The 129,982-nt window shown below is 47.3% G+C and overlaps 4 protein-coding genes and 1 non-coding gene across 6 annotated transcripts; 3 read left to right on the top strand and 2 right to left on the bottom strand.

Moving 5' to 3' along the window:
* Window positions 1-2,373: 2,373 nt before the first annotated feature.
* Window positions 2,374-55,511, top strand: B4GALNT2 (beta-1,4-N-acetyl-galactosaminyltransferase 2 (SID blood group)). The gene is given in 14 exon segments (XM_065897987.1): window positions 2,374-2,522; window positions 2,654-2,688; window positions 3,230-3,386; window positions 29,883-30,083; window positions 31,015-31,152; window positions 35,021-35,127; window positions 36,307-36,344; window positions 38,949-39,129; window positions 40,164-40,250; window positions 51,533-51,586; window positions 51,589-51,719; window positions 52,455-52,595; window positions 54,252-54,471; window positions 55,306-55,511. Coding segments are annotated over 14 exon segments (1,845 nt in total).
* Window positions 55,512-67,898: 12,387 nt separating this feature from the next.
* TRNAQ-UUG (transfer RNA glutamine (anticodon UUG)) lies at window positions 67,899-67,970 on the top strand. Its single transcript has one exon. It is a non-coding gene; the product is annotated as a tRNA-Gln (tRNA).
* Window positions 67,971-78,841: 10,871 nt separating this feature from the next.
* GNGT2 (G protein subunit gamma transducin 2) lies at window positions 78,842-79,734 on the bottom strand. The gene is made up of 2 exons (XM_065897692.1): window positions 79,637-79,734; window positions 78,842-79,187 (listed from the first exon to the last, which is right to left on the bottom strand). Exons 1-2 carry the CDS (start codon window positions 79,718-79,720, stop codon window positions 79,062-79,064), a joined length of 210 nt encoding a protein of 69 aa, XP_065753764.1. The 5' UTR covers window positions 79,721-79,734; the 3' UTR covers window positions 78,842-79,061.
* A 2,586-nt stretch (window positions 79,735-82,320) lies between these two features.
* On the top strand, window positions 82,321-91,966 carry ABI3 (ABI family member 3). 2 transcript variants are annotated; one of them, XM_065897720.1, is made up of 8 exons: window positions 82,321-82,437; window positions 87,310-87,477; window positions 88,502-88,678; window positions 90,142-90,227; window positions 90,410-90,505; window positions 90,681-90,814; window positions 91,356-91,493; window positions 91,803-91,966. In XM_065897720.1, the coding sequence occupies exons 1-8, from the start codon at window positions 82,321-82,323 to the stop codon at window positions 91,964-91,966; spliced, it is 1,080 nt and encodes a 359-aa protein (XP_065753792.1). The 2 variants fall into 2 exon arrangements, with proteins under 2 accessions (XP_065753792.1, XP_065753794.1); XM_065897722.1 differs by having other exon boundaries at window positions 87,310-87,459.
* A 1,679-nt stretch (window positions 91,967-93,645) lies between these two features.
* PHOSPHO1 (phosphoethanolamine/phosphocholine phosphatase 1) lies at window positions 93,646-96,296 on the bottom strand. Its single transcript, XM_065897752.1, has 2 exons — window positions 96,252-96,296; window positions 93,646-94,483 (listed from the first exon to the last, which is right to left on the bottom strand). The coding sequence occupies exons 1-2, from the start codon at window positions 96,294-96,296 to the stop codon at window positions 93,725-93,727; spliced, it is 804 nt and encodes a 267-aa protein (XP_065753824.1). The 3' UTR covers window positions 93,646-93,724.
* Window positions 96,297-129,982: the final 33,686 nt, after the last annotated feature.

Raw genomic sequence — 129,982 nt, forward strand, 5'->3', positions numbered from 1 at the left:
GTAATGGTTGGTGTTCCAGGAATTGAGACAGGCTGGGATTTGGGACCTGGGACACTTTGCTGCAGTGCTTGCACCTGGACAAAAGTCTCCTCAAGCAACAAAATACAAACTATAAGAGACTAAAAACAACTGCGTCCGTGTGCAGTTGGGGCAAATTATGGACAAGATACAAAAAGATGAAAAAAAAACCCCAGCTGCCATCTCTGAAGAGTGGGAGCAAATACCAGGATGTTGGGAGCAAAAGCAGGGTACTGCGCATGCCCCCTGCACTCAACACAGCCAAAAGGGTGGGTAAACCTCCTAAGCCACCCCTTTGGCTAGACCCCTGGACACACCCCCTACCCTCACCCCCTGTAAGGGACCAGGTCATCCCGCCTCGTCTCTCCTCTGGAGCCGGAAAGGGAACCTGTTATTTGTTTTCGCTCCCCCTCCCTGCTGCAGCAGGGGCCCCAATAAAGCCTTGCCTGAATTTCCTGTTTGGCCTCTTAATCAATTTCTATTGATGGGGGAAGACCAAGAACCCTGGTTGGCAACAGAATCTTGTGTTCAGCCTGAAGTTACCACCTCCGCTTGGGTGGGGGCCTTACTTCCTGTAGAAGAACTCAAAGGTATTGTTATGTATATTCCCTGAGGGGGAACCAGGATCTTGCCCCATCGCTGCACTATAGTTTCTTGAGAGTTCCTCCTTTGTTTCTGCATTCCCTATCTCCTTATTTGAATCTGCTCTTTGGTACTCAGGGAAGGTCTAGAAGGCTGAAGCCTTTATCCTGCAAATATGAAATGGGGGACCTGATCAACTATACTTCAATAAAATTAAAAAAAAATAAAAAATTTCAAAAAAAGAAAAGAAATAGGGGACACCCAAAAGGCTTTTGTGCCCAGGAGGACCCCACAGGGTCCTTCTCGGTTCAACAATACTTCTGTGAGGCAAGAGTTAATCTGGCTGAATTAATCCAGTCCCACTTCCAAGTCACAAGAAGAGCTCCCCATTTAGATAGAGCTGGGGGTGTGGCGGTAGAGTGGAGTCAGCACTGGCCTTAGAGACACAACTCCTGGGTGCAAGTCCTAGCTCGAGGCTGGCCACAAAAGTTTGAACAAGTCATGAAATCTCTCACAGGCTGGGTGTTCACATCTGCGAAGCGGTTCACAGCTTTATTATCCGTTGAATTAAGAAGGACAATGCATGTGAAAGCCCTTGGTAAACGGTGAGGTGTTTTTATTACATGTACGTGGCAAATAGTAAAACGTACAACGCTTTGCTGTTTAGTCTTGCCCGGGGAAGCATAGTATCCCTTTCACAGCTATTCCTAGAAAATAGTTACCTATAATAGCTTCAGAACTCTCTCCAGCAGGGTTTCTCTTTTCTGCTGGCTGCTGAGAAGCTCTGAGCCGAATTTGGGACTCACCTGCAGCAAGGTCGTAGATCCCTCTGGTAGCAGATCTCTTTCCAGACTTATTTTGTTTGATTGATTGACTGTCATTTTTCTCTTTTATTTGCACGACATTCTATTTTATGTCTCTGTCTTAAATTCCTTTTTGGGACACGGCAGGGTATAAGTAAGGACGTACTATATACACATAGAAACACCGGTCATTTTGCAAGCATTTTAAATGCCTTTGTTTTATTTGTAAAAAATAAATTTATTTATTTTATTTATGTAGTTTTGTCTGTGTTGGGTCTTTGTTGCTGCGCTGGGGCTTTCTCTAGTTGTGGCGATCTGGGGCTACTCTTCGTTGGGGTACTCGGGCTTTTTACGGTGGTGGCTTCTCTTGTTGCGGAAAATGGGCTCTAGGCGTGTGGGCTTCAGTAGTTGTGGCGCATGAGCTCAGTAGTTGTGGCTCGCAGACTCTAGAGCGCAGGCTCAGTAGCGTGGTGCAGGGGCTCAGTTGCTCCGTGGCATGTGAGATCTTCTCGGACAAGGGCTCGAACCCGTGTCCCCTGCATTGCAGGTAGATTCTTAACCACGGTGCCACCTGGGAAGCCCAGTGCCATTGTTTTGTCTAGTTTAAAGCAAGGTTATGTTTGTGACTTAAGCTGGGTCATAGTAAAATACAGTACAATCTTACTTGAGATGAAGCACAGGGAGCCGCCCAGCACCGCACCTGGCTTATGAAAAGGTTCCGGCAAATGCTAATTCCATGTGAAATTCCCCTGACTCGTCCAGACACAGAGGCATTAAGTGGCTGTTAGAGGGTTTCAACCCACTCCAGTCCTCCCCGCGTCTTTTGCCGGAACTGTTCCGGTGGGGTGTGGAGTGCGGAGCGAGGTGGAGGCGGGGCAAAGACGGAACTCTAGCTTGAGCTGCGCGGGAGGCAGTGAGGCTCGCGGACAGGTGGATACGGTTTCAATGGGAAGGAAAGCGAGAGGCCGCGATGGTAGGGAGGCTAGAGGTGGGCGCAGGGATTTTGTTGCTCCTTAAGGTGGAGCGGGAACTCCGTTTACCCACCGAGCGGGAGAAGTGGTCCCAGACCGAGTCTGGGAAGTTGGGAGAGAAGCGCGGGAGCGGGACTGCAGCCCTTGGGTAGGGTGCGCTACGCGTTCGAAGAGCGCTGCGAGGACGGGCTCCGACAGCCCAGGGCTGGTGACCCGCCCGGGAGAAGGGAAGCGCGGGTGCCTCGGGGTAAAACGCCGGGTCCACGCGGTTCTCCGCAGAAAGGCCCCTTCTTTCACCTCGGACCACCAACAAGGTGGCGTCTGGCCGGTGTGGGGGTTCCGCGTACAAGGGACAGAAACTGCTCCACTCGCCCGGTGCTTCCGAGTCACCCAGAACTCACTTCGAATTCCAGCTCTTCCACCTACTAGCTGATCACCCCACTTCTCCTCAGCTTCCCCATCCTAAAAGTGGGGCTAATAACAGCACTCGTCTCTTGGGGCTGTTGCGACGAATAAATGGTACAACGTAAATAAAGCGTTTAGCCCCCAAGCCCTTGCCTAGTATCTATCACAAGCAGGGGCTGTGGTCATTACTGTCACCTTTTCGGCAATTCCCTGGCGGTCCAGTGGTTAGGACTCGGGGCTTCCACTGCAGGGGGCACTGGGTTCGATCTCTGGTCCGGGAACTAAGATCCTGCAAGGTGCGGTCGTCCCCAAAAGACCACAAAGATGCTGGGACGGACTGGCGCCAAGCTGGGCGGAAGGCAAGACCCAGGAGGTGGGCGGGGGTTGGTGGTGACGTGACAGGTCCGACCCAAGCTCTCGCGGCTTCCTCTACCCCGGGTCCGTGCCAAGGGCTGGACAATCGGCGGGGTGGCTGCCCGGCTCCACCACCTCGGAACGTGCGAGGCGGCGGGTTTCGGGATGACTTCGTGCGGGTGAGTGTCCCCGAAGCAGAGAAAAGTGGGAGGTCAGACTTGGCCAGCCGGACGCGCCGTCGGGAAGCGGCCAGGTGCGGGGGCCGCGGAAGCCAGGGCCGAGGGAGGGGGCAGCCGGTCTCTAAATTAAGTCCAACCGGTCCCCTGCGTAGGTGGGGCAGCGAGGAGACAGTACCTGGGGACGGTATTGAGAGCCCCTGCTCGTTTTCCAGCGCGGCGCTCCAGGGAGCACTGGTTTTCGAGGTGGAAAATTCGACGTGGAGGCTGCCTCTCGTGCTTGGAGTGCGTAGCGCTGTGGTGCCGAGCGTGGGGGGGAGGCCTGGAACCCGGACGGTCTGACCAGGGCTGGTCATATGGGTCCCTGGTGATGTGGGTCCCCGGCGAGAGGACCGCGGGCTCCGGGCAGTCGGGAAACGTAGGCTGCTCCGTCTTACGCAGCTTCAGAAAACAGCCCTGGGTTTTGGAGTCAGGGGTTTCGAAAAGTAGGTTTTCAGGTTCAGGCGACAGCCTCGAGGCAGAGTGAGCGTCTGTTTTGGGGCTCCGGGCGCTAAAGCCTCTAAGGAATAGCATGTTAATTAACGGGGGAAAAGTAGACTTGGAGGGCTCATTTAGTTTTTATAAACCAGGAAGAAGGATCAGAAATACATTTTGTGCCTTTTATCCCCAAAGTTTACTTTTTCTTTTTCAAAACTAGAACGATCATTTAACGCTAACAAGGAAGGTGTCTCCCGACAATGCAAAAACGTGCTGGTCAGATGATGTTTTATGAGCACTAAAATGAAGCACACGTTGTACAGAGGCTGTGGCGGAGCGAGGGGAAGGAGGCAGCCCTCGTGTCGCCGAAAGTCCCTGGCTAAGGCTTTCATTCCAGCACCTTCCTCATTGCCTCACCCCACATTCCTGGTGCCAACGAATTTAACGCTGGCAAGTCCTCGGCAAACTTGACTTTCCTTTCACATATGGGCAGCTGGAACCGTGAACCAAAGGTCTGGGTTTTAAATGATGTTGTTGCTGTTTAATTTACATCTCTATGCTCTTAAGGCGGCTGGCCTTTGTGGCCGTGGGGAAGTAACGTTTCTTCCTCCGAAGAAACTATTTATTTTCTTTGCCTTTTTAGTTTTCTTTTTTATTAAAAAGTATCTGGCTTTGGGGCTTCCCTGGCGGCGCAGTGGTTGGGAGTCTGCCTGCCGATGCAGGGGACACGGGTTCGTGCCCCGGTCCGGGAAGATCCCACATGCCGCGGAGCGGCTGGGCCCGTGAGCAATGGCCGCTGAGCCTGCGCTTCCGGAGCCGGTGCTCCGCAACGGGAGCGGCCACAGCAGTGAGAGGCCCGCGTACCGCAAAAAAAAAAAAAAAAGTATCTGGCTTTGAAGTAGGTATTTCTGATTTTTGTCCGAGATAGGCTAGTTGACTCCAACACACCCTACCAACCCAGGAAATGATCACTACAGTAGCACGCAGTAAACTCAGTAAATGTTAGGGTTTTTTTGCATGTTAGTAAGTTTTATTTAAAACTAAAATGCCAGTGACTTAGACTAGCTGGCAGGAATAATCTAGATTTTCATATTTTTTATTCTTCGGTAATAGCGCAGGACCTTCATCGGCAAATGCAGCACGTGGCATATGAGTCAGGGGAAATGAAGCAGCGTTTTGTTGAGCAGGGTGTCTCCAAAAACAGTTTTCAGACTGATGGGAAATACAGACAAGAGTGCTGTTAGTTGGTAAATTCATTTCATTTCATTCAGTGTGGTGCACTGATTTGTTACGTATAGGCCCTGTTCTAGACTGTGCCACTAGTGTTCACCGAAGCACTCTTTGAAGAATTATGTCCATGCCATGGTTGTGGAAATGGAGAATGAAATGAAGTTTGCCCAAGGACTACAATGGAAGGAGCAGGTTGGAATCCAACTCCATTTGGGGATAAAGCCAATATGTTTTTGATTGTGTGGGACATTTTATTCATAATATCTCATTCCACAAAAGTTTGATAACCCTACCACGTGCGAGGCATCATACTAGGTACTGGGAATACAACTGACACGACCTCTTGGAGAAGTTATGACTCTAGCGTATTTGACATCATCAGCTGATCATTTTTTAATACTCCCCTTCTCTATAGGACAGAATTATTTTCAGTAATAATATGTAATACCAATGATAATTAGCGTTGTCTTGCTTTCTTTTCATTTGAAGACGATTTTAAAAAACTACAATTTTTAAAGATATGCAAACTGGGTAAAATATTTTATGTATGAATTAATCCATACGTGGTAAATTCACACTTACCAGACAAAATATACTTGGCAGTCTGCACTGTTTCAAATTTTAAACACTAGTGAAAAACTCAAAGTGGTCACACGAATGGCCGAATTGCAGTAACTGATGCTTGGTTTCATCTTTAAAATCGCTGTGCTATTAGTGTTTATTTCACAACTATTGCATAGATGGAGGAATGAGTAGCACCCACTAGGTTAGGGGCACAAACTTCTCCCTAAGCCAGCTTGAACAATTCTGAATGTTATATATTTACTCTGATTGCAAGTTTACTCTTGAAAGGAGCCTATGTCGCTGAGCCAGGTAGTATGTTAAAATCTCACACCATGATTGTGGATATGTCTATTTCTCCTTTGAATTCTTTCAGGATTTTGCTTTATGTATTTTGAGGCTATGTTATTAGAATAAAGAATTGTTATCTCTTCCTGTGAACTGAATATGTTATAACTTGAGGTATTTGTGGTTTTGGCTTTTTGTCTCAAAAGTCTACTTCATTTGATATTAATATAAAGATATCAACTTTATCTTCGTTACACTCGGTATATTTATCTTTCTTTTTACTCTCAGTGTTTCTATATCACTGTTTTAGTTGTGTCTGCTGCAAACTGTGTATAATTGGGCTTCTTTTTTCCATCCGGTCTGATTACCTTATGTTTTAATTGGAGCATTTAACTCAATGAGCGCTTTCTATTTGTTCTACCTGGTCTATGTTCTTCTCTTTTTCTGTGCTATTGTGTATTATTTTTTTATTATCCCATTTTCCTATTGAATATTATTTCTTATTTGTACTACTTCTATAGTAGTTACTCTATAGATTATAGCATATTCTTGACCTATCATAGTCTAAAATTACTTGGTATTTTTAATCTTCTTCCTAGACAATGCGAAGACCTTGGAACGATTTTAATCTGTTTGCTGCCTTTCCTGATTTACATGTCATTACTTTACCCTTTTTCGGTTGTAGTGTGCTTTATGATTTTTTTTACTGTTTTGTTTAGGAACAAAACAATTTACACAGTCAGTAGTCATCTAGACGTACCCACTTATTTGTCATTTTTATTTCTCTTCCTTCTTTCCTTATGATCTTCCTTCTGGAGTAATTTGCCTTTAGTAGTTACTTTAGTGCAAGTATACTGGTGACAGATTCCCTCAAATGTTGCTTGTCTGAAAATGCCTTTATGGGCACCTTCGTTTTTGAATAGTTCTGATGGTATAGAAGATATTTCAGTGTCTCTGGCTTCCCGTATAATCTGCTGGAAAGTTAACTAACAATCTCTTATATTTTATTTATTTATTATTATTACTTTTTGCGGTATGCGGGCCTCTCACTGTTGTGGCCTCTCCCGTTGCAGAGCACAGGCTCCGGACGCGCAGGCTCAGCGGCCATGGCTCACGGGCCCAGCCGCTCCGCGGCATGTGGATTCTTCCCGGACCGGGGCACGAACCCGTGTCCCCTGCATCGGCAGGCGGACTCTCAACCACTGCGCCACCAGGGAAGCCCTCCCTTAATATTTATTAGCTCCTTCTTTGGTGCATAGGCAACAGCCTCCACAGTATGGAATCCAGCTTCTTCCAATTTCTTCACATCATTGGCATGTATGCCACATTGCTCTAATCGAGAAATAGGTTGTGGGTCAAAGCTCTCTCCTTCCACTGAAGTATCTGCATTTGCTTCAAGCTGTATCTGCATAGCCACTACTTAGTGTTCAGTACTCCGCCTGCAGCGTAACTCGCCCGGGCGGGCTGCGGGCTCTGACTACAGTCCGCCGGACCCGCGCGCGCCCGACCCCGGACGGACTGCAGACCCGCTCGCCTGTGCGCCACTTCTCTACACCCTTGCTCCGGCCTTCTGCATGAAACCCAGGCGAGTTTCAGCTCCTAACTGCGCTCCTGGGGCGCGTCTCAGATCTCTTCAGGCCTCGGTCTCAGGCGGCAGCTCCCACTCCGTCTGCCGCTCTTATTTTATTTTTTTATTGAAGTAGAGTTGATTTACAATGCTGTGTTAGTTTCAGGTGTACAGCAAAGCGATTCAGTTATACATATACATATATATATATATTCTTTTTCAGTTTCTTTTCCATTATAGGTTATTACAAGACACTGAATATAGTTCCTTGTGCTATACAGTAGGTCCTTGTTGTTTATCTTCTTTATATATATCAGCGTATATCTGTTAATCTCAAATTCCTAATTTATTCCTCCCGCCCCTCCGCCTGCCTTGGCAGTTAATAGTCTGACTTATCTTCCAGTCTTGTCTAATTGTCTGTTAAATTCATCCACTTAACTTTTCAATAGTGTTATTTTATTTTGTATTTCTAAAATTTCTGTCTGTTTCCTTTTGTATTCTCCAATTTTGTGTTAAAATTCTCAATAGTTAATTTACAGTTCTTTAATACTAAGTCTATTTACTTTACAATATATGTCTGATAACTCCAGTATCTGAAGCCCTGTGTTTTTATTGCCTTATTTTCCTCTTTTTAAAAATGCTATCTCCACATGTGCCAAACAACGTCTTTACAAAATAGTTCGTGAAAATAATCTGAGACCTAGGATAACTTCTGCCAGAGATGATTTATGTTTTGTTCTGCTAGGCACTGGGTTCACTAGCAATGTGGGATTGCCTCAATCCAACTTCAAGAGATGATGGGAAGCCTTATGGCCATGCCTGGGAATTCCTATCTGATTCTGGTTCACTCCTCCGAGGTGTAAGCCATTGGAGTTCCAATGCAAAGCAAAGGGGATTCACCAGGAACTGCCCCGCCCCCCCGCCCATCTCCACTCACGGTGGATCTTAGACTCTAACGTTTATTCCCTTAACCCCAAGGGGCTGAGATAAACATGCTCAGCCTGTGAGCCGCCCACTTAGGAATCAGCAAACACATGCAGAGGAAAAAGTAGCCTCCATTCTTAGCCTCCGTTATCTCTTGAATGCAGTTCCAGTAATTCTTTACTGTCTTGGTAGCCATCTGATCCTTTCAGGCAGATTTGTTGCTGTACTTGTTCAGCTTTTCTAGTTGTCATCAGTGAGAAGGTTGGTCTGAATTGCCCACCAATTGTTATTGGAGGCAGAAGTCTCTTTTGCCTCTAAGGCTCTTAGACTAGCCAGTAGAGGAGGCAGGAGCTCCATCAGAATGTTTTTCTGACTTTCTACCAATCACAGTAGAGGATGGGGTATAGCCAATTCTAATTTAGTTCAAGGAAAAAAGGATAATGTTATCTGTGTTCTTAATATAGTGAAGCGATTCATAGGTATTATATAATTACATAATAACTCATAGTTGTTATGTAAATAATTTGACTAAGTTTCTATTACTTGCAACCAAAAATTCCTGACTAAAATATTTAAAAGTAGTGTGTATATATCACCTTTGCCCACAATTTCACCAAACCTTTTTGGTTATTTATTTATAATTAATTAATTAATTAACATATTTATTTTATTTATTTGGCTTTGTTGGGTCTTCGTTGCTGCGCGTGGGCTTTCTCTAGTTGCAGCGAGCGGGGGCTACTTTTCGTTGTGGTGTGCGGGCTTCTCATTGCGGTGGCTTCTCTTGCTGCGGAGCACGGGCTCTAGGCGCACAGGCTTCTTAGTCGTGGCACGTGGGCTCAGTAGTTGTGGCTCACGGGCTATAGAGTGCAGGCTCAATAGTTGTGGCGCTAGGGCTTAGTTGCTCTGCGGCATGTGGGATCTTCCCTGACCAGGGCACGAACCAGTGTCCCTTGCATTGGCAGGCGGATTCTTAACCACTGTGCCACCAGGGAAGTCCCACCCTTTTTGGTTATTAACTTAATAGGCATAAAATGCTACTTCAGGGCTTCCCTGGTGGTGCAGTGGTTGAGAGTCCGCCTGCCGATGCAGGGGACACGGGTTCGTGCCCGAGTCCGGGAAGATCCCACATGCCGCGGAGCGGCTGGGCCCGTGAGCCGTGGCCACTGAGCCTGCGCGTCCGGAGCCTGTGCTCCGCAACGGGAGAGGCCACAACAGTGAGAGGCCCGCGTACCGCAAAAAAAAAAAAAAAAAAAGCTACTTCAGTGTTATTTTCAATATCAATCTTTTTAACTTATAGGTGAGAACAAATATTTTCCTGTGTGTCCACCTGCTAAATGTACTTATTCTTTGGTCAGTCATTTCTTCATATTCTGTGCCCATTTATTACTTGGTGTCTTGGTGCTTTTCTCATAGGTAAATTAAGATTAAATCTTTGCTCTCATATTTGTTAGGAACCATTTCAGTAGTCTAATACTACCCTTTTGATTTCAGTTTTTTTTTTCACTGTGCAGACATTTTAAAAAGTTCTGATGCATCTTTAAATATTTAAATCTTTCTCTTTGTAGATGTTTCTATGCTGTCAAAGTGTCATGGTTCACAAAGGGATTATTGTAATAAAGCACGCAGACTCATGAGACTACTTTTTTAGACAGAAGGAAAATCTTGACTAATTGGTTTCCACTGTCTCCAGAGACAGCTTAACATCAGACCCTACTTGCTCGGGTACAAGAGTGCTTTGGGGCAATGAGAATCACCACCTTTGACTGAGGACTCAGGCTGCCTCTCTAGTTTCTGCCTGGTCCCAAAGCTCTCTGTACTTGGACTAGGAGAACCACTTGGCAGGGTTAACAGCTTCACCTGGCTTGAAGGGACAAGTTGCCATCAGCTGATACACATGACAAGCTCATTTCCTTATTTCTCACTGACTTTATAAATTGGATTTTGGCCCTTTTTCGAATGTTTCTCAGATATGGTCCAACCAGCATAGCAGACCCATACAATTATAATTTTAATATCCCCACATAAGCAGTGTGATTTTAACAGTGTAGAACATTTGTAGTCGTCTGTTAAAAATTCGGCTGTTGAACATTTTTTTTTTTTTTTTTTTTTTTTTGTTGAACATTTTATTAGGAATCTCCTACCGAACAATTCCTATTAATGACTGCATCACAAAATGCTGTCCCTAGCTGGAACCAGCTTTGATAAATCAAAACTCCAAGCTGAAAGGACGATCAGATGGTTGAAACTTGACTAAGAGGAAGTAAAGGCCTTTTTTCTGCGGGCATGTCTGTAACTTGAATAGTTTAAATATATCTATCTTATTCTGAATGCCATTTTAGAAAATTCAGATGTTACAGAAATATATAACAAAATAGTGAAAATTCCACATAAAATTACACTCAAGTATTTCTGGACTTTGTTTGTTTTTAATATTTATTTGGCTGCATCAGGTCTTAGCCACGGCACACGATATCTTTTGTTGCGGCACGTGGGCTTCTCTCTAGTTGTGGTGCTTGGGCTCTAGAGTGCTCGGGCTCAGTAGATGTGGCGCGGCGAGCTCTCTAGTTGCTGCGCAGAGGCTTAGTTGCGGTGTGTGGGCTTAGTTGCCCCTTGGCATGTGAGATCTTAGTTCCCCAACCAGGGATCAAACCTGCGTCCCCTGCATTGGAAAGCGGATTCTTAACCACTGGACCACCAGGGAAGTTCCAAGTATTTCTGGACTTTGGTTTATTCCATTTACCTATATGCTTATTCTTGAATCAGTAACATGCTTTTAGTTAACTCTAGCTTTACAATAATTTTATTCTCTAGTAGTATGGCTCTCCTTATGTATAATATTTTCCTTGCTATTCTCATGTGTTACTTCATTTTGAGTCATTTTGACAAATGAAAAAAAAATTTTGTTGTGGGTTCATTTATGTAGTTATTGTATTGAATTTATACATTAATATAGGGTGAAGTTCCATTTTCACAGTGTGGAATTATTCTAGTCAAGAATAAGAAATTTATCTCCATTTATTTGTACTTCCCGAATATACTGGTTTTTCTTAATTCTTTTATTTATCTATCTATCTATTTATTTATTTATTAATGGCTGCATTGGGTCTTCGTTGCTGCGCGTGGGCTTTCTCTAGTTGCACAGAGCGGGGGCTACTCTTCATTGTGGTGTGTGGGCTTGTCACTGTGGTGGCTTCTGTTGTTGCGGAGCATGGGCTCTAGGCGTGGGCTTCAGTAGTGCAGCACACAGGCTCGGTAGTTGCAACGTGTGGGCTCAGTAGTTGTGGCTTGCGGGCTTAGTTGCTCCCTGGCGTGTGGGATCTTCCTGGACCAGGGATAGAACCCGTGTCCCCTGCATTGGCAGGCGTATTCTTAACCACTGCGCCACCAGGGAAATCCCTTTCATTACGTTTTGACTCATGGTTGTTGGCTTATAGAAAACTGGGTAATGTAGTGTTTAAAAGTGTGGTCTGAAAAAAAAAAAAAGTGTGGTCTGGTTTTGAATCCTGCATCTAACACCAACCAACTGTGCAAGCTGCTTTCGCCCTCAGCTAATTCATCTGTTAATTGGGTGCAGTAATGGAACGTCTTTATTATGTTGTGAGAATTAAATACACACAAAGCTCTTGGCAGAGGGGTAAAACATAGTAGGTGGTCACTAGATTATAACTATAATTATTATTATTTTTAAAATATTTATTTTGTAACTAGCTACCTTACTAAAATCTCAGTTTCTAATAGTTTCCCATTTAAAACATTTTAGTTGTTCCAAATATGCAATTACTATGTATTGTAAATAATTATATTTTTAATTACCCTTTTAGTTATATATCTTTTTTAGTCCATAAGCTAATTTTATTGCATTTATTAATACTTTCATGATAATATTAAAAAATAGCAGTGGGCATTCTTATCTTGTCCCTGGATATAATGGAGTTTTGCATAATGCTGGCTTTGGCTTGAAAGGTAAATCTTTTGCCATGTTAAGAAAGCATCCACCTATGCATATTTTACCTGAGGAATTTTTACTTAATTGTTTATAAATCCCAAAGTTTTATTTTTAAAATCGTCAAACTAAAGAAAGCTTGAGACAATGTTGCTGAATACTCATACACCCTGCACCTAGATCCACCTAGAGGAATATTTTACCACATTTGCTTTCTCTCTCACCCCTACTTTCAAATGGCTGAACCATTGAAAAGAATTTTCAGACATCTTAACACTTCACCCGTAAATACTTGAGCAGACTTCTAAGAATAACAGCATTCTCCTATATAATCATAATATAATGATCTCACCTAAAACAAATGAACAATTCCCTAACATGATCTAATATTCAGCCCATGCTCAAATGTTCACAATTGTCCCCTAAATGGCTTTTTAAATTTATTTTATTGAAGTATAGTTGATTTACAATGATGTGTTAATTTCTATTGTATAGCAAAATGATTTAGTTATGCACATGTGTACGTCCTTTTTCATATTCTTTCCCATTATGGTTTATCACAGGATATTGAATATAGTTCCCTGTGCTATACAGTAGGACCTCGTTGCTTATCCATTCTATATATAATAGTTTGCACCTTCTAATCGTAAACTCCCAATCCTTCCCTCCTCCACCCCCCTCCCCCTTGGCAACCACAAGTCTGTTCTCTATGTCTGTGAGTGTTTTTTTCTTTTGGTTGCTCTGTGCGGCCTTGTGGGATCTCAGTTCCATGACTAGGGATTGAACTGAGGCCATGGCATTGAAAGCACAGAATCCTAACCACTAGGCCACCAGGGAACTCCCCTGTGAGTCTGTTTCTGTTTTGTAGATAAGTTCATTTGTGTCATATTTTAGATTCTACATATGATTATCATATGATATTTTTCTTTGTCTGACTTACTTCACTTAGTGTGATAATCTCTAGGTCCAATCAACATGCTGCGAATGGCATTATTTCATTCTTTTTTATGGCCAAGTAGTATTCCATTGTGTGTGTGTGTGTGTGTGTGTGTGTGTGTGTGTGTGTGTGTGTGTTATATACATATATACCACATCTTCTTTTATCCATTTATCTATCAATAGACATTTAGATTGCATCCATGTCTTGGCTATTGTAAATAGCACTATTGTAAATAGTGCTGCAGTGAACATTGTGGTGCACGTGTCTTCTCGAATTATAGCTTTCTCCGAATATTTGCCCAGGAGTGGGATTGCAGGATCATATGGCAACTCTATTTTTAGTTTGAGGAACCTCCATACTGTTTTCCGTAGTGGCTGCACCAATTTACATCTCAACCAACAGTGTAGGAGGGTTCTGTTTTCTTCACATCCTCTGCAGCATTTGTTATTTGTAGATTTTTAAGTTGTGGCCATTCTGACTGCTGTGAGATGGTACCTCACTGTAGTTTTGATTTGCATTTCTCTAATAATTAGTGCTAAATGTCTTTCAAAACTTTTTTGAAACAATGATCCAGTCAAAGTTCACACATTGCATTTTGTTGTTTGATCTTTTTAGTCTCCTTAAACTATCAAAAGCTATCCCATCCCTCCACTTTTTTCTTTTTTCTCTTTTCATAGCATTGTCTTTTTGAAGAGTCCAGGCCAGTTGTCTTACAGAACGTTCCACGTCCTGATGTGTCTGATAGTTGTTGATGGTGTTATTCAGTTTGCTTTTTTATCTGCTGTTATTTCCTATAAACTGGTAGTGAGGTCTCTGAGTCTTGATTACATTTTGATTGAACAGTTTTGGCATTAATACTCCATAAGTGATTTGTGTGCTTCATATCACGTCATATCAGGGGGACATTTTGTTAGGCTGTCTCACTATTAGTGATGTTCATTTGGATCACATGGTTAAGGTAGTGACTACCTGATCATTCCATTGTAAAGGTGAGTTTTTTTCTCTTTGTAAATAGTAAGCAATCTGGACGTTGGCACCATTCAATATCCTGCTCCCCAACAGCCTTCCACCCGCTGGTTTTAACATGCATTGATGGTCCTGGCCAGAATCATTTATTACATTGGCGGTAGCAAAGTGGTGATTTATTTCTCTAATTCTATCATTTCTCCTACATACATTAATTTTCATTTTTTTTATAAAGAGGAGCTTTTTTCCTTCAATGGAAGATGAAGATTTCAATTACAGAAAAATTGATAAAATATATTTGCATGCAAAAATATAAGCAAAGAAAAAAGGGAAAAGTTCTGGAGGTCCATTGTACAACAATGTGAACAATATACTTAACGTTACTGAGCTGTACACTTAGAAATGGTTAAGGTGGTAAACTTTATGTTTATTCCCACAATTAAACATTTTTTTTAAAGAAAAAAGACAAGTGACAAATTGGGAAAGACAACCTTAGCTATTTACACCACAGACAAAAGGTGAATATCTCTATACATCAAGAGCTTCTAAAATTAGGGAAGGAAAAGCCTGTAGAAGAATGCGCTAGAGCAGGGCTTCTCCAATTGTGGGCCGTAGAATCCCGAAGGTCCCAGTGACCCTCAGGGAGTCTGCAAGGTGACAACTATTTCATGATAATAGTAAGATGCTACTTGCTTTTTTCACTGTGCTGACATTTGCACTGATGATGCAAAGGCAATGATGGGCAAAACTGCTGCTGGTACCTTAGCTTGAACTGGTGGGAGTTGTACTTTCCCACCACACTCAGGGAAAAAAACCAGTTTACTTCAGAATATCCTTGATGAAACAGTAAAATCGATTGATTTTTTTTTTTTTAAGTGTCACTTTTAAGTAGATTTTTTGATGATAGGTACACGTAAAACATTCCTGACAGAGACTGAAGTGCAGTGATTGTTGTCTCAAGAAAAAGTGCTTGTGCAATTTGAGTAGCGAGCTGAAGTAGCTGCTTTTCTTTTTTTTTAAAACTTATTTATTTTTGGCTGTGTTGGGTCTTCATTGCTGCAGGAGGGCTTTCTTTAGTTGTGGCGAGCAGGGGGCTACTCTTCATAGTGGTGTGTGAGCTTCTCATTGTGGTGGCTTCTCTTGTTACGGAGCACAGGCTCTAGGCGCGTAGGCTTCAGTAGTTGTGGCACGTGAGCTCAGTAGTTGTGGCTCGCGGGCTCTAGAGCACAGTCTCAGTAGTTGTGACACACAGGCTTGGCTGCTCCGTGGCATGTGGGATCTTCCTGGATCAGGGCTCTAACCCGTGTCCCACGCACTGGCAGGTGCATCCTTAACCACTGCCCATCAGGGAAGACCCTGAAGTAGCTGCTTTTTAATGGAAATCTTTTTTTTCTTTTTCTGTTTTTGGCTGCGTTGGGTCTTTGTTGCTGCGCCCAGTCCTTCTCTAGTTGTAGTGAGCGGGGACTACTCTTTGTTGCAGTAAATGGGCTTCTTATTGCCGTGGCTTCTCTTGTTGCCGAGCACTGGCTGTAGAGCGCGGGCTTCAGTAGTTGTGGCTCGCGGGCTCTAGAGCACAGGCTCAGTAGATGTGGTGCACGGGCTTAGCTGCTCCGTGACATGTGGGATCTTCCCGGACCAGGGCTCGAACCCATGTGCCCCGCACTGGCAGGCGGATTCCTAACCACTGCGCAACCAGGGCAGCCCCTGAAGTAGATGCTTTTTAAAGGAAATGTTTTTTGCTTGAAAGAATAAGAATGAATAAGAATAAGCTGGTTGTTCAGACTTCTGTACTGGGTAGATGTCTTCTCAAAAAAATGGACCATTTGATGCACCAGTTGCCAGTATTAGTTGCCAATCATAAAGTTCAAGCTTTCCAAAAAATTAGAACTTTGTAAAACTTATTTCCACCGCAATGAGCTTGACAGTCTTAATATTTAGAGACTTTTCTGATGAGATTGGTGTTGATATTAATGAATGTGAATTCTCGATATTGCATTAAAAATACATCAGCAGGGCTTCCCTGGTGGCGCAGTGGTTAAGAATCCGCCTGCCAATATAGGGGACACGGGTTCGAGCCCTGGTCCAGGAAGATCCCACATGCCGCAGAGCAACTAAGCCCATGCGCCACAACTACTGAGCTCACGTGCTGCAACTACTGAAGCCCTCACGCCTAGAGCCTGTGCTCCGCAACAAGAGAAGCTGCGACAATGAGAAGCCCGAGCACCACAAGGAAAAGTAGCCCCTGCTCGTCGCAACTAGAGAAAGCCAGTGTGCAGCAACAAAGACCCAACACAGCTAATAAATAAATAAATGCATAAGCATTTGGGGGATCAGCATAACTCAGTTAACCAATATTTTCCATATGACTAATGTATAATGTAATAAAATCATGAGTAGGTAAAAGATGCATTCAAAGTCCAAGTCATACCAGTGGATTTTAATGTAACAGTGTACAAAAAATTCATTGACTTAGGGCTGGAAAACGAGAGTCACACGCACACACACACCAAAATTTCCATTACTAAGAGTCAGATTTTGGCTTCAAAACCAGCCCCCAAGAAACCTACCCAAAGCCCCCGAGAAATTACAGGAATTCTAATTTTCTTCTTCTGGGCAACCTTCTCTGGGTCAACCCTCTAAACACCCCTCTCCCAGCATCTTCCATTACTCACCACCCCTCCTCCACCCTCAGCATCACCCCAGACCCTGATTTTCTGATGATGCCCATTCTAACTGGTGTGAGGTGATACCTCATTGTAGTTTTTTTGTGTGTGTGTGTGTGTGTGTGTGTGTGTGTGTGTGTGGTACGCGGGCCTCTCACTGCCGTGGCCTCTCCCGTTACGGAGCACAGGCTCTGGACGTGCAGGCTCAGCGGCCATGGCTCACGGGCCAAGCCGCTCCGCAGCACGTGGGATCCCCCCGGACCGGGGCACGAACCCGTGTCCCCAGCATCGGCAGGCGGACTCTCAACCACTGCGCCACCAGGGAAGCCCTCATTGTAGTTTTGATTTGCATTTCTCTAATGATTAATGATGTTGAGCATTCTTTCATGTGTTTGTTGGCAGTCTGTATATCTTCTTTGGAGAAATGTCTATTTAGGTCTTCTGCCCATTTTTGGATTGGGTTGTTTGCTTTTTTGATATTGAGCTGCATGAGCTGCTTGTATTTTATGGAGATTAATCCTTTGTCAGTTGCTTCATTTGCAAATATTTTCTCCCATTCTGAAGGTTGTCTTTTGGTCTTGTTTATGGTTTCCTTTGCTGTGCAAAAGTTTTAAGTTTCATTAGGTCCCATTTGTTTATTTTTGTTTTTATTTCCATTTCTCTAGGAGGTGGGTCAAAAAGGATCTTGCTGTGATTTATGTCATAGAGTGTTCTGCCTATGTTTTCCTCTAAGAGTTTGATAGTTTCTGGCCTTACATTTAGGTCTTTAATCCATTTTGAGCTTATTTTTGTGTATGGTGTTAGGGAGTGTTCTAATTTCATACTTTTACATGTACCTGTCCAGTTTTCCCAGCGCCACTTATTGAAGAGGCTGTCCTTTCTCCACTGTACATTCCTGCCTCCTTTATCAAAGATAAGGTGACCATATGTGCCTGGGTTTATCTTTGGGCTTTCTATCCTGTTCCATTGATCTATGTTTCTGTTTTTGTGCCAGTACCATACTGTCTTGTTTACTGTAGCGTTGTAGTATAGTTTGAAGTCAGGGAGCTTGATTCCTCCAGCTCCATTTTTCGTTCTCAAGATTGTTTTGGCTATTCGGGGTCTTTTGTGTTTCCATACAAATTGTGAAATATTTGTTCTAGCTCTGTGAAAAATGCCAGTGGTAGTTTGATAGGGATTGCACGGAATCTGTAGATTGCTTTGGGTAGTAGAGTCATTTTCACAATGTTGATTCATCCAATCCAAGAAAATGGTATACTCTCCATCTATTTGTATCATCTTTAATTTCTTTCATCAGTGTCTTATAATTTTCTGCATACAGGTCTTTTGTCTCCTTAGGTAGGTTTATTCCTAGATATTTTATTCTTTTTGTTGCAATGGTAAAGGGGAGTGTTTTCTTAATTTCACTTTCAGATTTTTCATCATTAGTGTATAGGAATGCCAGAGATTACTGTGCATTAATTTTGTATCCTGCTACTTTACCAAAATCATTGATTAGCTCTAGTAGTTTTCTGGTAGCATCTTTAGGATTCTCTATGTATAATATCATGTCATCTGCAAACAGTGACAGCTTTATTTCTTCTTTTCCGATTTGGATTCCTTTTATTTCTTTTCCTTCTCTGATTGCTGTGGCTAGAACTTCCAAAACTCTGTTGAATAATAGTGGTGAGAGTGGGCAACTTGTCTTGTTCCTGATCGTAGTGGAAATGGTTTCAGTTTTTCACCATTGAGGATGATGTTGGCTGTGGGTTTGTCATATATGGCCTTTATTATGTTGAGGAAAGTTCCTTCTATGCCTACTTTCTGCAGGGTTTTTAATCATAAATGGGTGTTGAATTTTGTCAAAAGCTTTCTCTGCATCTATTGAGATGATCATATGGTTTTTCTCCTTCAATTTGTTAATATGGTGTAACACGTTGATTGATTTGCATATATTGAAGAATCCTTGCATTCCTGGAATAAACCCCGCTTGATCATGGTGTATGGTCCTTTTTTTTTTTTTTTTTTTTTTGCGGTACACAGCCCTCTCACTGTTGTGGCTGTCCCGTTGCGGAGCACAGACTCCGGACGCGCAGGCTCAGTGGCAATAGCGCACGGGCCCAGCTGCTCCACGGCATGTGGGATCTTCCTGGACCGGGGCACGAACCTGTGTCCCCTGCATTGGCAGGTAGACTCTCAACCACTGCGCCACCAGGGAAGCCCATGTATGATCCTTTTAATGTGCTGTTGGATTCTGTTTACTAGTATTTTGTTGAGGATTTTTGCATCTGTGTTCATCAGTGATATTGGCCTGTAGTTTTCTTTCTTTGTGACATCTTTGTCTGGTTTTGGTATCAGGGTGATGGTGGCCTCACAGAATGAGTTTGGGAATGTTCCTCCCTCTGCTATATTTTGGAAGAGTTTGAGAAGGATAGGTGTTAGCTCTTCTCTAAATGTTTGATAGAATTCACCTGTGAAGCCATCTGGTCCTGGGTTTTTGTTTGTTGGAAGTTTTAAAATCACAGTTCCAATTTCAGTGCTTGTGATTGGTCTGTTCATATTTTCTATTTCTTCCTGGTTCAGTCTCGGCAGGTTTTGCATTTCTAAGAATTTGTCCATTTCTTCCAGTTTGTCCATTTTATTGGCATAGAGTTGCTTGTAGTAATCTCTCATGAGTCTTTGTATTTCTGCAGTGTCAGCTGTTACTTTTCCTTTTTCATTTCTAATTCTGTTGATTTGAGTCCTCTCCCTTTTTTTCTTGATGAGTCTGGCTAATGGTTTATCAATTTTGTTTATCTTCTCAAAGAACCAGCTTTTAGTTTTATTGATCTTTGCTATCGTTTCCTTCATTTCTTTTTCATTTATTTCTGATCTGATCTTTATGATTTCTTTCCTTCTGCTAAATTTGGGGGTTTTTTTGTTCTTCTTTCTCTAATTGCTTTAGGTGCAAGGTTAAGTTGTTTATTTGAGATGTTTCCTGTTTCTTAAGGTAGGATTGTATTCCTATAAACTTCCCTCTTAGAACTGCTTTTGCTGCATCCCATAGGTTTTGTGTCATCGTGTCTCCATTGTCATTTGTTTCTAAGTATTTTTTTTTTTTTATCATTCTTTTTATTTATTTATTTTTGGCCGCACTGGGTCTTCTATGCTGCGCCCGGGCTTTCTCTAGTTGCAGTGAGCGGGGGGGGGGGGGGGGGGGGGGGGCTACTCTTCGTTGAGGTGCGCGGGCTTCTCATTGCTGTGGCTTCTCTCGTTCCCGAGCACAGGCTCTAGGCGCATGGGCTTCAGTAATTGTGGCACGCGGGCTCTAGGCGCGCAGGCTCAGTAGTCGTGGCACACGGGCTTAGTTGCTCCGCGGCATGTGGGATCTTCCCGGACCGGGGCACGAACCTGTGTCCCCTGCATCGGCAGGCGGACTCTCAACCACTGCGCCACCAGGGAAGCCCTCTAAGTATTTTTTGATTTCCTCTTTGATTTTTTCAGTGATCACTTGGTTATTAAGTAGTGTATTGTTTAGCCTCCATGTGTTTGTATTTTTTACAGATCTTTTCCTGTAATTGATATCTAGTCTCATAGTGTTGTGGTTGAAAAGATACTCGATACGATGGCAATTTTCTTAAATTTACCAAGGCTAGACTGTGACCCAAGATATGATCTATCCTGGAGAATGTTCCATGAACACTTTAGAAAAATGTGTATTCTGCTGTTTTTGGATGGAATGTCCTATAAATATCAATTAAGTCCATCTTGTTTAATGTATCATTTAAAGCTTGTGTTTCCTTATTTATTTTCATTTTGGATGATCTGTCCATTGGTGAAAATGGGGTGTTAACGTCCCCTACTATGATTGTGTTACTGTCGATTTCCCCTTTTATGGCTGTTAGTATTTGCCTTATGTATTGAGGTGCTCCTATGTTGGGTGCATAAATATTTACAATTATTATATCTTCTTCTTGGATCAATCCCTTGATAATTATGTAATGTCCTTCTTTGTCTCTTGTAATAGTCTTTATTTTAAAGTCTACTTTGTCTGATATGAGAATTGCTACTGCAGCTTTCTTCTGATATCCATATGCATGGCATATCTTTTTCCATCCCCTCACTTTCAGTCTGAATGTGTCCCTACGTCTGAAGTGGGTCTCTTGTAGACAGCATATATATGGGTCTTGTTTTTGTATACATTCAGCCAGTCTGTGTCCTTTGGTGGGAGCATTTAATCCATTTACATTTAAGGTAATTATCGATATGTATGTTCCTATTACCATTTACTTAATTGTTTTGGGTTTGTTATTGTAGGTCTTTTCCTTCTCTTGTGTTTCTTGCCTAGAGAAGTTCCTTTAGCATTTGTTGTAAAGCTGGTTTGGTGGTGCTGAACTCTCTCAGCTTTTGCTTGTCTGTAAAGGTCTTAATTTCTCCATCAAATCTGAATGAGATCCTTGCTGGGTAGAGTAATCTTGGTTGTAGGTTTTTCTCCTTCATCACTTTAAATATGTCCTGCCACTCCCTACTGGCTTGCAGAGTTTCTGCTGCAAGATCAGCTGTTAACCTTATGGGGATTCCCTTGTCTGTTATTTGTTGTTTTTCCCTTGCTGCTTTTAATATGTTTTCTTTGTATTTAATTTTTGATAGTTTGATTAATATGTGTCTTTGCATGTTTCTCCTTGGATTTATCCTGTATGGGACTCTCTGTGCTTCCTGGACTTGATTAACTATTTCCTTTCCCATATTAGGGAAGTTTTCAACTATAATCTCTTCAAATATTTTCTCAGTCCCTTTCTTTTTCTCTTCTTCTTCTGGGACCCCTATAATTCGAATGTTGCTGCGTTTAATATTGTCCCAGAGGTCTCTGAGACTGTCCACAGTTCTTTTCATTCGTTTTTCTTTTCTTTTTTTTTTTTTTTTGCGGTATGCGGGCCTCTCACTGCCGTGGCCTCTCCCGTTGAGGAGCACAGGCTCCGGATGCGCAGGCTCATTGGCCGTGGCTCACGGGAGCAGCCGCTCCGCGGCATGTGGGATCTTCCCGGACCAGGGCATGAACCCGTGTCCCCTGCATCGGCAGGCGGACTCTCAATCACTGCGCCACCAAGGAAACCCCATTCTTTTTTCTTTATTCTGCTCTGCAGTAGTTATTTCCACTATTTTATCTTCCAGGTCACTTATCCATTCTTCTGCCTCAGTTATTCTGCTATTGATCCCTTCTAGAGCATTTTTAATTTCACTTATTGTGTTGTTCATCATTGCTTGTTTCCTCTTTAGTTTTTCTAGGTTCTTGTTAAATGTTTCTTGCATTTTCTCTATTCTATTTCCAAGATTTTGGATCATCTTTACTATCATTATTCTGAATTCTTTTTCAGGTAGACTGCCTATTTCCTATTCATTTGTTAGGTCTGGTGGGTTTTTACCTTGCTCCTTCATCTGCTGTGTGTTTTTCGGTCTTTTCATTTTGCTTATCTTACTGTGTTTGGGGTCTCCTTTTCACAGGCTGCAGGTTCGTAGTTCCTGTTGTTTTTGGTGTCTGTCCCCAGTGGCTAAGGTTGGTTCAGTGGGTTGTGTAGGTTTCCTGGTGGAGGGGACTAGTCTAGTGCCTGTGTTCTGGTGGATGAGGCTGGATCTTGTCTTTCTGGTGGGCAGGTCCACGTCTGGTGGTGTGTTTTGGGGTGTCTGTAGCCTTATTATGATTTTAGGCAGCCTCTCTGCTAATGGATGGGGCTGTGTTCCTGTCTTGCTAGTTGTTTGGCATAGGGTGTCTAGCACTGTAGCTTGCTGCTCGTTGAATGAAGCTGGGTCTTGGCGTTGACATGGAGATCTCTGGGAGATTTTCGCCGTTTCATATTACGTGGAGCTGGGAGGTCTCTTGTGGACCAGTATCCTGAACCTGGCTCTCCCACCTCAGTGGCACAGTCCTGACGCCTGGCTGGCGCACCAAGAGCCTGTCCTCCACACGGCTCAGAATAAAAGGGAGAAAAAATAGAAAGAAAGAAAGAGGATAAAATAAGTAAGATAAAATAAAGTTATTAAAATAAAAAATAATTATTAAGAAAAAAGTTTTAAAAAGTAAAAAAAAAAAAAAGATAAAAAACTGGATGGTCAGAACCCTAGGACAAATGGTGAAAGCAAAGCTATACAGACAAAATCTCACACAGAAGCATATACATACACACTCACAAATAGGGGAAAAGGGGAAAAAAATAATATATCTTGCTCCCAAAGTCCACCTCCTCAATTTGGGAAGATTCGTTGTCTATTCATGTATTCCACAGGTGCAGGTACATCAAGTTGATTGTGGAGCTTTAATCCGCTGCTTCTGAGGCTGCTGGGAGAGATTTCCCTTTCTCTTTGCTCGCACAGCTCCTGGGGCTCAGCTTTGGATTTGGCCCCGCCTGTGCGTGTAGGTCGCCTGAGGGCAACTGTTCTTCTCTGAGACAGGACGGGGTTAAAGGAGCAGCTAATCCGGGGGCTCTGGCTCACTCAGGCCGGGGGGGAGGGAGGGGCACGGAGTGCGGGGCGGGCCTGCGGCGGCAGAGGCCGGCGTGACGTTGCAGCAGCCTGAGGCGCCGGCCAGCGTGACATTGCACCAGCCTGAGGCGCGCCGTGCGTTCTCCCGGGGAAGTCGTCCCTGGATCCCGGGACCCTGGCGGTGGCGGGCTGCACAGGCTCCCTGGAAGGGGGGTGTGGAGAGTGACCTGTGCTCGCACACAGGCTTCTTGGTGGCGGCAGCAGCAGCCTTAGCGTCTCATGTCTGTCTCTGGGGTCCGCGCTTTTAGCCGCGACTCGCGCCCGTCTCTGGAGCTCCTTTAAGCAGCGCTCTCAATACCCTCTCCTTGCGCACCAGGAAACAAAGAGGTAAGAAAAAGTCTCTTGCCTCTTCGGCAGGTCCAGACTTTTTCCCGGACTCCCTCCGGGCTAGCCGTGGTGCACTAACTCCTTCAGGCTATGTTCAAGTCGCCAACCCCAGTCCTCTCCCTGTGCTCCAATCGAAGCCCGAGCCTCAGCTCCCAGCCCCGCCCGCCCCGGCGGGTGAGCAGACAAGCCTGGGCTTGAGCCCTGGTCTGGGAAGATCCCACATGCCGCGGAGAAACTAAACCCGTGTGCCACAACTACTGAGCCCACACACCTAGAGCCCACGCTCTGCAACAAGAGAAGCCACCGCAATGAGAAGCCTGCGCACCACAACGAAGAGTAGACCCCGTTCGCCGCAACTAGAGAAAGTTATTTTTGTGCGCAGCCACAAAGGCCCAATGCAGCCAAAATTTTAAGAAATAAATAAATTTTAAAAAAGAAAAAAAGAAAGAATTCAGAAGCATCTGGAGTACAGCCACAAACAGAGTTGCTGGAGTAGTATATGAAAGCTTGTCCCTCACGGTTACCACTACTGTGAATTCTCAGAGGAAGTTCTGATAGTGAACCTGGGGTAGCTGGTCAGCAGGACCAGTAGTTGGGAAGGAGTGCTGGACCCAGAGTCGAGGGAAAGAGGATCAAGTGGATGGAACTTGCCAGTACCTGCAGTGCCTCTAAATTTCATGCAAATTTCTCTTGTGGCCATCACTAACCTGGCGTTACACAGGGAAGGGAATTCAAGGAAACATGGTTCCAGCTCGGTTCATTTGAGTACAAAACTACCACATTACCCTTCAGAGATAGAATATTTGCTGATGAAATGATATGATGTCAAGATTTTCTTCAAAATGATTTGAGAAGTGAGGAAAATAGGTAAAGAAATAGATAAATCCATTTTGTACAGGAGTAGAAGGTGGGTAATGGGTACAGTAAAATTTATTTTATTTTTCTCTTTATTTTTTGTATTTACTTGGATTTTTTTCTATAATTAAAAAAATTTTTTTTTTAAGTACCCCACTCACCCCTTGCATTTTTTCCCCTTGGGTATCATTAGCTTCATGGGTTTTATTTATTTATTTATTTATTTACGGTACGCGGGCCTCTCACTGCTGCGGCCTCTCCCGTTGCGGAGCACAGGCTCTGGACGCGCAGGCTCAGCGGCCATGGCTCATGGGCCCAGCCGCTCCGCGGCATGTGGGATCCTCCCGGCCCGGGGCACGAACCCGTGTCCCCCTACATCGGCAGGCGGACTCTCAACCACTGTGCCACCAGGGAAGCCTCATGGGTTTTATTTAATTTTATTCAATGTGTTATAGTTAATTATAGCCATTGTTCTTGTTGATGTATCAATTGTCCCAAAATATGGCTGGTAGAAGACCCTAAACTGGCTTCTTTTTCTTTGGACATAACTGTGGTCTTCTTAGATAGCTTCCTTCCTTTCTGACACCACAGGATATTCCAGACTTGCTTTGAGTTTTCCTTGCCCCAAAGCCAGAATCAACCATTTCTCCAGGGGGCTCTGATTTCCTTTAGAAGGGAACATACTGCATGGGAACCAAGATCCAGATGTTAGGTGTGCCCATGTTACTAGTGTGGCGTCATTTCTTTTTAAAAATTTTTTATTATAGTTGATGTACAATGTGTGAATTTCTGCTGTACAGCAAAGTGACTCAGTTGTACATATATATTCTTTTTCATATCTTTTCATTATGGTTTATCGCAGGATATTGAATATAGTTCCCTGTGCTATGCAGTAGGACCGTGTTGTTTACCCATTCTCTATATAACAGTTTGCATCTGCTAATCCCAAACTCCCAGTCCTTCACTCCCCCACTCCCACTTCTCCCTTGGCAACCACAAGTCTGTTCTCTATGTCTGTGAGTCTGTTTCAATTTTATAGATATGTTCATTTGTGTCATATTTTAGATTTCACATATAAGTGATATCATATGGTATTCGTCTTTCTCTTTCTGACTTACTTTGCTCAGTAATCTCCAGGTCCACCCATGTTGCTGCAAATGATATTATTATTTTATTTTTTATGGCTGAGTAATATTCCATTTTGTGTGTGTGTGTGTGTGTGTGTGTGTGTGTGTGTATATTTTATATATATATATATATATAATATATATATACACACACACCACATCTTCTTTATCCATTCATCTGACAACGGACATTTAGGCTGTTTCCAGGGGGTCTGGCTATTGTAAATAGTACTGCTATGGACATAGGGGTGCATGTATCTTTTCGAATTATAGTTTTGTCTGGGTATATGCCCAGGAGTGGGATTGCTGGATCATATGGTAGCTCTGATTTAGTTTCTCCATAGTGGCTGCACCAATTTACATTCCTAGCAGCAGTGTAGGAGAGTTCCCTTTCTCCACACCCTCTCCAACATTTATTATTCGTAGACTTTTTAGTGATGGCCATTCTGACTGGTGTGACGTGGTACCTCGTTGTAGTTTTGATTTGCATTTCTCTAATAATTAGCGATGATGAGCATCTTTTCATATGCCTCTTGGCCATCTGTATGTCTTCTCTGGAGAAATGTCTATTTAGGTCTTCTCTCATTTTTGATTGAGTTGTTTGTTTTTTTGTTATTGAATTGTATGTTTGTATGTTTTGGAAATTAAGCCCTTGTCAGTCACATTATTTGCAAATATTTTCTCCCAGTCCATAGGTTGTCTTTTTGTTTTGTTTATGGTTTCCTTTGTTGTGCAAAAGCTTGTAAGTTTGATTAGATTCCATTTGTTTATTTTTGCTTTTCTATTGCCTTGGGAGACTGTTTTTGGTCCTTTCTTAAATGAGGGATGTCTAACAAATTAAGAATGGATGTTGGATTTTATTAAATACTTTTAAAATCATCTGTCAAGGGCTTCCCTTGTGGCGCAGTGGTTAAGAATCTGCCTGCTAGTGCAAGGGACACGGGTTCTATCCCTGGTCAGGGAAGATTCCACATGCCACGGAGCAACTAAGTCTGTGCGCCACAACTACTAAGCCTGCGCTCTAAAGACCGCGAGCCACAACTACTGAAGCCTGCGTGCCTAGAGCCTGTGCTCTGCAACAAGAGAAGCCACTGCAATGAGAAGCCTGTGTGCAGCAACGAAGACCCAACGCAGCCAAAAATAAATACATTTATTAAAAAAAAATCATCTGTCAAAATAATCATATTGGGTTTTCTCCTGACCTGAATTTTCTCTTGGTGAAATTTATTAATAAATTATGTGATTGTTGGGAGGCAGAGACATCGAATAATATCCTTCTAACTGAGAATGAACTTTGATACCGGAAAACGAAGCAGGCAACTCCATGAGGTGCAGTTATAAAGTTTATTGTGGGTAACTTACTTATGGGCTGGATCTGGCAGAGGACCCAGAGGCATTTGATCCATAGACATTCAAAGCTGCACTGTGCTTCAGAAAAGGGTACAGGGGGATTTAAAGGGCCAAAGCTAAAAATAGAATCTGACTACTAGGGAGAATCATGTCCATATTGATGGGAACCGGGTTATTTTCCCCTCCCCTTGGGAGTCTCATGACCATTAACCATCTGCGTCAACAAAAGGCGTCCTTCCAGGGCTGAAAAGGCCAGGGGAAAAGTTGATAGGAAACTTACCTTTCTTGGGCACATTCCTTGTGAGTAGGCTCAATGACATGGAAAAGGGAGCAGGTAACAGTTTAAGGAGAAAAAAACTATAGAATACCAGAAAAGCCATTTACCTGGAGAATTTTTTTCTCCCCACTTTCGTTTGTACTCAGTGACATAATTCTTAGTTTTATTTCCTGACGGCAAAAGGAAAAAAACCCAACCCTCAAAAAGGTCAAGACCACGTTCCTCTGTTGTCGGTGATTTGTTTCTTTTTGTTAGGTTGAAAATTGTGTAATGAATTTGATGACGCTGTCATTCTTTAAAAAAAGAAAAGAAAAGAAAGGGGAGCGAGTAGGACTGTGGGCCTAAGATAAGCTGACAAAATGGAGTCAGAGTGGTTCAGCCACACTATAGCACTGAGACATCCTTGCTCTCCTAGAGAAAACTCCATTTGTTAATGGTGAATCTTTCATTTAGGATACCACTGTACTGTATTTGCTAATATTTGTTTAGCATATTTACATCATTATTCATCTACACCTACATTTGCATCGTTGTAAAACTTTTAATATTTATTTAATTAATTTATTTATTTTATTTATTTTATTAATTATTATTTAATTTATTTATTTGGTTGTGCTGGGTCTTAGTTGTGGCTCGCTGGCTCCTTAGTTGTGGCACGTGTGCTCCTTAGTTGCGGCTTGCTGGCTCCTTAGTTGTGGCATGCGAACTCTTGGTTGCGGCATGCACGTGGGATCTAGTTCTCTGACCAGGGATTGAACCCGGGCCCCCTGCATTGGGAGCATGAGTCCTAACCACTGCACCAACAGGGAAGTCCCTAAAACTGGTTTTTATAAATCGGCATTGAGTTGTTTACTTATGAAACATGGATTTGGGACTTTATTGAGTACATAGGCCTTTGACAACTTCCTCAATTTTTTTTCACTTTTACAGATCTGTTTAGGTTATTTGTGGTTTTCTGGAAAGTCATCTCTTTCATCTAGCTATTCAAGATCTAGGCTTCTTGTGTCGCTCATCTTCTATCTTCTCTCCCTTCTCTCCTCCCCTCTATTCTCAGTTCAGGGGACCAGGTTTAACTGATCAATATCTCTGCTTCCCGATTCCTGGGAAGAAGTTCTGGCTGATCAGCCCAGCTCAGAGGTGTCCACCCTTGGTCCAATCAGCCATGGCCAGGGGAGCATCGTGTGGTACAACTAGACTCATAGGTGTCACCTCTGTGGGTCAGGAGAAGAGTCTTAGAGCAGGGAGGTTATAAAGTAGGCAGATATCTCAAAATTTTTCTCCTCAGTGCTTAGATTTAGCAATTATTTCATTTCAGGATTTTTTCTAACTTGCCACTTTCCATTTGCATTGTTATTGAGTTCTTGTTTCTGCTTTTCTTAGATTCATTTTGTTATCTATTTTCAAACTTCCTATTTGATTGTTTAATTTATTTTATGTCTTGTGATCAGAAATTTGTATTTAAAGCTTCAAATTTTCCACTCAGTATAGTTTTAGTGTGTTCCACAGTTTTGTATGTAGTATAGTACCTCCATTAGTTTTATATTTTTGTTCTAATGTTGTCCTTGATTCAAACACTTGCTTTGGAAAGCTTTAAAAATTTTTTTCCACATTGTTGGGAGAGGGGGCTTATTATTATAGGTTTCATTTTGATTGTACTTGTCAGAGTGTGGAGTGTATAATCTGAACGATTTCTACTTTATTATGGTTTTCTTTTTTTTTTTTTATTATGGTTTTCTTTGTGTTCAAATAAGTGGCCCATTTTTGTAAATGTTCTAAAAGCTTTTTAACAGAATATGAGCTCTATAATTTAGTTGCTCTATTGCTTTATATATTTTTGAGACTTGATCCGTTAAGGACTGAGATTTTAGAGTGTTAGATGTGAGAATGTTAGAATCTATGACTATCTTCATATTTGTAATCCTTCTCCTTCCATATCCTGCCATTCTTTGCTCTGTGTGCTTTAATGCTATTATTTAATGGATAAAGTTCATGACCTCTACATCTGTTTTGTGGATCATTCATGTGATCATGATAAGTGATCCTTTTGGTCCCACTTAATTTTTTTGCCTCGAATTCAACTGTGTTGACATTAATATTGCAAACCTTACTCTTTATTTCCCCTTGGGCTCTTTTTGCCTATTCTTTTTTTTTTTTTTTTTTTTTGCGGTACACGGGCCTCTCACTGCTGTGGCCTCTCCCGTTGCGGAGCACAGGTTCCGGACACGCAGGCTCAGCGGCCATGGCTCACGGACCCAGCCGCTCTGCGGCACGTGGGATCTTCCCGGACCGGGGCACGAACCCATGTCCCCTGCATCGGCAGGCGGACTCTCAACCACTGCGCCACCAGGGAAGCCCCCGCCTATTCTTTTATTTCTGATTTTTTATTGAGTCTCTCTGTTGCAAATTGATTCTTTACTCTTCTATTTAACAGAAATCAATCTTGCTAAGTAGTGTAAGATACAGGTTTAACTGACGTTTTTCCTCCAGTTACTGTTCCCGTCTATATTACACAATCAAGTCTTTTTTGTTTACATAATCAAGAAAAATAACTTTAACAGCCTTTGCTCTTTTGTGTCGCAACAGCTCTAGATGTCTGTGGATGCTCAAGATGTCGGTCTCACTCTTGACCCTGGGCACTGTGTTATTTATGTTCAGAAGTGTATACCTTTATACACAGTCCAGTGACCACAAACCACGGCTCTCTCACCCTGCTCCGGCTGCCGGGATGCTGAAGCTTCTACCTGAGGAACATGTCAGGAGCCTCTTTGCCTATGATGGAATCTGGTGAGATAACAAGTTATTCCACCTTGGTCTGACCTTTCCTTCCTGTGGCTCACAGTGTCCTGTTGTGCCCACTTTACAGCCAGTTCCCTACCTTCCTGCACCTGTGTTGATTGCGAACGTGATTCCAAACCACGGAACCAGGAAAAGGCTTGGTCTGCAGGGCACGGACTCTGTTCCCAGCGAAGTCCCTTACGATTTTGGAGGGCCTGTTTAACCCAAACCACAGGAAAGATGCTGCCTTTCTTTCCCTCTGGCTTCCTCTTCTGGTCGGGGTTGCTGAGATGCCACTGACATTCCTACGACTCTCAAATTTAAAGAAGCTTGGGGAATTCCCTGGCTGTCCAGTGGTTAGGACTCTGAGCTTTCACTGCCGGGCCTGGGCTCGATCCCTGGTCGGGGAACTAAGATCTCACAAGCCGCGCAGTGTGGCAGAAGTTTGGTGCAGGAGATGACTCGAGAGGGGGCCTTTTTTTGGATTATAAAATTTATTTTTTATTATTTTATTGGAGTCTAGTTGATTTACAATGTTGTGTTAGTTTCAGGTGTACAGCAAAGTGATTCCGTTATATACAGAATATTGTGTAGAGTTCCCTGTGCTATGCAGTAGGTCCTTGTTGGTTATCTATTTTATCTATAGTAGGGTGTCTATGTTAATCCCAAGCTCCTAATTTATCCCTTTCCCCCACGTTTCCCCTTTGGTAGCCATACGTTGGTTTTGAGAGAAGGGCCTTCTTGCCCTTTCCCCTTCCTTCCCCTCCCTGTGTCTTTGGGAACAGCCACTGCTGACATTCTAGAGTCTCAACCCAACCCGGACGGTGGCTATGGGAAAGGAGAGTCTGAGGGGAACAACACACTGGGTTAGGCTTCAGGCCCCGCCTTACCCACCAGCCCACCCACCCAATCCGTGACCTTAGTCCTCATCTTGTTCTAGGCTCTTCCCGAAAAACCAGTGCAAATGTGAAGCCTCGGGACATCAGGGAAGCTATAACTTTGAGGACGCCTATGGCCAGAGTGACCTCCCGGCGGTGAAAGTGAGGAGACAGGCTGAATTTGAACACTTTCAGAGGAGGTAATGCAGACTATAAGGGCTCTTGGGCCCTGAGGTGGAACAGAAGCTCTCCCTACTGTCTCCTGAGGGTGTGGGTCCAGGGAGAGAAGGAAGGCACTCCTGCTCTTGCAGGGTCCCTGGAAGGAACTATTAGGAATAAACCAAGTAAAGAGAATTGAGGAAATAGTCCTTCAATAAAGATTTATAAAACTTGGGAATGAGGGCTCCCCTGGTGGCGCAGTGGTTGAGAGTCCGCCTGCCGATTCAGGGGACACGGGTTCGTGCCCCGGTCCGGGAAGATCCCACATGCCGTGGAGCGGCTGGGCCCGTGAGCCATGGCCTCTGAGCCTGCGCATCTAGAGCCTGTGCTCCGCAACGGGAGAGGCCACAACGGTGAGAGGCCCGCGTACCGAAAAAAAAAAAAAAAAGATCAATCTGATCTAGACAACATCTCTCAATGAGGGTACAGTATAACAGAGGGATACAGACTGTGCCCTCCCCCCGGGGTCAAGTGGCCACTCTCCCCACCACATCCTCCCTGCGCCACCATCATCACAGAGCACACGAGCAGTCTGTGGCCCAGGGAGTGTTTTCAGCAAATTGCATGGAACTCAAGAGTTCAATCCCAAGCTCAATGTTGTAATAGCAGTCAGAGGGAGGGATGTGGTAGGTTTTCAGAGGGAGAACAGCACCTAGCTCTGAGAATTGAAAAAGGAACTTCAAGAAAAAGGTGACATTCAGAGCTGGCCTGACCTCTGTAACTGAACAGATGACTTTGTATTCTAGCTTTTGGAGTCTGGCTCTGGGTTCTCACCCTTCCAGGAAAGGGACTTGATTGATCTCTTTGTCCTCAGTTTAGCACTGTGCCGGGCAAGTCAAGAAATGAATGAATAAGAGGCATAGGGTGATGTGTGACTCTGGACAGAGCTCTGGGTGTGATTCACTTCCTAAGGGAAGAGAAGCAGTTTGGAGGATGAAGCTTCAGGCATTAAAAAGGAATGAAGGGCTTCCCTGGTGGCGCAGTGGTTGAGAGTCCGCCTGCCGATGCAGGGGACACGGGTTCGTGCCCCGGTCTGGGAGGATCCCACATGCCGCGGAGCGGCTGGGCCCGTGAGCCATGGCCGCTGAGCCTGCGCGTCCGGAGCCTGTCCTCCGCAACGGGAGAGGCCACAACAGTGAGAGGCCCGCGTAACGCATAAAAAAAAAAAAAAAAAAAAAAAAAAAAAAGGAATGAAGTAGATCCCGCTGTACCTTTAGAAGGTGAAGTAGATCTGCACCTTTCCGCATCAAGGTGCAGAAAGTTTGTACAGTGTATTAGTTTGTGTTTTTAGAAGAGGGGTGGACGTTTGTGTGTTGCGTGCGTGTGTGGAGGTGTGTTTATGTATGTTGGGGGTGGGGAGTATGAACAGTGGTGTAAATGTTTAACAATGGGCTTTTGATAGTGGCTTGTAGTGTCTGCCAACTTCTGTGGTTTAAATCACACTGTGGCTGATTTCAAGCTACAGACAAGACATCACTGAATCCCAGTTATAAAACATCTCCACCATACAGATACAATAGACAAAAATAACCTCAAGAGCAGAATAATAGGAAAATGTAGTAAAATAATTTGGAAGTGGAGAGTTTTGAGTATTTATTACCTGTGTTCCCATTGTATTTAATTTTAATTGTATATAATTTAATTTTTATTACTGGCTGTGTTTAAAAGCTGGCTTTCAAAGCTCCTGAAAATTCAACAATTGACTCTCCTGCGTCAGTACAACCAGATCTCACGCGCCACTATTATACATGAATATCAATGGCTGTGTGTCCCTTGGCGGCAGGCAAGCGAGTAAGCAAGATTTTGCCTTACAAGCCCCTTTCACACAAAGTGTCCAAGCTTTCCAGGGGACAGCGGGCTGGGCCAAGTCATTGAGGCACCTGCTTTCAATGGCTGATACGCTGTCTACTAATTTAGGGGTATCCAAGAGGCCCGGCTCTGGGAAATTTTTCTGCTAGTCAGTCCCCCATGCTCAGGAAAGAAGATCCTGCTTGGGGCTTTCTCCTCACCTCAACCCTTCAAGGGCTCAAGATCCTCACATTTTCCCCTGCGGTCTGAGGGACGCCCCCCACCCCCAGTTGTAATTACACTCTGGATAAACTATACTCAGATGCACAAACTCTTGGGCTTTCTGTCCGTCATCCGAGCGCCGGGAGTCTCCTCAGCTGCCGTTTCACAAAAGAGGTACCAGGTGTGCACCAAATGAGCACTCAAGCAACACCAGGAGCCTCAATGATACATTTTTAAGAGCGTTCGATACATCCAGCTCATTCCTTTTAATTGCTATACAACTATGAATATGAATGCAATGAATTTTATTAAGCCATTCCCCTATTGAAAGATATTCAGATTTTTGCAAAATTTTCATTATTGCATTTACATAATTTGTAATAATATTACATTATACTTACATTCTTTCATTCATTTATTAAGATGTGTATAAGGATGTTCACTTCAGGCAATGTTGAAACAAACCTCCTTATGCATGTGCTACTGTTGACAACCACAAGTTTCTCCCCTTACCTAGCATCTGAATTACTGAGTCGTAGGATATGCTTATTTCTGCTTTTAATAAATGTGGCCAGATTGCCTTCAAGAGGACCAATATTAATTCACACTTTCATGAAGAGTCGGTACGTGTAGTACCTTATTTACATACTCTCTACCTGATCAACACTGGCTATCATAAAATTTTAAAGCTTCAAGGAAAAGGTATCATTGTTTTTTGCATTGTTTTTAAAGTTGCATTTCCCTGATTAATATTGCAGCTGAGCGTGTTCCATATATTTATTAGCCATTTGTATTTCCTCTTCTGTTAATTGCCTATTTCTGTACCTTTCCATTTAAAAATTTTGTCCTTTTCATGTTCCTGTGAATACTTCAGGAGTCTAATCTTTCTTCCAGGTAATCTAAATGATTTCCATGGTTAAGCGGATCCCTGAAGCCTACCTAACAACCGTATTACCTTTAGTCCCTCAAACAGTCAAAATATCACTGGATTGTGTTATGCGTTTGACTGAAGGTTGTTACAACAACAAAGCCACCTGGAAATGGTCACTGTGGTTGCTCTAAAAATATTGAGACAACATCCACTCCTAGATAAAGTTTTATATATTTGTTCAGTGACAAGAAAAGTTTTACCACCGTTCAGGAGTTGGTCTGCTTTGCCCTTTGTCCAGCGTATTGGTTGTCAATTACTTTGTACCTTGCCTACCAGGAAGTTCAGATGTGTCTTTGGTGTTTAGCAACTGCTGCTGGGTTGGCCGGCCGATATGGTCTGATTATTTTGTTTCTTCTGTTTTGCTGGTTGTGATTTTGATTTTTTTGTTTTTATTTATTCATTTATTTATTTTTGGCTGTGTTGGGTCTTCGTTTCTGTGCGAGGGCTTTCTCTAGTTGTGGCAAGCAGGGGCCACTCTTCATCGTGGTGCGCGGGCCTCTCACTGTCACGGCCTCTCTTGCTGCGGAGCACAGGCTCCAGACGCGCAGAGCTCAGTATTTGTAGCTCACGGGCCCAGCTGCTCCGTGGCACGTGGGATCTTCACAGACCAGGGCTTGAACCCGTGTCCCCTGCCTTGGCAGGCAGACTCTCAACCACTGCGCCACCAGGGAAGCCCGTGATTTTGATTTTGAATGTGCTTTGTTGTAATCTGCTTCAATTCCTTTGCGGAATTAGAGGCTGGACGGAGGGGCAGGAATAAAGGAGGAGAGAAAATGGAGGGCAGATCCGGCCAGTCTACTTTCAATTTCTCACCATTGGCAGCACAAAGCTCTGGGTACAAACATCACTTTAAGAACTAACTAGGGACAGGCGTCAAAGCAGCTGCCAATGGTTTTGTTTCTCTGCAGAGAAGGGCTGCCTCGCCCACCGCCCCTGCTGGCTCAGCCCAACCTGCCCTTTGGGTACCCTGTCCACGGGGTGGAAGTGATGCCCCTGCACACAGTTCCCATCCCAGGTAGGTACATCTCCGTTCAGAAAAGACCCGAGCAACTTTCTTATTCCTTCTTAAGCAAAAGGAGGAAGCAGAAGGGGACAGTCATTCATAGGGTACCTGCTGTGTACCCAGCACAATGAAGCTTGACATGGTTTCATTTAATGAAATGAAACCATTTCATTAGCCTCACTCTTTCCACCACTGGGAACCGCCCTTAGTAGCTGTGACCTCCCTGGGTATCCGAGATAACATAGAAGAGGACAGAAATCTATGTGCATCGAGGAATCTTGGGACATAATTGGCTTTTTGGTGGCCTCCAGCATCACGGGAGCAGGCAAAGCATGAGCCCATCTCCAGGGAGCGCATATGGCAAAGAATATTTATGCCAGTTAAAACTCCCCTCTACGAGGGAATTTTACTCCAGCATCACATCCCTGTGAGGTAAATATTATTTTGCCAACTTCACAGAGTTACCTAAGGCAACATAAGAAGAATCTGTCTGAATTAGAGCTTGAATTGATCATATTATAAGAACAGAGATAGATTCTAAAATAAAATCATTTGGGATGAATTGCTAGTGTTTTTGAAAAGTCATTTAAAAAATGATTTGCCACTTTGGATAGTTCTTTTTTTATTGTGGTAAAACATACATAACATAAAATTTACCATTTTAACCATTTTTAAGTGTCTAATTCTGTGGCATTAAGTACATTCACATTGTTTTGCAACCATCACCAGCAACCACCTCTAGAACTTTTTCATCTTTCCAACTGAAACTCTGCACCCATTTAACAGTAACTTCCTCTTCCCCCCAGTCCCTGGCAACCACCATTCTATTTTCTGTCTCTATGAATTTGACCATTCCAGGAAACTCATATAAGGATGATTCATTATTTATCTATTGCTTCCTTCCCTTCAGTAACAGAGATACCTGGAAGGGACTGGATTAATTCACAGCGCCCATCCAAAACTGAGGGTGGGCATTGGAGGCTTTAGAACTGCTGGAATTTGAGAAGGACCATGGGACACCATCTAATAAAGCCCTGGGGAGAGGGGAGTGGTCAGCAAGCTCCCTGGATAGGTGACACTTAAAGGGACTCTGGAGGGATGTGTAGGAGTGGACCGGGAAGGTGAGAGCATCAGGGAGTCCTTGGCATCCTCTCAAATGTTGTTTTTTGTCCTTTTTCCTGTGTTCTCCAGGTCTCCAGTTTGAAGGACCAGATGCTCCCATCTATGAGGCAAGGGTCGCCTTCCCAGCTCCCTTTTGCACTTGGCATCCTGTCCTTTGCTCACTGCCTGTGCCCTCTTCCCCCCATGGTAGCCGGTTTCAGATTTTGACAGAGTCTCTATCCTGATTAAATATTAGACGTGAGTCCATGGTGGGGAGAGGGGGAAGGGTGCCTATAGAAGTCATGAATTTTCCAGCCGTGGGGTAGCTGGAGTTCCAGGGAGGACTTCCAGAGGACTGGGCCACCAAGGGTCCTGCTGCCTTCAGCTACAAAGGAAGCTGCCGCCACAGCCGGGCTGTGTTGCCCCTGTTCGGGTCAGCGCCAGCAAGGTGGATGCTCTGTGGCCTGCCCTTCTTTCCCATTTAAGATAGCTCCAAATCAAGGTCTATGCAAGTATGTCTAAGGGGTGGGATGTAAATCACATCCAGACCCTAACTGAAAAGGAGTCTGGGAAATATAGTTTTAGTTTTCCTCCTTCTGCATGCCACACGAGGCTGTAATAGGTGGTGATTGAGCAAAGCTGCTCTGTCCTCCAGAGGGCGCCTCTGGACACCTTCCCTGCAACTCCCCTCACCGCTGCTGCCCCCTACACCTTTGTCGCTTTGTCTCTACTCTGTGTTACCTTCTTCATGGCACTTATCATACCTGAATTACTTTATATGTGTCATGATATGCTTATTGCCACTCTTCCTCACTAGACTATAAGCTTCTTGAAGGCAGGGAGTCTGTCTTATTCACTGCTCTTTTCCCAGTGCCTGTAGTTTGGATCTCAGAAAGTATCTCTCGAATGACTAAAGTGTTTTCAGCAGGAATGACATAATCTAGGTTACTTTTCCTAAAGATAACTGGCTGTCGCAAAAGACAAGAAGGCAAGGGAAAGAGTAGCAGTGGGGATGGAGAGAAGCAGATGGCTTCTAGCTACATGTTGAAGGTGGACCGGGCAGGACTCACTCATGGATCGGCTGTAGGCGTTGGGGAAAGAGCAGGACAAGAATGACTTCATTTGGGGACTGGAACAGCTGAGTGGGTGGAGGTGCCATTCACAAGGCAAGGAGAGCCAGGGACGGGGTGGAAAACAGGTTTATCGAGAAAAAAACATAGTTCAGTTTTGAAGATATCAGTTTGAGCTGCTTGTGAAACTTCCTAGCAGAGCAACCATCGAAGCAGCTGGATTTCAGAAAGATAGGAGCTGAAGATGTACTTAAAAAAAAATTATTTATTTACTTTATTTATTTATTTTTGGCTGCATTGGGTCTTCATTGCTGCATGCAGGCTTTCTCTAGTTGCGGCGAGCGGGGGCTACTCTTCATTGCGGTGCGCAGGCATCTCATTGTGGTGGCTTCCCTTGTTGCAGAGCACAGGCTCTAGGTGCGCGGGCTTCAGTAGTTATGGCGCGTGGGCTCAGTAGTTGTGGCTCACAGGCTCTAGAGCACAGGCTCAGTAGTTGCGGCGCATGGGCTTAGTTGCTCCACAGCATGTGGGATCTTCCAGACCAGGGATCGAATCCTTGTCCCCTGAATTGGCAGGCGTATTCTTTTTTTTTTTTTTTTTTTTTGTGGTACATGGGCCTCTCACTGTTGTGGCTTCTCCTGTTGCAGAGCAGAGGCTCCGGACGCACAGGCTCAAAGGCCATGGCTCACTGGCCTAGCCACTCCGAGGCATGTGGGATCTTCCCAGACCTGGGCACGAACCTGTGTCCCCTGCATCGGCAGGCGGACTCTCAACCACTGCGGGCAGGCGTATTCTTAACCACTGCACCAGCAGGGAAGTCCCTGAAGATGTACATTTTTAAACCATCAGCATATGAATAGTATTTAAAGCTGCTGCCTCCTCTAGTGAGAAGCGGTAGATTAAGAAGGGAAGAGGATGCAGAACCAAGCCCTGAAAAACTCTCTTTGGAGGTCAGATAGACAAGGAGTCGGCAAACGGAATTCAAAAGGAGCAGCCATGGGGCTTCCCTGGTGGCGCAGTGGTTAAGAATCTGCCTGCCAATGCAGGGGGCACAGGTTCAATCCCTGGTCTGGGAAGATCCCATATGCCGTGGAGCAACTAAGCCCGTGCGGCACAACTACTGAGCCCATGTGCCGCAACTACTGAAGCCTGCATGCCTAGAGCCCATGCTCAGCAACAAAAGAAGCCACTGAAATGAGAAATGAGAAGCCTGCGCGCTGCAATGAAGAGTAGCTCCCCCTTGCCACAACTAGAGAAAGCCCGTGCGCAGCAACGAAGACCCAACGCAGCCATAAATAAATAAATTTTAATAAAAAAATAAATGAGAGAGAGAGAGAGAGAGAGAGAGGGAGAGAGAGAGAGGGAGAGATAGATAGATAGATAGATGAGCAGCCGGGGTAGGAAAGGGTAGGAAGAAATCTTTAAGAATGGTATCCTGCAAGGCAAGAGTTAAGAATGCTTCAGAAATGGCCCTTGAACACACCAGGTCCTAGGACTTGATTCTTCTTTACTGGGGCTGGGGCAGCAACCGCAGAGCCAGACCCTAGGTTTCAGGGGCACCCGTGATCATTCTTCTCTCGTGTTTATGCACTCTGCTCCCTGCTGGCCATTCTGGGTATATGCTGTTCTTTGCATCTCGTCTTTCTATCTCATCTACCCTAGGTCACCCTGACAGCTTCTCTGGGGACACTGAACACCCTCGCTGACATCCCAGACAGTGTGGTACAGGGCAGAGGCCAGAAGCAGCTGAACATTTCGACCAGTAACCGGAAGCTTTTGAATTTCATACTCCAGCACGTGACATACACAAGCACAGAGTATCAGCGCTGCAGGGTGGATGTAGGTGAGAGGCTGTCCTTGGATGCTTAGGGACCTGTCCAAAATGCTTAGGGACCCAGAAAAACACCATCAGGCCCTCAAAGTCTTCCTCCTCCAGGAAGCCTGCCTCTCTAGCTCCTGTTTCTAACTCTAAACACCTAATTTCCCAATTACTGTACCCAGTGCTATCCCCCACGTTGCCATTGACCACATAGAGTGACTCGAAGGAAAGGACAGGCAAAATGCCTGCCCGACTCTCCACGAAGACAGATCATTCATGCTGTGTCCCTAGAAACCATCCAGTTCTGTTTCTCATTCTCAGTAGCAAGCAAACCTGAAGATGTTGGCTGCAGTAGATGGGGGGCAGTCTATGCATCAGTATCTTGTCCTGGGCACTAACAGGAAAGAGGGATGTGGGGAACTAGAAGCCCCCAGGTCAGTGGCTTTGTCTTCCTCCTCCCATCCCAGTCCCCGTTCCCATCCCCAGAATTCCTGGGAGAACAACTCCTGCCACCGGCAGGGCAGCCCCAGTTTCTTTCTGGTTGAATTCAAGGCACCCGTTCCCATTTTGAGCAGCTACACAGGATGCATTCCCAGGACACCAACAGAAAAAATGAAGTGTGGGACAGATTTCCCACGAGCACAAACTAGAGGCAAAGTTCTCTTCACTTCAGATTTTCAAACATTTTTTTATCACAAAATGACCCTGTGAGGTATAAAATGGGGCAGGTAGTATTATCTTGGTTTTGTAGATGGAGAAGGAGGTGAAGTGATTTACCCAAGGAATTTCAGATAACAAGGCAAAGTCAAATTTAATCCATCCCTCTGATTCCAATCCCACTTTACCCAACAGATTCTTACCGGGAGGAAATGTGAGTTTTGGAGGTGATCAACAGGTTGCCCCAGGGATGCGCAGCAGGTCATGAGCCACGCTGCCATAGACTATGCGGTCCTCAGTCTCATTCCACCAGTGCACTCCCGCATCCCGTCGGCTTCCCGGGCAGCGGGGGGAGTGACCCAGACACAGTGCACCCAACCTGACCTTATTTCTCTCTCCAGTGAGTCTGGAGTCCAAGTCCTCAGTGGCCAAGTTTCCAGTGGCCATCCGCCTTCCTGTTATGCCCAAGTTATATGATCCTGGACCAGGTAAGGCCCTTGTCTCTGGGGCTTCATGGTGGGTCCTATAGAATATTGGTGAGATTCAGAAGGGATCCCATCTGAGATGGAGGAGAAGAATAATTATAAAGATAGAGTGGTTCTAGAGCAGGAATATGTACATCAATGGAATCAAATTAGAAATCTAGAAATAGACATGTTGATAGTTTACCATGTGATAAAGATAGCTTTTCAAATTAAAGGGAGAAAAGATGGATTATTCAAGAAAACATGCAGGATAACTGTGTAACTATGTGGAAAAGAACAAGTTGAATCTATCTCACAGCTCATACCAAGATAAATTCCAAATAGGCAAATATCTATTTTTTTGGAAGTACTAGAAAAAAACATGGAGTTTAAAAATAACTTTGGAGGGACTTCCCTGGCAGTCCAGTGGTTAGGACTCCGTGTTTCCACTGCAGGGAGCATGAGTTCAATCCCTGGTCCGGAAACTAAGATCCCGCATGCCGTGTGGCACAGCCAAATAAATAAATAAAGAAAGAAATAAAACTTTGGCGTATAAGGCTTTTCTAAATATGACACAAACCCCACAGGCCATAAGGAAAAGACTAAAAACATAAAATACATAACAATTTTTAATATTTTTATGACAGAAACTTACCATATGCAAAGTCAAATGACAAAGGACGAATTGGGAAAAAGTATCTTCAACACACATTGAAGTCAAAGGTCTAATTTTACTTAAGAGCACTTGTGAATCAATAAGAAAAGAACATGAATAAGAAAAGAACAAGAAAAGAATAAGCCAATTCACAAAAAGTTAAATTCAAGAATACTTTTAGCCATTAAAATACATGCTCAATTTCATGCTAAGAAAAGTGCAAATGAAAACTACATTCATATTGTGTTGGAAGAGTAGGGAAACATAAACTGTGAGCGGTATCTTAGTTCCCTGACCAGGGATGGAACCCGCGCCCCCTGCAGTGGAAGTGCAGATTCTTAACCACTGCACCGCCAGGGAAGTCCTGTCAGCATTTTAAACGTATGTGTGCTTTGGTCCAGCCGCTTATCGTGTGGCTTCTAGAAATTATCCTAAGATGCTTACATCTGTGTGAAATGACATTTGTTTGAAGGTATTTATTGCAGCATTGTTTGCAATGCCAAAAACCTTAAAAGTGGGAGGCACTGGTTAAATCAAGTGTGGTCCATTGGTATAATGAAATGCCACGCAGTGCCATTCAGAAGGACGGAGGAGGAAAACAGGAGCAGGGAGGTTTTTATTCTGATACAAAATGCTTTCCAAGATGTACAGAAAAGAGTAAAGAGTAAGCTACCTTTTCTGTAAAAAGAAAGGGGGAAAGAAGACATAACTGCTTGATTACAGAAAAATAAACAAGAAATTAGTAATACTGGTAAACTCCTGGGAAGAAACCAAGTAGTTGGGAACAGGGATGGGAAGAAGTATTTTCATGGTATAACTTTCAATACATTTAGAATTTTGAACAGTTGACATTTTTTTAAACTGTATTACCTATATATTCAAAATGTAATCTATTCAAATAGATTCTTTTCAAAATATAAATTGTTATTTTAAAGTAATAGTATTAAATATCTGTGGAGAGGGATTTAAAGTATGGGCTTAACATCATAACTATCTCAAAAATAAAAGAAATAAGTACAAGGAGTTCACAAAAAACCCTTTCTGGCTTCAGATTTGTTTTAAAGATAAAGTGTTACCAATAAAATGGAAATCACCACAATCTTCTTCCCCTCCCTTCTTCCAGCAGTCATGATCTTTCTTTTCCCTGTTTTTGTACATTTTTTTTTTTTTTCCGGTATGTGGGCCTCTCACTGTTTTGGCCTCTCCCGTTGCGGAGCACAGGCTCCGGACGCGCAGGCTCAACGGCCATGGCTCACGGGCCCAGCCGCTCCGCGGCATGTGGGATCTTCCCGGACCGGGGCACGAACCCGTGTCCCCTGCATCGGCAGGCGGACTCTCAACCACTGCGCCACCAGGGAAGCCCCCTGTTTTTGTACATTTTAATATGTAGATTTCTATTCTTACACATGTGTACACACACACACACACACACACACACACACAGCATATACAGTGTGGTACAATGCATTTTTGAACTTCTCATAAAAGTTACATTGTATGGCATGAAGTTCTAGTTTCTGACCTTTTGTCAGTCCATGGCTTGTCTTTTGATTTTGCTTCAGGGTCTTTTGTTATTAAAAGCTTTATCCTTTAATAAAATTGATTCGTTGTTTTCTACCTTTTGCTTTTTGTGCCTTATTCAAGAAATTCTTCCCTACATTGGAGCCATAAAGATACTCTATTTTTTTCAAAAGTTGCACATGTTTGGTTCTTACATTTAGATACTTACGTGTGGCATGTGAAGAGGACCTAATTTTTTGTGTATGGAGAGCCTGTTGTCCCACCACCACAGACCTAGTGGTGCAGCTACCTACTGCTCGTACAGCCGGCCCCTCACATACCCGCTTTCATGCATGCAGGGGTCTGAACCTTTTTTAGGTCACATCGATCTATTTATCCTTGGGCTCTCATTCCACAACGTTTCCATACACTTTATAACAGGTTTTGTATCTAGTGGGGATAAATTCTGTACTTCAGGATGACTGTATTTCATTTAGCAAAATTTTCTCAGCCCTTCTTGGTCTTTTACTTTTTCATTAGCGTTTTGGCATCAGCTCATCAAGATCCTCCAAAATCCCTTGAGATTTTGATGAGAATTTCATAGAATTTGTAGCTTAATTAGAGATGAATTGACAGTTTTATGAAGTTGAATATTCCCAACCATGAATCTGGTATACCTCTCCACGTTATAATCTCCATGTCATAGTCTCTTCATAGGTTCTTCAATAATTTATTTTCTAGTTTTATTTGTAGAGGAATGGCACACTTCATTGGATTTAGTCTTAGGTACTTTATATTTCTTATTGCTTTTATAAATTGGATCTTTTTATTCTACATTTTAATTGGTTGCCGTTGGTATATAGGACATTAGTGATTTTTGAATGTTGAACTTACACAAGCAGCATCGTTCTTGCACTCATATTAGTGATTGTTTTTAACATGGAGTCTCTTGAACAAATAATAATTTTTGTCTCTTCTTTTCCAGTTCTTATCATTTGTTTAGTTTTCTTGTCTTACTGCATTTTGCTAAAATCTCCGGTACAGTGTTGAATGATAGCAGTGGTAGCAGGCACTTTTGCTTGTTCCTGAGTTTAAGAACATTCGAATGCTCTACCGTTCATGTTTGCCGGGTAGGAGTGTGGTAGATGTGTCAGGGTAAGAAAGTTTCCTTCTTTCCTTCTATTTCTGATGTGGACCATTTTTTTAAAGTCTTTATTGAATTTGTTACAATATTGCTTCTGTTTTATGTTTTGTTTTTTTGACTGCGAGGCATGTGGGGTCTTAGCTCCTCGACTAGGGATTGAACCTGCACCCCTTGCATTGGAAGGCGAAGTCTTAACCTCTGGACCACCAGGGAAGTTCCTTTCCTTCTATTACTGCTGCTAAGAATTTTTCTATTTCTACTTTCTATTTCCTTGCAGAGAGTTTTTATATGAATGAGTGTTGAATTTTATCAGATAAATTGTCTGTACCCACTGAAATAATTTTTCTCCTTTAATTGGGTTTATGTAGTGACTTACATTATTGATTTTCTGCATTATTGATTTTCTGCTGTTGAAATTGTTCCTGTATTTCTGGAATAAACCCATCTTGATTGCAATGTATTAGTTGATTAAATGCTGAATTAAATTTGATGCAATTTTATATAGGATTTTTGCACCTGTATTCAAAACTGAGACTAGTTTTTCCTGTAATGTCCTTGCCCAGTTTTGTTATCAATATTATACAAGTTTCGTAAGACAAGTTGGATAGCTTTCCTTTTTTCAGTTTGCTGAAGTGAATTGTAATAAAATAGGAATAATACACCTCTTGGAGTTTTATTACAACTTATCTGATCCTTATGTCTTTTTTTTTGGTCCAAGTTTTGGGGAAGGTGGTTAAGGATGGGAATGTGGATGGGAAGGAGTGAAAGAAAGGGAAGAAATTTAAAACTATCAGTTCTGTTTCTTTAATGGTTGTTGATCTGTATGTACATTGAGTAAATTTTTTAAATGTTTCTGTAAAGTTGTCTTAAATTTGATGTAAATTGCCTATTTTTTTTGTCATAGAGCTGTTCATAGCATTCTCTTATGTTTGTTAAAAATTTTTAAATATCTGAAGTCAGGTCTCCCTTTTGGTTCTTTACATTTATCTTCAGTAATTTTAAGTTGGTTTCATATCTAAATATTCTCGTTTCATTTATGCCTGTTTTTGTTCCATATTTTCTTTTTCATATAGGTGATTCTGTGATTTGTCACTTTAAAGATTTTAAACATTCTCATTTTAAATCCTTTTCAGCTTCCTCTATTATTGTGTCTATCTAGAGTGGTAGATACACACTGTGCAGGGTAGATTTGCTGGCTGTAGTTTTCTTTGAGTGTCTTGGAATTTTTGCTGGTGGCTCATCTTGAGTAGGAGGCTTTTGCTTGTTGTTTCGTTTTCTCCTCTCTCCTTCTTTCTCCCTCTTTTCTCTCTCTCTCTCTCTCCTGATTTGTTCCCATCTCACAGCTTTACAATTGCTTCTATTCCCAGTAGCCCAAGATTCCTAGTCCATCATTTCATACTGGAGTGTTGGGGTCCTTGTCCCCTAGTGATATTGGTGTCACTGAAGTGCCAGTTGCTGGGCCTGAGGGTGGCTTGGCACAGGGCTTGGCTGTGATGTGGTGTCATCTCTGCACCCAGAGTTGTGTACAGGGATGATGGATGTTTGGGGTTCCTTGCCCAGCAGGTAGTATGTGGTGAGAGATGGAGGGAGTGCAGCCTGGCTTAAGTCCATGGCTTCTAGCAAAAAGCCTGGCTATGGACCCACATACCTTATGAGACACTTTTATTCCATTAAAACACTCAGACTCGGCCTCCCAGCCTCCTCTGCTGTTCTGACCTCAGATTGCTGCAAGCCCAGCTCCAGCTCTGCTCACAGCTGTTGATATCTGTTCTTGGAAGAAATGTTGTCTATTTTTGAGCACAGCTATGTCTGCATTTTCCTTTATCATTGCTATGTGTTTGGAACAATATGGAATTTCAAAGCAAAATTCTATACCACCAACTTGGCTGGGAGTCCCCTACGTTGACCACCTCCTATGGTAATTCAGGCCTCTGATTCTCTCTTTACTATAACAAAAGAACCAAACTTATCATGTGGCCTGAGAAGAGAAGACGTAGGTGAGGATTCATTTGCCATGCTCTTGAACATGATTTACTTGACGCTTTCTGTTACTGAGCCCTTTCCAGATTCTTGGGCAGCAGCAATACCATAGAAATGAATATCGCTTCTGCAAGACTCTTAGGCACACAGAGCTTTTTATTAAAAGAGATAGTTTGTGCACAAGAGAGAAGGCAGGAGACAAGCCTCTCGGACAGCCTCATCCACCAGAGGGCAGACAGCAGAAGCAAGAAGAACTACAATCCTGTAGCCTGTGGAATGAAAACCACATTCACAGAAAGATAGACAAAATGAAAAGGCAGAGGACTAAGTACCAGATGAAGGAACAAGATAAAACACCAGAAAAACAACTAAATGAAGTGGAGATAGGCAACCTTCCAGAAAAAGAATTCAGAATAATGATAGTGAAGATGATCCAGGGCCTTGGAAAAAGAATGGTGGCAAAGATTGAGAAGATGCAAGAAATGTTTAACAAGCACCTAGAAGAATTAAACAGCAAACAAACAGAGATGAACAGTACAATAACTGAAATGAAAAATACACTAGAAGGAGTCAATAGCAGGATAACAGAGGCAGAAGAACGGACACATGACCTGGAAGACAGAATGGTGGAATTCACTGCTGCAGAACAGAATAAAGAAAAAAGAATGAAAAGAAATGAAGACAGCCTAAGAGACCTCTGGGACAACATTAAATGCAACAACATTCTCATTATAGGGGACTCAGAAGGAGAAGAGAGAGAGAAAGGACCCGAGAAAATATTTGAAGAGATTATAGTCGAAAACTTCCCTAACATGGAAAAGGAAATAGCCACCCAAGTCCAGGAAGTGCAGAGAGTCCCATACAGGATAAACCCAAGGAGAAACATGCTGAGACACATAGTAATCAAATTGACAAAAATTAAAGACAAAGAAAAATTATTGAAAGCAGTAAGGGAAAAATGACAAATAACATATAAGGGAACTCCCATAAGGTTAACATCTGATTCTCAGCAGAAACTCTATAAGCCAGAAGGGAGTGGCATGATACATTTAAAGTGATGAAAGGGAAGAACCTACAACCAAGATTACTCTACCCAGCAAGGATCTCATTCAGATTCGACAGAGAAATCAAAAGCTTTACAGACATGCAAAAGCTAAGAGAATTCAGCACCACCAAACCAGCTCTACAACAAATGCTAAAGGAACTTCTCTAAGTGGGAAACACAAGAGAAGAAAAGGACCTACAAAAACAAGCCCATAACAGTTAAGAAAATGGTCATAGGAACATACATATCGATAATTACCTTAAATATGAATGGCTTAAATGCTCCAAGCAAAAGACACAGGCTCACTGAATGGATACAAACACAAGACCCATATATATGCTGTCTACAAGAGACCCACCTCAGACCTAGGGACACATGCAGACTGAAAGTGAGGGGATGGAAAAAGATATTCCATGCAAATGGAAATCAAAAGAAAGCTGGAGTAGCAATACTCCTATCAGATAAAATAGACTTTAAAATAAAGAATGTTACAAGAGACAAGGAAGGACACTACATAATGGTCAAGGGATCGATCCAAGAAGATGATGTAACAATTATAAATATATATGCACCCAACATAGGCTCACCTCAATACATAAGGCAACTGCTAACAGCTATAAAAGAGGAAATCGACAGTTACACAATAATAGTGGGGAACTTTAACACCTCACTTACACCAACAGACAGATCATCCAGACAGAAAATTAATAAGGAAACACAAGTTTTAAATGACATAACAGACCAGATATATTTAATTGATATTTATAAGACATTCCATCCAAAAACAGCAGATTACACTTTCTTCTCAAGTGCACACGGAACATTCTCCAGGATAGATCACATCTTGGGTCACAAATCAAGCCTCAGTAAATTTAAGAAAACTGAAATCATATCAAGCATCTTTTCTGACCACAACGCTATGAGATTAGAAATCAATTACAGGGAAAAAACATAAAAAAAAAAACACACACACACATGGAGGCTAAACAATATGTTACTAAATAACCAAGAGATCACTGAAGAAATCAAAGAGGAGATCAAAAAATACCTACAGACAAATGACAACAAAAACATGACGATCCAAAACCTATGGGATGAAGCAAAAGCAGTTCTAAGAGGGAAGTTTATAGCAATACAAGCCTACCTCAGGAAACAAGAAAAATCTCAAATAAACAATCTAACCTTACACTTAAAGCAACTAGAGAAAGAAGAACAAACAAAATGCAAGTTAGTAGAAGGAAAGAAATCATAAAGATCAGAGCAGAAATAAATGAAATACAAACAAAGAAGACAATAGCAAAGGTCAATAAAACTAAAAGGTGGTTCTTTGAGAAGATAAACCAAATTGGTAAACCATTAGCCAGACTCATCAAGAAAAAGAGGGAGAGGACTCAAATCAATAAAATTAAAAATGAAAAAGGAGAAGTTACAACAGACACCGCAGAAATACAAAGCATCCTCAGAGACTACAACAACCAACTGTATGCCAATAAAATGGACAACCTGGAAGAAATGGACAAATTCTTAGAAAGGTATAACCTTCCAAGACCGAACCAGGAAGAAATGGAAAATATGAATAGACCAATCACAAGTAATGAAATTGAAACTGTGATTAAAAATCTTCCAACAAACAAAAGACCAGGACCAGATGGCTTCACAGGTGAATTCTATCAAACATTTAGAGAAGAGCTAATACCCATCCTTCTCAAGCTCTTCCAAAAAATTGCAGAGGAAGGAACACTCCCAAACTCATTCTATGAGGCCACCATCACCCTGATACCAAAACCAAAGATACTACAAAAAAAGAAAATTACAGACCAATATCACTGATGAATATAGATGCAAAAGTCCTCAACAAAATACTAGCAAACAGAATCCAACAACACATTAAAAGGATCGTACACCATGATCAAGTGGGATTAATCCCAGGGATGCAAGGATTCTTCAATATATGCAAATCAATCAATGTGATACACCATATTAACAAATTGAAGAAGAAAAACCATATGATCATCTCAATAGATGCAGAATAAGCTTTTGACAAAATTCAACACCCAGTTGTGATAAAAACTCTCCAGAAAGTGGGCATAGAGGGAACCTACCTCTACATAATAAAAGCCATATACAACAAACCCACAGCAAACATCATTCTCAATGGTGAAAAACTGAAAGCATTTCCTCTAAGATCAGGAACAAGACAAGGATGTCCACTCTCACCACTATTATTCAACATAATTTTTGAAGTCCTAGCCATGGCAATCAGAGAAGAAAAAGAAATAAAAGGAATTCAAGGTGGAAAAGAAGAAGTAAAACTGTCACTGTTTACAGACGACATGATACTATACACAGAGAATCCTAAAGATGCCACCAGAAAACTACTAGAGCTAATCAATGAATTTGGTAAAGTTGCAGGATACAAAATTAATGCACAGAAATCTCTTGCATTCCTATACACTAATGATGAAAAATCTGAAAGAGAAATTAAGGAAACATTCCCTTTTACCATTGCAACAAAAAGAATAAAATACCTAGGAATAAACCTACCTATGGAGACAAAAGACCTGTATGCAGAAAACTATAAGATACTGATGAGAGAAATTAAAGGTGATACAAACAGATGAAAAGATATACCGTGTTCTTGGATTGGGAGAATCAGTATTGTGAAAATGACTATACTACCCAAAGCAATCAACAGATTCAATGCAATCCCTGTCAAATTACCAATGGCATTTTTTACAGAACTAGAACAAAAAATCTTAAAATTTGTATGGAGACATAAAAGGCCCCGAATAGCCAAAGCGGTCTTGAGGGAAAAAAATGGAGCTGGAGGAATCAGACTCCCTGACTTCAGACTATACTACAAAGCTACAGTAATCAAGATAATATGGTACTGGCACAAAAACAGAAATATAGATCAATGGAACAGGATAGAAAGCCCAGAGACAAACCCACACACCTATGGTCAACTAATCTATGACAAAGGAGGCAAGGATATACAATGGAAAAGACAGTCTCTTCAATAAGTGGTGCTGGGAAAACTGGACAGCTACATGTAAAAGAATGAAATTAGAACCCTCCCTAACACCATACACAGAAATAAACTCAAAATACATTAGAGACCTAAATGTAATACTGGACACTATAAAACTCTTAGAGGCAAACATAGGAAGAACACTCTTTGACATAAATCACAGCAAGATCTTTTTTGACTCACCTCCGAGAGTAATGGAAATAAAAACAAAAATAAACAAATGGGACCTAATGAAACTTAAAAGCTTTTGCACAGCAAAGGAAACCATAAACAAGAGGAAAAGACAACCCTCAGAATGGGAGAAAATATTTGCAAAATGAATCAACAGACAAAGGATTAATCTCCAAAATATATAAATAGCTCATGCAGCTCAATATTAAAAAAACAAACAACCCAATCCAAAAATGGGCAGAAGACCTGAATAGACATTTCTCCAAAGAAGACATACAGATGGCCAAGAGGCACATGAAAAGCTGCTCAACATCACTAATTATTGGAGGAATGCAAATCAAAACTACAATGAGATATCATCTCACACCGGTCAGAATGGCCATCATCAAAAAATCTAGAAACAATGAATTCTGGAGAAGGCGTGGAGAAAAGGGAACCCTCTTGCACTGTTGGTGGGAATGTAAATTGCTACAGCCACTATGGAGAACAGTATGGAGGTTCCTTAAAAAACTAAAAATAGAACTACCATACAACCCAGCAAGCCCACTACTGGGCATATACCCTGAGAAAACCATAATTCAAAAAGAGTCATGTACCACAATGTTCATTGCAGCTCTATTTACAATAGCGAGGACATGGAAGCAACCTAAGTGTCCATCGACAGACGAATAGATAAAGAAGATGTGGTACATATACACAATGGAATATTACTCAGTCATAAAAAGGAACGAAACTGGGTCATTTGTAGAGATGTGGATGAATCTAGAGACTGTCATACAGAGTGAAGTAAGTCAGAAAGAGAAAAACAGATATCGTATATTAATGCATATATGTGGAACCTAGAAGAATGGTACAGATGAATCAGTTTGCAGGGCAGAAATAGAGACACAGATGTAGAGAACGAACGTATGGACACCAAGTGGCGGGGTGGTGGTGGTGGTGGAATGAATGGGGAGATTGGGTTTGACGTGTATACACTAATACGTATAAAATGGATAACTAATAAGAACCTTCTGTGTAAAAAATAAAATAAAATTCAAAAATTTTTTAAAAGAGAGAGAGAGAGAAGGCGGGAAAAGAGTGCCAACTCCTCCAGTAGAAGGGGAGAGTTGCTTTTATAACAAAAGGGAGGTTTGTCTCATGAGCACGGATAATTTCCAGAAATCATCCAACTTCTTTGGTCAGCGGCAGGTGGCTCCGTGGTGGCTGTCCTGAGTAGGGAGCCCTTCTGTGAGGGGGAAGAAGGGCGCGAGAATGTTCTGTAAGCAAAGCCCACGAGCAGATTAGGTGAAAATTTGCAGTTGAGCTTCTTGTCTTGTGGCAACTAGGTATACTCTTAGTGGCACAGAGATAAAGTTACTCTTTTATTCCTGTGAGTCTGGTTTTTTTCCTCTGGGACTCGGGCCCCCAGCGCCTTTGTTCTTTAGTTTGCAAGGCTTGTTTACCCAAGACTGGTCTTTTTCCAAAATGGCTGTACTCTTGTCTCCCTGTCTCGTTTCCACTCACTCCCACAGACCCAGGAGAAGCTGGGTGATGCCGCCGCATGTAGTGAAAAGGGTTTATAGAGTGATTTCTGATTTCTGTCATTCTGAAAAGTGGCTCTGCAGTTGGGTTCTGTTGCGTTCACCCACAAACAATAGGTGAGGGTGTAGCTTTCAGCATGCGTTAACTTCAGCCGACCCCACCTCACCAGACGACCCACGTGCCCCCAGAATGATGCAAGTCAGGACAGTGAGGCTTCCTGAAGACAGAGCTCTGACATCTACCCTTTCTTGCTCAGAGAGGAAGCTCAGAGACCTGGTGACCATTGCCACCAAAACTTTCCTCCGTCCCCACAGCTCATGACCATGCTCCAGAGTATTCGTGTGTATTACCCAGATTTGACCGTGATCGTGGCTGATGACAGCAAGGAGCCCCTGAAAATTAATGACAGCCACGTGGAGTATTACACCATGCCTTATGGGAAGGTATGTCCCTCCCAGATGGGGAGACACCTGGATCCCGGGACAAGAGGGCCCACAGTCAGGTTCTGCCCTGAATGGGGCTGCTTCAGTGGCCCTCCCAAGGCAGCAGGGTCCTGGCATGGGAGGGGAGTCCCCTTGCTGATTCCAAATTCACAGAGAAATCAGGCCACTCTCCCTTTTCTGCATTAACAGGGTAGTTAATCTGCCTCTCCTCACACTTGGTGTGGAAATTGATTGAGAGCCTTCTAAGTGGCTTGAGGTGTCTGACAGTCTAAGGTTTCCTGACATGCAGGTCCACCAGCAGAGAAACCTCTCATCCCTATAATTCCCCCCTCGCTGGAGCGTCTCTCTCCCCCATGCACCATCTTTCAAGCACACACAAGAGGAAGTGGATAGTGGATATTATACGTACCAGAGTGTCCCCCCCTCCAACAGCTTCCAGGCTGCATGAGGGGAAAGGGCGGGAGAGCCACAGAGACTCTCTCGGGTGAAAGGGGACTTCCATCGGTCCATATTAGCCACAGGGCCAAGGAAGAACTTTCTGCCTTTGTCTCAGTCTTTGATCCAGAGAGCCCCTGTCCCTCTCCCAGTGTCTCTGAGACATGGACTCCCTTCAACCCAGAGGTTCTCAGCCAGTGTTTGTGGTGCAGCCTGCTTGTTGGGAGCTGAGAAAGCTCCCAGGTGACGCTGATATGTAGCAGGGCAGGCAACCACCATCTAACCTCACTCTACTCACAGGGTTGGTTTGCTGGTAGGAACCTGGCCATATCTCAGGTCACCACCAAATACATTCTCTGGGTGGACGATGACTTTCTCTTCAACGACAAGACCAAGATTGAGGTGCTGGTGGATGTCCTAGAGAAGACGGAACTGGACGTGGTAAGGGAGAGTTGCTGGTTCTACCCCATTGCAATCTGACAAGTGAGAGGGGAAGGGGAGGAGAAAGGAAGAGAGGAAAGTATGCGAAAGAAGAGGAGGGAAAGAGAGAAGGGAGGGCGGAAGGGGCGGGGGAGGGCCCGGTGCAGGAGGTGATGCAACACAGCTCTGGGGTTGAGACCATCACGTGGGAATCAGACCCACGAGTTCTGCTTCTGCCTCTGTTCTTACTTTTCTTTGAGCAAATTACACCAACACCCGCGCCTAAAACTCACCGTTGTTCTGTTTTTAAAATGGTGTGTTTATTACTTCTACCTTCCTCCTCCCTGGAGTGGCCGGAGAAAGTGAGCGGGGCTCTGGTGCTGTCACACACCATTACAAAAATGAAAATGGCACAAGGCTATAAAAGACTATGTGGCCTTAAGGACATTAAAAAAATAACTAAAACATCAAAAGTCAAGTCACATATAGAAAAGAGAAGAAAAAGGTGACAATAATTAATAATGCTGCGTTGTATTCTTGAAATTTGCAGAGATTACTAGGTAGAGGTGATGGATTTGTTAATTAGCTTGAGTGGTGATCTTTTCACAACGTATACATATATCAAAACATCAAGCTGTACACCTTAAATATATACAATTTTAATATGTCAAAGATATCTCAATAAAGCTGTTAAAAAGAAAGAAAATGTATAAGAAGTAGCACAGTGACCACAGTTACTTCATACTCCAGGTGGACAGTCCCCAAAACATCTGACTTGACTAAGATGTCTCTAGAGACCCAATCACAATAGCGTAAATGACATAGAAGGTGCAGTTCCCACCCGTGTAAGAATGCAAGCTGGCACTCGACTCTTCTTCCAGGGTCATCCTGGACCAGCTTCCCTCCCCATTGTTTGTCCATCTTCGTGGTCCTCAGCTGCATGGTCGGAAGAAATGGGGAGAGGGGAAGTGAAGGACAAGAAGTCCTCTTTTAAGATTGAGATCTTTATAAAAGCTGCAGACATCTGTTCTGGATCACATCCTTTCAGCCGGGACTTAGACACATGGTCAGACCTTGCAAGGGAAGTGGGAAAATTTCATCTTTATTGGGTTAATTGGCTAGACTTTAATTTAGTCCAGTTAAAACTCAAGAGGGTTCATTTACTAAGGGGGGAGGGAAAGAACAGGTGATGGCAGACAATCAGACTTCTGTGCCACCCTGGGTGATTATGATGGTTCAGGAATAGATATAATTGCTTGTCCTGTTTTGCTCGGGCTCCAACAGCTAGATGCATGCATCTCCCACGAGTGCAGGGACGGGCAGCACAGAGAGGTGAGCCGGGAGCAGAGAACGGAACGAAGGCAGCTTGAGACAAACTACTGGCTGCAGGAAGTCCACACAGGGACCCCTGCACGAGCAGGCTGCCTCTTGCTTGCACCTAAACAGCACTCCTTGTACTGGAAGGGAATGAGTCACCTTCTGGAAAGAGTGAGCCTGCTGGAGGGTAAACGGAGCAGAGTTGTCTGCCCTTTGGACTCGGTGTAAGTGTAGTATGAAGGGTAGATAAAGGGTGTGATTCTTGCCATAACTGAGGTTCAGTCCAGGAAGGCTTCTTGACAGCGGCTACATGGATATTGAGTCTATGCTCTAATGTGGATTTCTCTGCCCACCGGCTAGGTAGGCGGCAGTGTGCTTGGAAACGTGTTCCAGTTTAAGCTATTCCTGGAGCACAGTGAGAATGGGGACTGTCTTCACCGGCGGTCAGGATCGTTCCGGCCCCTGGACGGCTTCCCCAGCTGCGTGGTGACGAGTGGTGTTGTCAACTTCTTCCTGGCCCACACAGAGCGGCTCCAAAGAGTGGGCTTCGACCCCCGCCTGCAGCGAGTGGCTCATTCAGGTGGGGAGGCTGGAAGAGTGAGGAAGGGAGCTGTGCTGTGGACAGATCTCAGAAGCCTGTTTTTTCCCAAGGAGGGAGGGCCGTGTGCCACTGCTCAGGGGAGCTTGTCCTTTCTCCCCAAAATGGGGAGCTCACCCTTTCTCCCTAAAATGGAGAGCTCGTGGTCTCTCTTTTTTTTTAGAATATTTATTTATTTACTTGGCTGCACTGGGTCTTCGTTGCGGCACACCGGATCTTCATTGCCATGTGCAGGATCTTTGTTGCAGCATGCAGGGTCTTTAGTTGTGGCACGTGAACTCTTAGTTGCGGCATGTGGGATCTAGGTCCCTGGCCAGGGATCGAACCCAGGCCCCCTGCATTGGGAACTCAGAGTCTTAGCCACTGGACCACCAGGGAAGTCCCTCGTGGTCTCTCTTGCCTCCCCCCACCCTCTCTGCCTTCTTGTCTCCCCCAGGCTGTTCTGCTTCTCCAGACGCCCTTCCCCTTCCTTTGCCTACAGCTCTGGTCCCTCCCTCTTTTCCCACCTGGCTGCTGCTGCTTCTTTTCCAGACATCCTCTCCTATGAAACTGCAGCTGGTGACCTTCCCCTCTCATTCCTCTCAGTCCTGGAGTCCACAGTTCCGTCCAGTTGGAAGCCAATCTGTGTCTCTCTACCCATATCATTGTCTGTCCTTCCAACTCAGTAGCCTGGGCAGGTGACTTCACAGGGGCGGAAGCTCCCCAGGGGTATAAACTGTGTCCCCTCCCCCTGACTCTCCTCCCAGACCTGCAGTATGGCCCTGGGTCTCTGGCGGAAGCTCACATTTCCTTCTCGCACTTTCCCTCTCTTGGCAGAGTTCTTTATTGATGGGCTCGGAAGCCTGCTTGTGGGGTCCTGCTCAAATGTGATTGTAGGTCACCAGCCCCGTTCTCCAGTGGCGGACCCAGAGCTGGCAGCCCTGGAGAAGAGCTACAACGTATACCGGACCAACACCAAAGCTCAGATCCAGTTCAAGTTGGCTCTCCACTACTTCAAGAACCATCTCCAATGTGCCACGTAAAGGTTGTCCGGGCACTGGAAAAATGCTATGCTGACCGGTTGCAGGTATCTAAAACAGAGGAACTGGTGGATGGGCTATCAAAATTTGAACTCTAGATAAGACTGACAGGGCAGATGGGTCTGGCTCAGGTACTGGAAATATTAATCAAAAGCTGAGGATCATTAGAAATGGACCAATCACTGATCAGGGCAATGGAGACTATTCATTATTGTTTGTATGATGTCTTACCGTTTATGAAACATTTGTACATATAGTATCTCACATTATCTCATTTCATCTCACACGAAAGAGTATATGATGGGTTGGTATCCTCAGTCAAAAAGATGGCTGCTGGGTCCTTGAGGGTTATTTGCTGGAAATTATATCACAGATCATCTCCAGCATCATTGCCATCCACAAATTTTTTTGGTCCTACCTTGTGGACTCAAATAATATGAATAACCCAGGGTCCTTGCCTGGAGAAGGTGGAAGCCTGGTTCAGTTCAGTCCACTAGTGGAATCGGATCAGATGATGAGAGGCGGACCAGGCAGGCGAGGAGGGAGTCAGCTCACCTGGAGTCCGGCACACGGATGGGACGCAGGCAGTTGGAGGGATGAGATCACTGGGGTAGTCCGCTCACTGCTGGAATAAAGGTTTCCCTGGCATCAGACTCCCTATCATAAAGACAGATTCCATAATTCCTGGGATTGAACTTGGACCCTGTGCTGAGGTGCCATGATAAACAGTGTTAAGTGCAGTGGCCAAGCCACTAGATTCCAGGGCCTTGAGATCAGTTGCTGACCACTCAAGACCCATGTCATCTGCAGAGTGGACCCGTCATGATGAGGCAGGCTCTCTCGGTTATCTTGGGAGTCAGGAGATTCTCCCAGTGTTGCACTGGCTCTGCCTTTTGGTTTCTACTCTTTCCTACTGAAGACGGCCAAGGGTAGTTCAGGATCTCTGAAAATGTGTCTGTGAGATATTAATAAAACTTCATGAAAAATGTTTTGGTGGTCAAATAATTTTGAAAAATACTGCATGCTTTGTCTCCCTCTTGGACAGTCGCAATTCACATTAGTATATTCAAGGTTCTGAGAAGTCCTGCTGTAAAGAAATTGGCTTAACTTCAATTTAGCGTTTCTCAGATACAAATACAGACTGGCAATCATTGTTTATTCTCCCAAACAGGAATAAAGTACATACCTCATTCCATTGTGTATGTCATAAACATAGTTATAAAGTTTTTATAACTTTAGCACGCATGATCATTTAGCTCAATAGTATGTATTTTATGTACAACACCATAGCTATATAGGGGGACAATGTTGGATCGCTCCATTCAGTACTGTCCTTAGACCCAGGCAAGACGAGCCCCTACCTGGATCCTGTGCTTTAGAGAACCCTGCATATCACAGACACATGTATTTACTTCAAAAACAAACAAACAGGGCTTCCCTGGTGGTGCAGTGGTTGAGAGTCCGCCTGCCGATGCAAGGGACGTGGGTTGGTGCCCCGGTCCGGGAAGATCCCGCATGCCGCAGAGTGGCTGGGCCCGTGAGCCATGGCCGCTGAGCCTGCACGTCCGGAGCCTGTGCTCCGCAACGGGAGAGGCCACAACAGTGAGAGGCCCGTGTACTGCAAAAAAAAATCCACAAGAAACAAACAGGGCTGGGATAGGGAGGGTGGGAGGGAGGGAGATGCAAGAGGGAAGAGATATGGGGACACATGTATATGTATAACTGATTCACTTTGTTATAAAGCAGAAACTAACACACCATTGTAAAGCAATTATACTCTAATAAAGATGTTAAAAACAAACAAACAGGGACTTCCTTGTTGGCACAGTGGTTAAGACTCCGTGCTCCCAATGCAGGGGGCCCAGGTTCGGTTCCTGGTCAGGGAACTAGATCCCACATGCGTGCTGCAACTAAGAGTTCACATGCCACAACTAAGGAGCCAGTGAGCCGCAACTAAGGAGCCCGCCTGCCTCAACTAAGACCCAGCGCAACCAAATAAATAAAACAAACTCACAGAAGAGATCAGATTTGTGGTTACCAGAGGCAGGGGGTGGGGGAAGGCAAAGTTGGATGAAGGTGGTCAGAAGGTACAAACTTCCAGTTATAAGATAAATAAGTACTAGGGACATAACGTACCACATGATAAATATAACGAACACTGCCGTGTGTAATATATGAAAGTGGTTAAGAGAATAAATCCTAAGAGTTCTCATCGCAGAAAAAAATATTATTTTTCTATTTCTTTAATTTTGTACCTATGTGAGATGATGGATTTTCAGTAAACTTAGTGATAATCATTTCATGATGTATGCTAAGACAAATCATTTATGCTCTACTTAAACTATACAGTGCTGTCGGTCAATTATATCTCAGTAAAACTGGAGGAAAAGAACAAACACATGTACTTACTGATGAACATTTGGGCATCTCTGTCACTCAGGATCTAGTGCTTAGCGCCGGGACAGCATAACCTGTTTCCCTAAATATCCCCTCTTGGGACTAAACACTGTTCAGGCTCTAGAGAAATGTTTCTCTGTTCCTTTTTTTAAGAAAATAAATCTATTTATTTTAATTTATCTTTGGCTGCATTGGGTGTTTGTTGCTGCACACGGGCTTTCTCTAGTTGCGGCGAGCGGGGGCTACTCCTCATTTCAGTGCACGGGCTTCTAATGGCAGTGGCTTCTCTTGTTGCGGAGCACGGGCTCTAGGCGTGTGGGCTTCAGTAGTTGTGGCATGTGGGCTTCAGTAGCTGTAGCACGTGGGCTCACGTAGTTCTGGTGCACGGGCTAGTTGCTCCGCAGCATGTGGGATCTTCCCGGGCCAGGGCTCGAACCCATGTACCCCGAGTTGGCAGGCGGATTCTGAACCACTGCGCCACCAGGGAAGCCCTCTCCATTCCTTTTGCCCTATGTTCTCAAAACAAAAGGCGACTGCGTGTAAACGCCCTGCAAGTCTGTGGACAGTGCTTTGGAATGCTGGTAATATTTGAGCAGCAAAGTGCTTAGGTAAAAGAAAAAGACACATTTTTAAATTTGTCAAATTCTTCCTCTCAGATAGCATAAATAGCAATAGAGTCTTGCCCACTACCTAGTGTCTATTTTCTTGCCTTTCAATTCATGGTTCCAAAAGTACTAGAAAATTAGTGTGCTGTTCACAACAATTGCACGTGTGGCTTAAGAACATTTAAAAATAGTAAGCAAAGATCTTTGAACAAGATACTATGAGACATTTTCTTTTGTTTTGGTTTTTTTTTTAATAGATCTTTATTGGAGTAAGATCTTACCTTAATTTTTAATGTAAAAGAGTCCTCAATGCCTCATGCCAAAAATAAACATTCTAAATTGGATAGTTTTAAAAAATAAAGAAAATAGAAGCAATTTTTATTACTCTAATTTTTATACATGTAGTTCTAGATGTATCATGCTTGAAGTGTGATACCAATTCTTTTTTATTTATTTATTTATTTTTGGCTGCATTGGGTCTTAGTTGCTGCGCGTGGGCTTTCTCTACTTGCGGTGGGGGTGGGGGGCGGGGGCTGCTCTTCATTGCGGTACGCGCGCTTCTTATTGAGGTGGTTTCTCTTGTGGAGCACAGGCTCTAGGTGCGCAGGGTGAGAGCGCAGGCTCAGTAGTTGTGGCGCACAGGCTTAGTTGCTCCGCAGCATGTGGGATCTTCCCGTACCAGGGCACGAACCCATGTCCCTTGCATTGGCAGGTGGATTCTTAACCACTGTGCCACCAGGGAAGTCCCAATACCAATTCTTTACGCTGGGAATTAAGTGGTTATTGAATGCAAAAACTGTAATTATTTTTATAAAAACACTTAATGGCTTAAGTTTTTAAAAATTAAAGTAACTACAAAAGGGACTTCCCTGGTGGTCCAGGGGTTAAGACTCCACGCTCCCAGTGAAGGGGGCCCAGGTTCAATCCCTGGCTGGGGCACTAAGATACCACATGCCGCAGGGCACGGCCAAAAAAAAAAATTTTTTTTTTAAAAGGGGGGATAATAAAATAACTACAAAAATCACAGCTTTACAATAATTTGGATTTTTCCTTTTTAAAGATATATTTGTCAAGGTAAGAGGATAGAACATTTATTTTAACAATTTGCTAGCTTCAGTTTTTATAGCTTTTAAATATTTAAATATATAAACATAGCTAAAATGTAAATTAAATATTTAGACAAACATTTAATTTGTCCCATGCCTGGTTCCAAAAAAAAATGTCTGCCTTCCTGGTGAATTTCTTGCATTCTTGAGACAGGGAGATAGAGGTGTGTGTTTTCATGGCAATTGTAGCATCCTAAAACATCCCCCAGCAGGGACTGTTGTGATGTGCTGTGGCTACCATCGGTAGGTTCCAGGAAAATCCTCTTCCCTGTCCCAAGAACTGGAACCTTCTACTCCAGCAGGGAGGAGTTCTTAAAGTGGAGGGTGTTTGCCTAAACTGTGAGCCAGTTCTCCAAGAATTCTTCTCCAGGAATAGATCAGCTACCCAGAGAGTGTGTGCCTCCATTCCCTAGTCAAAATATATTGGATTAAGAGAAGCTGTACCAATAGTCAAGCAGATTGTGTTTCTTGGAATTTGAATTGGGCCTGAGAATACCCAGTGGGGCTTTATGGGTGGCTGGATGGCAGGCGTCACACTCCGGAGCAGTGGGGCAGCCCCTTACTGTGCAGACCGGGGAGCCGAGAAAGCCAGTGTGCAGTGAGAAAAGAATTCGACATAAGCACAAAAAGGAGCTGAAATGAGAGACTCCTGGCGGCCTTCTGGTTCTTTCCTGAGGTCTGGCTATACTCCTTCCCTGGGGTTTTGTGAAACACTATACCCTTATAATTCTCCTTTTTTGCTTAATCAAATTTGAGTTGGCTCCTGTGACTTATAAGCAAAGTGTCCTAAATAATACAACCATTCTGTGTGTTTTCAAAACAGAAAGGCGTAAATAAAAGGTGGTTTTTATTTGCGTGGTTTGGAAGTAAAAATCAGATCACAGAAAATAACCGCCACACAGGCCTCCCTCCAACCTTCAATTTCAGACACAACTGAGCAGCCTGGACCAAACCAATGACAAAGGTATCCTTCCAGGACAGTGAAGGGCCTCTGATACTTGCGGCTCAACTCCTAATTCCTGGACAACTTGGTGCAAATAATCGTGTGGGCCTCCAGGGGGAGCTCAAGTCCACTCTCTCTGTTTCCCCTCTACTTAGTCCCACTCTCCTGCTCAGAAAAGGAAAATTCCTGACTTTCAGAAAGGAGGGATCCTATTGGCTACTGGGCTAGTGGCCTTTTTTTGCGTGCATGGGCGTGTCCATTTCCTGTGGCTGAAGTGGAAATGGGACTGGGGTCCGCCTCATTCTGGATACTGTCTCTCCCTGACTCAGGAAGGTACCTCCCCAGCTGTTTTTTGATTGTTGATAGACCAACAACATATACAAGCCGCTACCAAGTGTATCTATGAGAATGCATTTGTCTGCAAGTACCAGAAATTTGACCCAAACTGTCTTAAACTATCATATATAGGTTGAAGCCCAGAGGTGGGGCAGAGCACAGGTGTCCTATGACCGACAGAAATATGTAATAGGGATTCCAAGCCCACAGGTCTCTCTGCACCTGGCCTCTGCCTTAATGCTCTTCAAAACAGTCATCTAAGGTACAGAAGGACCATCTACAATTTGCTCTTTGCCCCCAGGTTTTTCCTCTTAATGGGCAGAAAATGTTTAAAGCATTGCAGTGTAGTAGGCTGGTCTTTTACTCAAATTGGTCTCCTGCGAAGTCTTCTGTCTCTGCCGGTGCTTTCTCTTGGGTTGGAGATTTTAGCTTTTCTAGGCCTACAAGGCTCCAAGTTATAGGACATCCAGTAAACTTGGATTGCAAGATACTCTCAGCAAAACCATACTACACCTGCTTTAAAACAAATTGCCTCGGGCTTCCCTGGTGGCACAGTGGTTGAGAGTCTGTCTGCAGATGTAGGGAACACGGGTTCGTACCTGGGTCCGGGAAAATCCCACATGCTGCGGAGCAGCTGGGCCTGTGAGCCATGGCCTCTGAGCTTGCACGTCCGGAGCCTGTGCTCCGCAATGGGAGAAGCCACAACAGAGAGAGGCCCGCGTACCTCAAAAATAAAAAACAGGCTGCCTCAGCCTAAAGCTTACCTCTCATAGGACCAACATGAAGACTAACACATGCCAATATCCTGATTCTTTCCTCCCATTTCCCATTCTTGATATTCTACAGTCTTGATAGGCCCATAGTTTGTGCTTCAGACACCAGTAACAACATCAGGATCACCAGCTTCCCAGGAAGTCTCTGCTCTCTACCCCATTTCTTCTGCTCAAACCTACATCTAATGACCTCCACAGTATTCATGTCTATATACAGCTCTTTTTCTTAATCCTTTGCCTGGGTCCTCCAGCTACCTTTCTGCCCTTCAGCCTCCCTGCTCCAGTTTCAGACAACTCTCCCATGTAAAACCTACATCCCATAAGAACCAGCTGTATAAATAAATAAAAATAATTAAAAAAATAAATAAAACAACAAAAAATAAATAAATAAAGCCTACCTCTCTCTTGAAATTTTACCAAGAGATTATCAAAGTTTTCATTGTATAATTGAGTAATCTGTATTAACTGCACAAGCCCCTCTTCTATCCTGTGTGCTTGGAAATATCCCAGATCTCTGCATGCAAGAACATAGAGGCATTAATCATAAAAGGAAAAAAAAAAAGATAAATTTCACTTGATTGAAATTAAAACCCGCTCATCAAAAGACACTATTAAGAAAGTGAAGAAACTTCTCTGGTGGTACAGTGGTTAAGACTCTGCCCTCCCAATGTAGGGGTCCCGGGTTTGTTCCCTGGTCGGGGAACTAGATCCCGCACGTATGCCGCAACGAAGGCGCCCGCCTACCACAACTAAGACCCAGTACAACCAAATAAATAAACATACTTTTTTAAATTAGCAAAACTAAAAAAAAAGAAAGAAAGTGAAAAGACAAGCCACAGACTGGAAGAAAATATCTGCAGTACAAATATTTGATAAAGGATCCATATATATAATTATCATATATATATCCATAATGGATCCATATATATATATATATATAAGTATGTATAAATATATAATTCTTATAAATCAATAAGATAAAGACAGGTTTTTTTTTTTCTAAATGGGCAAAATACTTGAAGCACTTAGAAAAGAAGATATTCAAACGGCTAGTGAGCATGTAAAAAAATACGTTCAACGTCATTAACCATTAGGGAAGTGCAAATTAAAAGCAAAAGGAATGGCTAAATTTAAGCGACTAATAATACCACTTGTTAGCTAAGATGTGAAGCAACTGGAACTCTCTCATACACTGCTGGTGGGAGTGTAAAATAGTACAAGCACTTTGGAAAGCTCTTTGGCCGTTCCTAATAAACTTAAATGTACACTTACCCTACGACCCAGCAATTCCATTCCTAGTTATATACCCAAGACCGAAAAAGGTTTGTAAAGGAATGGTCATAGTAGCTTTACTTGTATTAGGCCCAAATTGGAAACAACCCAAATGTCCATCAGCTGAAGAATGGACCAACGAATTGTGGTATATTCTCAGCAATGAAAAACATACTGCTGATATATAAAGTGACATGAATGAATCTCGAAAACACGTTTAGCAAAAGAAGCCACACGCGATAGATACTGCAAAACAGTATACGTATACTATAATAATAGGCAAAACTAATTTCTGGTGATAGAAACCAGAGTAGTGATTTCGGTAAAAACTGGAAAAAGGCACCAGGGAACTTTCTGGAGTGATGGAAATGCCCTATATCTTGATCTAGGTGATGATTACACAAGTGTATACATTTGCAAAAAATAATTGATTCCGTTAAGATTTGTGCATTTTCCTTAATGTAAAGAATATCTCAAAATAAAATGCCTTTAAAAAAGGGAGGTATATTTCATATGTACTGTTGTGGAACAATGCTCAAGATATGGTGCTAAATAAATAAAACCAGGTGCAGAACAATGTTTTGATTTCTTTTTCTAGAAATGGATTATGCATATGCATGTATATCCGCGTAAGAATGAAATATCTCTAGAAGGACCATATCAGAAGTTGCCTCGGAGAACAGAAAAAGATTATAGTCAGGAAGTTTTATTTATCTGTGTTTTCCTTTTATACCTTTTCTTTTTTTTTTTTGCTGTACGCGGGCCTCTCCCGTTGTGGAGCACAGGCTCCGGATGCGCAGGCTCAGCGGCCATGGCTCACAGGCCCAGCTGCTACCACAGCATGTGGGATCCTCCCGGACCGGGGCACGAACTCGTGTCCCCTGCATTGGCAGGCGGACTCTCAACCACTGCACCACCAGGGAAGCCCCTTTTATACCTTTTGAATTTTGTATTATGCTCATGTATTATCCATTTAAATATTTTTTAACATTTTAATTATGTTAAGTGCAAAAGCAGAACATAAAATTATATATACAGCGAGACTGTAAAAATGCATTTTAAAAAAGGAGATGAAATATCAAATGTAAATGTGCTTGTTGGAATGGCAGTTATTTAAAAATCTTCCTTCTACTTGACTGTATTTTCTACATTTTCCATAAATATTTTACCTTTGTAATCTGAAAAGATAATTATTATTATTTTTTAATTAATTTATTTATTTTTGGCTGCCTTCCATCTTCATTGCAGTGGCTTCTCTTGTTGTGGAGCACGGGCTCCAGTAGTTGTGGCACGTGAGCTCAGTAGTTGTAGCTCACGGGCTCAGTAGTTGTGGCTTGCGGGCTCAGTAGTTGTGGCTCACGGGCTCTAAAGCACAGGCTCTGTAGTTGTGGCACACTGGCTTGGTTGCTCCGCGGCACATGTGATCTTCCTGGACCAGGGATCAAGCCTGTTTCCCCTGCATTGGCAGGCAGATTCTTAACCACTGTGCCACCAGGGAAGTCCCAAGATAGTTATTTTAAAAAGAGAAAGTAAAAACACGAAAGAAAAGGATAAAAGGTGAATGCTGCTTTTTTCTGTTGTTCAAAAAAAGTAAGTGGCCTGGGAGGGATACATTAGGAGTTTGGGATTAACAGATATACACTACTATGTATAAAATAGATAAACAACAAGGACCTACTGTATAGCACGGGGAACTATATTCAATATCTTGTAATAACCTATAAGGGAAAAGAATCTGAAAAAGAATATATATATGTATATATTATATATAACTGATCACTTTGCTGTACACCTGAAACTAACACAACACTGTAAATCAACTATACTTCAATTAAAAAAAAACAAACAAACAACTAAGCGGTCAGATTTCCCCATCAGAGCCTGGGGAATGCCAGGCCCAGAGCGGGGGCCTGGCCCGGAGGGGTTGGGTAGGGGCAAGCTGTCACCCTGCACAAAGTGGTGGCTTGTCTGGCAAAACCAGGGCTCCCAAGGCAAAGTAGGGGCTTGTGGCAGATCTCACTTATCCTGAATGGCGAGGACACAGAGCAAGGCCCATTCTATCCCAGCTGTGAGCAGCCTAGCATGGATACAGGAAACTGTCTGAACGCAGCCTTGAGAGTGAATATGAATACTTTCCATGTTGACTCCTCAAAGCATTATTGTCCCTACTCCATTGTCTATATATTTACAGGCTCATAAGAAACTTGGGAAAATATCTTTAAAGCCCCTAATCCTGGATTTCAGCCCTCTTTTCTTAACCTTTGGCCTCATTGTACTTTCTGGGGTACACTCTGCCCCAGTTCAGCCCTCAGCTAGGATGCCACAGCTGAAGCCACAATAAACCCACCTCCAGCAGAGCCCGGGGCTCCCCCAGCTTCAGGAGCCACCTTGTGTGGAAGCTTGAGAGTCTGTTCTCAAAGACGTCATGGGATGCCATCTTTGGGATGTCACATGCAGTGGATTTATATTAAAAGAACCTAGTCACACTGGGGCAGGGAGATTACATATTGTCTCCGTTTTCTCTGTTATCATTAAATATATATATATAGAATATGATGCTATAAAGGGTCTCTGAACACAAAATTAGAATGTTGTTTCTTCCTCCTAAGTTCTCCTGTGCCCTCTAAGGGGGTTCAGGGGACGTGTCTGTTAAGGCACTAGCCACACATAAAGATAAGCAAGTCCCAAGGAATTCACAGCCCAACCAAGGGCAAGAGAGCGGGAAGATGGGAGAGACTGAGCCACAGAACACAATTCCTTATAATTCCAGTGAGTCATGACAAAAGCAGTAAGGGAGATGATCCTTTTACGTTCCTTGAGGAAGGAGCAAGTGGAGGATTTCATTTGGGCTGGTAAGATTTTTTTCAAGCTGAGAAAGAAAGTGGAGGGAACTGCAAAGAACTAGGGAGTGGAGTAGGGAGAGTGGGAATAGGAGGGCAGTCATTCCTTCTCCTCACACCGGACAGAGAAACTGTCATACACTTTCAAAGGATACAATCATCACCCTTTAGTAGCTTTCTACAGTAGCTTTTGAAAACTTAATTTCAATACTCTCTAGCCAGTACAGAACCCTTGTGAGAAGGAAATAGATGGGAAAGCTGAGGTCCAGAGCTGCTAACGTCATTTGATGTTGAGTCAATTTGATATTAAGTCACTCCAGCCTTAAGAGAGGGACACCCTTATCTCATAGGAGCTGAAGGGGAATTTGGTTCATTCTTCAAAATGGAAAATCATTAATGTTTCTTCGGACAATATACAAGAATTATAAACGATTTTTTCAAGCAATACAAAAAAACAGGACGTCATAAGTTTACTCCCAGGAGATAAATGTCATCAACAGATCTTTTCGGATTTGGGCTAAGCAGGTTCTTGACTATATGCAACAGAAAGGGACTCTGGGTACCTTACATAGAAAAGGAACTTATTAGGAGGACGTTATAGAGTTCACAGCACCAGAGGGAAAGCAAACTCAGAAAGATGGACAAGAATGAAGGGGAACTAGGCAACCAGGAACCCAGCCAAGGTCAGGATCCTGGACAGTCTAGTTAGGATGCCACTTCTGCTGCCAGTGGACATGGCACGGCTGCCATCACTGCCCCTGAGGCTCTGGATGGCACAGCCACCACCGGCAGCCAACTAAGTTCTAAAACGTTCCTGCTTCTGGATTCTAAATCCAATTGGCCAAGTTAAGGACACACATTTTCACTCTGGCTGCCAGAAGCCTGGAGAGTGAGCGTGTCTACCTTGGGGCACAGTTCTGCTGTCACCCAGTCCCATGCAATGTTGAGTCTCTCAAGAAACGGAGTCAATCAGATGGCCGAGGGCAAATAAATGGCAAATATTCATTACATGTGTATTCATTCAGCTTTTCTGTTTGTGTATAAGTTGGATTTTATTATACACACTAATTGGCAAGTAGATTTTTGTTTTTGTTTTGTTTCTTTAGGACAGTATATCTTTTCATGCCAATACAATAAATCCCCCCCTAAATTCCTCCACAGTATTTATTGTATAGATATTGTCAGTATTTATTTAATCAAGTTTCACTCAATGGACATTTATTTTTATTCTTTACTATTAAAAACCACACAGCTGAGAACATCCTTGACTAACTGGCACTCGTCCTAGTAGTCCCTTGGGATAAATTTCCAAAAGTGCAATTGCTGAGCAAATGGCATATAAAATTTTATCTGTCGCCAGATTGACCTGAAGAAACATTATCCTTTTACACCTTCACTAAAACTTATGAGAAAGTCCAAAAGGGACTGTCTCTTTCACTGATCTGATTCTAATCTACACGTTAAAAGGAACCATGCCCCCAAGTAGCGTTTAAAGTAGGAGAGGGGAAATGGAAGCGGAACTTTCTGTGCAGATTTCTCGGTGGCTCTAGCTATGTGTAACGCCAAGGAATCAGGTGGGGCGCACTTCCTAGCGGCGATTCGCGCTTGGGGCACCTGGGCCTTGAACGGCTGTCCCTCGACGTGCCAGTCAGCTTTCCTCCCCGCTCGACCAAAATAACCTACCCGGGGTCGTCGCTGTGTAAGTAAATAAATAAACAATACGAAGCCCAGGATGCGAGCGCCGAGCCTCCTGCTCGGGGTCTATGGGTCGGAGCCGGCCTTCTCCGGTCCAACATCGCGGGCCTAGCCCCGCTAAGGCCGACCCCTCCAGCCTGCCGCCCCGCCCCCCACCACCGGGCTTCCTCAAACCCGGTGAGGACCCCTGGAGGAGAGCAGGGAGAGAGGCAGCAAGAAATGACACCCTGGGACCGGGATCGTATAGGACGCCGGGGACGCTGAAGCCCTCGTTGCTCCGCTCCTGCCCGCCAGTTCGGCTTGGGGACCAGAGCCCAGGACCCAGAGCCGGTAAACCCGGCATCCACTGCCGTTTTCGAAAGGCAGCCCGGCGCGCCCGCTATGTGCCTTGAGGAGGCTCCCGGCCGCGTGAAGTAGCGAGCAGGTCCCATGGTGTAATGGTTAGCACTCTGGACTTTGAATCCAGCGATCCGAGTTCAAATCTCGGTGGGACCTCTCTAAAACCTTTTGGTTCTACAATTCCTATTTTGGAGGCCCCTGGCGGCAGTGGCCATCTCAGGCTGTGCCGGCGCCCCCCGCGTGACCTACCTGACCGCGATTTAGGGTCCCTCCCTCTTTCTCAAGATGCTTTCATTTCAGAGCCTGCTTGAAGGTCGCGGTGCGCATGCGCGAGACTCGGGGCGGAAAAGTAAGTGTCTGTGGGAGCTGGAGCGTGACTTTAGCTTGCCGGGGACGGCCGAAGGTGCCCGAGGGGTCCCGAGGATTCCGCTTCGGGCGGGGAACAGTGGCAGCCTTCTGGTCTAGGAAACGCCACCGCCACCGCCACCGCCACCCCCACCCCCGCCCCGCAAGCTGCCGGGAATGCTTCTCCCCATTGGCTAACATGCAGAAGGGCCAAACACTTCTGCTCTGGAAACAGCGAACGAAATAGCCAAAGGGAGCCGAGGGGAGCGGGAGGGAATAACCGATTGCGGAGGAGGGCGTGTGTTTGGGGGTCCGTCCGCCCGGAAGTCGGCCAGATACTGAAGTGTGTCTGTCTGGGTTGTCCGGTACTCGGGCAGTAGACTGCGAGGTTGTCTTTCAGTTGGAAAAAAAAAATCCCTTAGTCAAGGAATCCACTCTTCAATTCGTTTCAGCCGGTCAGGGTATCTCTGGCGACGGTTTCCCGCCGTATCGATGGGCTATTTCTCCCGAGCAGACGATAGGAATCTCTATGGGGTTCACCCGCAGGGCTGAGCGAATCTCTTTTGGCGAATTTATCCAGGGTCGCTGATTTGGGTGCTGACCAAGCGCACGTGATTTGCAGGAAAGGCTCTACCTCTGGGGTAGCGGGGAAGAGACGTACACGGAGTATTGTCTTCTTTGGATTGGTATCTGGGTTTTGAGAGCTGTCTGTCTCTCGGGGACAAGTGACGAGGGAGCCCGCTCACGCATTTCTGATCCCCCTACAGGGTGACTGGCACTGTGGTTATACGGCCCCGCGCCTTGGGAGGGTGCCGTGGAAACAGAACCCTCGCTCTGCTCTCCCCAACTCTCTCCTGAGCACCCTTCCTCCCCACCCCACCCCACACACTCCTTAAACATTTGAATGAATTTGTGAGTATGAGCGATCCCAGCTTAAAAAAATACCTAAACATGAGACGTGGGAGGACTTGCACTAACAGATATTAAAGCTTATTATCAACTATTAACTATAGGAATTAAGACAGTGTGGTACTGGTGAAAAGAAAGACAAACATACCAATGGAACAGAATAGAGAGCCCAGATAGAGCTGCACACATACTTGCACCAGTGATTTATGACAAATATAGCACAACAGAACAGTGGGGAAAAGGACCTTTTTTCAATAAATTATTCTGGGACAATTGAGTGTCCATATGGAAAAATATGAAATTAAATTCCTCCCAGTTTTCACTAACACAGCAATACACTGCATGTGAATTATAGACCTTTATGTGAAAAAAAGAAAAAAGAGAGCAATAAAGCTTTGGAAGACAACATAGAATATCTTCATGACCTCAGGGTAGGGAAAGTCTTCTTAAGCAAGACACAAAAGGTTCTGAAAGTTTGATATATGTCACCATATTAATATGATATTCTATGTTTTTCTTCTCAAAAGACGCCAAAAAGGAAGTGAAAAGTAAGCCATAGAATAGGAAAAGATATTTGTAATGCATAACTGACAACTTGTATCCAGAGTATATTAAAAGCTCCTAAAATTCAGTAAGAAAAAAGACAAACAACCTAATGGAAAATAACAAAAGGCTTGGACTGGCACTTCATAAAAAAAAAGGAAATCCAAAACAACCGGTACACACGAAAAGATGCAACACATCAGTCATCAGGAAAATGCAAATTAAAAGCTCAATGAGATGCCATTGAGATACCACTCACCAGAATGACAGTGCTGAATGTTATTGAGAATATGGAATAATGTGAATTCTCAAAGGAGAGTACATTGGTGGAAAGCAGTTTAATATCTACTAAAGTTGAAGATATCATACCCTATGATCTAGCAATTTCACTCTTGTACATATACCCACAGAAATGTGTACTTTTGTGCACTTAGAGGCACGTGTAAGAGTTTTGGGCAACATAATAGCCAAAAATTGGAACTCAAATGTCCACCTACAGTAGAATGGATAAATAATTTGCAGTAAGGCCACACAATGGAATATTACACAGCAACAAAACAAATGGACAACTACATGCAACGAAATGGGTGAATTTTTTTTTAAGTATTGAACAGAAGAAGGTAGATACAAAAGGATAAATGATAAATTATTCCATTTGTATAAAGTTTCTTGAGACTTCCCTGGTGGCACAGTGGTTAGGAATCTGCCTGCCAATGCAGGGGTCACAGCTTTGAGCCCTGGTCCGGGAAGATCCCACATCCCACATGCCGCAGAGAGCCACAACTACTGAGCCTATGCTCTAGAGCCCGTGAGCCACAACTACTGAAGCCCGCGCACCTAGAGCCCGTTCTCCGCAACAAGAGAAGCCACCACAATGAGAAGCCCGCACACCGCAACAAAGATTAGCCCCCCCCCCACCGCTGCAACTAGAGAAAGCCTGCACTTAGCAATGAAGACCCAAAGCAGCCAAAAATAAATAAATAAAATTTCTAAACAGGCAAAATTAACTACTGTATATTGTCTAGAGCTGCAAACTTAGATGGTAAAATTATCAGCAAAGCAAAGGAGTAATTCACGTATAAGTGAGGATATGGAATACTTTGGGGAAGAGAGAGGGCCATGATTGGAAAGGGGCCAGCAACAGTCTTCCAGGGGTACTGATACTATTGTATTTCTTGTCCTTGGGTGGAGGTTACATTGATTCTTCACTTTACAAAATTTTGTTAAAGTGTACATTATGTTGTATGCACTATTCTGAATGTCAATCTAAAAAGTCAAAAAGTGATAACAAGGTCCTACTGTATAGCCCAGGGAACTATATTTAATATCCTGTGATAAACCATAATGAAAAAGAATACGAAAAGGAATGTATATATATGTATGTGTAACTGAATCGCTTTGCTATACAGCAGAAATTAACACAACATTGTAAATCAACTATACTTCAATAAGTTAAAAAACAAAACAGGGGGCTTTCCTGGTGTCTCAGTGGTTGAGAGTCCGCCTGCCGATGCAGGGGACGCGGGTTCGTGCCCCGGTCCGGGAAGATCCCACATGCCGCGGAGCGGCTGGGTCCACGAGCCATGGCCGCTGAGCCTGCGCGTCCGGAGCCTGTGCTCCGCGACGGGAGAGGCCACAGCAGTGAGAGGCCCGCGTACCGCAAAAAAAACAAAAAACAAAACAAAAAAACCACAAAAGAAAACAAACAAACAAAAGTCAAAAAGTACCTGCCTAGAGACATGTTTCTGCCGTGGTCACAGATGAGAAATCCGAGATCAAAAGCTGTCCACAGAGAGGGAGTCAGGATAAAGATCCTCTATTCTGAGCCAGCTGAACCACATTCAGAGGATCAGGTTCAATTCTAGGGATCACACAAAGACACTGATAAATTTCATCCTGTCAATTACTGGGTGGGTGCATTTGGGTAAGCAATTTAAATGTTCTGAAATTGTAACTACGTGCGGTGATGGATGTGTTAACTATACTTACTGTGGTAATCATTTGGCAATGTATACGTGTATATCAAATCATTATGTTGTACACCTAAAACTTATACAATGTTATATGTCAATTACATCTCAATAACGCTGGAAAAAAAATTCTGCGCCTCATCTGTAAAATGACAATAACGGTCCCTTTTGCACGGCAGTGCTCTAAGACTTAATAATATAGTAAGCAAAAAGTCCTTTTCTCTGTGTCCCATCCATGATAGGCTCAATAATGTTAACTGCTAGAAAGATAACCAGAATAATAAAGACTATGGAAAGTTAGATTCTTGAGAAAAAAACAAATGCTTATATGGGAAGGAAAAGAAAACTTATAGAGCACTTGTTAGTTGTCAATTTATTTGCCTAGTTGTTCCTAGTCTTGGTTGCAACAGAGGCAGAGAATGAGGACTCATGGGTGGAAGTTAGAGGGGCAAATGGGAAGAACTTTCTAACAGTCTGAGCTGTCCATCAATGGAACAGGCTTGAGAAATTTTGAGCTTCTGGTGCCTGGGAGTCTGGAGTCAGGGAGCTCAAAGGTCTTTGTCACATGGGGTGTAGGAAGATTTCTGCACTGAGATAGAGGTTGAGCTCCACAAAAGTTGCCCTGCCTTTCGCCCTGAGCTTTGATTTTTATTTTTATTGAATTTCTGAATTTTATTTTATTTATTTTTTATACAGCAGGACCTTATTAGTCATCAATTTTATACACATCAGTGTATACATGTCAATCCCAATCACCCAATTCATCGCACCACCATCCCCACCCCCCTGCCACTTTCCCCCCTTGGTATCCATACGTTTGTTCTCTACATCTGTGTCTCAATTTCTGCCCTGCAAACTGGTTCATCTGTACCATTTTTCTAGGTTCCACATATATGCGTTAATATACGATATTTGTTTTTCTCTTTCTGACTTACTTCACTCTGTATGACAGTCTCTAGATCCAACCACGTCTCTACAAATGACCCAATTTCGTTCCTTTTTATGGCTGAGTAATATTCCATTGTATATAGGTACCACATCTTCTTTATCCATTCGTCTGTTGATGGGCATTTAGGTTGCTTCCATGACCTGGCTATTGTAAATAGTGCTGCAATGAACATTGGGGTGCATGTGTCTTTTTGAATTATGGTTTTCTCTGAGCTTTGATTCTGCTGGGAATCCTCATGCCCACTGAGGACTTACTCCCCAGGACCTTTCTCATCATGTCTCCAGTGGCTTTCACCATGTTTTGCTTGTTTGTTTGTACAAAGATCCTCAGTAAGATATCTGTTTTACATCACAAACCAGTCCACACATACACAAAACTGAAATAAAAGTTTGAGAAACAATATTCACCTTTATTCTATGTAAATTGCACTCTGATATTTTCTATGTTTTTATTTTTTTAAAGCTGGTCTCGGGACTTCCCTGGTGGTCCAGTGGGTAAGACTCCACGCTCCCAATGCACGGGGCCCAGGTTTGATCCCTGTTCGGGAACTAGATCCTGCATGCATGCCGCAACTAAGAGTTTGCGCACCGCAATTAAAGATCCTGCCTGCCACAACTGAAGATCCCATGAGCCGCAACCAAGATCCTGTGTGCTGCAACTAAGGCCTGGCGCAGCCAAAATAAATATAAATAAAGAATAAATAAAGAAATAAATACTAAAGAGAAATAAATCTGGTCACAACTACTAAAGTGATTTCACAACTGCTCACTAATATTTCTGAACCCACTACCACCCCCTCTTCCTTCCCCTCCTAGCTCAGCTTCTCTGAGACTTCTCTCTCTGAGACCCCACCACCACCACCTTTCCTCCCTTTTCCATCCCCAGTAGCTGAGGGGAGAACCTCTCTCTCCTCCTTGCCAGCAGTCTGAGGAGCCCCTCCCATGGGTTTATTTCACAGAAGGGCCCCCAGGGACAACATTGTCGGGAAGGTAACGCCTGCAGGATGTTGTCCTTGCCTGGAGTGACCAGCAGAGGGCAGAACACCAGGACCTCCAGGGAAGCCGGGTCTGTGCCTAGCCTGGCCCCTCCATTATGCTAGATTCCCAGGGCTGTCCATTCATTATCTTTGGTTTATTCATTTGTACATGACACAGTGTATATTCAATACACAATGCCTGGCGCATAGTAAGCCTATAAAGAGGAATCACTCAGTCATTCCACACCCATTTGTTGAGCACCTACTATGTTCTAGGTGCTGGAAATACAAAAATCAAAGATTTTCCCCCCGCCCTCAAGGAGCTTGAAACTTGACTAATAAATGGAAGACTAAAGGAGAGTTTAAAATGAAAGGTTATAGGCTCAGGAGTACATGTAGACACCAAAGGTAAGTGAAGTCCAGCTAGGTAAGGTTAAAAAAAAGAAATCCAGACAAAAGCTCAGAACGGCATGAAGTGCTACCATTTGTGTAAAAAGAGGGAGACTGTTTATATGTGTTGACTTGTATCTGCATAAAACATCTCTGAGAGCTCATGTGAGAAACAGTTAACATTGGTTTCTCCAGGGAGGGATATAGGAGAAGAGGAGGGAGGCACTGTTCATGGTATGCCGTTTTACACTTCTTTCTTAAATTCTGAACTACCTAATTTTGAATGACCTATTCATTCAGTCATAAAGGAGAGGATCTGGGAAAGCTTTCCTAGAAGGGATGCTTCAGCCTAGTTGTGACTCTACATGAATTAGCTGGATACAGAAGGTGTCTCAAGCCCAGCACGAGCTGGTGGAGGAATTAAGAAAAGCTCCACTGATGGAGCCCTGGGGGCAGGAGGGGTGAGCAGTGGGGAGAGCTGAGGCCTCAGGGATAAGCAGGACCCTTACTCGTGGTGTGGGAAGGGCCTTGGTGCTAAACCCACAAGTCTTGACTTGGTCTTACAGGAGGTAAGCAAGGGAGCCACAGAGAAACACTGCAGCCAAGGCGTTGGGGGTGGGAGTAGAGGGGCCAGATGAGGGGAGCTCAGTGCGAGGCCGTTGGAACAAAGGGACAGACAGATGAGTGTGTGAGCAGGGTAGAAGGTAGAGTCTTGAGGAATTTGCATCTGATCAGACGGCATGGGGCAGTGGGCAGAGTCCTCATCTCTTCTTGGCCTTTTTCTCCTCTCCTGGCCCCGCTGGTTTGTTTCCTCAGCTCCGATGTTGCAGGTGATGTCACCCCCTTCACCCATAGAGAAAAGTCAGAGGGGCCAGGGGGACATTGAGACACTACTGCAGAGTCATTCCCCCCTGCACCGACCCCAGCTTCTAACCCTCAGAAATGGTGGAGGGGGGCAGGGAGTACGAGCCTTTCGATGCTATTTTGAACCCCACTTTAAACCCTGCTCCTGGATAAGCACCCTGCCTTGTCCAGCAGGCCAGGGCCTCTGTCTCCCTACACAGGACCAGACACGTGTTGGCCCAGGACAAGATGAAAGTGTGGGACCCATGTTCAAAAACTGAGAATTTCAAGATGGAAGCAACAGAGTGTTAAACGAAGCACAGGGCCCTTCTAAGCAGGGGGCCCCGTGTGACGGCACAGGTGGAATACACCCACAAAGCTGATCTAAGTCTCCAGGCCTCAAGCTCAGCTGGGGAATGGGTGGCAGGCGGCTGGGGGCTCTGACTAACTTTCCCAGAGACCCTGGGGTCAGGGTTGGGTAATTGCCCTCTGCCTGAGGCACCGACATGCTGAGCAGATAAGACCCCGGGGCGGGGGGGAGGGGCACCCCCACCCCCACCCCCGACTCCACTCCCTAGGGCTGCAGGGGTGGAGGCGAAGCTACCTGACCCACTAGGCAGGATTTCAAGCTGCAGCCAGCCCTGCAGCTGAGCCTGGAATTAACTAAGTTAGCTGTCTCCTCTTCCCCTCTCCTCCTTCTCATGCCTGGGAATTTCATCCTGGGAGTCTCCGGTGAACGTGCGGTGTGGAAGGAAGGTGCTAGAGAATGTGAAACTTGGAAGGTATTCAGCTGGATGTTAGCTGACCAGGAAGTCAGAAGTTCGAGGGCATCCCACCCACCTTCCTCCCTTTTCCTGGCTTGGCATCATTTTACTGCTCAGGGTCATCAGAATTTCAATGACCGTGTCTTTGCTTGGTGTCCTCACACCTCTGACCCTCTCTGCTTGGTCTTTTCACGGCCCTCTTCCTCCATCCCAGTAAAGCAAAAGTCCCTGGGGGTTTGTCAATCTGGTCCATCATCTGGACGTTGGTGGCCTTACAGAGTGAGCACCGGCCTGGTGGAGCCCCAGTTTGGTGCCAGCGAGGAGATACCATGTTCCAAAGATGAGGCGCTGTGAAGAGCCTGCTGGACGTGCTCTGACCTGAACCAGTAACAACAACCATCTGGTGCTTTCCTTTCATGGCAAAAGGCTCAGGGATCTGTGTGGGGGTGGGGGGAGGTGGAGAAGGGTGGCTCAGATGACTTCAATGACCCACCCTCATTCTCCTCCTCTGAACTTGCTAATGTGAAGGAAGGAATGTTGTCACCAGGGCACAAAATACTAATTCCTTTGAAATGGAAGCTGAGATTGCCTTTGGTCACTGAAGGCTCCCCTGGCACTAGGAAAACAGACAGAAAAGGGAGTCAAGCTGTTGGGCCCACCACTGATCTTGAGGTCCTATGATGGTCACCACATCTTAGGGGGACTAGGCGGGTACAGGTGGAGCCTAGAGAACCTCTGGGGCACTGTGCCCTGAGTAAAGGTGTAAGTAGATAAGGTAAGGGGTCCCTGGAGAAAGAGAACCAGGCATGACTTTCTTGACATAAGAGAGGCCATTTTTGGCCTAAGCCATTTGGTGATGTAAGCCTGGCCACAATGCTTGCCCTTGAACAGGTCTCAGTAATTAAAGATCTTAAGGGAACAAAAGAATGCAAAAGCAAACAACTGTTATCAGGCGAGAGAAGTTATTGTACTATATCAAAGATAATATATCAGTTGTAAAGACGCCCAGTTTTGCCTCACTGGTAAAGATTAGCCTGAAGGACTCAACCACCAGATCAGCTAGAACCTAAGGGATAATGATGGGGACCTTTTCTGACCCTCATGACTTCAATCAGCTCAAGCTTGGACTCCTGTGGACCCTTCATGAGTATGCACGTATCCTTAGCTTAAAACTTCCCCAATTTTATTGTTTGGGGAAAGATCCCTGGTGTTCTCCTTACTTGTTGTAAGTAATAAATCCTTCTCCCACTCTTTGCCTTGGTTGTGTCTTTTAGCTTGAAACCCACCAGGAGGCAGACTGGGTTTTTCAGGTAACAAAGGTGAGCAGAAGAAACCACTGCTCTACCTGGAGCCCTGATAAGGGTTCAGAGTCCTGAGGAAAGAAGGTGGGAGTCCACCCCTGGACCAAGAACTCCAACCAAGAAGGAAGCCATAGCCCATGACCTACACCCGTGTGACTGTAGCCCCCATCTGTTTTTCCTTTCTTACTGATGGAGGCATATGAAATATTAACACTTCCCCATTAAAAAAAAAAAAGTATTATATTTAAATGTTTCCTCTTCTTTTCCTGCTCTTAAGCAGAGTATATTGGGGTGGCTGAATTTATTATTGAGGTCACAGAATGGCATAGTGGGGTTACTATGGAATTGGGAAAGGAGTGGACGGTTCCCGGGAGATCCTGGATTCTGACCAGTGGCCCATGACCTCACCTGTAGGAGCAGGACACACCGTAGGGCTGTGGCCCACTGGGGAGGGGCTGAGGGAGTTTGCAGCTCAATGTATTATGTTAGGTTTGTTTTCAGATCAATGTATTATTTTAGGTTTGTTTTCAGATCAATGTATTATGTTAGGTTTGTTTTCAGATACTTGCTTTCAATTCTCTCTCTCACCTTCCAAGCCAGAAACTCGTCAGCATCCTTGACCACCCCCTGTCCCTCGCCTCTCAATGAGATGTCAAGATCTGAAAACTTTATTTCGCAAAGAACTCCCCCTCTAGACTTATAGCCACTGCCCTAACCCACCTCTCCCCTGAGCTCACAATCATCTCTTTAACTCCCTCTCTGCCTCCACTCTTTCTCCTTTCCATCTTGTCAAAAGCTGTTCCCTTCTAAATGCAAACATTACCAGCCCACTCCCAGCAGATTCAGTGGTTTAGTACTGCAAACAAGACCTTCTGATGGTCTCCAACCCCACCTCTCTAGCAGCAGATCCTAAAAATCCAGGCCTTTCTCTTGACATTCCAACAACTGATCTGATGAGTGTTTGCATACAAACCCATGTTCTTTTTTTCTTCCTCGTTTATCTATTCCTCTGTTCATAACTGCCCCTTCAACCAGATTTGCCACCCATCCACCCTTTACAACTTAACCCCTTAGGACTCAGCTCCAAGTATCACCTACTTTTCAAGGCCTTTCCTGTCCTCCCTCCCGGGATGCAACGCAGCCACTCAGCTGGATTTGATAGCCCTTCTATGTGTCCCCCTCATACTTCACGCAGACCTCTCTGACATTGCACTGAACGCATTGCATCATGAACGTCTGTCTGTGGCCCCTTTAGACAGTAATCTTGCTAACAAGGCCTAGGAATTAGTCTTCCCGACCTTAGCAGGATCCAGCCTCCCTTATGCTAATCAAAACCTAGCCTTCTGCGGCTTAAATACCCTCAGCAGCTTCCTATTGCAATGAGGGTCAAAAAGAAAGTTCTTACCTGAGCTCACAGCGAGATCCTTTAGACTTGAGCTCATCTTCCTCTCCAGCCCCATGTTTCACCCCTCCCAGGTCTGTCCTCAGCCCCCACGCCCCCACTTGCCTGCGACAGTTCACTTTGACAGTTCACATTGCCCTGACTGTCCACCTGCTGTGTGTTCCTGCACCACCCTTGACTTTCTTTTCCCCACAGCAGCACTTACTGATTAAACTGTATCCCTGTTTCATGCCTTCTATGCTAAATTCCATGAAAATAAGAGCCATTTGAATTTAGCTCACTTTTCTATCCTAGCCCAGCATGGAACAGGCACTCAATAACATTCAATAAATCATGACATCATGACTTTACGAGCTCTTTTTGTCACCAGGCCATCTGGGGAGACCCAAATGACCAGGGGGACTTCCACAGGACCGGACATGAGGTGGGGGGAAAGGACGCCCCAACTCCAGTCCTCAACCCGAAAGCTCTGAATGGGAGTTCTGGTTCCTAGGCAGACGGTGGAGGGGGGAAATGGGAGGAGTAACTGTTTCCCAAGGACTGTCCCAGGTCTCAGGGAACTGCAGTCTTTTCAGACCCGACGAGTTTAGGTGTCAACTGCTGAGCCAGGGAAGCTTTCCTGGGAGTGTTTCCAAGTGGGGTCAGCAGTGACCAGGCAGGTGGTAACGGGAGAGAAGAGCTCAAAGCAGGACTGGGGAACGGATTCGTGATGCATGCAACCAGGCATCTTTACTCATTCTGTGACTAAGAGAAGGTGAACATCCACTGGTTCCCCGGGCGTCCCAGGATACTTGATTCTGGATAAGGAGGGGGCTGAGGAGGGGCAGGCATTCAGGATGAGGGGCTCCAGTGCCATCAGCTTATCATACAACCGCTTTTTTCCTTGAAGGGATTCTTGTCCTCAGGGATGCCTTTGAGGAGAGGGTCGTTTCCTGCTTCGGCCTCCACGTAATCCTTGATTTCCTTTCCTGTCTTAGAAATCTGCGAGAAAGTAAAGTGTGCTTCTAGCCCTTGTCTGTTGCTCGGGATTCATGATTTGTTCAGTCCCAAGAAAGCAGGCTTCTGGGCAGGGTGGGGATAGAGGCCGGAGAGGAGAAAGATGAGAGGCACAGGCAGGTGTGAATTCCTAGACCAGAACCGCAAAGCCTGACTCTTACCCTGAGGGACTTTTTGGCCAGGCCCAGCCCAGGGACAGGGCCGGGCACATTGAGCCCTCGAGGCTCTGAGGTTATCTCTTACACACCTTTGTGGGATCAAACCCTGACCTCCTTCCACTTCCCATTCCATTCCAGAGGCACCTCCTGCTCTTTCTACTGTCCTGGAGAAGGCCCACAACCAGGCTGTCCATCACTTCCTCCTTCGTGTCCCGGCTCCATGAGGACCAGAAGAGGATGGAGAAGAGGAAGCATGGAAGGGAATAGGAGGCTCACCGGAGCTCTTGGGTTCTTCACTTCCTTCTTCAGTTGCTCCACCTCCATCTTTAAAAGCTCCTTCTCACTGAGCTCCTGGGCCATCCTGCCCTGGAGAGACCAGGTCCTGGAAAGGATTCCACAGCTGGGATTGCAAATCCCCTGGGCTCCCCCAGCTCCCTCCTCTGTACTCCCCACACCTCAACTTCTACCCTCTTCCCTGCTCACCGTATATTCTCATTACTCACCATAGATTCACTACACCCCCACCCCCATCCCATTATGAGTCTAGCCTCTGGAGGAGAGGATGCTCCCAGCCTCATGGGGGAGGCACAGACAATCCTTGCCCTTTAGATAAGACCTGTCTATGGAGGAAAAGGGAATCAGAGCATGGAGAAGGGAGAGAAGAGTTTCTTTCGGTGAGGCAGATTTGGGAAGCAAAGTTATTGTTCCACCTAATGACACAGGTAGAAGTTTTCAGGAAACTCCAGGTCCTGTCAGAAGAGAGAGTAGTTTAGGGACTAAGAGAAAGACTCTGGAATCTGCCAGACTCCAACTCTGATCGTGACTCTGCTGCTTCCAAGTTGTGTGGCCTTAGGCAAGTTGCTCATCCTCCTTGAGCCTTAGTTTCCCCATCTGCAAAATGGGTATAATAATGCTACCTACCTTATATGATTATTGTGAGTACTAAGAAAATAATGCATGTAAAATATTTTAACACGCTGCCTGGCACATAATGAATGCAATACATTTATCATCATCACCATCACTACTACAGGGTTATCAGGAAGGCCTGCCCAGTGCCTAACCCAATAACTCTAAGGCTAGCTCCCAGCCCAGTGCAACCACAGCCCCTCTTACCTGCCAAGAAAGAACGTGCACTTCAAATCTTGTCCCCAACCCAGACAAGATGGAGTTTGAGCCTCCTAGCTCCTCAGCAGCTGAAAGTCTTTGGATAAAGCAGATGGTTTGGAAGCCCAGACCTCTGATGCCTAAGCTGATCATAGGCTCAAGGTTCTAAGCCCATCCAGCAGCCTGAGCCTCCAAGACTGCCACCACTGCAGTCCCCCTGGCCCCTGCGTCGGCCCCCCTCCTGTAGTGACCCCTCCGGCTTACAGCCCGCTTCCCTGTTCTCACCCTCCGGCCTTGATTCCTCTCCTTCCCCGGCCTTCTCTCCCAAGCCCTCTCCTCCCCTACCTCTGAGCCTGCTCTGAGGCTCTTCTTCCCAATGAGGCAATTCCTAGACCAGCTCCTAACTTCCCTCACCCGAGAAGCCTTGTGTCCCCATTTCGAGCCCCACCATTTCACCTTACAAGGTTCTCCCGGCTCAATCTTCATTCACTCATTCAGTAAAAATGTACTCACTTAGGACGCTGTGCCTGTCAGCACTTGGGCCCATGGCCACACCTCTAACACCTGTGTCCACACGTTTTTGCCTCCATGCCTCCCCTTGAGCCCCATGTGTGGGTCTCCCCCAGCAGTCCCCGAGCTCAGGGCCCACGTCCCGATCTCTCTCTTGTTCTCCTCCCAGGACCACCCAAGGGCTGTGCCATTTAATAGTCACCGAGCTCCTGCTCAGGCTGACGCCCGTCCAATGACAGGAAACCCTCTCAAGGAGCAGATGTTAAGGGACCGATGTGGTCAGTGAGGGATCCTCTTCTTTCTCCTGACTCTAGAATGAATGACAGACTCCCCAGTGGGAGGGGCCGGGAGGAGGCCCGGAGTCCATCCTAACTTCCCCTGCTCCAGGATCCAAGTCCCACTCACAGCTCTGAGCACTAAGAAATTGAGATCAGGACAGGACCCCGGAGGTCATCCTGTCTGAGTCTCCTCCCGTGAATGCAGGAACTGGAGCACAGACGTCCTGAGGCGGGCTCAGGGCTCCAGCCACCGCTGCCTCCTAAGACCGGCCTGTTAATCTGGAATTTAAACGTAGTGCTTCTCAAAGCCAAGTCCTTCCTGTTGTCCCATCTGAGGCCCTTGTTCTACGCTTAGTTGATTTCATCTTGTCCTGCCGCTATCAGGTACGGAGCATGTATGTACACCAGATCTTCATTGCAGGTAACCCTTCGGAGACTTGATAATGATTCTCAGGGGACCTCTGGCTGTATCTTCCCGGTGTCTAGCATGGTTTCCCTGGCTGCTGCATCGGTTGTTTTCCATTGTTGCGGCACCACTGCCCTAGGGCCCCCAGCACAACCGGTCTCCATATCCTCTCCACCCTCCAGTCCCCTGTCTCTTGGTGACTCATCCCCGAGCTTCCCAAGGAAGCCCCCACCCTCTGCCCTTTCCTCCCCTTCCATGAGTGGAAAATCCATCTCCACCCCCAGAGCAGGCTGGCCCCCTTCCTCCTGTCTCCCATCCCAGCCCCCGCTGCAGTTTCCTCTCCAGGCCCAGGGAGCAATCACAGCCGCCCCGACCTTGGCTTCCTCTGCTGGGAGGGACTGGGGGGCTGGGCCCCTGCAAGGGGCCCCCAGCTTCCCCCTTCCCCTGGGCAGGGGACAGAGAAGCACAGGCCCAGGGAGCGGGGACTAACTTCCTCTTGTGCCGGAATGAGCGTGTCTGCCCTTTGCAAGTGGGTTTGGGTCTCTCAAGCAGAGGAAACCAAAAGCAGTGAGAGGGAGGGAAGGCGGGGCGACCAGTCAAGGGCAGGGTGAGGCGCAAAACCAGCGGCTCCCCGGGGAGCCAGGCAGAGGCGGGGGGCCATGGCGGAGCTGCAGCAGCTGCAGGAGTTTGAGATCCCCACGGGCCGGGAGGCCCTGCAGGGCAACTACAGCTCCCTGCTGCGAGTCGCAGACTACTGCGAGGACAACTACGTGCAGGTAAGCAGAGCAGGCGCAGCCCCGGCGGCCCAGCCCCTCCAGGGGCCCGGACGCCATCCTGACAGGTGCTCGGCCTGGGCCTTGGCTGATCTATCCTCCCACTCCAGGTCGGCTTCATCCCAGTCCCGCGAACTCTAACGCTGACTCACGCTCTCCAAGCCCCCACTGTGCCCCTTTTCTCTTCCAGAGCCTCAGACATGCCCGGCAGGCAGCGCTACCCCATCCTGCTACAGGCCCCATCCTAGGCTCATCTCCTTCCTAGCCTTTCACTCAGATCCAGAGGCCCAAAGACTTGTCCTCACACACCTGTTGGTGCCATCATTCCATGTACAGGCTGGCTCTGGGTGAGACTTCATAAGAACTTCCCATTGTCATGAGCTTGAGATGGATGAGGGAAAGTTCTGCTCCTGAGATCTGAGGGAGAGCCGAGAGATGTCAGACTACGCTAGGTTAAAAAGATGGGGTCTGACTCAGAGGCAGGGAGATGGACAATAAGACTGCCGGGAACAGGCTACCGGCAAAAGATAAGGATGGTGGCATTTTAGAATAGCTTTCTAAATTGTGGGGTTGTCCCAGGACCGCAAGTCTGGAGCACGGGAAACTTAACAACGATCGAGCACCTCTGTTATTTCATTAACCTTTTTTTTTTTGCGGTACGCGGGCCTCTCACTGTTGTGGCCTCTCCCGTTGCGGAGCACAGGCTCCGGACGCGCAGGCCCAGCGGCCATGGCTCACGGGCCCAGCCGCTCCGCGGCATGTGGGATCTTCCCGGACCGGGGCACGAACCCGTGTCCCCTGCATCGGCAGGCGGACTCCCAACCACTGCGCCACCAGGGAAGCCCTCATTGACCTTCTTAACCACCTTGTGAGACAGCATCATTATTCCAATTTCATAGATGAGGAAACAACAGTTCAGGGAGGTGAGGTGACTTGTCCAAGTCATACAGCTTGGCAACGGTTGAGCGGGCATCAGCCCAGGACTCCTGACTTCTGACGATGAGCCCTCTCCTCCCTGCCTTCCCCTCCCTGACATGCTGTATGATTTTAAGACAGTTATTTGCACTGGGACCTCCCGGCTCGGTAGGAGTGTGGAAAAAAATAATAATATAAGGAGCAAGTGCTTATGGGAAAATGGCAGATTAAAGAGAGTCAATGGTAACAAAAATTAATCTGCTTTGCTCTGCACCCAAACTGCTCTCATTGCCTCCTTCAGTCCTCACCCCAGTCTGTGAGGTGAGGACCACTCCTACTTCACAACCAGGAGGCTGAGCTTTGGAGAATTTAACTCACTTTCCCAAGGTCTCTAAGCTAGTGGTAGAATCTGGATTCGAACCGGCAACTCTGACTCCAGAGCAGCACCCCCAAACCTCTAGTTGAAAATGTTACCCCGCGTGTAGGTATTGAGTGGCTGATTGTAGCTACTGCAGATGAGCTGGAATGTGGCTTGTAAACCAGCTCTCTTCTCCAAGCACTGGAAGGCATGTTCCTTCTATGGACTGGGATGGAGGCTGGCCTTCCCATTCCTTCAGTGTCTTCTGCGCATATCAAAGCACTTCCAGATGGGTTCTCGTTTGCACACAGTGTACACACGGAATTTGAGGTCGCAAAGAGCTGAGTTCAATTTCCAACTCCTGGACCTGAGACAAGTTTCCCCTCTGACTCTGTTTTTTTTTTTTTTTTTTGCGGTACGCGGGCCTCTCACTGTTGTGGCCTCTCTCCCGTTGCGGAGCACAGGCTCCGGACGTGCAGGCTCAGCGGCCATGGCTCACGGGCCCAGCCGCTCCGCGGCATGTGGGATCTTCCCGGACCGGGGCACGAACCCGTGTCCCCTGCATCGGCAGGCGGACTCTCGACCACTGCACCACCAGGGAAGCCCTCCTCTCTGATTCTTATACCCTCCTTCACAGTGGTCATATGGGTTAAATGTAATAATGTATTAAAGCATTTAGCCCAGCGCCTCCTCCTTAAGGGCAGGATAAATGGCAGCTGTTACCATCATCACCATCATCACCATCTTTCATCAGAAGGATGGAAGACACATATAGATATGTCAATTCTAGTGAGGTGAAGCAGCCCTTGCAAAAACACTCAGGGCATCGGAAGCCCTGACCCAGGTCAGAATCTGTAGATTTATGTTTCCTTCATGCAGAACACTAACCACTAGACCGCACAACCAGTTACCTTTCCTGACTTCTCTGACGATCTTTGTCTGGGGAGCAAGTGCTAAGGAAGGGTTTGGATGACTTCTCAGAACTGGTCTTAAACAAAGCCTGGTTCCCACACCCTCCCTCCCTCACCCCTCCCTCCACCCCAACCAGGTGTCAGGAAACCCATGGGGCATGGGGGAGGGCAGGCTGGGGTGAACTGCAGAGTTCTCCGTCAGGGTCCACTGGATTTGTAGACAGGGTGATTTGCATGATGAATAAGCAGTCAGCCATGAAGATGGATCCCAGACCTTTGTCTCTCCAGACCTCACTTTCGATTAAGACCAAAGCCAGGGGTCAGTAGGCATCCAGGCTCTAGCCTCCCAGAGCTGGGCCCAAGCAGACATTTTTCCTGTTTGGACTGACAGGAAAAATCCAGTGATGAATTCCATATGCCAGTCCAGGGAGGGGACAGTACAGGCAAGGCCAGCTAAGACCAGAGAAGTAGTCACTGCTCCATTCTGGGCCTTTGTCCATTTCCTTGCCTACTAAAGGAAGGTCTTGGACTAGAATAAGACCTGCTATGCTTTCTGGTTTGATTTCTTTGCCTTTTCAAGGCATTTGGTTACATATGTTGATGAGATGTAAATTAGATGCAAACGAGCAGCTCTTTCCCTCAGTTGGAACAGAAAGGCAGGGAGGAGCACCTGAGGGGAAAAGCATGGAGGGTGTGTGTGTGTGTGTGTGTGTGTGTGTGTGTGTGCGCTGTCCAGAAGGTTCTAGGTCTGCCCTTTGGCTCAAGCCTGGCTTGGGCTACACTGGAGGCACCCAGGTCTCTCTCAGCACCCTTCTCGGACAGGTTCTAGGTCTGTTCTCCACTGCAGGCCCAGAGGAGTACCTGAGAGCCCTTAGCAAGGAGACCTCAGCGTGCAGCCTTGCTGGTCACTCCGCTGGCCCCTCCCCAGACTTGCCATGGATTGGCCTACTACCCTCCATGTCCCTGACCTGAGATGAGGAAGCTGTCTGGGGAAGCAAATGACCGGAGAAGCTTTGTCCCAACCCGCACAGTCCGATCTGGGACGGAAAAAAAAGCCCTCTTCTGTCTTCAGCCACTCCCTGCCCACCCCACTGCCACTGACTGGAAGTGTGGCCCTGGCCAGCACCTGGCACAGTGCCGGGCACACAGCAGGAAGATGCCCAGCAAGTGTCTGGGTTTGCATTCAATCCGCTGAGTAACTCACAGACACATATTCATTAAGTACCGTCTGTGTGTTGGGCACTATTCCAGGACAGGATACAGAATATAACAGATGTGCTCCCTGCCCTCACAATGCTTACATTTGTGTGTGTGTGTGTGTGTGTGTGTGTGTGTGTGTGTGTGTGTGAGTATAGATAATAAAGTACATAGATAATAATTTCTGATCGTGGTAAGTGTTATGAAGAAAAGAGAACAGAGTAAATCTGATAGTGAGTCAATACAGAAGTGGGCTGGAGGAGATCTTAGGGTGGTGAGGGAAGGTGTCTCTGAAGCGCTGAGATTTAATAAGGATTCTAGAAAGAAATACAGCCAGTGCAAAGTCCTGAGGTAGAGGAACTTCCCTGGTGGCACAGTGGTTAAGAGCCCGCCTGCCGATGCAGGGGAGATAGGTTCGATCCCTGATCCGGGAGGATCCCATATGCCACGGAGCAGCTAAGCCCGTGTGCCACAACTACTGAACCTGTGCTCTAGAGCCCACGTGCCATGACTACTGAGGCCGTGTGCCACGACTACTGAGGCCGTGTGCCACAACTACTGAAGCCTGCACACCTAGAGCCCGTGCTCCGCAACAAGAGAAGCCACCGCAACTAGAAGTCCGTGCACCGCGGTGAAGAGTAGCCCCTGCTCGCTGCAACTAGAGAAAGCCTGCACGCAGCAACAAAGATCCAACGCAGCCAAAAAAAAGAAGGCCTAAGGTAGAAACAATCTTAGCTTGATCAGGAAGAGAGACCCAATGGCCAGTGTGGCTTGAGGGGCGTGAGTGAGGGAGAGTGGAAGGCAATGAGGGTGAGAGAGAAAGCAGGAGCCAGCCTTGTGAGGCCCTATATAGGCCACGGTTAGAAGTTGCTTTATTCTCAGTGTGTTGGGAAGCTATTGGAGGGAATGAATGATTGAAGTCACTCTTCCTGGGCTTCAGTTTCTTATCTATAAAATGGATCAGATTATTGCTTCCCAAACACCAGCTTGAAGACTGGAGATAAACCAGGAGCACAGGAGTCGCCTGAGGAACTTTTAGAGGTACAGATTCATTGGTCTCGCGCCCAGGGGATTCTGGTTAGAAGGTCTGGGATGGGGGCATGAGGTTGGCTGTTTGGTTTTCAAGTCTGAGAATATCTCTTCCAGCCAGTATTGACTTCCTCTTTCCTTTCTACCATTCACCCTTTAGCTCCCGCCGCCCCCCCTCAAAATATATCTTCAGGAGGATGGTGGAGCCAATCCTGTGTGACTATTTGAGCAGGGTGCCTTTTCCTTCCCTTGCACCCAGTCCTCAGGGCTGCAGATTCACTCTCCTGATGTCCCCTGAGTCCTTCCTACCACATCATTCTTATAGAAACCTCCTCAAACATCTGAGGGTTGCCACTTCCTCCCAACTCAGCCCCCACCTTTCCTATACCCCATCCCATTCCAGCCCACCCAGCCGCGGCCCCAGTGGAATATGCTGGCCTCAGGCCAGGGCTGTGTGTATTTCAGGCCACAGACAAACGGAAGGCGCTGGAGGAGACCATGGCCTTCACCACCCAGGCCCTGGCCAGTGTGGCCTACCAGGTGGGCAACCTGGCTGGACACACTCTGCGTATGTTGGACCTTCAGGCGTCCGCCCTGAGGCAGGTGGAAGCCCGTGTGAGCACGCTGGGCCAGGTAAGGGCTGTGGGAAGGCTGCTCGCCTCAGACCCCAACTCTTCAGCCCCACCTGGACACCTTCTGCAGCAAAGTTTCTTTCTTGCCTCCCTCCATGTCCAAATGCCCACCTGTATCACAGAAGGCTGGCACTCCCCAGACTTTTTGAGCCTTCTCGTCTTTGTGGCTGTGTCTCAGGGGTGAGCCTTGCTGCCCCATCGGACCAGGAACTCCCTGATGGCAGAACTTCATCTTTCTCTGACTTCTATCCTACATGGTAGAAAGCAGGCTCTCCCTATCACGGTGGCTGCATAGGACAGGAAAGAGGAAAATGGACCCTGTTTCCATATAAACACGGGTGGTGATTTTATAAATATCCCAGACTCAGAGTGCTTGCTTGGCAAGGTCATCCTCAGCCCTGGAAGCACTGCCACCACCACACAGCAACCCCAGCCCATCTAGCATACGCACCCTCCCCCTTCCTTCCTGGATCCTTGGCCAAGGAATTGCCGCATAAACCACACGCACAGATCCAGCTACACGTTGGTCTGGACTGTGTATCACTCACATGTTCGGTGTGGGTGTGTCTTTTCCTCTCACCCCAGCAGATCGGAGTTCCCGCCCTCTCAGTGCTGTAGGTTTCTCCACAGTACATTCCAAGAGGAAGTTAATTCACTTATATTATTGTCCCCCCAAAGGAAGAGCTGATCCAGCCACAATTCTCAGCCACCTCCACTTTATCTCCCTCTGCTCCCAAGCCAGCCCAGTCTCTTCCCAGCATCCCCAGGGGTGTTGTGTTTTCTCTTCCTCGGTTCCTGCTCAGCTAATAATAACCCTTGGTCTCTTCCACCAGGAAGTTGCTCCAGAGTGGTTCCATTCTCAACTGGCAACCCTTTCCCCAAATGCTGCCTGCCCTTGGGGACAAAACTCACTCTTTCTCCGGACTTCCCTGCCTCCGATGGTCCCTCCTCCCACCCCAAAGTCTTAAGGGGAAGGGTGCTGTGCAGAGGCTACCCCACTGTCGTCTCCAACCCTGTCTTTGCAGATGGTGAACATGCACATGGAGAAGGTGGCCCGAAGGGAGATCGGCACCTTAGCCACCGTCCAGCGGCTGCCCCCCAGCCAGAAAATTATCGCCCCTGAGAGCCTGCCTCCCCTCACGCCCTACTACAGGAGACCCCTCAACTTCGGTTGCCTGGATGACATCGGTCACGGAGTCAAGGTAGAGAGAGGGGCTCCTCCTCTTTCTCCAGAGCCCACCCTCTTCTCTTTTTTTTTTTTGGCTGTGCCACGCAGCACGCGGGATCTTAGTTCCCTGACCAGTGGAAGTGCGGAGTCTTAACCGCTGGACCGCCAGGGAAGTCCCCCCACCCTCTTCTGCCTCACGGCTCTCTTCTCTCTAGACCCTCAGTTTTCTTCCACAACCATGTCCTTGTCCCAAGCTGCAGTCCCTTTCCGTCCTCACTCCCTGAAGCCACCACCCTAAGTGGCTACCTTACTCCACAAGGCCTCCTTAGAGGAGTCCCTTCACCCCCTTCTTCCTTAAAAATTCTTCATGACCCCTCTCTTCATGACTGACCTTTACTCTGTATCACACGATCTGCTGCGAGTGACATCTGGGCACCCCACCCCTCCTTGTGGGTGGCGGGTGTGTGTGAAAGGGAAGAGGGGGGAGGGAGAATGTCAGGGTGTGCATGAGAATGGCGGGCCAGCCACATGAGATCGGCAACTTCCTCTGTCTGGAGGTTTGAGGTCACTGCACTGAACAGTCACCCCAGGGCTGCTGTTGGGTGGGAAGGGGCTGGGACGCAGCCACTCAAAGGAGGACACGGTGAACGACTCTGGCATTTTCTTGACAACCCATGTCCTTCTGAGAGGTGGGAGAGGACACCCCCCCATCACATTTTGTTGTTTATTTGTCCCCACACTCCAACATTCCAGATTAGATTGGACGTTCCCCTGTATCTAAATGGCCCCTTGATATCATTAACACGCCATCTCCCCCCAGAAAGAGAAAGCACACTCCCTCCTTCAGTCACCAGGCCTCACCAGTAAGTTCTTCCTTCTGTCCAACTTAAATTCTTTATGCTTGAGCTCGAGTCCCTTTTTGTCTTGTCCCTTGTGAAGGATAGCAGAGGACATCATCCCCCATGCACCCACTCTAGGTAGGGGAAACCCTGTCACTAACAGAGGTGCTCTCTTGCATGTGGGTTTGCACCTTGTCACTGGTACACTCTAAATGTTCTGCTCCTCTCTGCCCCAAACTCCCCAAAGCCAGTTCCCCAGGCCTGCGAAAATGACAGGTGGGACATTTCTAAGTCAACCTCTACCTCCTCAACCGCGCACTGGCGTTGGGGTTTCTCAGAGTCAGGGACCACCAAGCTGAGCGCTGAGATGCTTTTGCTAGCGGGTGGGGCTCAGCCGCTGAGGCTATGCAGAGGAAGTGGCCTTCTGACCGTGCCTGTCTGAGCCTAGGCAGACTTGAGGCCTGGGATCCAGGCGGCGATCAAGAGTGGGTGGGGCGGGGTGGGAGAGGGGGGCTGGGAAGTGGAACCGGGAACTTGCTGTGTCCGCGCTCTCCCTCCCAGTTCTCGTCTGCCCCTCCCGCATTTCCTCTCTGGGATGAGGGGGCTATTGCAGGCCCCCCCCACCCCGCTGTCAGCCCCGCCCCCTGTTCCCCCGCAGGATCTGAGCACGCAGCTGTCGCGGACCGGCACCCTGTCTCGAAAGAGCATCAAGGCGCCTGCCACACCCGGCTCCGCCACCCTGGGGTGAGGCCTCCCCGCAATTCACACCTGCGCCGCCCCATCCAGAAACCCTACTCCTCCACAGCCCCCTTCAAGCCGGGCGCCAATCTTCCTCCTCCGCCAGTTGCCACCTCCTCCCCGCACCGACCGCCTGCCCGCCTGATGCCTTCCCCTTGACGACACCCCTTCTCTCTGCCCACCCGCAGGAGAGCGCCCCGGATCCCCGAGCCAGTGCAGCTCCCCGTGGTGCTGGACGGCAAACTCTCCGCCGCCTCCTCTGCCTCCTCCCTGGCCTCGGCCGGGTGGGCTGCACGGGTCCAGGTTGAGGGTGGTCGCGAAGGGCGGGGGCTTAAGAGGACTCAGGGGCACGGGGGCGGGGCTTATGACGGAAGGGGGCGGGGCCAGTTGGGTGCTGAGTTAGGAAGGTGTCCCCCCCGCCCCCAATGTAGCCGAGCGCCCGCTTTCTCTGGTCTTCAGCAGCGCCGAAGGTGTCGGTGGGGTCTCCACGACCCAGGAGCAGGCAGTACCCCCACCCCCACCCCCTCCACCTGCTGCCTCCGAAGGTTTCCTGTCGCCCCCTCCGCTGGGGAAACTGTGCCTGCCCCCAACAGGTAAGGAGCTCTGCCCTCTCCTCCTAGCTCAACTTTGGGGTCGTTCTCACCTCCCAATACTTCTCCCCACCCTCACCCTTGTTGGGTCCAACTGGGTCTATGTCAGTGACCACTTTGTCCAAGGCAGGAGTAACGGGAAGAAAGGAGGCGGAGGGAATGAACTAACATAATTTAGCCCCCGCTTTATACCAGACCCCAGGGTCAAAGCTTCTCATCCATTTTCTCACTTTTACTTAACCTCCTAGGATCTTCACGCTCCCATTTAATAGATGAAGCTGAGCCTGAGAGGTTAAACTAAGTGCATTGGCTCACTCAGCCAAGTGGCAGAGTCTGACAGCCCCACAACTGTTCAATGTTAACCGTATTTACTGAGCACCTACTACCTGCTAGAGGCATTGTGGGAGGACCAGGATGAACGGGGGCTGAAAGCAGATTGCAAAAAATGGGTAGATCCTGGGGCCCTGCTCTCCAACACTGAAGTTTCTTGGCCTGGAGGGGGTTGCCTGTGTGACACTTGCAGCCTTTCTGCTTTCCCTCCCAGCCCCAGAGCTGCCCATGCCCCTGGACCTGCCCCCTCCTCCACCCTTGGATGTAGATGATTTGGGGCTACCACCTCCGCCACCACCAGGCTTTGGGCCTGAAGAACCCAGCTGGGTCCCTGATGCATACTTGGAGAAAGGTACGTGACTCCTGGGACTGAAAGGCGCCAGATCCTGGGGTCAGGATTGCCCGCTCTTCTAGCCCAGAGCCATTCTCCCCTCCAGCTGCAAAGGGGTGAGCCTGTTGTTGCCCACACCCCCATAGAGAAGAGAAGCAGCCGGCCTGATATTGAATATTATCTCAGCTGGGGAGGAGTCCCGGGGCTTTGGAGAAGGCATTTCCTGCTCCACTCCCCACGTTGCTCCCTAGGGTCCAGTATGTGGGCACCAGCATCCCTGTGGCAGGGCAGGAGGCACATCTCATGGCACCTTCTCCTCCCGCCCTGCAGTGGTGACGCTGTACCCATACACCCGCCAGAAGGACAACGAACTCTCCTTCTCTGAGGGCACCGTTATCTGCATCACCCGCCGCTACTCCGATGGCTGGTGTGAGGGTGTCTGCTCAGAGGGGTCTGGATTCTTCCCCGGGAACTATGTGGAACCCAGCTGCTGACAGTCTGGGCTCTCTGGGATGCTGACCCAAGCACAGCCTTGAGTGAGCCTCTTTTTGAGTCCCACACCGAAGCCAGCTCCACAGTCAAGACTGGACCAGGCCTGCACACCTCCTGGGCTGTGAGCTGTGTCTGTTCCTTCTCCAGAGGCCTGCTGGAGACAGGAAAGAACTGGAAACCAAGGAGTTTGGTGACCTTATCCACAGGGGACCCTTACGCCATGCATGACAGGGTCTCCAGCCGCAAGTGCCAACTTTGAATAAAACTCTGATGACCTGATTGCCCTGCAGGGCTGGGGAACCGAGGGACTGAAAGGCAACCCACTTGTAAGGCTCCTGCTAATTGGGCCCCCCCCTGCCTGCCCTAAGCAGCAGTATCCCCCATCTCCTCGGTGCTCACTGAGCCCTCTGCACTCGACCCCTGTGCCCCTCGGCAGAGATGGGCTGCACCCTGCTCTTTGGCCTGTTGCTTGCTTTGTTATGTATTTAGTCTTGGTTCCCCAAGCTGGGCACTCCTCCCAAGAGTGGGGACCAGCTCCCTCACTTAAGTGGGGCTCTCTGAGAGCAGAGATCACCTCGCCCTCATCCCTCAGTTGGCGGCGCAAGAGATCTCAGCCACCTTCACCTCCTTTCTCTTTTTTTTTTTCTTTTTTTTTGCGGTATGCGGGCCTCTCACTGTTGTGACTTCTCCCGTTGCGGAGCACAGGCTCCGGACGCGCAGGCTCAGCGGCCATGGCTCACGGGCCCAGCCGCTCCGCGGCATGTGGGATCTTCCCGGACCAGGGCACGAACCCACGTTCCCTGCATCGGCAGGCGGACTCTCAACCACTGCACCACCAGGGAAGCCCCTTCACCTCCTTTATAGCTCTGAAACACCAAAAGAGGGAGGAGGGCCTTGGGTTTCCGCTGGCTCTGCTTTAAAACATCATGGCTTTCTGTTCCATACGGGGGAAGGGGGACTCAGAGGGCCCAGTCGGCGGGGCAACTTTGGTTAAGTTCCTGGTTTCTTGCTGCATAGACGAGGCTGGGGTGCGAGGAGATATCTTCGGGGTCTGTGAGGTCCCTGGCTGGCCAGACCCGAGCCCCGGACAGTGTGCTACCTCATTCGACCACAAGGAGGTGTCTGTGCCCTCTGGCTTTTTTTCCTGTGGGGATGCTGACACGGTTGCGGGGGCGGGGGGAAGGGAGGCCAGGAGTACAGTGTAGGGTCGCAGTAGGTAAAACAAGATCTAGGCCTGGGACCGTCGGCAGAGAGCGCCACCCCGCTCCGCGGGGAGTCCGGTGCGGGGGAGGGGTGGTGGAGAGTGCAGGGCCTGGGTCCCCTTGACAGAAGACTGGGGGTGGGAGGTCATGCAGCCCAAGGTTTAACTAAACCTTTAGTTAAAGGTTTAGTTGGTTTAACTAAACCAATGCAGCGGGAGATGTTCTACCCCGCCAGGGACCCCCTTCCTCCCAGCTGGGAGGACCAGGTTTTTGGAAACGCTGCTGCCTGCTTAGGTATGCGCACCACCCGGGTGGGGCGGACTCCGGAATTTGCTTGTAGTGGAACTGGGGGAGGCAGCAGAGTTGGGTTAACTGCATAGGCGGGGACAGCTCCGAACCCCTCTTTCAGTCCCCAGATGGACGAAACTAGGATTCCGGAAATTCCCGGAGGATCGTAACAAAGCGAAAGGGAAAGGGGGTAATAAAGCTAGGTTTGTCTTTCCCGACCCCCACCCCCTCACCCCCTCCCCGCCCGGGTGCCCCCTGCAGGCCACGTCCTCAACACGTCTTCAGCACCTGTTGCAGATGGAGGCGCACTTCGGTGGCGGTTTCCCAGGGCACCACCCTGGCGCAGAAGGAGCTGGGCTCGGCCTTCTGCGCCTCCTGGATAAGGCGGTGCATGGGGTAGCCCCGGCGCGGGAAGGCCACGTCGCCTCCTGCCAGCACCCCCATGGGGCAGAAGTCGTTGGCGCCGTCGCCCACGTAGAAAAGGCGCTCGAAGTGCACGCCGTCGTGGGCCCGCTCGCGCAGGTAGTCGCTGAGCACCTTGTGCTTGCACATGTTGGCGGGGCAGCGAGCGCAGCTGTGCGCGTGGAAGGGCCGCAGCGCCAGCAGCCCCCGAGCGTCGGGCCCCGACGGGTTGCTGAAGATGCGGCGGAACAGGCCGTGGTGGCCGGCGGCGCGCAGCGCACTCTCCACGCCAAAGGTGTTGGCGTCTGAGATAAGAATAACCTCAAAGCAGGCGCCCTGCTTGGCCACAAACTGCAGCAGCTCGCCCATGCCGGGCGACAGGGGGATGGCCTCGTAGATGGCGCGCAGGTCCCGGGGCCGCACGCCCTGCTCGCCCAGGTACTGGAAGACGCGCTGCATGTACTCGTTGTAGAAGCCCTCGCGGTAGGTGGCACGCAGGCTCTCAGGCAGCCGCTGGCCCGGCGCGGCGCGCACGATGGAGTCATCGCTGTTTTCATCCACGATAGTCTCGTCAAAGTCGAAGGTCAGGAGGAAGCGTGGTGCGCCCTGCGCAGCCATCCCGCCGTCCTGGGAGCAGGGGAGAGAGGAGGGAGCAAGCGAGAGGGGGCGCGGCGGGAGCCGGCCAGGGAGAGGCTGGTTAGCGGGCCTCGGCCAGAGGCGCTGGCACATCCAAGACCTGAGGAGGACCCAAGGCTGGTTAAGCAACGCCGTCCCCACCCCCAGCCTTCCCCGCCCACCCCCTTGCACCTCTCGGTTAACTGCGCTGGGGTTTATCCTCAGGGGACCGTCCTCCTCGTGAACCCAGAAGGGCTTCTTTGGCACCTGCTTCTTTTACTCTCATCTGGGGCTATGGGGGCTTAACGAGGGTCAGCTTAAAAGAGTGGCAGAGCGGCTTCCAAGGAGGCGCTCCTTTGGTGAGGTTTCTGGACTAGAGTATTCTGGAGACTTCCAGTGACCCCAGCTGTCCATTGGATACAGGGAGGGTGGGAGGGACTCTCTACTCCCTCTTCCTTAACATAGTTAAGGGAAACCACCCATTCATCCAAATGCAGCAGCCTCCTCGTTCCCCTTTTTGGCCATGCACATCCGATGGCTTGTGGGACTGGTGGACAGGAGGAGCCAGGGAAGACTTGCTGGCACCACCCAAAGCATGTGGGCGATCAGTGCCAGGCCTAGAGAGTTAGGGGCCTGGGCTTCTGCACTGGCCAGAGAATTGGATTTTAGCTCTTGGAAGAGCCAGGTAGGTGGACTGACTATCCCAAATCCAGGCAGGCTCTCTGTGAGCTGCCTCCAGCCAGTGGCACTGGGCAGGGATCCGAGGATGGGACACAACTTCTCGGGGGAGTTTTAGGGCCCTGTGCTGACAGCTCATCACTAATCACTTGCCAATTCCCCGGGAGGAACTTGTCAGCAGGTGGGGTTTCTGCGAGAGTCCGAAGCAAGCGGGCAGCAGGAGAAGCAGTGGGGCTTGGGGAAGTCGGAGCCTCCCACACCAGGCCACGACATACCTGGGAGACAGGTAAGGAAGAGGAAAGAGAGCAGCAGTGGCTGAAAAGGCAGAGGAGGGAGCAGGTAGTGGGGACATGGGTGGGGGGGGGAATGAGGCAGGAGTGGGGAAGAAGAGGGCTAGAGGAGGAAGTCATGCTGGGGCCACGGGGAGGAAGGAACAGGAAGTCAAGACCCTGGGTTAACCATGCTGTGGGGGGCGGGTGGGAAACACAAGGGAGAGGATGGGAGGCGACAGGGCAAGTGTGAGGGCGCGAAGGCAAGCAAATGGAGAGCAGAAGCCCTCTGCAGCCTGGCCCTGCCTCTCTGCCTGCCAGCAGCTTTATGTGACAGAGGGGCAGCGAGCAGATTACGTACAGCTTCAGAATATCCACCATGCTGCCTTTCTGCCTCTCAACCCCCAACCCCAGTTAGTTGAGACAGAGCCACTCCTCTTTCTGGTTTCTTCCTAACTCCCTTTCCAATATTCCTGTGATGTTTATGGCCTGGTACATCCTGTAAACAGAAGGCCAAGCTCCTGATTTCCAAACTGGGATTTGAACCTGCTATCTGCCTCCCTAAGAGAATTGTCCCTTTGACTTCCATCCCTAGAGTCACTCTCTGGTCTCACCAACATCTATCTGTGAGTTTCAGTGGCCCACGATCCCTGGAGTGGAGGATGTAAAGCATCAGGGCCCCACCCCTGGGATGGAAGCTTCCAGGGATTAGTGGAGGTGCAGTAGAGGTGAGGGCAGGCTTAAAAGGGGCTGGATAGGGCTCCTCCCTCCCCATGATGGGAACATGGGAGCTGAGGCCTCATCCTAAGAGACCCCTGGAGGGACCCACTTACCCTAGATAGGCATCGGAGGCCAGCAACTGGGAAACACCCGCTCATTGTCAGTACATCACCCTGGGCACCACCTGTAGGGACTGTTGGCCTCCAGCTGTCGTCCAGAGCTCCTAACAACCACACAAGGTCCGTTTGAGGGTCCCAGTCAGGTGGCTTTGTTCCTTGTCCTAACCCCTCTCCTGAGCCCCAGGAACCACTCAGTAAAAACAGCCCCTCAGATAGGCTAAGGACCACAAAGCCCTCGCTGGGCACCCTCTTAACAATCCCCTACGATGCTGGAAGGGTTACAGATGATATTATTGGAGACCTAGAAAGTTTAACCAACTTGTGCAGACATCACCCACTGTATGTGGCAGAGAGAGATCTCAAAACCAGATCTCAGTCTGAGACCAGTGCTTTTTTCTCTGTATGGTCATTGCCCCATTCTTGTGTATGGTGCATCATAGTTTACAAATCATCTTCACTCACATTCTCTCCCTGCTCATCACAATCCCATGAACTCAGCAGATGAGAAGGGCTCAGAGGTTAAATAACTTGCCCAAGGCTATGATGGTTCCATGGCACAGAGCCTGGTTCATGAAAACCTGGCCACAGCCTTGCCTGCCCTCTGCCCTCAAAGGGGAAGGGGCAGATGACCAGGCTCACTGCACCACAGCTGGAGGGCCGGGACCCCTGGGCACCACAGGTGATCTGGGACTGTCTTCCTCCCTGGTGCTTCTAGAGGCTGGCAGTCAGCAGGAGTCAGGTTGAAATATCTGCCGGACTTTGCTATGTAACTTTGGGGACAGGGTTTGGCTTCGTGGGGGGCTTCACCAGTGCAGCTGCAAACCCACAACTCCAGTGCCTCCCCTCCATCCTGGGGTTAAATGAGAGACTAGATGCAGCTGGGACAGGTCTGGAAAGCTACTGTGAGCCAGGAGACTAGACAGGCTAAGGAGCAAAGGAGCAAAGGTCTGGCTGGCTGCTTCCCTCTGGTGGTGAGAGTGGGTGACACTGGGTACCCCTCTGACTTTGTCAAGTTGACTCTCCCCAGAGCATCCCAGGACAGCATGGAGAAGCTGTAGCCCTCAAGACAGAGACTGGGATATCCCAGGAGGGAGGGGTTCTCTCGCTCTCCATCTTGAGGTACCCCATCCCTCCCCACTCCCTGACCACACATGCGTTAAACCCTTTCGATAGGGATGGGATGTGGGTTTCAGCCTTTTCCCTAAGAACTTGTAATCTAGGAATTGAAGAGACACAGTTCAAGAAGATGGGAGAGGGCTTCCCTGGTGGCGCAGTGGTTGAGAGTCTGCCTGCTTATGCAGGGGACGTGGGTTCGTGCCCCGGTCTGGGAAGATCCCACATGCTGCAGAGCGGCTAGGCCCATGAGCCATGGCCGCTGAGCCTGCGCGTCCGGAGCCTGTGCTCCGCAACGGGAGAGGCCACAACAGTGAGAGGCCCGTGTACCGCAAAAAAAAAAAAAAGAAAAGAAAAGAAAAAGAAAATGGGAGAGAAGGGGAGGGAGGCATGTGAGGTGAAGGAAGGGCACGTTTAGGGGGGTTAGAGGTGGGAGGGCTGTCCCCAGGCCCCATCTAGAGGGAGTTTCAGCCTTCCAGAATCCTGGCTGATATCACATGTTCCCCAGGGGCCAGGCAAATCCAAAGAGAAAAGGTCAAGGGATGCCACTCCCCTTGTAAAAGCAAACATGGACAGACATGTGCCGGGCAGATACAAAGATAAAAAAGGGTCTCCAGGAGCCACCCAGAAGCCAACTTTCACTGCCCTTGGTTCTTTTTCTTTTTTAAATTTGGTGGAATAGTCTACTGGGTTTTAATCATGTTCAAAACTTCTCATAGCAAAAGAAATAGTTACATTTTTTTCATCTAATACTAGTATTTAGGGAAATCAGTTAAACATTTATTTGGTGAGTTGCCCTTGTTTTAGTCCCCACAGCAGAAAGCCAGGCATCCTGGGTTTCTCCCCTCGAAACTGAGAAGGCCATGCTGTGATACCCACCCCTACCCCAGAGTAGTCAGAGGGACCCCAGGCCCCGCTTGGATCTGCCTCCCGTGACATTCAAAAAGGCACTCACCTCTGCTAGCTTTGTCCTGAGTGATCAAAACCTTTTGTGGTCACCAAAAAGCGTCCCTCAGAGGAAGCTCAGGACCTCTGAGCTTCTCCTGCAGGCTAGAGTAGAGAGAGAAGGGTTTCATCAGGCTGGCAGGGAGTCCACGTTCTAGTCCTACCTAAAAGCACTGCTTCTCTCCTCCCCCCTCCCCCCTCCCCACCCACCCCGTTCACCTTTTTACACAAGTGCTGCTACATTACATCTATGGGAATAGGGTGGGAGGACACCTGGGGATGGGGGAGGGAAACAAGAATAGGCCCTAAGTTTGAAAGGCCCCTCTTAATGGACGGATGGAGCTTTAGCAGCTTTAACGGTTTTCTACGAGAAACGTGCAGGATAAGGATGCGGTGGGGGCCAGGACCCCAGAGATACTATAGTAACGCATCCTCTTAGTATCAACCACTAGAAACCGGATGCCACCACTAGGATGGAATTCTCTCCCTCCCCCAGACAGCACTCCCAACTTCATCATGGTCTATTCCTTGCTCACCACGACCAGCAGTGAATAGGAAAGGCCCAGAGAGGTCAAGCTAACATCCTGGGTCACACAGCATCAGAATCAAGATTAGAACTCAGGGGTCTCTACTGCCTCTTGGGAAAACTGCAGCCAGAACTTTCCCTATTGCCCCCCTGGGTTGTGAGCTTGCAGTCCTGACTAGCTGGGTTGAAGTCCTGGAGCTCTCGTGCCAGTGAGGAAGCTGAGACCCTGAGTCACCTCTGGTCTCGCCCTGCCTGGGTGGACAAGCTAGGAGGGGGATCCTCAATGGGCAAGGAGGTGGCAGCTGACGGTGGAGTGGGGGGAGAGATATTTTTAGAGGTGGCTGGAAAGCAGGCACTCTGGCACACCCCCAGCTGGCGGGTGCTTCGCTCCAGTGAGGGGCGGCGGGCGGGCAGCCCGGGAGTCGAGGGGACTCGTGGGTGGCAGGGAGCAAGGGAGCACGGATTCCTAAGCCTTGTCCGAGTCGGGGACGGACCTAAACCCGGACAGCCCGTTCCTGGGGTAGGAGAAGGGGGACTCATTCCTCCGCCCCGGAGACTCCCCCAATGACACGCGCGTGAAAGAGCGCTCTCAGACTCAGCGCAGCCGCCACCCCACACTGGGACCCCAGCACTCCCCACCTCGGGAAACCCAGGACTCACGTGGGGAGCGGTGGCTGCAGACGTCTGTCCCGGCTGAGTTTGGAGTGTAAAGAGTGGGGAGAGGGGCTAGCTGAGGTATTTGGGCGCAGGATGGAGCAAGGGGTGCTTACGGGAATTGAAGGGGACGCGGTGTCTTATCCGCCCCCGGATTTCTTGGGCTCCGGCTCTCACGAGTCCCTCCACTCCCGAGGGGCCATGGGTGATGTGCATCTGGACCGCTCTCTCCACTTGCCCCCCATCCCCACCCCGGGCCGCCGTCGCGTCCCCTTTAAATACCCGGGAGCCTGAGCCGGAGCCCAAGCCGCGGTTGGCGCTGCGGCTGCCGCAGCACCCTGGCCCACCGCAGTCCCCTGACGTCACAAGCGGCTGTCCAATCACAGTGGCGCCGGAGAACATTAAGGGGGCGGGCCGCCGCAGGCCACGCCTCCCGGCTGCCCCGGAGGCTCCCGGAGCGCAAGCGAAGGTGGAATTGGGAGCTGCGGGGAAGGGTAGGAGAGTGGAGCTGGAACGCGTCCCTTCAGAGGGGCGTGGGTGGGGGGCACCCTCATTAGAGCGGCTGCGGGCCTCTACGTAAGTCCCGAGCACACACCTGCAGGTGCCCGGGCTGTGGACTTTCTCCACCGCCGCCTCCAGAGCTCTGATCCCGGAGATTTGCAGAAATGCACCACCATCTCCAGCCCTTATTCCGTTCTGCTCTCCTAAGCCCAAGAGCAGGGATCGGTTGACCCCGCCGAGGAAAAGCAATTCCTCTCCCACGTGCGCATAGCTAGGTGCCCTCTGCCCTCCAGGCGGAGTCACTGCGCCCCGCTCCTTGGGACCCTTGCTCCCGTTACAGGTCACAGGGAGTTGCCGACTTTCCCACTCCCCTACCCTGTAAACACTAAGTTGGGGACCAAACTCTCTGCCCCTTTGCAAGTAGTGTGGTAAATAAAAAACCCACTTTCTCCTCGCTCGCTGAGTCCTTTCCTAGCCACACCCACCCCACCCTTATGCCCTCCCACCCTGGTGGTGAGGAGGAGAGAAGATTATGTTTAGAGAGGAAAGAAACTTATTTACTGAGAACATACTATGAGCTGGGTATCGTACTAGATCGCAGCACTTATGGTTGAATGTTGACAGCAGGAAAAATTGAGTTCAAACCCAGGCACACCTAACTCATGGGGGGTCACAAAGGGGCTGTGTGGGTGGGGAGAAGGTGGGCAGCCCCAGGCCTGGGGCTAGTCTCCCTGGCTCCACTCCTGGGAGAAGAGAGGGCACAAATGCAAAGGCCCTGAGTGACCTGGAGGCCAGTGGGACTGGAAACCAGAGAGGGAGCGAGGGTCAGCCAGGAAGTACCCTAATCTCTGTGCCAGGGGCTAGGGGTACATTGATGAATAGGGCAAACGTGTGCCATGTTTCCATATATACAAAGGGGAAGCAAGGCTTTAAATCTGCAAACCTGACCCTTAAAACCCTTGCCAGTAACTCCCAGTGTCCCAGCTCCTTCAACTGGTTTGCTGCTCCACTTCATCTCACAGCCCTGTCTTCACGCCTCACCCTTTCCTCCTGCTCCCCTGCAGGGGGCCCTTTCCTTCTCAGGACCACACCCACCCCATTTGCTGAGCAAGTTCAGCCTGGACATCATCTCTTGCCCTGTTACACATCCTGCACTTCCTTTTATTATACTGATCACGTGTGTGCTAACAGAGCGCGTAGTAGGTGCTGTAAATGTAGGGGGTCCCTGGAGAAAGAGATCAGGCATGGCTTTCTTGACATGAGAGAGGCCGTTTTTGACCTAAGCCATTTTGTGATCTGATCCAGGCCACGGTGCTTATCGTTAACAGGTCTCAGTAATTCATGAGTTTAAGGAAAGTGAGGGAATGCAGGAAAAAAGGAAAAGCCGTCAAGAAACAATAGCTCAGCTATAAAACGGAGTCCTGGATCCTCCTCAAGGGATCTGCATGACAATCTGATACATATCTTTGAGTTCTGTAGGAGCTAAGGCCCCTGCCCAGGTGGAGGATGGAGTGAAGATGTTGACCCTCCCGACTTCAATCAAGTAAAGCTTGAACTTTGTTGACCTTTGCCCCAGTTCATGCTGAATCTCCTTTGGGAAAGATGCCTGGTGTTCTCCTTATTGACTTGTTTTTGTTTTTGTTTTTTTGCCCTACTGCCTGGCTTGCAGGATCTTAGTTCCCCGACCAGGGGTTGAACCCGGGCCGCAGCAGTGAACGTGTGCTTTAAATGATAAATTCTTCCTTCTCCTGCTCTTTGGTTTGGTTGTGTCTTTGGCTCAACACCCACCAAGGGGCAAACCTAGTTTTCAGGTAACATAAATATTTTTCCATATGTCAGTTCATGAAATCCTCACCACCCTATGAAGTGGGTGCATGGCTCGTTTTACTGTTGGGAAATCAAGGCACAAAGAGTTGAGCTAGACTAGGGTCACTCAGCTGGTGAATGGTAGAGCTGGGCTTCCAACCTGGCTACCTGAATCATCACACCACACCCTCTCATTCAGTGTCTGCCTCGCTGCTTCTCAGTAGGCAACACGAGGGCAGAGACCATGCCTGTCTTATTTATTAGTGTCCCCCTAGTCCCTAGCATATAGACCCTGGCACATGGTAGGCCTTAGATATTTGTTGTTGGATGAAACAAGTCCCCTGCTGTGTTCACCTCAACGTTAGTGCTCCACTTGTGTTCCCTGTTAAATCTTCACACCAACAGTCACTTCAGATTTATTCCCATTTTACAACAGGGAAATTGAGATCAAATGACTTGTCCAGGGTCACATGCTCTCAGGAGGCACTAGATTCTAATCCCTTTGATGCAATTAGCCCTTTTAACCTTGTTTCCAAATTCACCCCTGGGGCTGAAGGAGGGGTGGGCAGAGAGCTTCCTGTAGCCGCCTATAGCGAGTTCTTACTGCCTGATTTCGCCTTCCAGCAGGAATACCGAAGTTCAACAGGGGCTTTGTGCAAAGCACCTTTATGGAATAAATGTAGAAACTCCTAGCTCTCCCTGCACTAAAATTTTCAGGACGCAAACCTATTTCTCTCTTTTTTTTTTTTTTGCGGTACACGGGCCTCTCACTGCTGTGGCCTCTCCCGTTGCGGAGCACAGGCTCCGGACGCGCAGGCTCAGGGGCCATGGCTCACGGGCCCAGCCGCTCCGCGGCATGTGGGATCTTCCCGGACCGGGGCACGAATCCGTGTCCCCCGCATCGGCAGGCAGACTCTCAACCACTGCACCACCAGGGAAGCCCTGTATTTCTCTTTAAACTTTCCCCTCTCATTGTGCCAATGAGTAAGCAAGTTGGATGCTCAGCCATGTGTCTCAAGATGGGGACAGAAGGAATGGGAATTCTCACCTGCTACCACACCCTATCCCCACCCCCAGCAGGTTGAGGCCTCTGCCCAGCTCTCTGGCTGCAGAACTTCCTCCCCTCCCATGGGGTTCACCTTAGAACTCAGCTCAGTCCATCTGGCAGAGAGCTTGTGGAGATGGGAGTCATCTGAGGTGACAGGGACAGGAGTCCCTGGTGAGCCCTGACTCAGGTGGCCAGGAATGGAGCTCTCCAGCTGGTCTTCACAAAGAGGATGTAACTCTTGCCCGAGGTTTTGGTTGTAAGGCCTGGGAGGCCGGGAGGTCAGGAATGTGGCCTCTGACTCTCCAATCTGCCCGGTGGTGAGAGGGGCGCTTGGCAGAGGGAGGAGCAGATCGCCGCCGGGACGATGGCATTCAGGCACTGGGCACCAACTGGGCGCCAAGATCGTAATTCCCACATCAACCCTGGCAGATGGGTTTTAGTATTTCCATTTTACAAATAAGAAAGCAGAAGCTTGGGGACATTAAGAAAGCACCTTGCCCAAAGATGCTGTGTAGCAAGTGGTGGTCAGTCCTGATGCTCAGGTCAGCACTTCTCTGTCTGCAGAAGGTAGAGGTTCCCTTGGGGACCTGGTAACTGATGCAGGTGGGCAGAGGCCACTGGGAGTGACCCCGCTCAGGCAGTTCTGCAAGATCTGTTTTAGGTGCTCTGGGTCTAAGGCATTGTGCTGGGGCTTAGGGATCAGGGCTGGATAAATCCCTTTCCAGGTTTTTCGGGTAACATTTCCCTCCCTGCCTTCTCCAGCCCCGGGCCCCTTCTCCATACAACGGGCTCACCCGGACTGAGCTGTCTGCTGTCCTCCCCCATTGAACAACAAGGTTGGGGAGTAATGTGGCAGGGGGAACAGGATAGAGAAGTGAATGAGCAAATACCCTTTCTGCTACCTAGCAGACCCCCACTACAGGTGAAGTAGACAAAGTAATCCCCTAGGGCCTCGTCTGGGCCAGGAAGTCTGTGCTGTCTGACTCAGATCCCACTTGCTGGGGTAGTTCCTCTCATTTGGCTTCTAAGCACCCTCCTTCTGTGAAACAGCTTTCAGAGGCTTGAAATCTGCCACTCTAGTCTCTTCATTTTTGCAAATGTCACATTAGAGAGAACAGGGCGATTTAGTCTCTGCCTGCCTCGTGTCCATGGTTACTTCTTGCATCCCTCTCCTCCTCGTACTGTGTGCTCTAAACATACCAGCCTTATTTCAGACTTTCACATGTGCTACCACAGGCCCTTTGCACATACTGTAGCCTCTTCCCACACCATCCATGGCCTCTCACTGAGTTCAGGGCTGAGCTCTGTATGTCACTTCTAAAAGGAAATTTGTTATGCCCACAACCCCTCCTCCCACCTTGATGTCAGGACCTCCCATTCCACATCTCCACAGCACCCTGTACTTGTCCTGGGCGATTGATTAATGTCTGCCTCCCATCAGACTGTCACCTCCACGAGGATAGGGCCATAGTGCGTTTGCTCCCAGGATATCCGCTGCAGCTGCACAGGCCTTGATCTAGAGCAGCCAGCCGCACAATAAATACTTGTTGCCTGAAGGATTACAGGAGTCTCTACCTCATCTACTGGTATAGGGTGTGGCCTTAGGCCTGGAATGAGACCAAAGCAAGCTGTCTCAGCCTCAGTTGTGTTGCAACCTGGCCATCTGACTGTGGATATGCTAACAATAGATGGTGTTGGCAGCTCAGCATGTCTTTACACCTTCCTCTGAGCAAGCTGACCCACCCAGGAATCTCCCTATCCCAAGGCAGGCCTGTGCTGATGGGAGCTGGAGGCCTTGAGGGCAGGTTGATAGGAACATTATTTTGGGTTCCTTTTGCCTAGGTCCAGGTGCACCAAAAATAAGAGTCCCTCATGTTTTCAGTAGACTTTGGAGCTTACAAAACACTCTGGGGACTTCCCTGGTGCTCACGTTTCCACTGAAGGGGGCACGGGTTCGATCCCTGGTTGGGGAACTAAGATCCCACAAGCTACGCTGCATGGCCCCCAAAAAAAAAAACTTAAAACAAAAAAAACACTCTCTGTAATTCACATTATTTTCCTGATGAGGAAAATGAGGCTGAGAGAGGTTAGGTGACAAGTCCAAGGTCATACAGTCAGTAGGGTGGATAAGGCAAAACTTGAACCCAGGTCTTATGAAACCAGCCAGTTTTCCAGAGGTGATTATACCAGGGGAGATGATGTGCTGCTAGCCAGCAAAGAGTCCAAGATTCCGGCCTTTTTGACAGTTGACTCTTTTGTTCTTTTTTTATTCATTCATGCATTAATTTGTCCAAGAGACATGAGCTCCTCATTGCCTTCAAGAAGGTCACGGTCCAGTGCTAGCATTTTGAATCTGTGGTCCATCTGGGAATGTCCTGAGTTTGTTACATATATTTTTGTGTGTTCATGTACCAACGTGCATTTTTTATGTAAACTTTCAAAAAGTTTCGTGACACCACCTGCCCTCCTCTCCCCTTCCTGCAAAAATGTTAAGCGCCACTGGGGTAACACATGCTACTTATTGTAAATGGACAGCGGCCCACGTGCTCAACAGTCTGTCCTGCTTGTTTGGGTGACTAAGGCCCCAGCACGTGACCGTCTCTGGCCCACATGACCCATCCTCGGCACTGAGACCCTGGACAGCTCCTCTCAGCCACTTCTCCTGGAGGAGTCAACATATAGAAACACACACACACGCCACACGCAGCTCTAAAACTGCTCCTGACGCCAGGGAAATACTTTGGTTTTTCCCTCTGGTATTAGTAACACACAGTACGGCCCACGATGGCTACATTTCTTGAGGGCTGTGTGGGTCAGACACTGTGATGCTTACGCCCTCATCTCTTTTCATCCCCACAACAGGCCCGTGAGTTTAGCAGCTTGCCTGAGGTCACATGGCTGGGAAGAGGTGGAGGTGAATTATAAGACAGCATCGCAGGGACAGAGGTGGGGGGGAGGGGGAGGGAAGCTGAATGTGGTCCAGATCCTTCAGGGATGGGGCAGTGGTCACAGCTATTAGCGCCCCGCGAGAACTGATTTCTGCTGAAATCATTCCTATCTTCCTTCTTTCATTCTACAACTGTTTCTTGAGCATCTTCTCCGTGTGGAAGATGTGTTGGAGATTGGTAGCCAGCGTCCAAGATGGCCTCAGTGATGCCTGCCTCCCGGTGGCCACACCCAGGGTTAGTCTGAGTGACCAGTGGCATTGGGCAAAAACAAAGGGACGTCTCTTCCAATATAGGTTATAAGACTGTGGCTTCCCTCCTGGGGGCTCTCTCACTCTCTTGCTCTTCCTCTTTTTGGATTACTTGCTCTCGTGGCAGCAAGGTACCATGTCATGGATAGTCCTATAGGGAGGCACACAAGGCAAGGAACTGAAGCCTCCGGCCAGCAGCCAGCGCAGACCTAAGGCCTGTCAGCAACTACACAAGTCAGTGTGGACGCAGACCCTCAGCCTGGGTCAGGCCTTGAGGTGACTGCAACTTCACCTCTGGCTCTCAAAAACTGTGGGAGATAATACATGCTAGTTTTATGTTGCTAAAAATTTAGGGTCATCTGTTACACAGCCATAGAGAACTAAACGAGTGATACATCTGTACATATATTTCTTACATTCTGTAGAAAGGAGACAGTGGAAGGAAGGAAAGGATGGAGGGAGGGAGGGAGGAAAGGAGGGAGGGAGGGAGAAAAGGAACCCTATATGTTAGATAAGCAGTAAGTGCTATGGAGAAAAATAAAGCAGGGAAATGGGGTGGGAGTGAGGGAGGTTCCATTTAAATAGGGCGACCAGGGAAGGTCTGACTGCGAAGGGGTCAGTTAAACAAAGACCCATGGGTGTGAGCCCTAGAGAAACCTGAGGGGAAGAGCATCAGGCAGAGGGAACAGCAAGTGCAAAGGCCCTGAGGTGGGAGCATGTCTGGATCATGGGACCTACCAGAGCTCGCACTTTGTAATATATTTTGCCTCTAGATTGATTGTCCTAACCAGGCCTGGCTTTGGCCACATCATCAGGCAGCCTCCAGGAGCAGGGAGGTGGTGTGCTGAGCCCCCACTCTTCTACCCCTAAAAGGCCTGGGCCCTAGACCTTGGCTCTGTGGCTGTATTCCTGGGAGTGGGTCTCAGGCTCTTGGGAGGTAGAAGCAGCTGCAGTGCCCATATTTTCCCAGTCTCCTAGGCAGGCGGTCTGGGAGAAACTCAAGTGAAACTTCAGGATGAGAGAAACGATGGAGGAAATGCAATTTGGATGCAGAGATCAAATTTCAGAGATCCTCCAATAATTTAGGGGGATAACAGGTAGAACAATTTAACTCCAGCTTCATTTCTGTAGTTGTAGGCTCTTCTTTGCAATGTCTGTCTTTGGAGCAAGCAGAATACAAAGTGTGTGATACGGACGTATCACGGCAAAAAGTGCCGAAATAAGAACCCGCCTCTGCCTCCTAGTAACAGAATTGTTGCTTGTAAGTGACCCATGGCCTGGGGACTCCCTCTTTCGGTGCCTTCCTCCCTCTCAGCACAGGGGTGTCTGCCTTGTCCTACAGTGCGTCCTCAGAGCCCCTCAGGGCTCCGCAATGGCAGGCCCATGACGATAGCAACTGTATATTCCAGATCAGAACGGACAGACAGTACAGCAAGCCTGAAGTTATACTTAGAGGACAAAGGGACAGAACACTGAAGATGGGGCCTTCTGGGAAAATGAAGGGCCCAAAGCAGCAAATACCCCTGCCCCTAAGAGACCCACTCATCCTGGAGGGCAGAGGAGCCAACCCTTTACTCATCAATGAGTTCTTTCAACAAACGTTTTTTTTTTTGGCCGTGCTGTGCAGCTTGTGGGATCCTAGTTCCCTGAGCAGGGATTGAACCCGGGCCCCCTGCAGTGGAAGCGCAGAGTTCTAAGTACAGGACCACCAGGAAATTGCCTTTCAACAAACTTTTCTTGAACACCTACTGTATACCAGGACTGGGCTAGGTGTTAGAAACCATCTGAGCAAGACAGAGTTCCTGCCCTGGGAGCACTTAAAGCCAGCAAGCGAGAGAGACAAAGCGTATAGGCAAGGGCCTGGCCCTTCAGGTGAGCCTGGGAGGGACACTCATTCCAGTCTAAGGGAGGACCTGGGAGGAGCGTGATGTGTGGTGATGTCAGGGGAAGGGTCCATGAGAAGTGACTTCTAAGCTAAGACCTGCAGTATGAGTAGGAGCTAGATGAAGAGAAGAACTCTTTGCTCGTGCAAAGGTCCTAAAGTGAGAGAGGCGGTAGAAAGGGCAGAGGGCAGTGGGTGTTATGAGCCTCATCCCTAAAGGCCATGAGGAGCCGCTGAAGGTGTGGAGCTAGGGATTGACACAGTCACATTTGCATTTTAGAAACACCACTTTTGCTGCTGTTACTGACTGTCACACGCGCCCCCCCCCATGCCCCCCACCCCACCCCTGTGGCTGAGAATGCCGAGCTGAGGCAGGGGCCTCTGGGGAGACCACAGCCTAAGCTGACCCAGTCCTCAGGGTGTTGGGGGCATAATGACAGGCTCTCCTCTTTTCTGCACCCCACCCGCCCTGGCAGACTGCAGGGTCAGGTTCTGAGGGCTGCTATATTGGGCTCTGGTGGGTGAGGGTTCCATCCTTCCTTTGCCCGCCTTGGGCTGGCTTTCGCTGGGATTGAGGGGTCATTTGTATCTCCAGGTTGGCAGGGCCTCCTCCCCAGAGCCACGGGCGCCTAAGATAACAGGGCAGCCTAGAAGCTGTTTATGAAAAGGCAGCCTAGTGGGGGTGGGCAGGGCCTGAGGGAAGGGTAACTGCTACCACAGATAGCAATTGGGGCGGGGAAGGCCGTCTAAATTACAGCTCCCAGAATAGAGGGACCCTGGAGGGAGCGCTGGGGCATCCTACCAAGGAAGTACTGGTAGCCTGCCAGGCCCGTCCGGGCTCCGGGCCCTGCAGCAGGCAGAGGTGGGGTGACCACACGCTGGCAGGGGCTGTGGGGATTGCCCTTCATCCTTGGCCAAGGCAGCTGTGAGGTGGGGCTGGGGCCCGGTGGCAGGGTGGCTCCTGGGGGTTGGGAGAGAATCAGCCTGGTGTGACCTTCTGGAAGGGGCGAGAGCAGGAAGGGAGTGAAAGCCTGGGATGAGGGAGGGGACGTCTTGCTCACCCCGGAGGAGACTCCATAACATGTCTCTGTGGATATTTCACATAGAAGTGTGAGAAACTGTAAAAATAACAAGAACGACAGGCCTAAAAATAGCAGCTATGTGTCAGTCACTGCTCTAAGCAATAACATGCATCAGTTCACCCTCACAGCTTGCGTGACATGGGTATTATTACCCCCATTTTATAGATGAGGAAACCGAGGCCCATAGAGGTCAAGTAAGTGCTAAGTGGAGCTAGTGAGCTGTAAACTTCGTCTGACTCCAAAGCCTGGGCTCAGAGTTGGGAATCTGGTTGGGGCCTTTACCCACTGGGTTTCGGTTTTCTCTTCTGTCACATGGATCATAGTCTCCTGCTCTGTAGAGATGCTGTAGGAATCACATGGGGACAGCATGCTGGGCTGGGAAGATCTTCAAGTCCAAAAACCTGGCTGAACTGTACGACTTACCCACTCTAGGCCTCTGTTTTCTCATCTGTAAAATGGGGATCTCATAGGACCCTCTGATAATCTGATGAGAATATATATGTGGAAAAGTATTTACATCTTTGAAGGCATTTTATAAATCAGAGAGTGCCACATTTCAAATGATTGTTATGTGGAAGCGGAATATTCATAAAGGCAACAATTTCCAGTTCACTAGGGGAGCTCACCCATGCCCACTATCCCCAAAGAGAGTCCTTCTTTAAAATATGGACTTGCTCCTTGGTTTATCCTCAGGAGCTATGCAGTTTTCCTATAAGTGGTGGCTTAAAGCAAGGCACACTCATATTCACTTTCTGTGAGGATTTGCTGCCTCCAAACTGTATTTCTTTTCTTTTTTTTTTTAACATCTTTACTGGAGTATAATTGCTTTACAATGGTGTGTTAGTTTCTGCTTTATAACAAAGTGAATCAGTTATACATATACATATGTTCCCATATCTCTTGCGTCTCCCTCCCTCCCGCCCTCCCTATCCCACCCCTGTAGGTGGTCACAAAGCACCGAGCTGTTCTCCCTGTGCTATGCGGCTGCTTCCCACTAGCTATCTATTTTACGTTTGGTAGTGTATATATGTCCATGCCTCTCTCTCACTTTGTCAAACTGTATTTCTTCAACTACTTGTACCCCAGGTGCTGATTTTCAGCTGAGGCTGGGAACCCCTCCCCACCCCCAAGTTCCCAGCATCAGCTGTTTTTTGTGCTGGGGTCTCTATACGGAGACACAGCCTTGGCCCTGGATGACCCTTGACCCCAGGCTGCTGCTGGCTTCCTGAGCCTCCTGCCCGCCCAGGTGTATTACTTAATGTCGCGCAAGATCCTCTGGCCCCGAGGGAAGTGCAGCAACAAACCCCAGAGGATGGAACTTGCTGATTCATCCAGGGAGCCAAGGTCAGGTTAAGGGTACTGAGTCAGGGGATAAGAGGGGACACCTGGCCACAGCCTCAGCCACTCCCATCACACATGACTGGCTTCTCTCTCTCTCTCTCTCTCTCTCTCTCTCTCTCTCTCTCTCTCTCTCTCTCTCTCTCTCTCTCTCTCGGTCCCTGGCTCAGGGTCTGTGGTGACTGAGCATGTGCAGGGAACAGGGAACCGAGCCTTCTACCTGCTCCACCCAAGCCCTGTGGTGGTCCTTCCCGAGGCCGGGTCTCCCTCCTCTCCCCGGGATCCTCATCATTCACTGTGAGGAACTGGTTCAACTTGGCACCTGCACCTTCTGCTGAGATTTACGATCTGCTCTTATGACTGCTTGCGGTGAAATTGCCCCAGGACGTAGCTGGCTCCTACGCTGTCCCCAAACCAGAGCTCCTGCCACCATGAGCAGCCCTCTCCATCCTAGGGAGGATTCTACGGAGAATCCTTAAGGGGAAGTCATTCACGCACTCATCCATTCAACGAATGCTTATTACATACCTACTATGTGTCTGGTGCTATTCCAGGCACCAGGGGCACAGCCCTTTTTGCCCTCATGGAGCTCACATCTAATGGGAGAGGCAACCAATAAGTAAATGTATAGAATGCCGGACAGCTATATGTGCTATGGAGAACATAAGGCAGGGAAGGGTGTTGAGAGTGGGGGGAAGGGCGATATTTACTCAAAGACAGCTGGACGAAGCCCAGCTGCTAAGGTGTGGGGCGCAGTGAGGGATCCAGCTGTGCAGATGTTTGGGGAGGAGGCTTCCGGCAGACCGAACAAGCAGCAGGAGGCCAGTGCTTGTGAGAGAGTCGAGTGAGCCGGAAGGGGCCACGGGAAGGATAGAGCTGCTATTTATGGAGAAGCAGGTTTGAAGGATGGACGTTTTGGCTGTGAAGATCTAAACCCAAGTCCCTCAATCCAGTTAGTTTAATTCAGCTGGAGTTAAGGTTTCAGGTCCCGATCTGCTGCTTCTTCGACTCTGACCGTGTCTGGAGGGATAGTGGCCCAGCTTCCGCCCGGCAGGAAGGCTGTCCTGCTGTTCCTCCTGCCTTTCCACCCAAAGCCTTCTCCAGCTCCCCCAAATCCAGAGAGAAGATGACTTACCTGCCTGCTCGCCTGCCTTCACCCCTCACCCAGCACACACCTGCCTCATGCCATCACTTCTATTTATGTCTTCTCTCTCCAGGTACATTGAGGGCAATGGGAGGGCAGGGACTAATTTTAAACTGCTTGGAGTTTATTGCACTGGGCACATTGGAGGTCTCCATAAATGTACTTGAATTGATCGGGATGTAGCTGCTCAAAGGAGGCCACCTCTCTTCTTGGGGACGTTGGGGCTTCGAGCAGCTTTCTCTGTAAACTGCCTTCATGGGCTTGAGGGATTCGAGGAAGCCTGGTGAGTTTACCAGGCACCGGGGGTATCTAGGATTCCCCCACCTTGGATTTGACCATCTGAATACCAAGTTCCTGTCACCTCGAGGACGTCAGCTGAGACTGTGGTCTTTCAACCCCTGGGTTCCAAGCAGGTGCCACAGGGGCTGCCATAAGGCAGAGGAGGCTTGCTGAGTGCCCCCTACCCTGCCCCAATCCACTTCAACAGGAGGAGGAGCTCTACTTTTTTTTTTTTTTTTTTTTGGTACGCAGGCCTCTCTCTGCTGTGGCCTCTCCCGTTGCGGAGCACAGGCTCCGGACGCGCAGGCCCAGCCGCTCCGCGGCATGTGGGATCTTCCCGGACCGGGGCGCGAACCCGCGTCCCCTGCATCGGCAGGCGGACTCTCAACCGCTGCGCCACCAGGGAAGCCCCTTTTGGTTTTTTTTTTTTTTTTTTCCTACTTTTATTTTACATGTGTACAGGTACATGTTCCTTTCGAAAAAAAGATTTGCTACAAATCACACACACACAGAGTCCGTAAAACACTGGGGTAGCTGCAAGTGTTGGAAACTCCGGTTCTAGGTCTGGCATGAAGCTGACCAGGTTTGGCCACAGTCTCCTCATCTAGAAATAGGAACATATGGAAATATCTTTCCAACCACAGGCTGATAAGCTGTCAAATTCTTCAAATCAAGTGTTCTCCAACTCTAATGGCTGCAACTCAGGGAGCAGACACTCTGGTGATTCTGACTCAGGTGGTCTATAGAGCATGTCCTGACAAACATGGCTTAAAAAAAATTGCTAAAAGAGAGGGGAGGGATAAATTAGGAGCTTGGGATTAACATATACACACTACTATATATAAGATTATCTAACCAACAAGGACCTACTGTACAGCACAGGGAACTATACTCAATATTTTGTAATAACCTATAAGGGAAAAGAATCTGAAAAAAAGATACATATGTATGTATAACTGAATCACTTTGCTGTACACCTGAAACTAACACAACATTGTAAATCAACACTTCAATAAAAATAAAGAAGTTTAAAAAAAAGATCAAGAGGGCTTCCCTGGTGGCGCAATGGTTGAGAGTCCGCCTGCCAATGCAGGGGACGTGGGTTCGTGCCCCGGTCCGGGAGGATCCCACATGACGCAGAGCGGCTGGGCCCGTGAGCCATGGCCACTGAGCCTGAGCGTCCGGAGCCTGTGCTCCGCAATGGGAGAGGCCACAGCAGTGAGAGGCCCGCGTACAGCCCAAAAAAAAAGATCAAGAAAAAGACAAAAAAGATTAAATTCATTTTTCACTTTAAAGTTCCTTTAAATTTCATTTCAAAGTGAATGTTTTCACTTTAACAATTAAAATCATCTATCTAAAATGTGCCATAGGTCTTCCTTGGGGTCCAGTTAAGACTCCGCACTTCCACTGCAGGGGGCATGGGTTCAATCCTTGGTTGGGAAAGATCCCACATGCTGTAAGGTGCGGCCAAAAAAAAAAAAAGCACCATAAAATAAAGCAAACAACAATCCTCCTCCCCCCACAAAAAAAATTCCTAAAAGAGAATATTTGATTTCTGGAAGGACATAAAAGAAATTAATAAGAGTGGTTATCTCTGGGGAGGGGAACTCAAGGCTTGAGGGCAGGGGAGTGAGGAAGACTTACATTTTACTATATTCTCTTTTGTACCTTTTCAATTTTTTACCACATGCATGAGTATTTGAACCATATACATGTATGGGTAAATGTAAATTTATTTGAAAAATAAATGTAAAATATTTAGAGCATTGTTCAGGTACAAGGTAAGAAACCAAACATCCCAAATATGACCACCTGCTGTGTTTCCACTGCAGGTTGAAGCTGAACCACAAGGAAAGCCAGCAAACTTCTTCCGGAGGTTTTTGGGGAAAGGTTTTTGGAGACCTCAGGAAAAGGTGACAGAGAGTCACCCAACTGACCTCTCCCTTAGGTGTGGCACCCAAGCTGGGTGAAGGGTGGCAGGTCCTGAACTGTGCATATTTCCCTTAAGGGAGCTGCTCATGATGGCAGAGAAGGTAAAACAAAACAAACAAACAGAACAGAACCAACCAACCCAATACACTGGGAGGGGAGGTGCTGCTTACATGCCCCGTGGGGCTGTGTACTTCTTGAAAACCCGCCTTGAGGTTCTGTGCTCGTACCTGGCTGTCTTCTACCTCCAGCACTTGTCTTGCTCATCCTCTCAGTCCAGTGCCTATGCGCAGCCCTATTTATGGACCAGATGCAAATGTCTAAGGTAAGAAAGCTTCTCATAGCCCCACGCCAGGTCACAGTGTTACTGCTCCCACTGCAGCGTCCAACAACTAGCCGTTTAACAGCTTATAGACAGCCTTCCCTTCTAGTCCAGCTGAGCTTCCTTCAATCCTGTAAAACAGGCATTATTACTGTCTTCACTGAACAAATGAGGAAGTGATCTTGTATCTGCCATCTTGTGTTTTGTGGTATGCTCTTGGCCAAGTCACTTCACTTCTTCGGTTTTGTCACCTGTAAAATGGGAGCCGTTGTTTCTGATAAACCCACAGGCCAGGGAACACCTAAGACTCCAAGGGTTTAAAGAGGCTATGTGCCAGAGGCAGTAAGGGAGGGGCAGAGATCAAATTCAAACCCAGATTCTGAACTGAAATATTTCTGCTGCCCCACCAGCCTCAGGAGGTGGCTCTCAGCATCCCATCATGCAAGGTGATGCAGAGATATTTGGAAAGAGTTGATAAACCCACTTATTTTTTTCTTTGGTCATCATTAGGAATTTGTTAGGAGACAGCAGAGAGGCAAAGATATACCTTTATACTTACTTAATAGCCTTTTATTGAGTGCTACTATGGGCACAGGTGCTCGGGAGGTAAGTATAATTATGATATGGAGAAAAGGAAGAAAAGTTAACTCCTTACAGCAGGCTGTTGCCTGCAGAGAAAGTATCTGAATTAGAATCCTGGAATATTAGTGCTGGAAAATTTCTTAGGGGTTAATAGAGTCCTTATATAGATTGGAAAACTGAGGCCCATAATGGGGAAGGAGCTTGCTCAAGTTCCACAAGTTAGAACACTCAAGTGGTCTTTAATCAGATTTATTAATGAGAAAATAGGAGTGGTCCTTAGCCTCCCACCCTGATGGAGTGAAGCCAGGAAAGGTGGAGACAGGAGGGGGCAAGTGGAGCCATCCAGTAAAAGGAAGCCAGGGAGCCCAAAACAGGGTCCAGGACCTAGGTCCTGCCTCCCTTCTGGCTTACATCCTTGAAGCCTGCCATTCCCTCACCAGGGGATGCAGGCAGAAAAAGAGGGAGATTGGCCTGTCCAGTTCTGAGCCCTGCAACGGAGGGTTTTCCAGAGCTTCACTGTGGGCGCTGACAATGGAGGGATAGGAATTCTCTCGTTTCCGTTAGTTGTATCTCGCGATGCGCTTTTGGCTAAGTGGCTTCGCCCCTCAGTTTTGCCATCAGTAAAAGGGGGTTACTGGTCCCGCCGAGTCGCAGGTCCAGATGGCATGAGGATCAAAAGAGAGGCGAGCAGAGGCAAGATTATTTGTGCCCGGCTTTTCCCGAAAAAATTCCGCCCCCCTCCCCTCCAGGACCTGTCCCAAAGAGGCGTCTGGAAATTCAACAGAGCCAGCCAGTCTGGGAGTTAAACAATTAGCTGCCGACGAGGGGATCCGCGGAGACAGAACAGCTATTCAGACGGCGGGGGCGGTGAACGGAGGCCGCGCAGCGACACTCGGAGACAGCAGCTTTGCACACACGTCCCCTCCCGTCCCCCACCCGTTGCCATGGCCGCCCCCTCCTGCTCCCAGCTCCTCCCCCACCCTGCCCCGCCCCGCGCCTGCCGGGCGTCCCTTGCGCTTCCTGGTTCGCGGTCGCGGGAATGCGGAGCGTGTCACGTCCGGGAAGGACGAGTTGACCCGCGGCAGGGCCGGCGGCGGGGCAGGCGGCGGGCTCGGGCGGGCAGCGGCCCCCTGGCCCCCGCCACGCCTCCGTTGGCGCCACGTTCCGGGACGGGTGCGGCCGCCGGGAGCGTCGCTTCTCTGGCCGGGGAGCCGACGCCCTTCCCGGCCACACGTGGCGCTCCCGGGGCGCGGGGCGGCAGCTCGCGGTTGCAGGGCAACGGCAACCTCGCTGGCCCCCTTGGTCACCTCAGGACACTTGCTCAACATGAGTTGGCAACTTGGGGGCTCAAACAACTTACGCTGGGCCCCCGCCTCCGATGCCCGGAGTCGAGTCACTAGCCGATCGTAGAACTAACTGTAGGATGGCGTCCCATGGTGGAGCGAGCCCAGGGTTTACCCTGTGCGTTTTACTGCTGGGGAAACAGAGGCCCAGAGAAGGGGGTTGATTTGTTCAAGGTCCAGGTCCCAAGGTAAGTTACTGCCCAGCCGGGATTGGGGCCTACGTTTTCGTCGCCCAGCCCAGGGCCCTTTCTCCAACACTCTCCTACCTACGTTCAATTAAATCAAACCCACCCTGGGGCTAAGGACAGTCAGACTTTTTGCCGGGAGAGGTTTGGCTAAATTAGTGAAATGCCAGAAAATGGAAGGTTTCTAATAAAAGCCTGCCTCCAGGGGCCCAGAGTGTTACGAGGTCTCACCCACTGGCTCCACAAATGGCCTGCACAACCTTGCTGGCCGTTTGCCGCCTGGCAGCAGTGGGCCTTCCAACAGCCCCAGGCCCCCTCTTCCCCCAGCACACACACACAATGGCATTCTCTTCTCTGGCACCTGGAAGGGGCGGAGATGCCTAGAGACCTGATTTGACCTCAGAATGCCTGTTTTTTCTCTACCTTTAAAAAATGCCCAGAACTGGGAAAGTGGGGATGGGAGGTGGATTTGATTATTCTACTATCTTGTACCTCTTGATGGGTTCTTCCATTCTACCCACAGGCGATTCTCAAACTGTGTCCCAGAGTAATATTTAGACATCCCTTCATTTCTCAGTCTTTATGGAGGGCTAATGCAGCCATTATCCAAACATACCATGGCAGTGTTTCAAACCACATCAAGGAGGACCCTCGGCATATAAGTCCCACTTCAAAAGTAGCTCTTCCTAGGGCTTCCCCGGTGGCACAGTAGTTGAGAGTCCGCCTGCCGATGCAGGGGACACGGGTTCGTGCCCCAGTCCGGGAAGATCCCACGTGCCATGGAGCAGCTGGGCTCGTGAGCCATGGCCGCTGAGCCTGCGCGTTCGGAGCCTGTGCTCCGCAACAGGAGAGGCCACAACAGTGAGAGGCCCTGCGTACCGCAAAAAAAAAAAAAAGTAGCTCTTCCTAGATCCCTGCCCTGCTCCCAAACAGTTCAGCGAGGAAGTGGCCAGCTGTGTCCGCTGCGTTGATTGCAAACCTTAGCCTGGTCAAGACTTTCTTTGGTCAGGAAAACCCAGAGGGGAAACTGAGAATGTCAGCTGAGAATCTGGATCACCCCTCAACATGTGTGTGGTTCAGCAAATCACTCAACCCCTCCAGATATTTCTCTTTCCATCCCCATTCCCTTGGGGAACCACTCCATTTTCTCACCTATTAGAGAAACACCACGTCGTCTCACACTGTGATGAGAGACCTCATGCCCACAGATGACTGATCTATGCCCACAGAAATAAGAGAGGCACGTCTAAACTCCAGATCTTTGTCATGCCTGTGAACATGATGTATCCATGTAACTTCTCAGAGACTAACTAGGTTGGAACACTTGGATCGTGTACACTTGGTCTGAGGGTTTAGGAATCCTAGGTCTTTCACCTCTTTGTGCCTCTCAGGCATTAGGTCCCAATCCTGGAAGTCAGATTGGGGTCATCACAGACTCTTTTTTTTTTTTTTTAATATATATTTTATTTACTTGTTTATTTATTTTTGGCTGCGTTGGGTCTTTGTTGCTGCGGGCGGGCTTTCTCTAGTTGCGGCGAGCGGGGGCTACTCTTCGTTGTGGTGCTCGGACTTCTCATTGCGGTGGCTTCTGTGGTTGTAGATCACGGGCTCTAAGTGCATGGGCTTCAGTAGCTGTGGGTCGTGGGCTTTAGAGCGCAGCCTCAATAGTTGTGGCGCACAGGCTTAGTTGCTCCATGGCATGTGGGATCTTCCCGGACCAGGGCTCGAACCCGTGTGCCCTGCATTGGCAGGCAGATCCTTAATGACTGCACCACCAGGGAAGCCCCATCACAGACTCTTAAATAAGGAACCCATCTTCAAGACCACCCTCTCATTTTGGAGAAATTCGTAATTACTTATTTGTATATTGAGTATCTTGAAAGATGAGATGATCAAGATAGTTCTCCTTCCTCAGGAGCTCACAGTAGGACGATACACAGAGGAAGTGTTGCTTGAGCTGGGTTTTGAAGGGTGGATGGTTGGCCCGGAAAGGTGGGTTGTGATAGAGGCTGGAGTTAGGACTAGACACGTGTTTCCTAGGCTGGTGCTCTTTGCGTACATGGTCAGTGTTTCTGTCATCTTGAGATGACTTGCTGGGGAAGCTGGAGACCTGAATTCCCAGCTGCCTGAAACGGGGCACCGATGCAGCAGTCTGGAAAAGGCCATTAAGATGTTCAGCCTTGACCCAGCATCCATCAGCAAGACCAGAGCTGCCTGGGCCATTGAGGGAGGAAACGAGAGACAGTGTCGAAGACACACAGACCGAGCTGGCAGCAGCAGTGGGGATCTGAACCCTTTAAAATCTTGGCATCGCCTGGATGGAAACCAGGGTCTAGCGTTCCATTTATCCTGGTCCAGGAGAGGAGAGGTAGTTTCCGTTTCTCTCTCCACTCGTAGACACCACAAGGATAGCCTGGTGAATCTGAGCGTTTGATTCTCGATGATCTGAGTGTGGCTTATCCACTAGTGAAGAAACTATTTCCCAGTCTCCTTGGTCCCTGCTGTCTGGCATGGGGTGCTCAGAGGATGCAAATGTCTCAGCACAAGACAAAGCCAACTCAGAATGGCAAAGTGCCGCTTTAAACGCGCCATTATAGAATGAATATCCAGTAAAAATGAAGCTGGAACCTACAGCTGTTTCTTGGGTTGAATATATTGCTTCCCCTCCTTTAAAATATGAATGAATTAGAACTTTTATATTATTTTGAAAGACTGATATAAGAGAAATACCAACATGCAAGCGTAAGGATGAGGAAAGAGTGCTACACGGAGGTCCTGGGACTGACTTTCCGAAGGATGCAGCCTCAGCTCTGCCATGAGCTGGCAGTGTGGCCTTGATTGGTCAGTACTCTCCAGGAGTCAGTTTCCTCACCTGTAAAATGAGGGCTGAGACTCCAAGCACTGTGAAACATGGAGTTTAGACCTAGGGAACTCAGACTCTTGAAACTGAAGCCCACCAGGCTAACTTTATCCCCTGTCACGTGGATAACAGTGTCTCCTGGTGACTCTCCTGCCCGTCAGTCTAGGACGCAGGAGTGAAAGTGGAGGAGGAGAGCCTGCGCCTGGGGCCCAGGCCTGCGTGAGCACGTGGAAGGTGAGATCAGGGCCAGGCGGAGGGGCCGTGTGGCGGTGAGAGGGCTGGTCTGGAGGAAGGAAGGTGGAAGAGGCAGAGGGGCTATAGACAGTGTTGCCAGTCGCCGGTCAGGTGGCCTTGATGGATCCTGCTCTCCTGTCAGGCCCACAAGCTGCGATTCAACTGATGGCGCCGCTCTCTGGATTCGCCGGAATGGGTCCCCGAGTACAGTGGAGGTTTCAGATGCTCCACCGTTGGTCTCCTGAGCTGAAGTCCCCAGCTCTCTCCTTGACCCTTCCGTACGGTCTGGTAACTTGGATCACAGAGAGGTGGAAAAAACCAAATCCTCTGAAAAGGGCCCTGTTCTTTCACTCGAGACAGCGGGTGTGTGTCTTCATAGACCCAACCCAAACGTGTCACATCATCCCCCAGTACATCATTCTGTTCATTCTCCTTGTGGGGCCGACCTGGGCACAAAGATGTGGCTCGCTGAGGGTGACGAAGGTAAATAAAAGAGTCTTAATTTGGTAACTAGCTAATGTTTGAAGTTCTAATTTTATAGCTCTCCAGGGTGAGCACTGTTTTGTGGTCTGAGATTGTCTGGGATATTATTTGCTAACCGAAGCCACCGTCATTTACCTCGGCCTGCCTGCATTCCCGTTGTTTAAAAGTTCTGTGGTCCTAGGCCCGCGCTGGGCTGGCATTTCCCCCAACGAGTTCCCTGATTTCAATCCTCCGCTGGGCTGGCCTACGGAAATGAATGTCCTCTCACCTGGGCCCAGCCTGAGACGCAGACAAAGCCAGCTGGGAAATCAGTGCATCAGTCACGGCAGCCCAGTGGCTTCCTAAACGGATTTTTACAAAGTCACAACCAGAAAGCAAGAAAAGTAACTTGCAAACGCTGAACGCTGACCGTTCTCATTTTTCAGTTCAACGTTCCTGACTCCAGCGGAGCACCTCTCATTCCTCTGACTGGTCAACCTCTCATTCCTCTGCTTCTGACCCCTTTCAGGGCTCGATCCGGTCACTTCGCACATGAGGGGACTGCAGGGGGCCGTGCTGCATTCATCCTGCAGAGACCCCGACTCCACCCCAACATCAGCACCTGCCCATCTCTCAAGGGGGAGACTTTCCGATGAAAGTCTTCTTTGGATGAATCTGTGCCCGCCCACTCAGGCTGGCCACACTCCCTGGTTACCATTCCTATCATCCACTGACAACATTACACAATGTGATTTGCCACCATCTATGATTATTAGCCTGGAGAGTTGTGATCCTGAATAGTTTTCTTCCTCCCTGGTCGTGTATTTAACATCAAAGTCCACATTAATGGCTACCACACAACAGGTGCTTGGGACAGGTAAGCTGTGGCCTTAAGTTGGGTTCCCTGGAAACTGGTGATTTGGGAGCCGGAGGCTTCCTGTCCACTCCCATGCTTCTGTTTTTCTTAAAGGTAAGCCCTCAGAAAGTGATGCTGCAACAGGCCCTATATCAGCCAGGGCTCAACCAGAGAGACAGAACCAGTAGGAGATATATCTGTATCTATCTATAGCTATAGAGACTTACTGCAAGGAACTGGCTTATACGATTGTGGGGGGCTAGCTAGACATGTCCCAAATTTATTAGGCCAGCAGGCTGAAACTCTCAGGCGGGGGCTGATACTGCAGTCCACAGTGGAATTTCTTCCTCCTCAGGGAAATCTCACTGTTGAGCTTAAGGCCTTTCAACTGATTAGATGAGGCCCACCCAAATTATCGAGGATAACATCCTTTACTTAAAGTCAACAGACTGTAGATGTTAACTGCCTTCACAGCAAAACCTAGATTGAATTGGTGTTTGATTGAATAAGGGTGTTATAGCCTAGTCAAATTGATACAGAGAACTAACCATCACCGTCCCTGTGGCAGGAAAGGCAAACCCATACCCAGAATATGCGTTGACTCCAGTCTTGTCTTGCTTCATCCAGAGTGGAAGGGATCCAATGTGGCCAACTTGTTACCAAGTGGCTAGGTGATTTCTTTGAGGAGTGGTGGTGCCAAATCAGGGCCATGGCATTGGCCTCTTAGTGGCAGGTTGGTTGGCAGTAGCTAGGTGAATCTTGGTGAGTGGGAGTCCGTGCTAGTTGGACCAGTTATAACTTTCATTCCCTGCTCTCATGGATCTCCATTCATGCACCCGTTGAGTGAGCACTGGGTTGACCAATGATGGAGACTGGCTAATGTCAACTGGTTGACCAATGATGGAGACTGGCTAATGTCAACTGGTTGACCAATGATGGAGACTGGCTAATGTCAACTGGTTGACCAATGATGGAGACTGGCTAATGTCAACTGGTTGACCAATGATGGAGACTGGCTAATGTCAACTGGTTGACCAATGATGGAGACTGGCTAATGTCAACTGGTTGACCAATGATGGAGACTGGCTAATGTCAACTGGTTGACCAATGATGGAGACTGGCTAATGTCAACTGGTTGACCAATGATGGAGACTGGCTAATGTCAACTGGTTGACCAATGATGGAGACTGGCTAATGTCAACTGGTTGACCAATGATGGAGACTGGCTGATGTCAACTGGCCCAGTTATTTGGTCTACTTGGCACGTGTAGTGTGGACATGGTAGATGCTTCAGATGGCCTTTAACGTGTATTGCGAAAATCTTCACACCCCATGCCCATTCCCACAGGTCATTCTGCATATCTCTTTACCATGCTTCCTTGTCGTGATCTTCCAAACTTTATTTCTCAAGTCCCTGGACAGCTAGTCAGACCATTTGCCCCTGTGCGTGTTTCTGGTATGTTCTTACCTCAGGCTGCTTCTCTTTCCACATGCGGTGGATGTCTGGGTGTGCCGCCGAAGCTCTGCCCACGGGAGGGTCCTCCCTCACTGCTGTTCCTCGGGAAGACCCAGAGAGGGTTGCAGTGCGTCCCGCAAGCCAGCCCGTTTGTGAACCAAGCTCTCCTTTTTTCTCCCCTCTTCCTTCAGATGATCATAAACCCCCCCCCCCCCAACTCCCATGTATCCACCAAACACGGATAACTAGTGGAGAGGTACCTGTGTAGCAGGAGACATGGGGGACTGGGCCACGTGCTGTGTAGCTTACTCGTACGTCTTACTTGTGCCCTCTGTCTTTGCTCAAGTTCAACCGATGAATCTGACAGAATCGACCTCACGATAGGAAGTTCTGGCTGCATGAACACTGATGGCCGTGGTCAGGTGTTCAGTGGTATTCCAGAAGCTGTTCTGCAAAAAGTGGATAATGATCTTATGCAAATAGAATAGACCTGCTCCAGACCCCACGTGTCTACATAATTCTCCTATTTGGGCTTGCCATAAACTCCACATAATTTCTTCACGGATGCCTCTAATGCCACAGTTGTATGGCCCTTCTCTGCGAGGTGGTAGGCCAGCTTGCACCATGGCCTGGACCTGCTGAAGAACTCTTTTCAACTCTGGACTCTGCTCAAAGTTGGCATCCCTTTGTGCCTTCATTTACATGAGTTGAAGCAGCATTGCCAAGTATGGAAAGTTGTCTCCAGAACCCATAGAGGCCCACAAGGCATTGTACTTTTTTCTTTGCGTTGGGAGGTGCAGGATGAAATCATTTGTCCTTTCTTATGGATGCCCTAGATCACTGGACCCCTAAACATTTCACTGATGTGGCAGGCCCTAGAATCTTCTTAGGGATTATTTTCTACCCTCTAGAGTCAACATGTCTTAGCAAAGCCTCCAAAATACTTGCCACTTCTTGCCCCTCCAGTCTGATTAATATAATGTCATCAATGTAGTATATCAATGTGATGCTATTCAGGATGTCCAGACAGTCAGGTCTCTTCGGACTATATTATATCAGAGGGCAGGAGAGAGAACACAGGTGGAGGGTAGCAGGAATAAGGCCATAGTATGTACATTTATCCATTTAAAGTGAATGTAAATCTTTTCTGCTTCTCCTTGACAGGGATGGAAAAGAAAGCATTCACTAGATCAATGGCTGTAAACCATGTACCTGAGGCTGGGTTAATTACCTTTAGCAAAGATACTACATCTGGCACAGCAGTGCAACGGGGCTACGATTTGTTGAGTTTGCAGTGGTCCTTTTTTTTTTTCTTTTTCCGCTGTGCCACACAGCATGTGGGATCTGCCCCAACCAGGGATTGAACCGAGCCCCCTGCACTGGGAGGGTGGAGTCTTAACCACTGGACCGCCAGGGAAGTCCACAGTGGTCCATTTTAATCCCCTAGGTCCTGTCTGTTTTTTGCAAAGGCCAGATTGGTGAATTTAGCAAGGATATAATGAAGACTGTCCTTCCTGCCATGTTCTATTAATCACCTCCGTAGCTCTCTGTAGATCAGCTACACCACGCCCCCAAATTCTGACACAGACACTCATTATACTTGAATCCACCTTGCCTCTGATGTTTAAGTGCTACCATCTGCCTCTGTTATGTACGGATGCTACCATCCTTATTGCTATTAGGGAGTCTAGCTCTGTACCATCAGCTCTGGTATGCAGAGGACAGACACATGGAGCTTCTCAGTGATGATGGTGTCCCTTACCAGAGATTTCTAATCCTTTTGGTAAAAGGGGTGTCCTTCAGGCCCTCCTGTGGAATATAGTCAGCTGTTGAATTTTCTAGCTCTTCATAGTATATCCACTCCAGCACTCTCACTTCTCTGGGCCTTCCATAGCACTTTTAACTTTTCTACTTCTCTTAGTGTAGACCATTTCTTTTCTCCCAATTTCCAACAGCCGTCTTAGCAGTGTATTAGCACCATCTCCTGGGATCTTTGCTAGGGTCCATTATCAGAATGCTCCCATATCAATAAACTGTCACCTATCCAACCTTACACCACCCTATATCCCTTGATCTAATCCCATAATACTGTCCTGGCTTCTGTTAGTACGTGCTGGCTAGGTCCTGCAACTTCAGAATATGGAGCCTGAATCAGTCAGAGTCCAAGGAGGAGACAGAAACCACATTGTAATTTGGACAGGAAAAGTTCAATATGTAGAATAATGAAGTATAATAGGGAATTGGAGTAATAAAGGATTGGCTAGTACGAAACAAAGAGAACTCAAAAGAGTATAGGAGTAGCAGATCTAAGGAACAGCCACTACCCCTAATGCTGGGATGGAGTCCCCAAGGAAGAGGCCATCCACCCCTGGGCCAAGATCCGGATCTTGTTGAGAGGATATGGTCATGGCTCGAAGGACGGCAGAAAAGTCACTGTGGTGACGAGCAGGTGCACTTGCTGGAAGTTTGCCCTGCAAACTCACCAAAATCTGCCCTCCAGGATGCATGGGGAAGCCATGCACGGGGAGGTGTGTCACTGGAGACAGTCCACTATGTAACTTACTGAGGGGAGTGCTGGGAAATCTGCTGGCCGCTAGGTGCTGCTGACTGTCATGCACCAGAACTGGACAGTCCTGCTGCAGAAGCCAGGAGCTGGAGAAGCTGCAGGAGGCTGGCTGCCAGGAGTGATACACTAGAATTAGGAAGGAAAACCCCTTTCTCCTGCAAAGGTCCTCCATGGCCCTCTAGTGATGAAGCTTAGCATTTTGCCAACTGGCAAAGGAGAAATATTTCAAGGGCTCAGATCCATTCTTCCAGAGCAGGCAGTGAAGGGTACATTTGGAGCGAAGAGGCAAAAATTGACAATGGGCACAGTCCTTGTCTTCCTTTGGCAAGGCCAGCACTTCCCTGGCTAGGTTATGTTGTGGCTTGGCCCTAGTTACTGGTTTGGTAGCCAGGAGGAGAGATGGAGTAGACTCAGCAAGGTGTGCGAGGCAGAGGTCTCTGCATCCTCTTTAAGCAAGAGGGGGAAATTAGTCTCTTCCAGGAAGGAGTGAACCACTTCTGCAGTACCAGAGGGTTCAGGGAGACCTGGGACTCCTTGGACTCAGATGTGTCCCCATTACAGATCTCAGGGTTCCACCCCTTCCCAACCAGGTCCCTGAACTTGTCATAGTAGACTTGCAGTGGACGAGAATTCAACTTTATCTGGAGCTCTGCTATTCTTATACTTAAGTCCTGGACCTGATCAGCTTTTCTGCTTTCTGACTGCAGGAGATGAGAGTTTCTCCTTATATGCTGCCAAGGCAGTTCGTTTTCTATTGCTGCATAACAAGGGACCACAAACAGCTGTTCTAAACTACATCCACTTAGTATCGTGCAATTATGTAGGTGAGGAGTCTGGGCAGGCTGGACTGGTTTCTGCTCAGGGTGTCAGGTCAGCTGTGCCAGCTCATAACATAATCATAGGAGTAGAGTCCCACCGAATTAACAGGTTCCATGGATTAGGGCACAGAATCTTGGAGGGCCAGTTTTAGAATTCTGCCTTCTACAGTCTACCCTGTGGCCCCCGAAGATTCGCATCCCTCCTAAAAACGCAAAATACACTCATCCCCTTCCAATGTTCCCAAGGGTCTCATCCTATTATAGCATCAATTCAAAATCCAAAATCTCATCTAAGTATCATCTCAAAAGTATAAAATTTCATCATGTAAGTCAGGTACAGATGAGTCTGCTGAGTACCAGCCAGTAAGTACAGCTCCTGGGCACAGTTCCTCTCCATCTAGGGACCTGTGAAGCTAAAGAAATAAGTTATATGCCCCCAACACACAATGGTGGGACAGGCTTAGGACAATGGTCGTGTTCTGGTTCAGAAAGCAGATGTCACCAGTCCAAAGCAGCTGTTAAATCTAGTCAAGCAAACTCTATTAGGTTTCAAGGCCTGGGAACAACTCTTCATGGCTCTTGACTCTGCCCTCTGGGCTCTTGGATCCCCCCTCTTTGTTTTTCATGAAAGACAGGACATGTTTGTAACTGAGACCTTTTTATCAAACTGCTTCCTGTCAGTGAAATTTGGGGGACCCAAAAGCCTTCTTTCATTTTCTACTCTTTCTTTTCCTGTGGGTATAAATTTCTCAAGAACCTTGTGGGCTTTGCATTCATGGCACAGGGAATCACTCCATTAGACAGAAGTCTCTCCCACATGTCTTTCTGGAATAATCCCTCTTCTATATTTGGCTTCTGCTGAGAAGGCTAAGGGGCAATAACCCCTAAGCTTCCTAGAGGACCGACCCCTGGATTGATTGAGATCTATGTCAAATCCCTTGATACAGATTGAATCGTGTCCTCCCAAAATTCGTACCTTGAAATCCTAACCCCCAGTACCTCGGAATGTGATCTTATTTGGAAATAGGGTTGTTGCAGAGGCAATTAAGATGAAGTCACCCTGGAATAGGGTGGACCCTTAATCCGATATGACTGGTGTCCTTATAACAAGGGTAAACACACACACACACACACACACACACACACACACACACACACACACACACGGAGATGCCATGAGAAGATGGAGGTAGAGATCAGGGTGATGCTTCTACGAGCCACGGAACTCCAGAGATTGCCAGTAACCCTCCAGAAGCTAGGAGAGAGGCATGGAACAGATGATCCGTCTTCAGAAGGAACCAACCCTGTTGACACCTTGGTCTTGGTTTTGTAGCCTCGGGAACTGTGAGACCATACATTTCTGTTGTTTAAGCCACCAAGTTGGTGGTACTCCATGGTGGCAGCCCTAGCAAACCAATACATCCCTTGATCTCTTGTGACTGGCTTTTAGATCTTTCTGAAGCCTCGGCAAAAGGTTGTACAGCCACATACCAGGGCTTTTCTCTACGCCAGTTTGTGGTAGCCATTTCTGAATTTTAGTATCTTTTGCAATCTGGATAGGCTGAGAATTTCTCCAATCATCAAGTCCCAGTTCCTTTGAACGGTTCTTCCCATAATTTATTTCTCTCCTCTTGTATTTTACTCTCAGCAGCAAAAAGAAACCAGAAACCTAGAAAATCTCTGCTAAATATCCACATTCCTTGCTTACAAGTTCTGTTTTCCACGTAACTGCTAGACACAACTCTGCTAAGCTTTCTGCCACTACGGAACGAGAGTTACCTTCCCTTCAGTTCCAATAACACATTCGTCACTTCCATCTGAGCCCTTACCATCAGTGTCTTAAGTTCATCTTTCTATTAACGATCTGTTCATGGAGACTGAGGCTTTCTCTAAGGCAATTTAGCATCTCTACATTGTCCTCACGTTCTTTTGACCTGCACTGTCTTTAATGTACATATTTTTACTAAAAGTCAGTTCAAGGCAATCTACCTTTTTAGGTATTTGTTATGGCACCCTGCTTCCAGGTACCCACACATGTTTTAGTTTTCTATTGCTACATAACAAATATCACAAATGAGGGGGACTTTCAACAACACAAGGCCCTCCGGCTTTCACACTTGCCTTCAGTTGGTGGATAAACACCCTTGGCCATTCATTATCTTTCCCTAATGCGTCAATGGTGCTCACCTCACCGACAGCCTTCAGATTCCACTGTCTTTAGAATCCGTACCTCCCCCGCCTCTCAAAATCCTGTGATATCGCCGCCCCCCCCCACCCTCTGCCACCCCAGAAGTGCATTCCCTTTTACAGGGTCACCACTGATGACAGTTTGAACAGTTGTCCCACCTGTCACTAGTGATGGTGTCTCCATCACCAGCTGCCTGCCAAGGGTACAAAATCCCGTTTTTGACTCTGCTTCTCCTATAGCCAGTCCTGGTACCAACCGTGTTAGGTCAGGGTCCCAAGAATCAAAGCTTGGAAAGTCTTCAAAGAAGAACGATTGGACAGAGGTCAAGTTGGGCAGAGTTGAGCTGTGATGAATTCACAATAAAGGCCTGGGCTGATCTCACAGGGGCTCAGGAGAGGGCAGCTCTTCAAAATTTCCCCCTTGAGGTAACAGGTCCGGTCATTACACCTCGGTGCCAACTAGTCATTGGATGTGGGCTGCCCTTGGGGAGGGGAGGAGGTGTGACTTTGGGGCAGGCGGCTGTCTTCAGCTGAGAGCCATTCCTGGAGAGAGACTCTGCTAAGAGCTGTCAGCACAAATGCTCTGGAGCAGCTGGGAGAATGAGTGCCTTGACCCTGAAGAGGGGAGAATCTGGGAAGCACAGCACAGCATCCGCTGCCATCATTGTTTTCTCCATCTGCTAATAGATAACATTTGTACTTCATATTAATTTTCTATTGCTGCACAAATTACCCCCAAACTTAGTAGCTTAAAACAACAAACATGTATTATTCCATAGTTTGTTGGTCACGAATCTGACCTCAGCTTAGACAGGTGCCTCTGGCTCAGGGTCACCAAGCTACTGGCTTGGGCTAAGTCACTTCTAGACTCTACTGTGCTGGAGAGCCCACTTCCAAGCTCACTCATGGGGTTGCTGGCAGGCTTCCGTTCCTGGACAAGTCCTCCATAGGCTGCCTTAAGTATTTTCATGACATGGCAGCTGGTGATTGGAGAGGTAGAGACCACGACCAAGAGTCTTTTTGTAACTAATCTTGGAAGTGACACTGCATCACTTCTGTCATATTCCATTCCTGAGAAGCAAGTTGCGAAACCAGCCCAACCAAAGGCGAGAGGATTGCACAGGGTGTGACTGGAGGTGGGGGCCACCCTGGAGCGGCCTGTCACAAATACTACCTGGCAAACACCAAGCTGAGCATTTTACCTGCACGGCTTTATTCAATCCTCACAGTGACCTTAAGGGCGTTGCTATTAATATCCTCCCTTGCAGATGTGGAAACAGATGCAGAGTGGTTAGATAACTTACTCACGGCCACAGAAGTGACGGTTAGAGGAGAAAAGATCGAGCCCAAGTTTGTCTGTGAACAAGTCTGTGTGTTTCTAACTCTTACACTGTCTCCCCGATAACATCTCGGGAAGGTCGATGTCATTGCAAAGATTGAAGCTAAGTAAGGGGCTACCATGCTTTAGGTGCAGGGACTGGGGGTGAGATGTACCAGTCAGAGGGCTCTAAACCCAGGCAGTACCTAACCCAGGAAGTTCTGGGAACACAGAAGAGCAGGCCAGAAATCTGGGTGGAGGGCAATTCTGAAATGGTGGCGTTCTTGATGAAATCAGCTGTGGACATGAGGAAACCCTCCTTCCTCTCTAAGTCCACAGTTGCTGAATAGGGATTGGAAATAGAAGTAGCAGGGTTACACATGAGCTAAAACTGTTACTTCGTCATGCCCCCCAAAGTTCTTGCATAACGGACTGTGCAAAGTTAGAAGCTCTTAGTAACTGTTAGACCTAAATCTGAGGGCGTTTCCAGGTTATCTTATTGCTGTGTAACAAACCACCCTAAATCTTAGTGGTTTCTAACAAAAATCATTTATTTCTGGTGATTCTTTGGGTTGGTTGGGCAGTTACTCTGCTGGCGTTACCTGGGCTCTTAAGCATGCGTTTAGTTGGAGTGTCAGCTGAACTGAAGGGTCTGCGATGGCCTCAACCACGTGCCTGGAACCTTGACAGGGACAGCTGGGACCTCTTCTCTCCACGCAGTTTCTCATCAGTCAGTGGTCTCACCTGAGCTTCCTCAGTCAGTGACGTTCCAAGAGAATTAAAGGCAGAAGCTGCACAGGCTTCAGGACTTGCAACGTTATTTCCCCACATTCTATTGGTCAAAGAATTCCTAAGACCGGCCCGGATTCAAGGGAGCTGAGAATGGCCACACTTCTTACTGGGAGTTTAATGGAAGGAGGGGCAAGGACAGACTACAAAAGGGTGTGGACACAAGGAGGCGTGACTCATCGAGGATCATTGTACCGGCCGTGGGTTAGAGGCCCCATGAGACAGGACTGACTGCAGTGCGCCCAGGATTTGACCTGTCTCGCTGCAGGGCACCGGAATGAGAGATGGCTAATCTGCGCAGGGA

The sequence above is a fragment of the Phocoena phocoena genome, chromosome 19 (assembly GCF_963924675.1).
Source record: "Phocoena phocoena chromosome 19, mPhoPho1.1, whole genome shotgun sequence".
NCBI classification, from domain to species: domain Eukaryota; kingdom Metazoa; phylum Chordata; class Mammalia; order Artiodactyla; family Phocoenidae; genus Phocoena; species Phocoena phocoena.

Excerpts from the sequence above, each read along its gene's own strand:
- PHOSPHO1 (XM_065897752.1), bottom strand. The coding sequence starts at position 96,296 with ATGAGCGGGTGTTTCCCAGTTGCTGGCCTCCGATGCCTATCTAGG. Across the intron at positions 94,484-96,251 it reads GCCTCCGATGCCTATCTAGG|GACGGCGGGATGGCTGCGCA; the intron begins GTAAGTGGGTCC and ends CCCTGCTCCCAG.
- ABI3 (XM_065897720.1), top strand. The coding sequence starts at position 82,321 with ATGGCGGAGCTGCAGCAGCTGCAGGAGTTTGAGATCCCCACGGGCCGG. Across the intron at positions 90,506-90,680 it reads TCCTCCCTGGCCTCGGCCGG|CAGCGCCGAAGGTGTCGGTG; the intron begins GTGGGCTGCACG and ends TCTGGTCTTCAG. Across the intron at positions 90,815-91,355 it reads ACTGTGCCTGCCCCCAACAG|CCCCAGAGCTGCCCATGCCC; the intron begins GTAAGGAGCTCT and ends TTTCCCTCCCAG.
- GNGT2 (XM_065897692.1), bottom strand. The coding sequence starts at position 79,720 with ATGGCCCAGGAGCTCAGTGAGAAGGAGCTTTTAAAGATGGAGGTGGAG. Across the intron at positions 79,188-79,636 it reads TGAAGAACCCAAGAGCTCCG|ATTTCTAAGACAGGAAAGGA; the intron begins GTGAGCCTCCTA and ends ACTTTCTCGCAG.